This window comes from Sphaeramia orbicularis, chromosome 19 (assembly GCF_902148855.1).
Source record: "Sphaeramia orbicularis chromosome 19, fSphaOr1.1, whole genome shotgun sequence".
Taxonomy (NCBI): Eukaryota; Metazoa; Chordata; class Actinopteri; order Kurtiformes; family Apogonidae; genus Sphaeramia; species Sphaeramia orbicularis.
Window position 1 is genome coordinate 44,405,848 of NC_043975.1, and position 144,179 is coordinate 44,550,026.

The following is a 144,179-nucleotide window of genomic DNA, read 5'->3' on the forward strand; positions in this document are numbered from 1 at the left end:
AGTCAGACCTCCACCCACTTCAGTCCACTTTATGTCTGCACACAGCTGCGGCCCCTCCTTTTATTACATGCATCCTTTTTCATCTTACACTGTAAAAAAAAAACAAAAACAAAAAAAACAGTAAAAAAAAAAAAGGTAATATTCCAGCAGCAGGGGTGCTGAAAAAATACTGTAAAATAACAGTAAATAACCATTTCATTAAAATACAGTAATTTTCCATAATTAAAATATAGTTTTTTGCCCTAACTTTACATGAGATTTTGCCTTTTTTTTTTTTTTTTTTTTTTTTTTTTTTTTACTTTTTAATGTTTAATAAAAATATTTACATGTATTAAAACAATCAAATTACCGATAAATATAAATATAAATATATATACAGTACAGACCAAAAGTTTGGACACACCTACTCATTCTTCGCATTTTCTTTATTTTCATGACTATTTTCATTGTAGATCCTCACTGAAGGCATCAAAACTATGAATGAACACATGTGGAATTATGTACTTAACAAAAAAGTGTGAAATAACTGAAAACATTTCTTATATTCTAGTTTCTTCAAAGTAGCCACCCTTAGCTCTGATGACTGCTTTGCACACTCTTGGCATTCTCTTGATGAGCTTCAAGAGGTAGTCACCTGAAATGGTTTCCTAACAGTCTTGAAGAAGTTCCCACAGATGCTTAGCACTTGTTGGCCCTTTTGCCTTCACTCTGCGGTCCAGCTCAACCAAACCATCTCGATTGGGTTCAGATCTGGTGACTGTGGAGGCCAGGTCATCTGGCGCAGCACTCCATCACTCTCCTTCTTGGTCAAATATCCCTCACACAGCCTGGAGGTGTGTTTGGGGTCATTGTCCTGTTGAAACATAAATGATGGTCCAACTAAACGCAAACCGGATGGAATGGCATGTCACTTCAGGATGCTGTGGTAGCCATGCTGATTCAGGTTGCCTTCAATCTTGAATAAATCCCCAACAGCGTCACCAGCAAAGCACCCCCACACCATCACACCTCCCCCTCCATGCTTCACAGTGGGAACCAGGCATGTAGCATCCATCCGTTCACCTTTTCTGCGTCGCACAAAGACACGGCGGTTGAATCCAAAGATCTGAAATTTGGACTCATCAGACCAAAGCACAGATTTCCACTGGTCTAATGTCCATTCCTTGGGTTTCTTGGCCCAAATAAATCTCTTGTGTTTGTTGCCTCTCCTGAGCAGTGGTTTCCTAGCAGCTATTTGACCATGAAGGCCTGATTCACGCAGTCTCCTCTTAACAGTTGTTGTAGAGATGTGTCTGCTGCTAGAGCTCTGTGTGGTATTCATCTGGTCTCTAATCTGAGCTGCTGTTAATTTGCGATTTCTGAGGCTGGTGACTCAGATGAACTTATCTTCAGCATCAGAGGTGACTCTTGGTCTTCCTTTCCTGGGGCGGTCCTCATGTGAGCCAGTTTCGTTGGAGCGCTTGATGGTTTTTGCGACTGCACTTGGGGACACATTCAAAGTTTTTGAAATTTTCTAGACTGACTGACCTTCATTTCTTAAAAGTAATGATGGCCACTCGTTTGTCTTTACTTAGCTGATTGGTTCTCGCCATAATATGCATTCTAACAGTTGTCCAATAGGGCTGTCAGCTGTGCATCAACCTGACTTCTGCACAACACAACTGATGGTCCCAACCCCATCAATAAGGCAAGAAATTCCACTAAGTAACCCTGACAAGGCACAGCTATGAAGTGAAAACCATTTCAGGTGACTACCTCTTGAAGCTCATCAAGAGAATGCCAAGGGTGTGCAAGGCAGTCATCAGAGCTAAGGGTGGATACTTTGAAGAAACTAGAATATAAGAGATGTTTTCAGTTATTTCACACTTTTTTGTTAAGTACATAATTCCACATGTGTTCATTCATAGTTTTGATGCCTTCAGTGAGGCTCTACAATGAAAATAGTCATGAAAATAAAGAAAATGTGAAGAATGAGAAGGTGTGTCCAAACTTTTGGCCTGTACTGTATATATATACACTTTTCAATGAGACTCAGTTGTACTGATAAAAACTGTATTTGGACAGTTTATCAGTGCTTATACATGTTATACATTCACAAAAATACATTTATTCAACATTTTTGTTGTGAAACCTCCTGTAATTACAGAAGATATTTGTCAATTAACAAACAAGTCTTGTTAAACTTGCAGAACAAATACTTCTTTTATGGTTAATTGTCAGTAATTTTTGTCTTGTTTTATTTTTTACAGTATTAAACTTTAAATTAACAGATCAATCTCATAAATAGAAAAGAAATATTTGTGAAATTACAATACATTTGCAAATGTATTTTAACTATATTTTTCTGTGAAAAAAGAAAAATAAAATGGAAATTTTTTGGTTATTCACAGTTATAGTTTTTCATATTATTTTCCATTTGACATGTATAATCACAGTCTATTTTTGTCATTTCATTGATATTTTCCTGTATCTTAAAAATACAGGAAAAATCTGTAAAATAAACGGTAAAAATTCTGTTAAATTACAGATTTTTTTTTTTACAGTGTACGTCTGCACACAGCTGCGCCCCCCCTCCTTTTATTACAGTCATCCTTTTTCATCTTAGGGGGCTCTTGAATCAAACCCCCCCCCCAAACCAGGATAGATGTGTCCTCCCTCTGCTCTGTGACACGATTACAGCGTCCATCCAGGCCACAGTGGGAGGGGCTTGTCTCCGTTTACACCAGCTCTGGTCATTTATCCTGCCCCCCCAGTCTCGGACTCCTCAGATCCAATCCAAGGACAGGTGCAGTTATGACCCGGGTTACTCTCCTCTTCCTCCTCCTCCTCCTGTCAGGTAAGACTTTGTACTGTCTGAGGTGTTTCTGTGTCACTTTTCATCCTTCGTTCCATGTAATTAAACAGAGAAACTCCAGCTGAAACACCGACAGTGAGCTCCTCTGTTTCCCACCCAACTTGGATTGTTCTAACTGGAAATGATGGATTATACTGGGATACAGTTTTAGAAATGATCTGCCTCACAGATCATCCATTTGCACTTAAATGCCTTTTTGTACATTCCTGGTTGGAATATTTCAGCTTGTTTTGTACATTACAGTTATTATCCAGGTTCAACCCAGATCTTTTTATCCTTCTAATTTATAGTGTACAGTGTTTGCTCTTGTGTAATTTGTCTTTACTCATGTTTGCTGTGGTTTTATATTGTTATTAAATGTGTGTCATTCTGCTGCTACACTGGAATTTCCCAGTTTGGGATAAATTAAGTACATCTACACTGTAAAAAAAAAAAAAATCTGTGATTTAACAGAATTTTCACTGTTTATTTTACAGATGTTTCCTGTATTTTTAAGATACAGGAAAATATCGTTGAAATGACAAAAACAGACTGTGATTTTACATGTCAAATGGAAAATAACATGAAAAAACTGGAACTGTGAATAACCATAAAATTTCCATTTATTAAAAGAAAATTTTTCTTTTTTTCCCACAGAAAAATACAGTTAAAATAAATTTGCAAAAATATCATAATTTCAGAAACATTTCTTTTCTATTTATGAGATTAAACTGTTAATTTAAAGTTTAATACTGTAAAGAATAATAAGAATAATAAAACGAGATAAAATCACCGACAATTAACCGTTAAAGAAGTATTTGTTCTGTCAGTTTAACCAGACTTGTTTAATTGACAAATATCTTGTGTAATTACGGGAGGTTTCACAACAAAAATGTTGAATAAATGTATTTTTGTGAATGTATAACATGTATAAGCACTGATAAACTGTCCAAATACAGTTTTTATCAGTGGATTGTACAACTTAGTCTCATTGAAAATTATTTATATATATATTTATAGGTAATTTGATTGTTTTAATACATGTAAATATTCTTTATTAAACATTAAAAAGTCAAAAAAATATGCAAAATCTCATGTAAAGTTAGGGCAAAAAACTTTGTTTTAATTATGGAAAATTACCGTATTTTTATGAGATGGTTATTTTCCGTCATTTTACAGTTTTTTTTTTTGCACCCCAGCTGCCAGAATGTTATTGTCTTTTACATTTTTTTTTTTTTTTTTTTTTTTTTTTACAGTGCACAGATGATCCATTTGCAGTTAAATGTCTTTTTGCACATTTCCAGTTGGAATATTTCAGCTTGTTTTGCACATTACAGTTATTATCCAGATTCAACCCAGATCTTTTTATCCTTCTAATTTATAGTGTACAGTGTTTGCTCTTGTGTTATATTTGTCTTTACTCATGTTTGCTGTGGTTTTATATTGTTATTAAATGTGTGTCATTCTGCTGCTACACTGGATTTCCCAGTTTGGGATAAATTAAGTACACCTATCTGTCTATAAATGTGTTAAATGTTATATATTTTAATCAGATTAATTGTTAAACAAATGACCATGGTGCAGGTTTTCTGACGTTTTCCAGCCATATGAAAAAGTGTTCTTCCACATATGGGTGCTTCTGTGAAACTGGGTTTATTTTGACCGTGTTACATGTAGATTTATGTATTAAATATAATGTAAAATAATATAAAACTGTGTTTTATCTGAAAAATAGTTTCTTTTTTATCTCAGTAAATATTTATTTTTCAAATAGACCCACAGTTCTTCCAAACCTGCTTCAGAACATTAGTCTACATCTGTCTGTCCTGTTTTAGGACCAGTTTCACAGAAGAATCCAAATATAAGTTGTTATGTTCATGTGTAGATGACAAACTGAGGTATAATATTAGTAAAACTACACTTATCTTTCTTCATAAATTTCAGGTTGTGCATGTTATTAACATTTTTTAAAGGATCGATTGTAAATATTAACATTTCCATAATGTTATTTAATTTTTTTCACTCTAAAACAAAGAGAAAACTTGGGTTTATTTTAGTATCTGACACTTTTCCATCTGTTTAGACCCAATACTAAAAGGTAAATGTAGACATATTTACCCCCAGGATGGACCTAATGATGACCTCAGATAAATACAAAAAAACATCCTCTTGCTCTGATCCATCCCATAATTAATAAATTTATAATCAAACACTGGGTCCAAAAATAGGACCCAAATATGGACATTAAATCTCCCTAGGTGTCAGTGCATTAGATGTGTAAATGTGTGTAAATGCTCTTCTATAGACTCTAAATAAAGACACTGTGTTCAATGTGTGGATCCTAGTGGTTTTTCTAATCCACACATGTGGGTTTGGCATCAATCTCAGTCTCATTCCAGGTTTGGTGTGGAACCCATCGTGTCCACTGGTGTTACATACAGAACCTGAACATTTAAACACTAATAAATGACCAGTGATTTTACAACAGCGGTCATTTTTGTCAAACACTCTGCCTTGAATATTTACTACGATTCCCAAAATGCACCTGTGAGAGAATAGAGATATTCAATGAAATAGTAGCGTGTAATTTTCGTGTCCTTTTGACCGTGTTACATGTGGATTTATGTCTTAAATATAATATAAAATAATATAAAAATTTGTTTTATCTGTAAAATAGTTTCTCTTTTATCTCAGTAAATACTTCTTTTTCAAATAGACCTACAGTTCTTCCAAACCTGCTTCGGAACATTCGTCTACATCCGGTTTGAATATTTAACTCCTCTGTTCTGTTTTAGGACCAGTTTCATAGAAGCACCCTCATACATGTTGGTTTGTGTCCATTTATCCAACAGGTGTCTAAATGTTCCACTGATAGAACCTGAACAGTCCATGTATTGGCATGTGCAGACAGTGTTTGCAGTAGATCTGGTCGGTCTGACACTAATATTCCTTTGGACTTAAACCCATTCTATCATTAATTCTACAGTTTTACATCTGAAGTCCACACTGTAAAAAAAAAAACAACCATAAAAAAACGGTAATATTCCAGCAGCAGGGGTGCCGAAAAAATACTGTTAAATAACGGAAAATAACCATCTCATAAAAATACGGTAATTTTCCATAATTAAAATACAGTTTTTTGGCCAAACTTTACATGAGATTTTGCTTTTTTTTGTGGGGGGGGGGACTTTTTATTGTTTAATAAAGAATATTTACATGTATTAAAACAATCAAATTACCTATAAATATATATACAGGGTGGGGAAGCAAAATTTACAATATTTTGAGGAAGGGATTGAAAGACAGTGTATGACCAATTAGTTTATTGTCATGAGAATTTATTTGCCACAAGAAAACTGACATAACAGAAAATGTTTTTATTCTATGTGTCCTCCTTCTTTCTCAATAACTGCCTTCACACGCTTCCTGAAACTTGCGCAAGTGTTCCTCAAATATTCGGGTGACAACTTCTCCCATTCTTCTTTAATAGTATCTTCCAGACTTTCTCGTAATAGTTTTGCTCATAGTCATTCTCTTCTTTCCATTATAAACAGTCTTTATGGACACTCCAACTATTTTTGAAATCTCCTTTGGTGTGACGAGTGCATTCAGCAAATCACACACTCTTTGACGTTTGCTTTCCTGATTACTCATATGGGCAAAAGTTTCTGAAAAGGTATGGATAATAGTGTTAGGTATGATTATGACATCAATATATGTTTGGTTTCAAAACAATTGACGTAGTGTCTGCTGAGAAAAAACAACTAAATGTTCATTGTAAATTTTGCTTCCCCACCCTGTATATAAATAATTTTCAGTGAGACTAAGTTGTACAATCCACTGATAAAAACTGTCCACTGATAATTCTTTTATGGTTAATTGTCAGTAATTTTATCTCATTTTATTTATTTATTTATTTTTACAACGTTAACCTATAAATTAACAGTTTAATCTCATAAATAGAAAAGAAATATTTGTGAAATTACGATACATTTGCAAATGTATTTTAACTGTATTTTTCTGTGAAAAAAGAAAAAAATTCTTTTAAAAAAATGGAAATTTTATGGTTATTCACAGTTACAGTTTTTTTTCATGTTATTTTACATTTGACATGTCTATTTCACAGTCTATTTTTTGTCATTTCATTGATATTTTCCTGTATCTTAAAAATACAGGAAAAATCTGTAAAATAAACAGTGAAAATTCTGTTAAATTACAGATTTTTTTTTTTACAGTGCAGACTGTATCTGTGAAACTACGACCAACCAGCATTTAGGACTGGATTAGTCTGGATCAGAGACTCACACCTGGTCCAATGGAACTACTTTTATTCTGGAACCATGGGACCTGTAGACCAGTGGAACCATGTGACCTGTAGACCAGTGGAACCATGGGACCTGTAGACCAGTGGAACCATGTGACCTGTAGACCAGCGGAACCATGTGACCTGTAGACCAGTGGAACCATGTGACCTGTAGACCAGTGGAACCATGTGACCTGTAGACCAGTGTTACTGAGGCATTTCTAAGAATTATTTCCCTGCTTTCTTTGACCCAGAACTGCCTTTTGTGGTGACGTTCCTGATGAATGTCTATTCATTTCTATCACCATTTATCACCGTTGGTTTTCTCAGTGAAAATCGTGTATTTTCCTATATTTAATTTACTGACTGTGCAGGTGTTAATAATTTACTGCCTCAGTTAATTCAGTTATTATATCAAAAGAGAAAACTTTTTCAGCAAAATATATCATTAATTCTACATAAAAAAACACCTTGAATCTCCGTCCGCTGTCACTGGTCAGACTCTGTGTGTTTTCAGGGTGAATCAGTTTGTAGAAGGTGTTTCCATGTTCACCCCAGACTCTATGCATGTGACAGAAACCAGAAACATCTGATGTTACTGAAAAACGGACAAACTCTGTTGTATCTGAATTATTTACATGCATTAACAGGATTAGCGGTTCAGTAGTTATTAAATATTTTAGATCAGTCGATTATTTTTGGGTCTTTAAGGGTTAAAAGTATGTAACTGTAAACTGGGAACAACTTCAATGAACGGGAATGAGAAAAATCCAGCTGAGAAACCAGGAAAAACACATAATATATAACAATCCAGACAGATATTTACTGGGTAAATACTTGTTACCTGCAGGTTTATAAAGTGTCTGGTTTTGTATATTTTTTCAGAGTGTTAAGTATGAATGTTTACTTTGTTCTTCTGTTCCCATCGTACAGTTTATATTAGTACTGGACGTCTGTGAGGAGCTCAGTCACATCATTAGAGCGACTCAGCTGATGAGTAAAGCTCATACCATATATGGTTAAAATACTGAACATGTCATGCCTTTAACTCAGTTCTGTCAAACTCATGTTAGTCCAGGTTCCACATTCAGCCCAGTTCCATCTGAAGTGGACCAGAACCAGGAAAAGAACAGTGGAAAAAAGTCCAATCACATTCAAATGAAAATGTTGACATCTACAAAGTTTATTTAAAAAACACAAACAACATGAAATGTCTGAAGAAAAATAACTGCAATTTGAACAATATTCTGCCTCAGTTTATCATTTCCACGTGTGTTACAACTGACATGATAATTACAAACACACAAAACATTTAATAACAAGCAGAATGTTGATAAAATGATATTTCTCTGAAAACATTTCATGTTCATATTTGTTCAGGTTATTCACTTTTTTTTTGTAAAACAATAGTTTGTAAATGTAAACATTTTCATGTAATTTTACTTTGGACCCTTTGGTGGGCCGGTATGGATCCTTTGGTGGGCCAGATTGGATCCTTTGGTGGGCCGGTATGGATCCGTTGGTGGGCCAGATTGGATCCTTTGGTGGGCCAGACTGGATTCTTTGGTGGGCCAGATTGGACCCTTTGGTGGGCTGGTATGGACCCTTTGGTGGGCTGGTATGGACCCTTTGGTGGAGCGGTATGGACCCTTTTGGTGTGCTGGATTGGACTCTTTGGTGTGCTGGATTAGACCCTTTTGGTGTGCTGGATTTGGACCCTTTGGTGGGCTGGTATAGATCCTTTGGTGGGCCAGATTGGACCCTTTGGTGTGCTGGATTGGACCCTTTGGTGGGCTGGTATGGTTCCTTTGGTGGGCCAGATTGGACCCTTTGGTGGGGCGGTATGGACCCTTTTGGTGTGGTGGATTGGACCCTTTGGTGGGCCATACTGGATTCTTTGGTGTGCTGGATTGGACTCTTAGGTGTGCTGGATTGGACCCTTTTGGTGTGCTAGATTTGGACCCTTTGGTGGGCTGGTATAGATCCTTTGGTGGGCCAGATTGGACCCTTTGGTGTGCTGGATTGGACCCTTTGGTGGGCTGGTATGGATCCTTTGGTGGGCCAGATTGGACCCTTTGGTGGGGCGGTATGGACCCTTTTGGTGTGCTGGATTGGACCCTTTGGTGGGCTGGTATGGATCCTTTGGTGGGCCAGATTGGACCCTTTGGTGGGGCGGTATGGACCCTTTTGGTGTGGTGGATTGGACCCTTTGGTGGGGCAGTATGGACCCTTTTGGTGTGGTGGATTGGACCCTTTGGTGGGGCAGTATGGACCCTTTGGTGGACCAGACTGGATTCTTTGGTGGGTACACACCTCCCAAACATACAGGGTATGGGCGGGGCCTCAGCGTTCACTCACTCTTTTCAGTCCGTGTATGATAAACACACATATGACACATTCTGACGTGTAAGGATCCTTTTCACCATCACATACCTGTTTATAAGATGACCTCTGACTTACACTGACTCCTTCCATTTCGTCTGACCCGGTAGCAGACATGTTTGACTGGGCTTGGACACATTTGAACACACATCTGGGATCAAAGTCAGATGCTGCTTTAAGGACAGATTTCACTGTTTTATATTAATATGTTTGGTGTCATTTTAACGGGGACACTGAACTTTCATTTAAGCTCTTTTATGAAAACTTTTGACACAACAGTGGACACTGGAGCACTTCAAATTTTTAATCACACATATTTTCATACCATTTCCACCTAAATCATCGTTTTTGTTTTAGTCCTGTGGCATCAGGAAGCATCAGAGACACAAAATACAAACACTGCAACACTGGCATGACTCTGAGGATTCAGGAAATGTGTAATTGACCCATATTATCTCATTGTGAGGGGGTGATTTTCAGCCTTTCGTCAGACAGACACTTACTGTAACAGTAAACAGACCAGAGTCAGTACGATCACATTCATTTATGCCTGTGTTTTTCAACCCTGGGGTCGGGACCCCACGTGGGGTCACCCGGAATTCAAATGGGGTCGCCTGAAATTTCTAGCAATTGATGAAAATAAAAATAAACTTACTAATAAAAATATATGGTGAGTTGAGAGAGACAATCACAGACATAAAAGACATGACAAACTGTGAGTCTGAAACTGCAGCACTGTGGTTCTGTTTATCTGTCACATGTTCATTGTGGTCGGTTTCAGATGCTGCAGCTCTTTCATAATTCATAGTTTGAGTTCTTGTTTGTTCAGTATTAATGGTCAGCCTTGTAAATCCAAGCTGGACTGACTATACATATCCTGACCAAGGAAAATAAAAGTCTCCCTTTGTGCAGTAATCTACACCTGGCTTTACGGCCTCCGTCCACAATAATAGACATTATATAGACTAAATGTCCTCTAACATTAACATTAATTTGCAACATAGTATAGCAAATTATTACATGATCAAAAACAAATTAATTTTAGCAAGATAGATGTCTCTGTTTTGAATGTCTGGGGTTGCCAGACATTTGTGATGTTAAAAGGGGGTCACGAGCCAAAAAAGGTTGAGAACCACTGATTTATGCATTTGTTTAAATCAATGGTAATACAGGATCAACATTTATCTGACAGTGAGGTTACAACTATACCACTGAGCATTCAGAACATGTATAACACACATGTTGTGGGTGGCTGTGGCTCTGGAGGTAGAGTGGGTCGTCCAATTACCGAAGGGTTGGCGGTTCGAATCCTGCTCTGTCCTAGTCATGTGCTGTTGTTTCCATGTGCAGCTACTTTCACTGGTGAATGAATGTTTGGTGGCACGAACTGTCAGTCTGCCCCAGGGCAGCTGTGGATACAGATGTTGTTTACCACCAGAGTGTGAATGTGAGAGTGAATGCCCTGAGCATATGTTCATAGAAAAGTGCTATATAAATCTAATCCATTAATATAGTATTGAATTCTGTGGAGGTTTCAGCTGAATATTGACAGTTGATAAATATATATCTAATATGATAAATATCTAGAAGCCTTCTAAAGTTTCAAGTAACTCGTTTACATTTTTCTGGTTGAAGTAATAAAAGTAACTCAGACTTTTCAGATTTAAGTCAGTTAGTTTTCTTACTTAACTTACCTGACAAAGCTGAACCCCAATAAAATGTTGAAAAATTAAATAATTCTTTTGTATATGACTCAACACTATTGATATCGTGGGGGTATTACCTGGCCTAGGCCAGTTTCTGCCCTGGGTGCACTTATTATTCTTACTAGTGGCATTGTACCCGTGGTGCCATTGTACAATAGCATGATAAGTAGAACTTGTCTGCCACCACTATCCACTTGTAAACTACCATTTAATCCTGGATTGTGCAGGTAATAATTTGAGCCAACATGTGAGGCATGAAGGGAAGAGTATGTATTTGTTTGGCCTGTCAAGCATGATTAAATTCATCCAGCGGTAGTGAACTGCAGCCTTCACAGGGTAGCATCGTCTGCTAGCAGTAGAAATTTCATGAACAGCAGCATAACCACCAGTGTTGGACAAATTACTTTAAAAAAGTAATTAGTTATAGTTACTAATTACTTTTCCAAAAAAGTAATGGAATTAGTAACAGAATTACTCCTTCATAAATGTAATTAGTTACCAGGGAAAGTAATTATTGCGTTACTTTTTTGAAAAACCTTCAAATATGTAAAAGGAAACTGATTTTTGAGCGTGTTTCACGGCCCGTTGCATAGAGTAGAACAGCAGACAGGTACTGCAGACCAGGACTGTGGTGAGGCTGGGGTCCACCAGGGCCCGGCTGGGGTCCACCAGGGTCCACCAGGGCCCGGCTTTTCCACCATGTAAGTGAATATCTGCATTTATTGGAAGAAGATCCTCCTCCAGTTAATCCCACATCTCCACTTTTTTCAGTCGCTCTTCCCTGATCCAGCGGTAAATGTCCTCAGTCCAGTCAGTCAGACTCACTGATAACTCCTCCCCTAAATTAGCTGCACACGTAGCTGTGTTCAAGTGAATGTGGTGTGCTGGGACAACTCAAACTCGTAGATGTCATTAGTCGTTCAGGTGAAGGCAGCGTGGACAACTCAGACTCATGGACACACAAGTGAAGCATGAAGGCGGTGTGGGCCATTTGAAGAGAAGAACGGCTCGTAAACAAACAGCTCGCAATGAATCAGTTCTTATCGTTCACTTAAAAGAGCCGTTAAAAAGACTCGACTCGTCCGCAAACGTCACATCTGTCGTGCCTGGCTGAGCGAGCCAGGACAGATAACGTTCATTCATTCATTTTCTGAACCCGCTTTATCCTCACTAGGGTCACGGGGGTCGCTTGGAGCCTATCCCAGCTACATAGGGGCGAAGGCGGGGTACACCCTGGACAAGTCGCCAGTTCATCGCAGGGCTGAACATATACAGACAAACAATCACTCTCACATTCACACCTATGGGCAATTTAGATTAACCAATTAACCTATCAGTGCATGTCTTTGGATGGTGGGAGGACGCCAGAGTACCCGGAGAGAACCCACACAGACACGGGGAGAACATGCAAACTCCACACAGAAAGGTCCCACCCCCTGTTGACTGGTGTTGGAATCGAACCCAGGACCTTCTTGCTATGAGGCACGAGTGCTAACCACTGCACCACTGTGTCACCCCAGGACAGATAACAGCTGTTAGATATCAGTGCATAGTAACGCACCACATTTCACTGCCGGTAACGGTAATGGCATTTTAACGTTTCAAATAGTAATTCATTAGATTACCTGTTACTGGAAAACAATAACGGCGTTAGTAGCTGTTAATCCCAACACTAATAACCACTTCTGAAAATGGAGTATGGCTGCAGGAACTGACCCGGCCTGTGGTGAGCTGGGACCCTGTTAAAATCGCCCAGCATACCTCACAACATTTGAATACGGACATAAAATTGTGCCTAGTAGACAGTCAGGTAATGTTTCTATTCATTTGGTGAGTTTGGCGGCGGTCGGGCCTGTGAAGGCTGAGGAAAACCCGTACAAACGCCCTCCTGTGCTGCAACATTGATCGGACAAAAACACATAGGACACACAAATGCCGGACACAGAACGTCCATTATAGTAGGATTTCTGAATCCTCTTGACTCCTACGGGAGCATAGGGTCTGCCTCCACATGGTCTCTCCAGTGAGCTCTGTTCTTTCTGCCCACTTTAGCTGACGTGTCTGTCTCCTGATGTTCCTCCCTGACAGTCCTTCTCCAACACTTCTTAGGTCACCCTCTCCTCCTTTTCCCTTGTGGGTTCCACTCTAGTGACTGCTGTGGGATGTTTCCTCAGAGTGTGTCCGATCCCTCTCCATTTCCTCTGTCTGATAGTGACTTCGGTTCTCTCCTGTTCTGTGCGATGCCACAGCTTGTCCTTGGTCATATTATAAAGATGAAACAGAACTGTCCAAAAAAGGTTTGGATTTAATGTAACACAGAACAGTACAACTGGGTTTCTGGTCCATTTTCCACACACGTTTTCTTGGTTTGTATTTTTTTTTCTGTTTCTGACCTGGATCGACCTGGTGACGTCCACTCATGTCGTCATAGTTTTACTCGATGCCCGTTGGAGCCAAATTTTTGGTTCCTGAACACTCAGATTTTCGGTGTGAACACGTGGGCCTGTTCCAGATTAGTGGTGGGAACCAGTACCAGTACGGTTCTGTGGGTCTGAAAAGGACTAGAGAGAATCTGTGGGATTTGATGGAGAATAATTAACCCTTTCATGCATAGTGGTCACTCCAGTGGACAGTTATTCTGTGGCTGTTCTCTTGTATATTCATGGGTTTTGTTGTTTTAGTTCCGTATCAGCTGACACAGTGGACACTTATGCACCATCCCATACACTGACATTCAGACCATTACTGTAGGTTTGCCGTTTTTGATAAACCTGATCTGCACTTACATGTTTGATTGTAAATCAATTGCTTATTTTTAATGCATGAACTCTGTGCCAGTATTGTTTCATTCTATTTATTGTCTTTTACGCCTATCCTGTTTCATGGTTATGTACAGCACTTTGGGACAGTAGTGTCTGTTTTTAAGTGTGCCATATAAATAAACCTTGACCTTGTTATTAGACTGTAATTAACAGGGTTTTTTTTTTTTAAACCAAAAAGTTTTTTTTTGGCATATTATCTCCATGAAGTGTGTAATGACTAGTATTAGAGTATGTTAAAATGTGAGAAAACATCAGATTAGCTGCATTAAAAATGTTTTTATCTCATAGATTTCACACAGTATATCAGTAAATGTGTAATGGGACTAGTACAAAGGCTGAACCCAAATGCAAGACCAGAACACAGATGACCAATTGAGAGTGTTTATTAAACACAATCACGGTAGTAAAAACACAGCACAAAATTGTTAACACGTCTGTGAAGGCGTGTGATACTGGACTCTTCGTCCGGGCTGTGAGCGGAGAATATGGATGGTCAGCACGGCCGAGCCGGAGGATTCCCGTCAACACCCCGACTAGGGCAAAACAGAGGATAGTCAAAAAACAAGCCAGGTCATACACAGGAGGGCAATTCAGGAGGCAACGGGACATGAGGGAAAGGCTACTCACGGTCAAGGTCCAGGCGAGGGTCGAAACACAAGGTAACACGTTGGAGGCTGAGGTAGTCAGGGAATAGGCAGAATCAGAAGTCGATGTACGAACCAGGTCAGAACCAGACGAGCAGGCAGACAAGGAACAAGCAGAGATGGTGGTCGAAGGGCAAAACGGGTCACAACAGGAAGGCAAACAGGCAGGATCCAAAAACGCTGGTAAGTTATCACACCAAAAGGAGGAAAACGAACTGGCCAAGGAACAGGGGAAAACACAGGGTTTAAATACACAAGAGGGCGGGAAGACAATTGGACACAGGTGGAGATAATCAGGGAGGAGTCAGGTAATCAGGAGCAGGTGAAACAATCAAGGAGGGGAAGTAAAGACACCAGACATGACACAAGAGGGAAACTTAACAAAATAAAACAGGAAATGACAGAGAAAACAGAAAAGACAGACACAGTCTGGGAGCAGACATGACAGTACCCCCCCCTCTAGGGGACGGCACCGGACGGCCCAGGAACCTCCGGGTGGTGGCGATGAAAGTCCCGGATCAGGTCCGGGTCCAGGATGTAAGAGGCGGGCACCCAGGAACGCTCTTCAGGGCCGTATCCTTCCCAATCCACCAAGTATTGAAATCCTCTTCCCCGGCGACGGGCCGCTAGGAGCCGGCGTACAGTGTAGGCTGGGCCTCCATCAATGATCCGGGGTGGCGGTGGTGGCTGGGTGGGAGGAACTAACCGGCTCTCCTTAGCCGGTTTAACTTGACTCACGTGGAAGGTAGGATGAATCCTCATGGTCCTAGGTAGCTTCAGACGGACAGAGACAGGATTAATAATTTTTGAGATAGGAAATGGGCCCACGAACCTGGGTGCCAATTTGCGGCTCTCCACCCTCAAGGGAAGATGACGGGTTGACAGCCACACACGTTGGTCGCGCTGGTAGACCGGGGCTGGAGTCCTGTGCCGGTCTGCAGCTGCCTTGTAGACCCCCGAGGCCTTTAACAGAGCTTGTCTGGCGCGAATCCAGGTCCTCTTGCATCTCCTTATCAGCGCCAGAGCTGAGGGGACACTGGCGTCCTTCTCCAGGGCCGGGAACAGAGGAGGTTGATAACCACAAACTACATGAAAAGGAGACAGACCAGAAGAAGCACAGGGCAGCGAGTTGTGGGCATATTCAACCCAGATCAGCTGGCGGCTCCAGGAAGCAGGGTTCTGGGAGGCCAAAACTCTAAGACCGGCCTCCAGCACCTGATTGAGCCGCTCAGTCTGACCGTTGGACTGTGGGTGATAGCCCGAGGACAGACTAACAGATGCCCCAATAAGGGAACAAAAAGCACGCCAAAAACGTGCGACAAACTGAGGACCTCTGTCCGAAACAATGTCTCTGGGAAAACCATGTAATCGACAGACATTATATAAGATCGCCTCTGCTGTCCCCTTAGCAGAGGGGAGCTTAGGTAGTGGAACAAAGTGAGCCATCTTCGAAAAACGGTCAACAATGGTCAACACAGTGGTATTTCCATCAGACGGGGGCAGCCCCGTCACAAAGTCTAGTGACACATAAGACCAGGGTCTACTGGGAACAGGTAGAGGGTGTAATTGACCAACCGGAGGTTTATTGGAGGTCTTACACGCAGCACAGACGGGACAGGCAGCGACATACTCCGCCACTTCTTTCTCCAAAGCAGGCCACCAGAAACGCTGTTTAATAACGAAAACAGTCCGCTGAACTCCCGGGTGACATGTCAGCCTGCATGTGTGAGCCCAGTGGATGACCTGCAGGCGGAGGTGATCAGGGACAAACAGACGGTCTGGCGGAACGCCAGCCGGGATATCACAGTCTTGTAAAGCATCAATAACAGATTTCTCAATCTCCCACTGTACCGCCCCCACCACACAGGTCTCAGGGAGGATAGGTCCCGGTTCAGAATCAGAGTTGACGGGCATGAAGAGTCTAGACAGAGCGTCAGGTTTCACATTTTTAGAGCCAGGCCGATATGACAGTGAAAAGTTGAATCGTGTAAAGAACAGAGCCCACCTGGCCTGACGGGAGTTGAGTCTCTTAGCCGACCGCAGATACTCCAGGTTTTTGTGATCCGTCCAGATCATGAATGGTATTTCGGTCCCCTCCAGCCAGTGGCGCCATTCCTCCAGGGCCACCTTGATGGCACTGACCTTGTCTGGGTCCATCTGGACACTCCCCTCCGCGATGATGAAACCCAGAAAGGAAACAGACGGGCGGTGAAACTCACACTTCTCAGCTTTTACAAACAGTTGATTCTGGAGCAGTCTTTGGAGCACCTGGCGGACATGCTGGACATGTGACCTCTCATCCGAAGAAAAAATAAGAATGTCATCCAGATACACAAATACAAAAACATTGAGCATGTCACGTAACACATCATTGACTAATGCTTGAAAAACAGCTGGGGCGTTAGTGAGACCAAACGGCATCACTAAGTACTCATAGTGTCCACTTGGGGTGTTAAAGGCAGTCTTCCACTCGTCCCCTTCTCTGATTCTCACCAAGTGATATGCGTTGCGGAGGTCTAACTTGGTGAATACTTTGGCCCCGTGTAATAGTTCGAAGGCTGAAGACATGAGGGGTAACGGATATCTATTACGGATGGTAATGTCATTAAGGCCACGATAGTCAATACAAGGGCGTAGCGTCTTATCCTTCTTGTCGACGAAGAAAAACCCTGCCCCAGCTGGAGATGAGGATGGTCGAATCAGGCCGGCCGCCAGGGACTCATCAATATATTTTTTCATAGCGGCCGTCTCCGGACCAGACAGAGAATACAGCCTCCTCTTAGGGGGGCAGGTACCAGGACGCAAATCAATGGCACAGTCATACGGTCTGTGAGGGGGCAGCGCAGTAGCGCGTGACTTATTAAATACCTCTTTAAGGTCGTGATAACACTCAGGTACCTTACTAAGAGCAGGAAACACCGTCTCCAGCTCCTCCGGAGAAATGACAGGAGCCACAGTGACCTGGACTGGCTTGGACAGAGGGTCAGGATCCCGGACCCCCTCACGACAGGAACCACACCTCTCTCCCCAAGCTTGGACCTCCCCCGTTTGCCAGTTAATACAGGGGTTATGGAAAGAAAGCCAGGGGTGACCTAATATGAGAGGGTGAGAGTCAGAGTGGTAAATATGAAAACTGATTTCCTCAGAGTGACCATCTTTGAACCGGACAGTAACTGGTTGAGTCCGTTGAGTCACTCTACAGATAATGTGATTGTCTAAAGCCCTCGCCTCCAGGGGCTTCAGAACCGGGAGCAGACTGAGGTGGAGCTGCTTAGCTAATTCTTCGTCCATAAGATTAGCGTCTGACCCGGAGTCTATCAGGACTGGAAGCTGCAGAGACACAGAGTTAGAGCACACACAGACCAAGGGCTGAACACGAGAGGCGCTGGACACACAGAACGTTCTGCTCAAAAGAGAGTCCTCACCTGCCGTCATTCTAGGCTTCACTGGGCAGTTGCTGACTCGGTGCCCCTCCTGACCACAGTATAGGCACAGACCAGCCACCAGACGGCGATGACGCTCCTCTGCTGACAGACGAGTCCGACCCACTTGCATCGGTTCCACCTTCGAACCCCCGCTGGACTCAGGTACTGGGTGAGGGGGTTCTGAGTGGGGCTTACTCACAGAAGGCTGGCGGTTCCATGATGGTTCTGGCTGCCAAAACGCCGACTGGTCAGAGACCCGAATAGCTGCCTCGATGACCTCATCCAGTGAATGGAGTTCCTGCCGGAGCGCCATCTCACGACCGATAGTGCGGTTAAGACCGCTCTGGAATGCAGAGATCAGAGACTTCTCGTTCCATTCAGATTCTGCTGCCAACGAACGAAACTCACTGACATACTGCCTTATGGGGCGATCTCCCTGCCTCAGCCTCATGAGTCTTTGACCGGCCTGTGGTCCACGGATAGGATGGTCATATATCCTTTTTAGCTCAGCCATCAAACTCGAGGCTGACTGAGTGATGGGAGACCTTTGTTCATAGGCTGCGTTGAAAAGGCTTAAAGGAGGGCCTTCCAACAGGCTAGCAATATATGCAACCTTAGCTGACTCATTAGCAAAACGGCGGGGCTGGGAATCAAAAATGAGCTGCAGTTGCGTACAAAAATTACGGCAAGTATCAGGGTTACCTGTGTACTTAGATGGAGGTGGGATGTTGGGTTCCTCCAAGGCTTTAACGGGTGAGACAGAGTTAATATTCTCGACTGGCGGGACCGGAGCAGAAGCCTGGTTACCAGAATACTGGGAAAACTGAACGGACAGCTGATTCATCTTATCCATTAGGGAGTGCAAAATCTGTTCATGTCCCCCTAAGCGTTGCCCCTGGGACTGAACTGCCTCCCGGACCTGGTCTAGGTCTGCTGGGTTCATCTTATTGGCCAGTTTGTACTGTAATGGGACTAGTACAAAGGCTGAACCCAAATGCAAGACCAGAACACAGATGACCAATTGAGAGTGTTTATTAAACACAATCACGGTAGTAAAAACACAGCACAAAATTGTTAACACGTCTGTGAAGGCGTGTGATACTGGACTCTTCGTCCGGGCTGTGAGCGGAGAATATGGATGGTCAGCACGGCCGAGCCGGAGGATTCCCGTCAACACCCCGACTAGGGCAAAACAGAGGATAGTCAAAAAACAAGCCAGGTCATACACAGGAGGGCAATTCAGGAGGCAACGGGACATGAGGGAAAGGCTACTCACGGTCAAGGTCCAGGCGAGGGTCGAAACACAAGGTAACACGTTGGAGGCTGAGGTAGTCAGGGAATAGGCAGAATCAGAAGTCGATGTACGAACCAGGTCAGAACCAGACGAGCAGGCAGACAAGGAACAAGCAGAGATGGTGGTCGAAGGGCAAAACGGGTCACAACAGGAAGGCAAACAGGCAGGATCCAAAAACGCTGGTAAGTTATCACACCAAAAGGAGGAAAACGAACTGGCCAAGGAACAGGGGAAAACACAGGGTTTAAATACACAAGAGGGCGGGAAGACAATTGGACACAGGTGGAGATAATCAGGGAGGAGTCAGGTAATCAGGAGCAGGTGAAACAATCAAGGAGGGGAAGTAAAGACACCAGACATGACACAAGAGGGAAACTTAACAAAATAAAACAGGAAATGACAGAGAAAACAGAAAAGACAGACACAGTCTGGGAGCAGACATGACAAAATGCATGTTTCATGGCTTAAAAAAGGAAACGCATGGTGTCCAGCTGAGTCGACATTTTTGCAACTCCATGAAAAATAGGTTCATAAAAAAAAAAAAATAAAAAATTCAATCAGTTTTTTTTTTTTTTCATGCCTAAAGAGGAATTAAAACAGTTGGGGAAAAAAGTCTTAATTAAGGAGCTCATAATTCATGCATGAAAGGGTTAAGCTGTTTTTCAGATGATTAATGTGATTAATTAACTCTTGTCTTTGTCCTGTTTTGAACTGGTGTGATTATATTGTCCTCTAAAAATCTAATATCTATAGAGTTCTATTGTAAAAGAAAGGTTGAATGAGTCAGTGAAGGTGACAGGGTTATGTGTACGTGTATATTCAGGTCTATGGACATTACTGTGTTTGAACAGTATAGGTGCACATATATGAACAGTACAAATATGAAAAGTACAAAAGACATGTTCATAATGGGAGGGTAAACAGTGCACTAATGACTGGACTCATACTATTAGAGCAGGGGGTCAAACATGTGGCCAAAGGGTCCAGTCTGAACCGTTGGATGAAAGTGTAAAAATGACACTAAAGACATGAACAGTCCAGGTCCAGATCCTTTTAGTTCAGGTTCCACATACACACCAATGGGATCTACAGTCAAATAAGAACAGAAAAACCCATAAATAATGATAAATACAAGTTTTCTTCTTGAAAAATTTTGTGGAAAACTAGAAACGTACTTGGTGAACACAGACTTCTGCCCTAACAGATCAGTCACACCCCCCACCACCACCATCACCACCAAAATGTAATCATTTGTTCCTTGTGTCAGTATCAACATTCCCTGAAAATTTCATGAAAATCCATCTATAACTTTTTTAGTTATTTTGCACACAGACAGACAGACAAACCCCAATGAAAACATTTTTACCTCCACCGTTTCCCTTGGCAGAGGTAAAAATGTAAGTGAAAAAATAACATTACACTATGAAAATATTTACATTTATCAACTATACTTTCACAATAAAATGCAAATAAATACATAAATAAAAAACAAATATGAACCTGAAATATGTAATTGTACCAATATTCTGTCTGTTATTAAATATTTGGTTCATTTGTAGATCCACTGGGATCTGTACGTTGGGTTAATAATAAACTGTGATGTAATATTGTAAAAACAAATTATTCTTATTTTTGTTCCAAACTCCGACATTTTAACAAATGTTTGTGTAACATTGGGTGTAAATAAATGTACATGTATAAATAATATGTTGAGGGAGAATACTGATCAAAATTCACACATTTTCTACACCGTAAAAAAAAATCTGTAATTTAACAGAATTTTCTCTGTTTATTTTACAGATTTTTCCTGTATTTTTAAGATACAGGAAAATATTAAAGAAATGACAAAAATAAACTGTGATTTTACATGTCAAATGTAAAATAACACCAAAAAACTGTTACTATGAATAACCATAAAATTTCCATTGTTTAAAAGAAATTTTTTCTTTTTTCACAGAAAAATACAGTTAAAATACATTTGCAAATGTATCATAATTTCAGAAATATTTCTGTTCTGTTCATAAGATTAAACTGTTAATTTAAAGTTTAATACTGTCACATTAAAATTACTGACAATTAACCGTAAAAGAAGTATTTGTTCTGTCAGTTTAACTAGACTTGTTTGTTAATTGACAAATATCTTGTGTAATTACAGGAGGTTTCAGAACAAAAATGTTGAATAAATGTATTTTTGTGAATGTATAACATGTATAAGCACTGATAAACTGTCCAAATACAGTTTTTATCAGTGGATTGTACAACTGAGTCTCATTGAAAATTATTTATATATATATTTATCGGTAATTTGATTATTTTAATACATGTAAATATTCTTTATTAAACAATAAAAAGTAAAAAAAAATCTCATGTAAAGTTAGGGCAAAAAACTGTATTTTAATTATGGAAAATTACCATATTTTTATGAGATGGTTATTTTCCGTTATTTTACAGTATTTTTTCGGCACCCCTGCTGCTGGAATATTACTGCTTTTTTACAGTTTTTTTTTTTAACAGTGCAGATGTAATGTGATTACACAGTCACAGACCTATTTGCAGTATAAGTAACTGAATTGCAGTCTGATCGTGTATCTGGCTGTTACATAATGAGTGTAATACTATTAAAAAAATCCTCTTTAATTGAATTTGAATGAAACACACTTTGTCTGATGACTGTGTTGATGTAGAGGAGGCGTCGTCTCAGAAGGTGTGCAGTTACCAGGATGTTCTGGACTACCTGAACCTGACGTCAGACAGCAGCAGCGTGTTCAAAACCACTCGGCCCGTCCTGGATCACACTCATCCCACCACAGTGGAGCTGGACATCCTGCTGTACGCCATCCTGGCTGTGGTACGTGTCTGGAACTGACGCTAAAACACACACTGGGTACGGTTACATGATGCTTTTTACATCCGATTTATTTTTCCACAAGAAATTAAATGTTTACATGGAAATGTTAAACCCGAATAAAGGTTTACACGAGGTATTAATGAGGTAGAAAAGTGAGCTAAAGGGTTTGCGCTGCAGTGCTCACGTTGCCTTGTTCTCACAGCCCTTCTGTTAGCTTAGCTTAGCATAGTCACTGTATTTCCATGGTCACACGTAGCCAGTTTTTTAAAGGTGATTTGTCGTCTTTTTTAAGTGATTTTGCGAAATCCGATTCTCCCTAATTATTTCTTTAGATCCGCGACTTACTGCACTCATACAATCTTGGGACGGTTGTGTTGACCGAAATTGGGAAATCTTTTTGTTGGAAGGGATGCATGCGCTAAATTAGCTTTGCTTTAGCGTTTTAGCTTTGCATTAGTTTTTATTTCCCAAGATTTTATTCCTGCAGTAAGTCACATCGCCATGATTTGAGCCTCAATTTGTGATCATATTGACCCCACTGGACTAAAGGAATGATTAGGGAGAACTGAATTTCACAAAATCACTCATAAAATACTACAAATCACCCATGAAAGCCCGGCTACGTCTGACCATAGGAATGAAGCCATTATGCTAAGCTAGGCTAAGCTAAGCTAACGGAAGGGCTGCAAGAACAAGGCAATCGGTGCACTGCAGTGAAAACTGATTTGCCCACTTATCGAACTCATTAGTGCATGACAAATGAATGAATAAAAAACAGGTGATGAACTCTTCCTTCAGGGTTTTCCAGGCTGGTAGATCCCATCAGAATAGCCCACTGGACCGGTTTGGGTTGACTAGAATGCATTGCATATTCTTCCGCCAGCGCAGAATGTGAGTGTCATCGCGACAGGACAAGACAACGAGCATGTGCAGGATGGAAGGAATAAAGTCCAAACGGAATAAAGGGTTTACATGTCCAAGGAATAATTTAGATCGGAATTAAAAGGGGCCTTAACCAGTGACTTTAATCGGGTTTAAATTTAATCTGAGCTTTTCTTTTTCAACTGGAATAAGGTGTTTACATGGGCATCTGAAATAGGATCTAACCTTTAATCAGATTAAACCAGGAATAAAAGTTGTCATGTAAACGCATGGACTGTAAAAAAAAAAAAAAAAAAAAAAAAAAAAAAAAAAAGTAAAAAAAAACGGTATTATTCCAGCAGAAGGGGTTCTGAAAAAATACTGTTAAATAATGGAAAATAACCATCTCATAAAAATAATGGTAATGGTAATAATGGTAATGTAATTTTCCAGAATTAAAATACAGTTTTTTGTTCTAAATTAACTTGAGATTTTGCATATTTTTTTGACTTTTTAATATTTAATAAAGAATATTTACATGTATTAAGCCAATCAAATTACCTATAAATATGGATGAACATTGTTAAAAAAAAAATAGGGCTTAAAATTACAGAAAAGTTGTTATTAGTTGGTGTTCATCACATAATTTTATGTTAAAAACTTGTGTATCAATTACTCTTTGATGTAATAAAATGATATACCACACATGAAAACATTTAATTGATCTTTCAAAACCTGTCAATCAACTGTAAATAAACTAGTTGTCCTGATTTTAATTCCAATAATTTGTTGTTAATTTTAATTGATATAAAGTGTTAACTTTGTATTTATTGGATATTTCTTATTCAGTCAAGCGACTTTCTTGGGTAAGTTCATATAGCACAACTACAATTTTGACAAAGTCTTACAATCCATCAAACAGTAACATGTCAACCACAGTATAACCTATACAGCATTGGATGTGCTTTTGTTTTAACATGTTCAGTGTTTGTGTTTGAATCAGACTTCACTATCATGGATGAACAGGAAGGCATTGTTCTGCCCGTGGCTTTCACTCATGGTGCGCCTGAACAAAACTACAAAAACAAACACAAAAAGGCCAATAAACATTCCCATACACATACTAAACCCACATTTACACTAACAGCACAACCCTGCTGAACACCTGCACAGATAAAGAACATAGAATCAACAACATCCCCAATACCCACAATGCAATGCAGCAAACATGCCACAACATTTTCGTTACTTTTAAAAACTGTCATAACACAGATCACCAACCATTTATATTTACAATATTCTACTGTTAATTTAAGAATATGTGAAGCGTTGTGGTTGAATGACATACTTTTCAGTGTGACTCAGTTGTACAATTCACTGACAAAAACTGTATTTGACAGTTTATCAGTGATTATACATGTTATACATTCACAAAAGTACATTTATTCAACATTTTTGTTGTAAAACCTCCTGTAATTACACAAGATATTTGTCAATTAACAAACAAGTCTTGTTAAACTTACAGAACAAATTCGTCTTTTACGGTTAATTGTCGGTAATTTTATCTCATTTTATTATTATTTTTTTTTACAGTATTAAACTTTAAATTAACAGTTTAATCTCATAAATAGAAAATAGGTATTTGTGAAATGCATTTGCAAATGTATTTTGACTGTATTTTTCTGTGAAAAAAAAAAATTCTTTAAAAAAATGGAAATTTTATGGTTATTCACAGTATCAGTTTTTTCATGTTATTTTACATTTGACATGTAAAATCAAAGCCTGTTTTTGTAATTTCATTGATATTTTCCTGTATCTTAAAAATACAGGAAAAACCTGTAAAATAAACAGTGAAAATTCTGTTAAATTATAGATTTTTTTACAGTGCAGGTGAGAACATTGCTGTGGTTGTAACACTGCTGTGGTTGTAACACTGCTGTGGTTGTAACACTGCTGTAGCTCTAACACTACTGTGGCTCTAAAACTGCTGTGGTTCTAACACTGCTGTGGTTCTAACACTGCTGTAGCTCTAACACTGCTGTGGTTCTAACACTGCTGTGGTTCTAACACTGCTGTAGCTCTAACACTGCTGTGGTTCTAACACTGTGGTTCTAACACTGCTGTGGTTCTAACACTGCTGCGGCTCTAACACTGATGTGTTTCTAACACTATGGTTCTAACACTACTGTGGTTCTAACACTACTGTGGTTCTAACACTGCTGTGGCTCTAACAGTGCTGTGGCTCTAACACTGATGTGTTTCTAACACTGTGGTTCTAACACTGCTGTGGTTCTAACACTGTGGTTCTAACACTACTGTGGTTCTAACACTGCTGTGGCTCTAACACTGATGTGTTTCTAACACTGTGGTTCTAACACTGCTGTGGTTCTAACACTGCTGTGGCTCTAACACTGCTGTGGTTCTAACACTGCTGTGGTTCTAACACTGCTGTGGCTCTAACACTGATGTGGTTCTAACACTGTGGTTCTAACACTGCTGTAGCTCTAACACTGCTGTGGTTCTAACACTGCTGTGGCTCTAACACTGATGTGTTTCTAACACTGTGGTTCTAACACTGCTGTGGTTCTAACACTGTGGTTCTAACACTACTGTGGTTCTAACACTGCTGTGGCTCTAACACTGATGTGTTTCTAACACTGTGGTTCTAACACTGCTGTGGTTCTAACACTGCTGTGGCTCTAACACTGCTGTGGTTCTAACACTGCTGTGGTTCTAACACTGCTGTGGCTCTAACACTGATGTGGTTCTAACACTGTGGTTCTAACACTACTGTGGTTCTAACACTGCTGTGGTTCTAACACTGCTGTGGTTCTAACACCGGTGTGTCTGTTGACAGATAGAGAAAACGCAGACCTTCATTCCCTTCATCTGGGTAACCATGGTGAGTGCAGCTGCTTTCACACCGTCTGTGCTGACGCTGTTCTGACATGATCAAGTCCACATGTGGAGAACGCTGAGGTAACACCACACACATGTTCTTTTACAGACGTGGAACAATGAACGGATCTGGTGGGACCCAAATCAGTTCTGTGGAATCACACATGTTTCGCTTCCCAGGGACATGCTGTGGAGACCAGACCTGTTCATATATGAAATGTAAGCCTTAAAGAACACACTCCAAAAACGATCACACCATCTGAGTTCAAGGGTCAAACAGATGAGATGAGATGAGATTAGAATAAATTAGATTAGATTAGACTGGATTAGATGAGATTAAATTATATTAAATTAGATTAGATGAGATTGGATTAAATTACATGAGATTAGATGAGATGAGATAGGCAAATCAAGAAAAAATAACAGGATAGAGGAAGATGAGATGAGAAATAAGACCATATGAAATAAGGTTAAATATGACAAGAAAAGAAAAGCACACATACACAAAAATCAGTTCTTCAACATTAAATTTACAGGAAAAAAAAATCAGTTTTATATCAGTCATAGATTGGAAACTGCAGCCCTTCAAATACATGCTGTAGCAATAATTGGATACCAATTTATTGATTAATTGAGTGTTGATTTATTGATTAATTTAATTATAGATTTATAACCAAACTTAAACTTAAATCAACTCAAAACAATAATTTGGAAATCTTGCATAGGTTGATAGAACTTTGTGACGGGACAGTGAACCCATGTGTGAATAATAGTACACAAAGCACAACTGAGGCAATGGATTTATATACATATAAATACTTTATTAACTAAACTAAGACACACAAATAACATAAAGACAAGAGACAAATACAACCAAAGGAGCAGGAGATTATGGACAGGAGAATATGTAAATTAAGTTGGCAGATAGCTATATTCAAGAGATTATAATGTTAGTGAGGTTACGTTGAGGTAAACCTACTTAACTTGGAATAACACCAACTCAGATTAATCAGGAGCAAGTTTTCTTACAAGTTGTTGCGGTGCGGATGCAGCAACTGGCACGGCCTTGACGGCAGATGGATGAAGTCTTCTGACGTAGTTCGAAGCAGGAACAGGCTGTGAAGCGACGTGCTTGCGCTGGAGGCCTGAAGGTCTGGAGTTCTGAAGTTCTGAAGTTCTGCTGGCTGGAGGAGGTTCACAGCTGGCTCTGGCGGCTGGTTCTGGAAAGCTCGCCAGGAGAAGATGGAACAGCTCTGAGAGCCAAGGAGATGGTCAAGACTCCTTGGAGAAAGCTCTTTGTTCTTAGGTGAGAGCAGCCAGGGTGGAAAAAGCTCTTTGGAGAGCTTAGAGGATAGAACAGCTCTCGAGATGGAAAAGACTCCCGAGATGGAAAAGACTTCCCGGAGAAGTTGGTTTCATTCATTTTTATAGTTCTGTCCAAAAACCAGCTTGCCACGCCTTCCTCGTGCATATAGATGAGTTATCGATGCCTTGGGGCGTTGCCTTCTTTGTCTGTTTTCGGCGTGAAAACGCCTCCTCGTGAATATTCAAAAATATCACGTTTCTCTTCCCTCTTGGGAAGACAGAGGGGGAGAGGACTGTGGCTTAGCCTTGTAAGAAAACTTTGCATCCTCAAATAAGATCCTCTTAAACTTTATACATCACCTGTAACCTCACTTAAGCATCAGTAAAATAATAGCATGATTATTCAGACATGCTATAAGCAGTGATACTCTTACTTTCACATAATTTACCGTGAACATGATCAGGACACACATATGTGAAACCACAGGTCAGGCAAATGGCTTAAGTATTACATGCATACAAGAGTTAACGTGCTGAGTTAATCAACATTAACACATAATGTAATACATTATTAACATGGCACATAGAGTGATTTTATCATTCAGTCCTTTGTTCGTTTCTGGGTTCATCTTCACCTCTGGATAAGCAAGAATAATGGGACACAGATGTTGAGAGGCAAAAGGTCAGCTTAGTGTCAAAACCGAGTCCATTAGGCTCATTCTTTAAGATCATCTGTCTGCGTAAATGTCATTTGCAAAGGATGTCCCAGTACTGACCTGGTGACGGACCAATCAGCATGGTTGTTCAGGAATTTGGTTTGACACGGAGAGGAAGATAATATAATTTATACTTCTGTTTTTGAGTCTTGTTCACTCACTCCACCGTCATCCGGCTACAATGCATTAATACATTTATGCATTTTTACAATCAAGGCTTGTGGTTCAACATACGACAATAATTGTTCCTTCAATAGTCATAAAATATACATGTATGGTTTTACGAAAGTGTCAAAAAGTGCTGAATGTCCAAATGTTCATAATGCAGATCTGGTGGATTTGGAGTTTCAGACAGAAAACAGAAAAAGAAAGAACTGAGAACTGAGGTGTGGAACATGTGTCAGATTAAGTCTATCATGCACTGTTCGTTCTGTTAACTCTGAAAATGGAACATATATTTTTGAATTTAACCAAATGACAACACCTTTGAGAGCTTTTCACACCAACATCAGCTTCACAAAACACTCAGAGGCTTAGACGGTGATGATAGATACTGTCTGCAACATGGATATGGGTTTACAAAAATGAAAAACAAAAAACAAAACAAAAAAGCCTTATGTCCCAACGCTGAAGAAGGTAGATCTGGTATATTTACTGTTATAGAAAAAAATAAAAACAAAATTATAAAATACAGTTCAGTGCAACAAAGTCCAAAAACTGTATCAAATGTATAATTGTTGTGTCTTTTTTTGGCCACTTGGTAGCAGCAAAAGCAAAGATGTATGTATGTATGTATGTATGTATGTATGTATGTATTTATTTATTTTTATTATTTTAAATTATACATTTACACAAACATGTACAGACACATTACAAAAAAAATAAAAAAAAATTATACAACAAACCTACAGACCTATTAAACACAAAAAAGAAAAAAACAAAAACAACAAAAAACAACAAAACAAAAGCAAAAGCAAACTTTCTCAACAAATTACACACATGCAAAATAAAGCAGTACGGATCATTCATAGGCAGGTTCCACAGATCACACACAGTATTTATTATTTTTATTGTCAAAGGCACTAAAACTGACAGACATGACAGATACGAACAACACAAACCATATTTAAAACCAAAAATAATCTACTACCAGGAAACAGTCACAGATTATTCAGTGAACGGGAAAGGAGTTAAGATTTAAGATGTAGATTTAATTTCCGAAGTCTGAGGGTGTGAACTATTAGAAGAAGGTTTAGTCTATGTGTGTGTGTGTGTGTGTGTGTGTGTGTGTGTGTGTGTGTGGTGTTAAATTATGGGATGGATGGAGGGTGGAGCACAAGGAATGTTCAGACATAAACCAGTTCAAAAACACTTAACAAATGCAGGGATGAGGGTTTGTAAATGTCACCATATGTTCACTGTTGTTCATGTATTACACTGTAAAAAAATAAGGGTTTTTTTTTTTTTTTACAGTGCATTTCTTTCTTTTAGTTAATTATTATTTATTTATATTTTGCAGCACAATTTAAGAAATGCAAAGTTGCACTTCCTCCCACTCCTTTTTGGGCATGTAAATGAAACTATTGTGTTGGGTTTTTCTTTCTAAGACTATCTTGATTGTTGATTTTTTTTAAATTTCTTTATTATTATTACCCCTCACCCCCACCCCAACAAGGGGAGGAGAGGGCTATTGTTTTTAGTGCAGTTTGTTTGTTTGTTAACACTTCAGCAGTAAAACCATTGGTTGAATTCAGACCAAATTGGGTTTATAGATTGGCAGTGACTCAAAATAGATATGATTACATTTTGGGAAAATCTTTTTTTTTTTTTTTTTTTCCATTTCCTTATGATGGGTGAAATTTCAAATGTCTATAAAAGCATCCATTTTGTTTTAATTTACTTCAGACTTGGCACAAATATAGAGATGATTGTCCTACACTGTACAAAAACCACCCCTAAAAAAACTGTATTATTCTGGCAGCAGGGGTGCCGAAAAAATATTGTAAAATAACAGAAAATAATTTAATTAATAATTAATAATAATTTAATTTAATTTGAAAAGTTAGTGAATTTTAACAATATACTGCCTCAACTTATTATTTATACATGTACATTTACACACAATGTTACACAAACATTTAATAACACACAATGTTACAGAAAAGAAAAGAAAAGAAAAGAAAAGAAAAAAGAAATCTATAAACAACCTATAAACCCAATTTGGTATGAATTCAACCAATAGTTTTGCTGCTAAAATGTAAACAAACAAACAAACTGAACCAAGAACAACAGCCCTTGCCTCCCCTTCGGGGGGCGGGGTCATAAATAATTAAACTTACTGTAGGTTAAAATGTTGAGCTCTGGGGGTGAAGGTGAGAGTCTGTGACCTGGAAATAATATCAAGTAAATAAAAACAGACAAAAGTCATGAAAACATACTGTGCATTTATTTATTCAACTTCATGAACATTATCACAACCTAAGGGGGTAGAATAAACTACAACACATGTGAGGGGCGGGGCTTGTTGGGCCTGGCACCACCTGTTATTTCTGTTTTACTTGTTCACATATATGTTCAATTTCATTACATGTTCAGAATAAATCATTCAAATCCAATGCAGTGTTTGTTTTAAAGGCCCTGTATGTTCAGTTTAACCCTTTCATGCACAGTGGTTACAACAGTGGACAGTTATTCTACAGCTGTTCTCTGTATATTCATGGATTTTATTGTTTTATTTGCGTATCAGCTGACACAGTGGACACTCATGCATCATCTCATACACTGACATTCATACCATTACTGTAAGTTTCCTGTTCTTGATAAACATGAGCTGCACTAACATACTTATTCATTTATTTATTTATTTTGGGAAGCAGGTGCAAATCAATGTATGTCGTCACTGTAGACAGAAATTTAAACATGTACATATACATGTGCCAAGACATTAATTAGGATATAATTCACAAAAATAAATAATAATAGATATACGTCTAACCACATGCACACACGTATACACATACATAAGTGCATCATTACAACTGACAGTCATACCTAAAACAATAAAACATAGAAGAAAAATAAAATAAAACACCTGCATATTTTATAGCCCCTTAACCTAAACCAACTCCATCCCACTGATCTTTTTCTAAATTTCATGACATGATAACTGTTATTAGACTGTAATTAGCAGGGATTTTTTAAAACAAAAAGTAGTTGGGTTTCTATCTAAGTAATAACTAATATTAGAGTATGTTAAAATGTGAGAAAACATCAGATTAGTGGCATTAAAAATGTTTTTATTTCATAGTTTTCACACAGCATGTCAGTAAATGCATGTTTCTCACTTGAAAAAATCTAAATCTGACCAAGCGTATTTTTCTTATTTCTAGTCCAAATATCTCATCCCATTTAAAATCAGACAGAATCACCTACAGAGGAACTTTCCAGTGAGATATAAGAACTGATTTATAGACAATAGATCTGGAAAATCTGATTTCAAGAAATCTGACCAAGATCATTTTCAGCTGTTTGATTGGCAGATTTTTTGCTTGAATTTAGCAAAAAAAATATCTTGAAATAAGGGTCTCATAATTCATGCATGAAAGGGTTAATTAAAGTCAACACAGCTGTGATAGAACACAAACACATGGTCTGAGTTCAACTGATTCATCATGTGATTACTGTCATCAGGATACAAAAGGACGACTCGCCTCAGAATCCGTACATGTACGTTTCCAATAACGGCATCATCACATCTGAGGAGGACGTGAAGGTGGTCAGCACCTGCCAGATGGACATCTACAAGTTCCCCTTCGACACACAGAGGTGCAACATTTCCATTGGATCTGCCATACACTGTGGTGAGTGTGGACAGAGGAGGACAGGGATGGTACAGTCCGTTTAGTCCAGATGGTACAGTCCGTTTAGTTCAGATGGTACAGTCCGTTTAGTCCAGATGGTACAGTCCGTTTAGTTCAGATGGTACAGTCCGTTTAGTCCAGATGGTACAGTCTGTTTAGTTCAGATGGTACAGTCCGTTTAGTCCAGATGGTACAGTCCGTTTAGTTCAGATGGTACAGTCCGTTTAGTTCAGATGGTACAGTCCGTTTAGTCCAGATGGTACAGTCTGTTTAGTTCAGATGGTACAGTCCGTTTAGTCCAGATGGTACAGTCTGTTTAGTTCAGATGGTACAGTCCATTTAGTTCAGATGGTACAGTCCGTTTAGTCCAGATGGTACAGTCCGTTTAGTTCAGATGGTACAGTCCGTTTAGTCCAGATGGTACAGTCCGTTTAGTTCAGATGGTACAGTCCGTTTAGTCCAGATGGTACAGTCTGTTTAGTTCAGATGGTACAGTCCGTTTAGTCCAGATGGTACAGTCTGTTTAGTCCAGATGGTACAGTCCGTTTCGTTCAGATGGTACAGTCCGTTTAGTTCAGATGGTACAGTCCGTTTAGTCCAGATGGTACAGTCTGTTTAGTTCAGATGGTACAGTCTGTTTAGTCCAGATGGTACAGTCTGTTTAGTTCAGATGGTACAGTCTGTTTAGTTCAGATGGTACAGTCCGTTTAGTTCAGATGGTACAGTCCGTTTAGTCCAGATGGTACAGTCCGTTTCGTTCAGATGGTACAGTTTAAATAGAAAAAATTGTGAATTTTTACAATATTTTGTCTCAACATATTATTTATACATGTATATTTACACACAATGTTACATAAATATTAAATAACAGGCAGAATATTGTTAAAATTACACATTTCAGGTTGTTCATTTTTATTTATGTATTTATTTGCATTTTATTGTGAAAGGATAGTTTGAAAATGTGAATATTTTCCTAGTCTAATGTTATTTTTTTCATTCATAATTTTTTCACATATAACAGGGATGGTACAGTCTGTTTAGTTCAGGTTCCACATTTAACCCAATCCAGTAGGCGGGGCCAGTAAAATAATGACATAATAACCAATAAATAATGGCAACTCCAAGTTTTACTCTTTGTACAACCCCCCCACCCCCCATTAAATTATGAAAATATTTACATTTTACAAAATAGATGTGAATATCCTGAAAAAAATTAAATTTCATTAGAAAAATGTGTGAATTTTAACAATATTCTGCCTCATCTTATTATTTATACATGTGCATTTACACACAATGTTACACAAATATTTAATAACATACAATGTTACACAATCAATCAATCAATCAATCAAATTTTATGTATAAAACGTCAAATCATAACAAAAGTTTCATGACACTTTATATATCGAGTTGGTCAAAACCAGACTCTAAGCCTACACAAACATTTAATAACAGGCAGAATATTGTTAAAAAGACACATTTCAGGTTGTTCATATTTGTTGTATTTATTTGCATGTTATTGTGAAAGGATAGTTTGTAAATGCAAATATTTTCCTTGTGTAATGTTATTTTTTTCACTTACATTTTTTTCCACATAATTTTTCAAGCAAATAGTTCCAATCCTTCCATTGGATGATTACTGCAGTGATGAATGTGTTTATATTCCAACCTGTTCTTTAACCCTTTAACTCAGTTCTGTCAAACTCATGTTAGTTCAACACATTTGGACTGGATTATAGAGATTTACCTGGAAATACATATATATGGAGTCAGTACATATGTAAATACTTATATATAGTACACACACACACTACTGGTCAAAAGTTTTAGAATACCCCATTTTTTCTAGTTTCGTATTGAAATTCAAGCAGTTCAAGTCCAGTGAACAGCTAGAAATGGTACAAAGGTAAGCAGTGAACTGCCAGAGGTAAAAAAACAAAAAAAAGGTAAGGTTAAACAAAACTGAAAAATAATGTACATTTCAGAATTATACAAAAAGGCAAACAAGAAATGGGTTAACAGCTTAAAGCAGTTCTGCAGCAGTGGAGGTTGATCAAGCCTCAAAAGTTGGTGCTATCAGTTCCTCCAGGTGTCCCAACGTTTGTGAATTCCTTCCAACCCCCTGTGTCTGCAGAAAAGTAGTGTTGGAATACACTTTGGTACCATACCATTGTGAGCATTATTTGAACAGTATTGTAGTGCACACAGTCGTGTGTTACTATAAAAATGGAAAAGAGGAAAAGGCAATTAACCATAGAAGAGAGACAGACCATCAGAACACTGAAAAATGTAGGTCTGTCCTACAGAGAAATGTCCAAGAAAGTCCAGGTGTCAGTAAGTCCAGTTTCCTTCACCATCCAAAGACACTCAAACTGGGGGAAACGCTGACAGGAAGAGGTCTGGCAGAGCCAAAGACACAACAGAATCAGAAGACAAGTTTCTGACAGTCAACAGCTGGAGTGAGAGGAGACTGACAGGACAACAGCTGAAAGCACAGTGAAGATAGTGGAGGAGTAAGCAAGTCTATGTTTACACTGAACAGAAGACTTCCAGTTGCAGGTTTGATCAGTCCATAACACCTTCTTCCAGTCTTCAGTAGTCCACTGGCGCTGTTTCATGGCCCAGGCAAACCTCTTTTTCTTATTCTGAAGTCTCACCAATTACTTGTTGCAACTCGACCCATCAAACCTGCAACTGGAAGTCTTCTCTTCTCTTTGACCGGTAGAGTGTGTGTGTGTGTCTATCTATCTATCTATCTATCTATCTATCTATCTATCTATCTATCTATCTATCTATCTATCTATCTATCTATCTATCTATCTATCTATCTATCTATCTATCTATCTATCTATACACACACACACACATATAAATATATATATATACTCCTTAAAATCAGAATTTTAGGATTCTATAATCCTCAGATGATATTTTTTTATTTTAATAAAACTTGATAAGTATCATTTTCTTACTGCACTGGTAATGTTACTTGAAATAAGACATTTTAATCCAATAATGTTTATTTTCTTATTTTTGTACAGGTCTTTTTTTGCAGTGCACCCTCTACTTTCTTAATCATCCTCTGCTTTCACACAAATGTTTGTATTCTTAAAGTACAGAATACTTCCATACATACATTCACTGACTTTATCATTATTATATCACTGATCAGGGTTAATGTACTTTGCACCAAAGGCCTTAATTTCTTGTATTCATGGAGTTTTTTTCTGTCACTTTAGTGGAAGAAGTTCGACTCCTGCCTTCGTCCAATTCATCTCGGGCCACACAGTTTTCCAGAGAAGTGATGAAGACGCAGGGCGAGTGGGAGTTTCTTCATCTGTCTGTCGGCAACTACAACTTCAGCTTTGATGGAAAACAGTGGGAGCAGCTCATATACACTGTACGCAGAAGACAGAGGGACAAACATGAGGACAGGAGGAACAAACATGAGGACAGAACATGAGGACAGGAGGAACAAACATGAGGACAGAACATGAGGACAGGAGGAACAAACATGAGGACAGAACACGAGGACAGGAGGGACAAACATGAGGACAGGAGGAACAAACATGAGGACAGAACATGAGGACAGGAGGAACAAACATGAGGACAGAACATGAGGACAGGAGGAACAAACATGAGGACAGAACACGAGGACAGGAGGAACAAACATGAGGACAGAACATGAAGACAGGAGGAACAAACATGAGGACAGAACATGAGGACAGGAGGAACAAACATGAGGACAGAACATAAGGACAGGAGGAACAAACATGAGGACAGAACATGAGGACAGGAGGAACAAACATGAGGACAGAACATGAGGACAGGAGGAACAAACATGAGGACAGAACACGAGGACAGGAGGGACAAACATGAGGACAGGAGGAACAAACATGAGGACAGAACATGAGGACAGGAGGACAGAACATGAGGACAGAACACGAGGACAGGAGGGACAAACATGAGGACAAACATGAGGACAGAACATGAGGACAGGAGGGACAAACATGAGGACAGAACATGAGGACAGGAGGGACAAACATGAGGACAAACATGAGGACAGGAGGTACAAACATGAGGACAAACATGAGGACAGGAGGGACAAACATGAGGACAGGAGGAACAAACATGAGGACAGAACATGAGGACAGGAGGAACAAACATGAGGACAGAACATGAGGACAGGAGGGACAAACATGAGGACAGAACATGAGGACAGGAGGGACAAACATGAGGACAGAACATGAGGACAGGAGGGACAAACATGAGGACAAACATGAGGACAGGAGGGACAAACATGAGGACAGGAGGAACAAACATGAGGACAGAACATGAGGACAGGAGGGACAAACATGAGGACAGGAGGAACAAACATGAGGACAGAACATGAGGACAGGAGGAACAAACATGAGGACAGAACATGAGGACAGGAGGGACAAACATGAGGACAGGAGGAACAAACATGAGGACAGAACATGAGGACAGGAGGAACAAACATGAGGACAGAACACAAGGACAGGAGGGACAAACATGAGGACAGAACACGAGGACAGGAGGGACAAACATGAGGACAGGAGGAACAAACATGAGGACAGAACATGAGGACAGGAGGGACAAACATGAGGACAGAACACGAGGGACAAACATGAGGACAAACATGAGGACAGAACATGAGGACAGGAGGGACAAACATGAGGACAGGAGGAACAAACATGAGGACAGAACATGAGGACAGGAGGGACAAACATGAGGACAGAACACAAGGACAGGAGGGACAAACATGAGGACAGAACACGAGGACAGGAGGGACAAACATGAGGACAGAACATGAGGACAGGAGGAACAAACATGAGGACAGAACACGAGGACAGGAGGGACAAACATGAGGACAGAACATGAGGACAGGAGGAACAAACATGAGGACAGAACATGAGGACAGGAGGAACAAACATGAGGACAGAACATGAGGACAGGAGGAACAAACATGAGGACAGAACATGAGGACAGGAGGAACAAACATGAGGACAGAACACAAGGACAGGAGGGACAAACATGAGGACAGGAGGAACAAACATGAGGACAGAACATGAGGACAGGAGGAACAAACATGAGGACAGAACATGAGGACAGGAGGAACAAACATGAGGACAGAACACGAGGACAGGAGGGACAAACATGAGGACAGGAGGAACAAACATGAGGACAGAACATGAGGACAGGAGGACAGAACATGAGGACAGAACACGAGGACAGGAGGGACAAACATGAGGACAAACATGAGGACAGAACATGAGGACAGGAGGGACAAACATGAGGACAGGAGGGACAAACGTGAGGACAGAACATGAGGACAGGAGGGACAAACATGAGGACAAACATGAGGACAGGAGGTACAAACATGAGGACAAACATGAGGACAGGAGGGACAAACATGAGGACAGAACATGAGGACAGGAGGAACAAACATGAGGACAGAACATGAGGACAGGAGGGACAAACATGAGGACAAACATGAGGACAGGAGGGACAAACATGAGGACAAACATGAGGACAGGACGGACAAACATGAGGACAGGAGGAACAAACATGAGGACAGAACATGAGGACAGGAGGGACAAACATGAGGACAGGAGGAACAAACATGAGGACAGAACATGAGGACAGGAGGAACAAACATGAGGACAGAACATGAGGACAGGAGGGACAAACATGAGGACAGAACACGAGGACAGGAGGGACAAACATGAGGACAGGAGGAACAAACATGAGGACAGAACATGAGGACAGGAGGAACAAACATGAGGACAGAACATGAGGACAGGAGGAACAAACATGAGGACAGAACATGAGGACAGGAGGAACAAACATGAGGACAGAACACAAGGACAGGAGGGACAAACATGAGGACAGGAGGAACAAACATGAGGACAGAACATGAGGACAGGAGGAACAAACATGAGGACAGAACATGAGGACAGGAGGAACAAACATGAGGACAGAACACGAGGACAGGAGGGACAAACATGAGGACAGGAGGAACAAACATGAGGACAGAACATGAGGACAGGAGGACAGAACATGAGGACAGAACACGAGGACAGGAGGGACAAACATGAGGACAAACATGAGGACAGAACATGAGGACAGGAGGGACAAACATGAGGACAGGAGGGACAAACGTGAGGACAGAACATGAGGACAGGAGGGACAAACATGAGGACAAACATGAGGACAGGAGGTACAAACATGAGGACAAACATGAGGACAGGAGGGACAAACATGAGGACAGAACATGAGGACAGGAGGAACAAACATGAGGACAGAACATGAGGACAGGAGGGACAAACATGAGGACAGAACATGAGGACAGGAGGGACAAACATGAGGACAAACATGAGGACAGGACGGACAAACATGAGGACAGGAGGAACAAACATGAGGACAGAACATGAGGACAGGAGGGACAAACATGAGGACAGGAGGAACAAACATGAGGACAGAACATGAGGACAGGAGGAACAAACATGAGGACAGAACATGAGGACAGGAGGGACAAACATGAGGACAGAACACGAGGACAGGAGGGACAAACATGAGGACAGGAGGAACAAACATGAGGACAGAACATGAGGACAGGAGGAACAAACATGAGGACAGAACATGAGGACAGGAGGGACAAACATGAGGACAGGAGGAACAAACATGAGGACAGAACATGAGGACAGGAGGAACAAACATGAGGACAGAACACAAGGACAGGAGGGACAAACATGAGGACAGAACACGAGGACAGGAGGGACAAACATGAGGACAGGAGGAACAAACATGAGGACAGAACATGAGGACAGGAGGGACAAACATGAGGACAGAACACGAGGACAGGAGGGACAAACATGAGGACAAACATGAGGACAGAACATGAGGACAGGAGGGACAAACATGAGGACAGGAGGAACAAACATGAGGACAGAACATGAGGACAGGAGGGACAAACATGTGGACAGAACACAAGGACAGGAGGGACAAACATGAGGACAGAACACGAGGACAGGCGGGACAAACATGAGGACAGGAGGAACAAACATGAGGACAGAACATGAGGACAGGAGGAAGAAACATGAGGACAGAACACGAGGACAGGAGGGACAAACATGAGGACAAACATGAGGACAGAACATGAGGACAGGGGGGACAAACATGAGGACAGGAGGAACAAACATGAGGACAGAACATGAGGACAGGAGGGACAAACATGAGGACAGAACATGAGGACAGGAGGGACAAACATGAGGACAAACATGAGGACAGGAGGGACAAACATGAGGACAGAACATGAGGACAGGAGGAACAAACATGAGGACAGAACATGAGGACAGGAGGGACAAACATGAGGACAGAACATGAGGACAGGAGGGACAAACATGAGGACAGAACATGAGGACAGGAGGGACAAACATGAGGACAAACATGAGGACAGGAGGAACAAACATGAGGACAGGAGGAACAAACATGAGGACAGAACATGAGGACAGGAGGAACAAACATGAGGACAGAACATGAGGACAGGAGGGACAAACATGAGGACAGAACACGAGGACAGGAGGGACAAACATGAGGACAAACATGAGGACAGGAGGAACAAACATGAGGACAGAACATGAGGACAGGAGGAACAAACATGAGGACAGAACATGAGGACAGGAGGGACAAACATGAGGACAGAACACGAGGACAGGAGGGACAAACATGAGGACAGGAGGAACAAACATGAGGACAGGACATGAGGACAGGAGGGACAAACATGAGGACAGAATATGAGGACAGGAGGGACAAACATGAGGACAGAGCATGAGGACAAACATGAGGACAGAATATGAACAGAATCTGACAGAATCTGGAAGAACTTTGGGTCTAATTGAAAAATAAATATTTACTGAGATAAAAGAGAAACTATTTTTCAGATAAAACACATTTTTGTATAATTTTACATTATATTTAATACATAAATCCACATGTAACATGGTCAAAAGGACATGAAAATTACACACGACTATTTTATTGAATATCTCTTTATTCTCTCACGGTTGCATTTTGGGAATTGAAGTAAATATTCAAGGCAGAGTGTTTGACAAAAATGACCGCTGTTGTAAACTGGTGATTTATTAGTGTTTAAATGTTCCAGTTCTGTATGAAACACCAGTAGACATGTTGGGTTCCACCCCAAACCTGGAATGACACTCAGATTGATTAAAAAACCCTCGTGTGGATTAGAAAAACCACTAGGATCCACACACTGAACACAGTGTCTGTATTTAGAGTCTATACAAGAGCATTTACACACGTTTACACATCTAATGCACCGACACCTAGGGAGATTTAATGTCCATATATGGGTCCTATTTTTGGACCCAATATTTGATTATAAATTTATTAAGTATGGGATGGATCAGATTGTTTGTGCATTTCTCTGTGGTCATCATTAGGTCCCTCCTGGAGGTAAATATGTCTACATGTCTACATTACCTTTTATTATTTCTAAAAAGATGAAAAAGTGACAGATACTAAAATAAGCCCAGTTTCATAGAAGGACCCAAACAGTTCCTCCTAATCTGTACACACTGGACCTTTAAAAAGAAGATGAGATTTATTATGAAAAATGAGATAAATGGAATTGAACTTGGCAAATAAATTCTCATGACTTTCAATAAACTAATTGGTCATACACTGTCTTTCAATCCCTGCCTCAAAATATTGTAAATTTTGCTTCCCCACCCTGTATATACTAACCTTAATGTCACTCTGATATCTATCTATCTATCTATCTATCTATCTATCTATCTATCTATCTATCTATCTATCTATCTATCTATCTATCTATCTATCTATCTATCTATCTAAATAAATAAATAAATAAATAAATAAATAAATCATTTCCAATGAGACTAAGTTGTACAATCCACTGATAAAAACTGTATTTGACAGTTTATCAGTGCTTATACATGTTATACATTCACAAAAATACATTTATTCAACATTTTTGTTGTGAAACCTCCCATAATTACACAAGATATTTGTCAATTAACAAACAAGTCTTGTTAAACTTATAGAACAAATACTTCTTTAATGGTTAATTGTCAGTAATTTTATCTGGTTTTCTTTTTTCTTTTTTTTTTTTCTTTTCTTTTTTTTTTTTTTACAGTATTAAACTTTAAATTAACAGTTTAATCTCATAAATAGAAAAGAAATATTTGTAAAATTAGGATACATTTGCAAATGTATTTTTACTGTATTTTTCTGTGATAAAAGAAAAAAAAATTCTTTTAAAAAGTTGAAATTTTTTGGTTATTCACAGTTTTTTTCATGTTATTTTCCATTTGACATGTAAAATCACAGTCTATTTTTGTCATTTCATTGATATTTTCCTGTATCTTAAAAATACAGGAAAAATCTGTAAAACAGTGAAAATTCTGTTAAAATACAGATTTTTTTTTTTTTACAGTGTAGTGAAGTTTCTGAGTCTAAAAGTATTTTTGATTGACTGACGTTTGACAGATCTGCTCTGACTTTACTCCTCCTCCTAAAGTTCACCATGAAGAGGAGGCCCCTCCTCCACGTCATCAACTTCCTGTTGCCCATCCTCTTCTTCCTCACCCTGGACATCGCCTCCTTCTTTATCTCGGACCATCGGGGGGAGAAGCTGGGCTTTAAGGTCACCGTGCTGTTGGCCATCTCTGTGCTGCTTCTCATCCTCAACGACATCTTACCCTCCATGTCCAACAAGACCCCCCTCATAGGTACGAAAAGGGGACAAAATACCCACATGACCACCTAATGAACGACTAGTAACACCAGCAGGAACAGTCGACACTACAGTCTGTGGATTTAACCCACGCAGACCCAGAGCTACTACTGTGTCAGTTCCCAAATGAATGTTTCTCTAGATTTAAGTGATGGACCACCAATATTATCTTCTGCATTTTGTGTTTTTTCAGTGAAAATCACACTGTAAAAAAACCCCATAAAAAAAAGGTAATACTCCGGCAGTAGGGGTGCCGAAAAAATACTGTTAAATAACGGAAATTAACCATCTCACAAAAATATGGTAATTTTACATAATTAAAATACAGTTTTTTGCCCCAACTTTACATGAGATTTTGCTTTTTTTTTTTGACTTTTTAATATTTAATAAAGAATATTTTCATATATTAAAACAATCAAATTACCGATAGATATATATATATATATATATAAATAATTTTCAATGAGACTAAGTTGTACAATCCACTGATAAAAACTGTATTTGGACAGTTTATCAGTGCTTATACATGTTATACATTCACAAAAATACATTTATTCAACATTTTTGTTGTGAAACCTCCCGTAATTACACAAGATATTTGTCAATTAACAAACAAGTCTTGTTAAACTTACAGAACAAATACTTCTTTTACGATTAATTTTCGGTAATTTTCTCTCTCTTCTTTTTTTTTTTACAGTGTTAAACTTTAAATTAACAGTTTAATCTCATAAATAGAAAAGAAATATTTGTGAAATTATGATACGTTTGCAAATCTATTTTAACTATTTTTCTGTGAAAAAGAAAAAAATTATTTTAAAAAATGGAAATTTTACAGTTATTCACAGTTACAGTTTTTTCATGTTATTTTACATTTGACATGTAAAATCAGTCTATTTTTATCATTTCATTGACATTTTCCTGTATCTTAAAAATACTGAAATAATCTGTAAAATAATCGGTGAAAATTCTGTTAAATTACAGATTTTTTTTTACAGTGCATGTATTTTCCTGTATTTAATTCTCTGATCACTGATCACTGACTCATGTAGATGTTCATAAAAGCTAAGATTAAAATTAAGGGTTGTTCTATCAAAAACAGAGAAAACACAAGAAAAAGTGACTTTTTCAGCAAAGATATTAATAACTGCACATAAAAATAAGTGTGTCCATTCACTGTCATTGATCCAACTCCATGAGTTTTACTGGTGAATCATCAGTCACTTTTCCGTTGACCCTCAAACTGCATGAATATAAATTGTGCATAAAAATGTACCTAATGGAAAAACGACAATTTCACCAAAACTCTCTTGAAAGAAGTGGTTTTTTGGGTGTAGCGAAATTGTATATCATGCAAAACTACAATGGAAAGACCTTTCTACACAACTAGAGTCACATAAATTTAAAAAAAAGATGCTGACAGATGTTACAACAAGAGAAGAAGAGTTTAAAACAAACATGTGGGTATGTGTGGACACACCAGGAAACCACATCATTTTAGAATTTAGTAGGAGAAAGAGGGGTAATATATAATAATAATGAAAATATCTGTAAATCAACATAATATTTACATTCATTAACATGTTTATGGAATGAGAAGATGCTTTTCCCTCCATTTTCTCTGTTTTTGATATAATAACCCTCAACTTTAACTGGAGCTTTTAGGGTTACATCAGTCATTATCTGTAAATTAAATGTAGGAAAAGACCTGATTTTCACTGAAGAATGCAAAATACTGGGTGTAATATTAGAGGAAATGGTGATAAATTGTTTAAGAAAAGTTAAAAATAGAGGGGAAAAAAATCATTTGGGAACTGATACTAAAGCAGCCCTGGGTCTGTATGGGTTAATGTCTGAAGCAGATATTCTCTAACACATTGTAAACCAGTGTTGTTCTTCCTGTAGGAGTGGTTTATTCTTCCTGTGGGTGTGGTTTATTCTTCCTGTAGGAGTGGTTTATTCTTCCTGTAGGAGTGGTTTATTCTTTCTGTGGGTGTGGTTTATTCTTCCTGCAGGAGTGGTTTATTCTTCCTGTAGGAGTGGTTTATTCTGTCTGTGAGTGTGGTTTATTCTTCCTGTGGGTGTGGTTTATTCTTCCTGTAGGAGTGGTTTATTCTTTCTGTGGGAGTGGTTTAGTCTTTCTGTGGGTGTGGTTTATTCGTCCTGTAGGAGTGGTTTATTCTTCCTGTGGGTGTGGTTTATTCTTCCTGTAGGAGTGGTTTATTCTTCCTGTGGGTGTGGTTTATTCTTCCTGTAGGAGTGGTTTATTCTTCCTGTGGGTGTGGTTTATTCTTCCTGTAGGAGTGGTTTATTCTTCCTGTAGGAGTGGTTTATTCTTTCTGTGGGTGTGGTTTATTTTTTCTGTGGGTGTGGTTTATTCTTCCTGTGGGTGTGGTTTATTTTTCCTGTGGGTGTGGTTTATTCTTCCTGTTGGAGTGGTTTATTCTTCCTGTAGGAGTGGTTTATTTTTCATGTGGGTGTGGTTTATTCTTCCTGTGGGTGTGGTTTATTTTTCCTGTGGGTGTGGTTTATTCTTCCTGTTGGAGTGGTTTATTCTTCCTGTGGGTGTGGTTTATTCTTCCTGTAGGAGTGGTTTATTCTTCCTGTAGGAGTGGTTTATTCTTTCTGTGGGTGTGGTTTATTTTTTCTGTGTGTGTGGTTTATTCTTCCTGTGGGTGTGGTTTATTTTTCCTGTGGGTGTGGTTTATTCTTCCTGTTGGAGTGGTTTATTCTTCCTGTAGGAGTGGTTTATTTTTCATGTGGGTGTGGTTTATTCTTCCTGTGGGTGTGGTTTATTTTTCCTGTGGGCGTGGTTTATTCTTCCTGTTGGAGTGGTTTATTCTTCCTGTGGGTGTGGTTTATTCTTCCTGTGGGTGTGGTTTATTCTAAACTCTTGTGTCCTGGTTCCTCAGCCACCTACTGCATTGTGATCTTTGCTCTGATGCTGCTCAGTCTGCTGGAGACCATCCTGGTCACGTATCTGATGGAGAAGAGCCTGGCATCCCAGAAGAAGCAGAGGATGAGGGGGAACACAGAGGAGAAAGACACTACGAGGAACCAGAACACAGGTGAGAACATCACATCCATCAGATCTGTAGAACAGATACTATACTCTATAGTTGTACTCCATTATGCTCTTTTCTTTTGTTTTCTTTTCTTTTTTCTCTTTTCTTTCATTTTGTTTTGTTTCTTTTCTTTTCTGAATGACTTCCTGATGAAAGTGACTGACTGAGTCACTGATCATCTTCCAATCTAATATATTTAATAATTTATGATCCTATAATCCTATTAATTAATGTAAATAATTGGTGTAAAATACAGTTATTGTTCATCAACAGCTCAGATTAAAGTTGATGTTTTTTTTTTTTACCCCACCCCCACCCTCCCAAAGGGGAGGCAAGGGCTATTGTTTCTGGTTCAGTTTGTTTGTTTGTTTGTTTGTTTACATTTTAGTAGTGAAACTATTGCTAGAATTCAGACCAAACTGGGTTTATAGATTGCCAGTGACCCAGAATAGATGTGACTACATTTTGGAAAAGTAGGTCAAAGTTATGGGTTTACTGGTGAATCAGTGTTGTAGAAGATGATGGTGTTTCCACGGTAACTGTGGAGCCTCTGAACGTTCAAATATGGTCATATCTGATGACCATGAAAAGCTGAAGAACTGTATTTTACACCAATTATTGACATGGACTGATAGGATTAGTGGATCAACAGGAATTAAACAGTTTAGATCAGTAGATGGTTTAGGTTAAAGGTGGACGTTTGGGTCTTTAAGGGTTAAAGGTGGACGTTTGGGTCTTTAAGGGTTAAAGGTGGACGTTTGGGTTTTTAAGGGTTAAAAAAGACATTTTAAAGTGAGCTCTTCAAACTAAATGACAGTTTCTGTGCTTTTGAATAAGTCTGTGTGGTCATATTTAATCTGCTGTTTGTTTAAGAGGATAAAAAGAGGAGCATCTGTTCATGCATCTGCAAAGAAGAGGGTGAAAAACAGCATGAACTTCTGCCGGTGGTTCAGGAGGTAAGAGCAGGACAGACACAATATTAAAAATAGGACCAATGGCCCTGTAGCTTACCGGCCAAATTAAAAGCTTTGGGAAATGTATCCAGATGCCATTCATTCTCACCCAGTTCTGTGTATTTATTCTATTACAGAAATAGCCCATGTTTTGGTCATTTTCCAATCAGATCTGTAAAAAATTCAAATTCCAACTTGATATCATTGATACTGATTTATTGGATCAATCCACTTCCTATCTCTTATAATGGGGAAATTTTTCAAAGTGGCACCAAATCCAGAATCAGATCCGGGTCGAAATAAGTTCAATCCCTTGTGTTGACATCATCATACAGAAGCTGTATACCAAGTTTGAAGTCAATCAGAACACGAGTTTGGGTGAAGAAGACGATTGAAATGTTTTCCCCATAAGAGCCCATGTTAAATTTTCCGTAAGTTCCCAGATCCAGAAGAAGATCCTGATCAGCATGTGGACATTATGTTTTGGTCATCTCCCCATCAGGGCTGGACTGTAGAAATTTACCCTGGATATCATTTATATTTACTGAGTTATTGCATCGATCCTCTTCCTATTTCTTATAATGGGGGAATTTTTCAAAGTCGCACCAAATCCAGAATCAGATCCGGATCCAAATAATTTCACTAACTTTTGTTGACATCATCATAAAGAAGCTGCATACCAAGTTTGAAGTCAATCGGAATTGTAGGTTCGGAGAAGAAGACGATTGAAATTTTTGTAACAGACGACGACGACAGACGACGACAGATGATGACGATGCCGGACGCTGCATGACGACAATAGCTCACGGCCGGTAAGCTAATAAAAAGGCAAATACATGGACAAAAAATGAACCTGATGATTGGAAAATTAAGTAGAATAGCAACAAAATGAAGAAAAAAGACAAATAAATGGACAAAAAAATTTAATAACATTCTTAGAAAAGTAAATAGCATGCAACAAAATGAAGAAAAAAATGGACAAAATGATCAACAGCAAAAGTAAACATGAAATAAAAGGGAAAAAAAATCTAAATGAACAAAAAATAAACAACAAAATTACCAAAAATAAATAAATAAATAAATGGAAAAAAAAGAACAAAATTGTTGGAAAATTAAATAGAATAGCAACAAAATGAAGAAAAAATCAACAAAATAATCAACAAAATTCACAAAGAATTCAAAAATTAAGCAACTACGCAGCAAAATACACAAAATGAGCAACAATATGAACAAATAGGATGGTAACGTTTAAGCTAGTAACGTAAGACTTTTAGCTAATTGATGTAACAATTCCACCATAACATTAGTCTGGTTAGATTTGGTTTTACAGAAGCCGGATGGTGTGATGGTTATTAACTGGCACTGAATTTCTGCAACAGTAGTTTTAATTATGCAAGGACTAGATAATACACGTTTTGCTCCTTTCTGTCAAAATATTTGGCACTACTAAATTTTACATATCTTTTTTTTTTTATTTTTTTTTTTACAAATATTCCTAGTTACACCTCTATCTTTTATTTTTCCTCATGTAAATTCGTGTGCCTTCTACTGTCTTTTATTGTCTTGGAATTTCTAAGAATCACTAAGTTGGAGAGCTGCACCTCAGTTTCATTAAACAATGACAAAGAGATTCTGACACAAATATACACACACTCACACACACCTACACACACACACACACACACACACACACACACACACACGTAAAGTTCAGTGGTTTTTCTGAATTGAACTGATTCTTGTTTGTCTTTGCTCTTTTCCTCTCCTCCAGTTGTTTTCTCCTCTTTATTCCACTGTTCTTATCTAAAACATGAAATCTACTGTTCAGTCATATTTCAGCCCAGTTGATCTGGTTTGTTTTCAGTTCATTTCCTTCTTCTCTGCACCACCAGCTCCTCTTTTCATGCCTTCGTCTGAACATTATCTGATTATAATCCTGAAAAACCACCTTTAAACACACCCTGGTCAGGGTTCATTTTTGATCCGTACCTTCATTTCCATTGAACTGGCTCATAAATGTAGTTCAAATCCATCTGAACAGGCCAGAGTCAACTGGAATCATGTCAAATGTTCTTTTGAATGTGGGCTTGGTGAAAATACTGAGGGGACAGTATCTTCAAACCAGGATCCACAGCAGCTGATGAGGAAAACAGTCCAAACCCTGACTGGATTTAGGACCCAACTGGTCTGTGGGACTGACAAAAACTGGTTTGTCTTCTGTGTCTTAACAAACACAGCAGCTCCACTCTGTCCTCACATGATCTCGACTCCTCACCTGTAGATCTGACAGTTTACAGGTGGGCGGAGCCAACAGGAGGCGGATCCAGACATCAGACAGGAAACACTGCACAGGTTAAATAGATCAGAGCTCAAACTGCTTTCACTCAGTGAAACTGAACCAGTCGTTGAGACACGAAGCAGAAATGGAGCAGAAAGGAGTTCAGCTGGATCAGGAAACAATTTCCTGTTCCATCTGTTTGGATCTACTGAAGGATCCGGTGACTATTCCCTGTGGACACAGCTACTGTATGAGCTGTATTCAAACCCACTGGGATGGAGAGGATGGCAAGAACATCCACAGCTGCCCTCAGTGCAGACAGACCTTCACACCCAGGCCTGTCCTGGTCAAAAACACCATGTTTGCAGATTTAGTGGAACAGCTGAAGAAGACTGGACTTGAACCAGCTGCTGCTGATCACTGCTATGCTGGAGCTGAAGATGTGGCCTGTGATGTGTGCACTGGGAGGAAATTGAAAGCTGTCAAGTCCTGTCTGGTGTGTTTGGTCTCCTACTGCCACAAACACCTTCAGCCTCATCATGAATCTGCTGCCTTTAAGAAACACAAGCTGGTGGATCCGTCAGAGAAGCTCCAGGAGAACATCTGCTCTCGTCACGGTGAGGTGATGAAGATGTTCTGCCGCACTGATCATCAGTGTATCTGTTATCTGTGCCCTGTGGATGAACATAAAGGCCACGACACAGTCTCATCTGCAGCAGAAAGGACTGAGAGGCAGACAGAGCTGGAGGTGAGTCGACAGAAAATCCAGCAGAGAATCAAAGACAAACAGAAAGATGTGAAGGTGCTTCAACAGGAGGCGGAGACCATCAGTCGCTGCGCTGACGAAGCAGTGAAGAAGAACCACAAGATCCTGACTGAGCTGATCCGACTGATGGAGGAAAGAAGGCGTGATGTGGAGCGGCAGATCAGATCCAAGGAGGAAACTGAAGTGAGTCGAGTCAAAGAGCTGGAGTCGAAGCTGGAGCAGGAGATCACTGAGCTGAGGAGGAAAGACGCTGAGATGGACAAACTGTCACACACACATGACCACAACCAGTTTTTACTCCAGTACCCATCAGTGTTCCAACTCAGAGAAGATCCAGACTCACCCCACATCCACGTCCATCCTCGGAGTTACTTTGAGGATGTGATGACAGCTGTGTCAGAGCTCAGAGATAAACTCCAGCTCAGTCTGAGAAAGGAACGGACCAACATCTCACTGAGCATCACTCAAACACAGGTTCTACTAGAACCAGAACCACAGACCAGAGCAGGATTCTTACAATATTCACGTCAAATCACACTGGATCCAAACACAGTGAATGAACGTCTGTCACTGTCTGAGGAGAATAGAAAAGTAACAGGTATTAGTCCAAGACAGAACTATCCTCCTCATCCAGACAGATTCATTTACTATCGTCAGGTCCTGAGCAGAGAGAGTCTGACTGGTCGATGTTACTGGGAGGTGGAGTGGAGGGGGGGGGACGTTAAGGTCGCAGTTGCATATAAGGATATTAAGAGAAAAGGAGACGCTGAATGTGTATTTGGATTAAATGAGAACTCTTGGGCTTTATATTCTATAGATAACTCTTCTGGATTTCTTCATAACCGTGTCAGGTCTTGTTTCCCAGGTCCAGTTTCCTCCAGAATCGGAGTGTACCTGGATCACACAGCAGGTATTCTGTCCTTCTACAGCGTCTCTGAAACCATGACTCGGATCCACAGAGTCCGGACCACATTCACTAAACCTCTGTACGCTGGACTTTGGCTTTGTGGTAGTGGATCCACTGTCCACTTTCCTAAACTCCATTAAACTCATCGTTGACTTTGATCCAGTTGATCAGATCAATCTTTTCGTATCTGTCTCTAAACCACACGAAACAAAAACAGATCAACTTTTTTTTTTTTCTCTGAGCTCACAATCCAGATTTGGTCCCATTCAGACTTTTTTCGTGAGAATTCTAATAGTCAAGTGTGTGTGACTGTCAACCAGCCAATAGTGTGTTTGTAGAACCATCTGTGATGTTCACAGAGCTGTCATTAACGGAGGAGCACACAACCAGACTGATGGTGTCTGTGCTTTGGACCGAGTCAAACAAAGTGGAGCCGTTTTTCCACTTTGGACGAGTTGAGTTCAAATTGACTGTTCCGTCCTGTTTCCGACAGAAGAAGCATGGACATGGATTTGGAGAGGACGTAGAAGTGGAGATCATGAACTGACTCAGACGGAGGCGGAGCTCATGCACGGAAACCTGTTCATCTGATTGAGTTCATTCTGTTCCATCTGAGCATGTGCAAGAAAACAGAACTGAGAGAAAACACACGTGATTTAGTCAAACATGAGCTGAAGACCAGAACAGGAAGTTGGATTCTATCGTCACTACGTATGTACAAACCCCCAAAGAAATCCAATAATGGACGGAAACACGGTTTTTCCATGATTTCTGAAGTGCATTTAAACGCATCATATCTGATTATTCCATTTATCTGATTATTAACAGTTATTGTTTTTTTTTTTATGGTCGTGTAAACGGGCTAAAAATGTTGGATGATCCAGTTCGATAGATAGATGTCCACCATCTTAGAAAATGGACACATTTGTCCTTAAAGCCTGAGGCGTGACTTTGTTCAATGACGTAGAAAATACTGATGTTGTAAATATGAGAACACTGTAAGAAATGATTCATGGAGCTAGTAAGTTAAGCTTCAAATCAAGAGCTTTTTCTGCTTAAAAAATTAATTTTGTTACATGTACACATTGCAATCAGTTGATTACAGTTCGTTTATTAAGTTGGTCTAAATGAAAAATAAGGAAACAGTCTTAACTTCGTAACATCGATTTTGAACAGACATTTCTGCCTTAACTTAGCATAGAAGTAGATTAAGTTAGTACAGCTCAAAAATCTTGTAAGCCTCCTTTAAAAGCTGAGTACAAAGTTGATGTGCCAGACCACGCCTACCACAAGAAATGGAGGGAAGCACCAAAAGAAAAGGGAGAAACACGATTTTACACAGAACTTTACTAAACTTTACCGCTTGATAAGTAGAATTTAGCTTAGCTTTATTCACAACAGCTAATAACTATCAAATCAAACGACAAGAAATGGTTTTTACACCACACTAAAGTCTTTTCCTCAGCTAAAGGTGGTAACGTTTAAGCTAGCAACGTAAGACTTTTAGCTAATTGATGTAGCAATTTAAAAATAATCAGCAAAATGAGCAAAAATAAAATTAATCACAAAATGTATAAAATAATCAACAAAATTAAAGAAAAATAATTAACATGAGTATAAATGACCAATTCGGAATTTCCAGAGGTCTCTGTCCAATGGATCAATAAAGTTCTATTGAATCTACAACAAATTGAACAAAAATGAACAAAATAATCAACAATATTAACAAAGAATTCAAAAATTAAGCAATTACGCAGCAAAATACACAAAATGAGCAACAACATAAACAAATAGGATGGTAATGTTTAAGCTAGTAATGTAAGACTTTTAGCTAACTGCTGTAACAATTCCACCATAACATTAGTCTGGTTAGATTTGGTTTTACAGAAGCCGAATGGTGTTATGGTTATTAACTGGCACTGAATTTCTGCAACAGTAGTTTTAATTATGCAAGGACCGGATAATACATGTTTTGCTCCTTTCTAATTTAAAATTGTAGTTTATATTGTGGCGTGTTTGCTGCATTGCATTGTGGGTATTGGGTATATTGTTGAAAATGTGTTATTTTTCTGTGCAAGGGTTCAGCAGGGTTATGGTGTTGGTGTTAATTTGGAGTTAAGGTGTGCATGGTGATGTTTTTGGCCTTTGTGTGTTTATTTTTGTTTTTTGTTTTTTAACTGCACCGTGAGTCAGAGCCAGAGGCCAAACAATGCCTTTCCTGTTGATCCATATTTGAATTGAACTGGTTCAGTATAGTCCTTCATTGCCAAACATATGTAGTCTAGTGGTATTGAAGTCATGGAGACTTCAGTATTGTGTGCCACTGAGAAGTCAACTTGTAGATAGCTCTGGAAAATGGGTTGCATGATGATAGAATAAACAGCTTGATCATGAAACTGGAAGATCAATGTGTAATTATTTCTGATTTACAGAAATGAGTTAGGCCTACTCACAAAACTAAGGGAACTATTTGCATGGACGTTGTTGAATAGAATAAAAGTAAAAAAGTAAGTCAGCATAACTAAATGGAGTTGTTTTTACACAATAAAAATTAAGTTGATTCGGTTTAATTAAGCTCATAGAGTAAATGATGTTGTTTATACTTAGGTAATAGAGTTTGCCGGACTAGAGAAGTCTTGTGGCATTTACACAATTATGGTCAAGTTGAAATAACTTCACATCACATAATCATCACATAATGGGGAAGTTTATGGAAAAAAGAGGATTTTTGCATAAAAATATGAATAAAAAGGTAAAGAAACAGTTTTGTCTCTGAGTTCTAAGTCTTAAAATAAACCATTATTTTCTGACAGACGTTAAGGGTCCATCAGATCCACATTTGGACACCATGTGGATAACTCCAGTCCAGTGGAAAAGTCCAGGTCCAACATTCTGTTTGTTGGTTTAATAAAGTTCTAATGTCCACACATGCATTTGTCTGTATTTAGAGCCAGTCTGATAGATGTGAAGGATGAACAGCAGGAAAAACCACAGGTTAATGGAAAAAAACAAACAAAAAAAAAACAAAAAAACACAGGGGTCATATTTTGTGTGACCTTTGACCTTGACATGTCTATAAGCCTTTAGTTCAGACAATAGCAGATTTATGGCATTAATGTACTGAGGTTAGACAGAAAAATGAGCACAATGAGCCACTAATTAAATAGTAATTTCAACATGAAACTAAAATTAACAGGAAAAAAACAAGACAAAAATAATCAGCAAAATGAACAAAACTAAAATTAATCACAAAATGAATAAAATAATCAACAAAATGAAAAAAAAACAACAAAACAATAATCAACAATATGAGTAAAAATGACTAATTCTAAATTTCCAGAGGTCTCTGTCCAGTGGATCAATAAAGTTCTATCGAATCTAATCAACAAATGGAATAAAAATGAACAAAATAATCAACAAATGGAAAAAATAATTCAAAAATTAAGCAATTACGCAGCAAAATACACAAAATGAGCAACAATATGAACAAATAGGATCCAAAACATTAAAAAGTGAACAAAAATGAACAACATAAACAAGAAAAATGAACAAAATAATGAGACAAATACAGGGAAAAATGTCAAATAAAAAGGATAATATTAAAAAACACTTTTTCTTCAGTTTTCTGTTCTTGATCTAATAACCTTTAAAATGACTCTGAGCTTTAATGAACATCTACATGATCAGTGAATTAAATATAGAAAATACAGGATTTACAGTGAAAACTGTCCAATCCAGAGGATCAAATGGTGCTAAGTGCTGATAAATGACTGATTCCAGGTCAGTTGTAGAGCCTTGGACGTCATGTGTCCAATAGTTGTAGGTGTGTAAGGGTTAAAGCCACTCCACTCCACCTGACAGAACAGTGACCATGTGACCTACCTGAAGTCCAACGCACATGGGTTCCACACCTGTCACTGTGGACATGTCTGCTTCTGTTGGACTGATGAGTGGGTTTCATGTGGAAAACGTGGATGAACCGGTGAGTCCATATTAATGTCCAACATTCCTGAGGTCAGATGATGTCGGACGCGTGTCACCTGGTTCAAACAAACCCACAGACACAGAAGAAAGAGAAACAGCAGCTTCATTTAACAGCAGACACACCATCAAGCCTGAAAAAGCACTGAAAAGAAAAGACAATTCAACAAGAATTAAAGAGGAACTCCAATGGTGTGAGGCTGATCACATGAAAATACACAGGAAATCCAAAAAAGGAATGAAATGAACAACAAAATGAAGAAAAAAGGCAAATAAATGGACAAAAAAATGAACCAGGTTATTGGAAAATTAAGTTGAATAGCAACAAAATGAAGAAAATAGGACCAATGGCCCTGTAGCTTACCGGCCAAATTAAAAGCTTTGGGAAATGTATCCAGATGTCATTATTATCACCCAGTTCTGTGTATTTATTATATTACAGTAATAGTCCATGTTTTGGTCATATTCCAGTTAGATCTGTAAAAAATTCAAATTCCAGCTTGATATCATTGATACTGATTTATTGGATCAATTCACTTCCTATCTCTTATAATGGGAAAATTTTTCAAAGTCGCCCCAAATCCAGAATCAGATCTGCATCGAAATAATTTCAATTCCTTATTTTGACATCATCATAAAGAAGCTGTATACCAAGTCTGAGGTCAATCAGAACTGGAGTTTCGGAGAAGAAGACGATTGAAAGTTTTGAAACAGACGACGGACAATGACGACAGATGACCGACAACGACAGACGACAGATGACGATAGACAACGACAGACAACGACAGACGATGACAGATGACAACAACAGACAACAGATGACAGATGACGACGACAGACGACAATGACAACGACAGACGACAGATGACGACAGACAACAACAGACAACAACAGACGATGACAGACGATGAAAGATGACAACAGCGACAGACGACAATGACAGATGACAACGACAGACAACGACAGACAACAGATGGCAACTCACAACGACAGACAACGACAGATGACGCCACCGGACACCGCATGACGACAACAGCTTATGGCCTGTCAGCCGGTAAGCTAAAAACAGGACCATCAACCATGTGTAAGTCCTGTGTGTGTGTGTGTGTGTGTGTGTGTGTGTGTGTGTGTGTGTGTGTGTGTGTGTGTGTGTGCAGGTCAACAGGGCCTTTAAATGTGAAGACTCTCATGTGTTACTGCTGATCCTGGAGGAGCTGAAGGAGCTGCAGAAAACCCTCAGTGTGCACTTCAGGGACAGGGACGACGCAGGACACACCAGCGCCTGGGCCTCCAGGATCAACACAGGCTTCTTCTTCTTCTACATTGTGGTTGTGTCGCTGTTTCTGCCCCTTATTTACAACGAGTGGAAGAGTTAGGAATGCACCTGTGGAGTCTGACTGAGTCCAAATGTATGTGCACTGTAAACCCAGACTTTGTATTTACTAAAAAAAATGCTTTAATTTCAATGTTAATGATTTCAGTTTTATTCCATTACTATAAAATGTTCAGTATATTCTACCAATTTGTAAACGTAGTCGAAAGTACGAAAACAGTTTCAGTTGAATGGATTTAAATCACTCAGTTTTAGTCATGACCACACCTTTTTATCTGTGCATTGCATTGTGGGTAAAGTTCATTTTGTTTTAAATGTGTTCTTTTTCTGTGCAGGGGTTCAGCGGGGTTGTGGTGTTAGTGTTCATTTATACTGAATGTGTGTATGTCAGTGTTTATTGGCCTTTTTGTTTGTTTTTGTATTTTTGTAGAGCTGCACCATGAGTCAGAGCCAAAGGAAGAACTATGGATTTACTGTTCAGCTGTAAATGTTCTTGTCCTATGTAAATCTTAATGCCATGCCAAAATAAAAGCACTTCCTGTACTGGCAAATTACATTGAGTTAACTTCCTGCCCAACTTTTGTGCATGCTACAATATATAAAGTTAAAAAATTATACAAAGCCATTTATATTGCAAAAGATTTAAATTTAACTGAAACTAGTCCTAAAACAGGACAGAGGGTTAAACATTCAAACCAGATGTAGACGAATGTTCTGAAGCAGGTTTGGAAGAACTGTGGGTCTATTTGACAAAGAAATATTTATTGAGATAAAAGAAAAACTATTTTTCAGATAAAACACATTTTTATTTGGCGCACACATATATGCGTGTTACACATGTAACACGGTAGAAAGTAGGGATGCACCGATACCACTTATTTCCAGAACAAGTACAAGTATTTACATTTGAGTACTCACTGATACCAAGTACAGATATGAGTACCCCACCACCACCAAAATTTAATCATTTGTTCCTTGTGTCAGTATCAACATTTCCTGAAAAGTTCATCAAAGTCCGTCCATAACTTTTTGAGTTATCTTGCTAACAGACAAACAAACAAGAAAACAAACAGAAAAACAAACAAACAAGCAGAAAAACAAACAAAAGAAACAAACAAACAAAATGACAAACAAACAGACAAACAAACAAGCAAAAAGACAAACAGACAAACAAACAGACAGACAAAGAGACAAACCCCGATGAAAACATAACCTCCACCGTTCCTTGCCAGAGGTAATAATCCCATTCCAGTTCTTCGTTCCTTTTGTAAATGTGCTTTATTGTCGTTGTCATTAGTCTGACTGGAACAAAGTGCTGCTACTGACATTTAATGTGTTGGAATGACCGTTTGTCAATTAATCCACCAGGGGGCGCCACTCCGAATTAACCATACTGGACAAATACCACGAAGAAGAGGAAAGTTTAATGAAGAAGAAGAAAGTCAGTAATAACAAACCTGTAGCTGACAGAGGTAACACTACTGTGATACTAATGTTGATATTTCTGAGTGGCTCTTTGAACAGATCCTCTACCTCCATGGTTCTGCTGGTATTCTCCGTCTGGGTACTCATCTGCCCGCACCTGGAAAACAGATGGAATGTACGCAGAGGACGGACAGAACGCTGCGTCTGTATCCGTCTGTGTCTGTAACGAAACTTTTGTCATCATTGTTTATTTGGTTAAATCTCCACTGCTGACATTACTCCTCCTCCTCGTACCTGCTGCATTGAACTGGGAATGTCACGCTGACGTAACTGGTGTCGGTGCAGTTGGATCGAAGTACTTTTATGAGTACAAGTATGTACGCTGAGTATCGGACCAAATACCCGATACTGGTATCGGTATTGGTGCATCCAAAAAAGACACCAAAGATATCGAATATCTCTTCATTCTTTCACAGGTGCATTTTGGGAATCAAAGTAAATATTCAAGGCAGAGTGTTTGACAAATTGACCGCTGTTGTAAAATCACTGGTGATTTATATGTGTTTAAATGTTGAGGTTCTGCATGTAACACCAGTGGACACGATGGGTTCCACACCAAACCTGGAATGAGACTGAGACTGATGCCAAACCCACATGTGTGGATTAGAAAAACCACTAGGATCCACAGATTGAACAAAGTGTCTGTATTTAGAGTCTATAGAAGAGCATTTACACACATTTACACATCTAATGCACTGACACCTAGGGAGATTTAATGTCCATATTTGGGTCCTATTTTTGGACCCAGTATTTGATTATAAATTCATTAATTATGGGATGGTTCAGAGCAAGAGGATAATTGTTTTTGCATTTCTCAGAGGTCATCATTAGGTCTATCCTGGGGGTAAATATGTCTACATTTACCTTTTATTATTGGGTCTAAAAAGATGGAAAAGTGTCAGATACTAAAATAAACCCAGTTTCATGGACAGACTCAGTTGTAAATATGTGCATTAACAGCATCACTGCCTGCTTGGTCATTCTGGTATTTATGAATATATTATAATCAGTGATCATATACAGTCTGTGGATCTACTTTATGTGGCTTAAGCGTATGAATACTGCAAATGTCCCTTTTTCATGTTAGCGATTCAGCTGTAAATGAAAACACAAGATTCATGACAGGAAAAAAACGTGGAAAAACATGTATGTTTGAATTAATGTATAATGACTCAATCAGCTGTAAAAATGTTCTCATGACTGATAAATTATTATAGGTGATGTTTACGATTTTGGCAGCGTTTTACTAGAAAATTGTGGTGTGAAGTCCTTTGCACCCAAAATATTTTTCATTTGAATCGGTCGTATATATATATTTTTTTATATACAGATCACTTCAGAGTCGACATTGTGGTCTACGTCACCACAGCTGCATAGGCTGCATAGGCTGTTTCTCTTTTTGTGTTTTTTTAATTTCTTCTTTTTTTTTTTTTGTTTCACCTTTTTTGTTCTATGAGTACTTTTCTATTTTTTTTTTTATTACCATCAACAAGTATGTCATGAGATCGGGGGTAGGAGTATATACATTTTTAGCTCTTCCTACTCCTTTTCGAGCATGTTTAACCCTTTCATGCATTAATTATGAGAACCTTAATCAAGATTTTTTTTTTCCTTAGTGTTTTTATTCCTCTTTAGGCAGAAAAAAAACAATGTGATTTTTTTTTTTTTTTTTTAATGAACCTATTTTTCATGCAGTTACAAAAATGTCCACTCAGCTGGACACCATGCGTTTTAATTTTTGAAGCTCAGAAACATGCATTTACTGACATACTGTGTGAAAACTATGAAATAAAAGCATTTTTAACCTCCTGAGACCCAACAATGCATTTTTGTCCTCTGTAGGGGACAAAAGTTTGACAGTTTTACAATGCTGTCCATTGTAAAGGACATTCCATTAAAAAAATAAATAAATAAATAAAAACAATTTTAAAAAATGTCTTGGGGGAAAAAAAAAAAAAAGTTGTATTATGTAGTTTCCACTCAAGACAACTGTTTAATGGAAAAAAGCTAAAATATTTCACTTTCCTGGGTCTCAAGAGGTTACTGCTGGTAATCTGATGTTTTCTCACATTTTAACATACTATAATACTACTTATTACTCACTCAGATAATATGCAAAATAAATAAATAAATAATTAAAAAAAAAAACTCTGTTAATTACAGTCTAATAATAATTAACAATTGATTTAGATAAAAGAACAGTAAAGTGACAGTAATGGTATGAATGTCAGTGTATGGGACGATGCATAAGTGTCCACTGTGTTGGCTGATATGAAACTAAAACAACAAAACACATGAATATACAAGAGGACAGCTGGAGAAGAACTGTCCACTGGAGTGACCACTGTGCATGAAAGGGTTAAATATTGTATTTAAACATTCTAATGTGGGTGCACACATATTAGTAGTGATGGGCAAATGATACTGAGGCTTTGGAGCTTGTGTCACTCTTCCTGAAGCCGAGTGATTAGAAACACTGTGTTGGAGCTTGTATCAAAACACCAGTGGCACATGACCAATGACGTTTGAAGCTTCGAATGTCATTGCTGCATCACTTCACGCTTCGTTGCTTCAAAATGTTTCGAAGCTTTTCATTGGCTCATAGTCTTTCAGTGAGTTTCATTGGCTCAGTGTTTCAATGCATTCTGAGCCAAACCAACATGTAACCCATCATATCATTTAGATTTATTCTTTGGGTTAGTCTGGAATGTGTTGTAGAGTATGGGTGAGAGTAGGGATGGGAATCCAGAACTGGTTCTTTTTGAGAACCGGATCCTAGTAGCTCGATTCCTTGGTATCGTTTGCCTGCCTGCTTAACGATTCTGCTTATTGATCCCATCTTCATTACGCATGCGTGATGACGTCACGTGTACGCTGCATTGTTTTGGTCAGAAGGTAACCAACATGGTGTTGAGGCAGAAACGGTCCAAACAGACGACACCAGGTCCACTGAACACTGTCAAAGCTTCCATTTCTTCTAAAGGGTGGAATCCCTCCAATCTACTCAAACATTTGTCCACAGCATGTGATTCATTCACAGGAATGTCACGTATTTGATACGATACTTAGCAACACTTGTGAATGTAGCGGCAGAGTGAACGCCCAGTTCCAGTGTGGGCAACAAATGTAGTACCTGAATACTAGTGTCTGAAGGTAGGGGGAAGGAAATGAGGTGCACAACAGGAGACGAGTCAAATCGAACTGGTTCAACATAGCGGAAATGCAGCAACAGAGGAATTAGTAAAAAGTCTTAGGTTTCACTTTCACTGCCCCCCCTACCACAAACCGGGCCCAGCATCATCTGTTCTTATTATTTGTGCATACTGTATATGTTCTATGTTCTGTGCAGATGGAAATACAAAACACAGTTAATGCAAACACACCTGTTTGTACTCTTTTATTCCCTCACCCAATGAGAATTGATAAGAGAATCGATAAGGATTTGGATCGATAAGCAATACTGATAATGGAATCGTAATCATTAAATTCTTAACGATTCCCATCCCTAGGTGAGAGCGTCTGCATATTATTATTTTTTTCCTTTTAATAAAGATATTAGTTGTACTTCTGTGTAATGATGATGTAATCATTATTTGGTTTGAATGAACAAAAACTTGAATGACCACGCAGTCTCTTCTGAACTTCTATTGCAGACATGGGGTTGAAACAGTGTCAGTGCTTCAGTCGTGCACTTGAGGTTGCTATGGCTTCAGTTGTCCACCAGATGTCACCGTCACTGAAACATTGAAGCTTTGACTCTTGTTTTTTTGGCACAGTTGTCAGGAAAGCCTCAGTGCTTCATGAGGCTTCACCTGCCCACCACTACATATTAGTTCTGTTTGAATTATTTACTCACGTTGTTCTTGAGTTTCCAGATAGAAGACCAGTCTAATGGGTGTGGCCATCGTTTAAGACAGGGGTCTCAAACATGCGTCCCGGGGGCCAAATGCGTCCCGCCAAAGGTTCCAATCCTGCTCCTGGGATGAATTTACAAAGTGCAAAAATTCCACAGTCAAGGCTGTGGAACTCATTTTAGTTCAGGTTCCACATACAGACCAGTATGATCTACAGTCAAATAATAACAGCAGAAGAACCGACAAAAAAGAATGACTCCAGATTTTCTTCTCAGTTTGATGTGAAAATAATCTTACATTATGCCAATAAATAATGACAACTTCAAATTTTTGTCTTTGTTTTAGTGCAAAAAACAACATTCAATTATGAAAATATTTACATTTACAAACTATCCTGTAATAATAAAATGTAAATAACCTGAACAAATATGAACAACCTGAAATGTCTACAGAAAATTCAGCACAATTTGAACTCTTTTCTGCCTGTTCCTCAGTGTTTAGTGTCTTTGTAGATCTGATCCATAATGCACATGTAGAAATGATAAGTTGAGGCAGAATATTGTTAAAATTGCACTGGTTTTTCTGAAGAAATTTCAATTTTTCCAGGTTATTCACGTTGTTTGGATAGTTTCAAAGTAAGTATTTTCATAATTTAATGTTTGGGGGTTTTTTTGCACTAAAACAGACATAAATTCGCAGTTGTCATTATTTATAGGTTATTCTGTTATTATTTTACTGGCCTGACCCACTGTAGATCAAATCAGGCTGAACGTGAAACCTGAAAGAACATGAGTTTGAGAGTCCTGCTATAAGGAGCTGGAAGGAACTATTACTACAAAACTGAGGGGGGGGGGGGGGGGGGGGCACTGTTTGTTTCTTTGTGTTAATTTAGTTGTTTAAATTCTTGGTTTAAATCACATTGGTTTCACATGGTTAGTATTTTGTGCCTAGTTCTGATTATTTGTTTTTTTTTTTTATGTTATTTTGACAAAGTTAATGGTTTGGTTTAATTTCATAGTGTAATGCCTCCCCCTTGTGTTTGGTTTGGGTTAGTCTCTTTCTATTTCAGCCCACCTTGGTTCTTTGTCTGGTTGGGTCAGTTTTTGTTCTGTTGCAGTTTGGTTCAGTTGACCTCAGTTGGGCCCATCTTTGTTCATTTTGTTAACTGACATTTTTAGGAGCTTGTGTTCACATTTTTCTACCTTTATTAGATGGTCATTTTTCCTAATTTTTCCACCTTTGTCCTGGTCCTTATGTTTGGTCCTCTACATTGTAACTGTGTGTTGGATTTCATGCTGCCTCTTGGTCAGGACTCCCTTGGAAAAGAGGTTCTTCATTTCAATGGGATCTTTTTTCCTGGTTAAATAAAGGTTAAATAAATAAAATAAAAATGTGATTTATTATGTTAAAAAAAGCATCATATGCATCTGTATTTCAGACTCACTGGCTGGAATTGAAAAATGTCTCTCTCTCTCTCTCTCTCTCTCTACATATATATATATATATATATATATATATATATATATATATATATATATATATATATATATATATATATATACATTTACACACACACACACACACACATATATATATATATACATACATATATACATATATATATATATATATATATATATATATATATATATATATATATATATATATATATATATATATGTACAGGGGTTGGACAAAATAATGGAAACACCTTCACCTCAAGATGATAATGCCCCAATTCATACAGCTAGAATTGTTAAAGAATGGCATGAGGAACATTCTAATGAAGTTGAGCATCTCGTATGGCCGGCACAGTCCCCAGACCTCAACATTATTGAGCATTTATGGTCAGTTTTAGAGATTCAAGTAAGACGTCGATTTCCACCGCCATCGTCTCTAAAAGAGTCGGAGGGTATTCTAACTGAAGAATGACTTAAAATTCCTTTGGAAACAATTCACAAGTTGTATGAATCAATACCTCGGAGAATTGAGGCTGTAATTGCCGCAAAAGGTGGACCTACACCATATTAAATTATATTTTGTTGATTTCTTAAGGTGTTTCCATTATTTTGTCCAACCCCTGTATATATATATATATATATATATATGTGTGTGTGTGTGTGTGTGTGTGTGTGTGTGTGTATATATATATATATATATATATATATATATATATATGTGTGTGTATATATATATATATATATATATATATATATATATAAATCAGGGTTATAATAGTTCTAGATTTTTCATTATAGTTTAGTTTTATTTAGTTTAGCCTTTTTTTTCTCTAATTCAGTTAGTTTTAATTAGTTTTTAGAGCAGGTTTGCTAGTTTTTATTAGTTTTTATTTTTTTTGTAAATGCTTTGTTTTAGTTTAGTTTTAGTATTAATTTCAGTTTTGTTGTATCTTTTCTCTTCTTCTCCGTCATATTCAAATAAATCCCAGACAGGACTCTGCTACTTTCTCCCAACTTTAGTCTCCATGTTTCCAGGTAGAGTGGGGACCAGAAGACGACTGGAAACCACAAGTGACGGACCGTCAAGTGTCATATGGTGCCAGCAGATAAAATTGCTGGAGTGAAATAAATCAATTTCATATCAGTCTGACATTGACAAAGACAAAAACGAAGGGAATTTTATCCTTAATTTTTATCTGTTTTAGTTAGTTTTGTAAACACACATTACAGTTTCAGTTAGTTATTGTTTTTTTCTTTTAATTATAGTTTTTATTTATTTCAGTTAACGAAAATGTTTTTACAATTATAGTTTTCGTCATTTCGTTAGTTTTTGTTAATGATAATAACCTTGATATATGTATATATACTACACACACACACACACACACACACACACAAACACACACACACACACACACATAGGGTGTCCCAAAAAAAAAAAAAGGACATCATTTGAGACGTCCATATTGGAGTGACTACATGTTCAGGAGAAATTATACTTAATAGGATTTATTTTGGACATAAAATGTTTTATTCTACAAATTTCCAAAAATAAAATTCTGGGGGATGGTCATTTTATAATGTTCCAAAGTTATTACAGATGTTCAGTGTGTGACACGGCACACATCCAGTCGGTAGCGGAGTTCTTCCTCTGGAAACGTCTTATTCCACGTCCAAATCTTCTTTCCCGTTGGAGCTTGTTTATGACATTTTCTTCACATTTGTCAGAGTTTGTTTGTACTTCAGCACACAGAAGGCCTTTTCTGTTGCAGTCAACGACATGTGTATTCCTGAAAGCACAACAATAAAAATTATTACACATTTTTGAGCAAAAAGAGCAACCAAATATAAAACAACCGATTAGGTGATGAAATGATGTCCAATCTTTTGGGACGCCCTGTATATTTAGTTATTTTTTATTAGACTTTTTTCTCTCTCTCTTTCTACTTAACATCATGTATTGTGTAACTGAAGCTGTAAAGTAGGTGACATTAATAAACCATGCCTCTACCTTTTTCAGTCACATTGTCTGAATATAATGTCAATAAAACTTACAAAATAAAAGCGGCTCCTCAGACACAAAAGCCTGCATTCACTTTTACAGTTTGCAGGGATTTAGAGGATTTCCTCGTGCATGTTTGTGGACATGTGGGTCAAAGGTCAAGCCCATGATGAACTGTGAACAGTACTGAGACTGTCAGAGTCCAGTCCAGTTTATTTTTCTTTTCTTTTCTTTTCTTTTCTTTTTTCTTTTCTTTTCTTTCCTTTTCTTTTTTTCCTTTCCTTTCCTTTCCTTTCCTTTCCTTTCCTTTCCTTTCCTTTCCTTTCCTTTCCTTTCCTTTCCTTTCCTTTCCTTTCCTTTCCTTTCCTTTCCTTTCCTTTCCTTTCCTTTCCTTTCCTTTCCTTTCCTTTCCTTTCCTTTCCTTTCCTTTCCTTTCCAGGCTGGATGGGCAGCAGCAGTAACCTGCAGATGGGAGGTTATGCAGTGGTGGGGTATCTACTCTACAGGTTCTCACAGTCAGTGACATTAACAGAAAACACGATTTCTATCTGACTGTTGGTCCTGATTCTGACTGTAGATGGTCTGGTCTGGACCGGACCACAGCTGGAGGGGTTCAGTATCTGACTACTATCTGTTAATACAGGGGGAGGAGGGGTCATTCATTCATTTTTTAATTTATACATATATATATATATATATATATGTTTTTTTATTAGACTTTTTCCTCTCTTTCTACTGAACATCATGTATTGTGTAACTTGAGCTGTAAAGTAGGTGACATTAATGAACTTTGCTTCTACCTTTTTCAGTCACATTGTGTTATGTCTCTTTTTTTCTGTTGTCCATATATGTGTTAAAATAAACTGACTTTGATGAGAGGTGCTGCTGAACATCCATCTGCAGTTCCAGTTCTTCTGGTTTGGTCTAAAGGTGTGTCTGTAAAGTAAAGCCACTGCATTATCTGCATATTTGTACCTTCTTACTTCATTGTTTTATCTGTGGTACAGTTGGAACAGTTCATGCTCGTCCTGATGAGGGCAGGCCTGAGCAGGTCGAAGCCACTGCACAACAACAGGAAGAAGGAATCCAACAGGACTGTAGGACCTGAGGGACAGAGGTTAGACCGCTGGAGGAGACAGACTGGACCAAACAAACTACAGGTGAGGAAGGGTTACAGCACTGTGGGTTCTGTTATATACGTCAGGTTTATGTATGTGTTTGGACACGTTAGTCATACCTGTGGATTCTTTAACATGTCTGAAGGATCCTGGGTAATAGCTTATGTTTGACTGTCCTCAGATTCCACCCTTGTCAAGAAATGAACAGAGTTTATTTTTGTTTTTTCATATGTGCACTATTACTATTATGAAAAGAACAGAGTTTATTTTAATGTGAAATGCTGCTGTAAAATGCACAGTCTATCCTTGATATGTTCAGCAATTTTGTTTTTTATGTTTAGTCAGAATTTAGTCTGATATGTGTAGGATTTTTTGAGTTACTAATGGAATCTGACAGAGAAATTAAGGGTAGATGAAGGATGGGGTGGTGGTGGTTGTAAGTTAAACTTCATCCCACTCCTTGTCGTATGGTTCACTTTCTTTTTTCTTTTTTTAAAAATATAATTCGTTTGTTGTTGATTTTATTGCAAATATAATAACAAACAAACAGCAAATGTGTTCCAATCACTTTGTTCTAACCTGATTTCATGGTTTGTCTGTTCTTTCAGGGCTTTTATTCTGAAAGTTCCCATGTGTTGCTCTACACTGTAACAACCTTTCCATGGGACAAAGGTCTGTGACTGCAGAACTATGGACTGTAAATGTGAGGCTGAAGCTGACGGTGCCGGTGCAGGTACATCACAACATTAAACTAACACTGATGAGCAGAGCTGAAACAGAAGACTAATAGAAAAACAGTGATGAATCCTGTTTCCATCCTGTCTGTTGGTTTAACCCTTTCATGCATGAATCATGAGAACCTAGTCAAGATTTTTTTTCTGGAGTGTTTTTATACCTCCTTAGGCATTAAAAAAAAAGTTGCGATCGAGTTTTCTTTTTTTTCATGGAGTTACAAAAACATCCATGCATTTATTTTTTTAAGGAAAGCAACATGTATTTAAAACCCAATATCAGAAAGTAAAATGAAAACAATGAAATAAAAACAAGGCTGCTAATTTGATGTTTTCTCACATTTTAACATACTCTAATGCTAGTTATTACCTCATATAATATGCAAAAAACAACTCTTTTTGTCTAACAAATAACAACTGATTTACACTTAAACATGTTAGTGCAGATCAGGTTTATCAAGAACAGCAAAGTTAGAGTAAGTGGTATGAATTGCAGTGTATTATGGGATGCTGCATAAGTGTCCACTGTGTTGGCTCATATGGAACTAAAACAACAAAACCCATGAACATACAAGAGAACGGCTGGAGAAGAACTGTCCACTGTAGTGACCACAATGCATGAAAGGTTTGAGGCTGAATGTCTGAATATAATGTCAGTAAAACTTTCAAAATAAAAGCAGCTCCTCAGACACAAAAGCCTGCATTCACTTTTACAGTTTGCAGGGATTTTGAGGATTTCCTTGTGCATGTTTGTGGACATGTGGGTTAAAGGTCAAACCCATGATGAACTGTGGACAGTACTGAGACTGTCAGAGTAAAGTCCTGTTTGTTTTTCTTTTCTTTTCTTTTCTTTTCTTTTCTTTTTTCTTTTCTTTTCTTTTCTTTTCTTTTCTTTTCTTTTCTTTTCTTTTCTTTTCTTTTCTTTTCTTTTCTTTCCAGGCTGGATGGGCAGCAGCAGTAACCTGCAGATGGGAGGTTATGCAGTGGTGGGGTATCTGCTCTACAGGTTCTCACAGAGTCAGTGACACATTAACAGAAAACACGATTTCTATCTGACTGTTGGTTCTGATTCTGACTGTAGATGGTCTGGTCTGGACCGGACCACAGCTAGAGGGGTTCAGTATCTGACTACTATCTGTTAATACAGGCGGGGGAGGGGGACATTCATTCATTCATTTATGTATTTATTCATTTATGTATTTATTTATTCATTTGTTCATTTTTTATTCATTCATTCATTCATTTTTCATTCATTCATTCATTCGTTCGTTCGTTCATTCGTTCAATCATTCGTTCAATCATTCATCTATTCATTCATTTATTCATTTCTTTGTTCATTCATTCATTCATTCATTCATTCGTTCATTCATTCGTTCATTATTTATTTATACATTCATTCATTCATTCACTCTTCATTCATTCACTCACTCCACTAAATATGGGTCATCCAGTCATAGGTACAAACTCTACTTCAGTGGTTCCACACACTTTCAGACCAAACATTTATTTTATCTCTTTAGGACATAAATTAAATCCCAGAATATTAAACTACGCACAAAAATGTGTCTAGTCCTGTTTTTATACATATTCATATTCATACTTTCACATCATTTTTATTTCAGATTTCTTTCTGCCTATAATGTACATTTAAACCCCTTCTGTTTATATATTTAGATTTGGGGGTTTGTTTTTGTTTTTTTTTAACTCTACAGAAGAAAGAAAATAATTGATGGATTAATCGATTATAAAGTAATCAATAGCTGCAGCTCTAAATTAGGTGAAATTAATTATATTTATATCACATGGGAAAAGAAAGGACCCTTTAGTTCAAAATAAAATCAAATAAAATCAAATAAAAACACAAGTAAGTTGTATAATATTTAAATATAAATCAGTCTTTAGTTTGAAGTATACATTATTTATTTATTTGTTTGTTTATTTGTTTTGTTTTGCTTGTGTGTTTTGTGTATGTTCTGTTCTGTATAAAAATGATTCCAGTTGTTTAGACATTTTTCTGCCCTATTGCTGTAAAAAAAATTCAACACAAACTAACTGTGGGGGAAAGTTGGAAGTATAAACTGACTCAGGTGGTCTGGACTTGAACTTCTTAAATCTGCTTCAGAGCCGTCTCCAGTGTCTCTCCAATGTCTCATTATGGTCTGTTCTGGTTGCAGCCCTCCCTGCTCTGATCCGATGGCCCATCCGTATCTTCTGCTCTATAACCGGTCAGTCTAAGAACATGCTCCACATACACTGTAAAAAAAAAAAAATCTTGTTTTTACAGAAAAAAAAACTGTCAGCTGTGGTTACCAGAACAATACTGTAAAAAACACATCCAACTGTAAACATATTTACAGAGTAACATGTAGATTTAACATTTTAAACATGTAGATTTAACATTGGATTTCAATGGTAAATGGACTGCACTTATTTAGCACATTTTCGACACCTTCATGGTGTCCAAAGCACTTTCCAAAACCACCAGGTCCAACTGGAACAATTTAGGCTTCAGTGTCTTCCATGGACACTTGGACATATGGACAGTCGGAGCCAGGATTTGAACCACCAACCCTTTGGTTATTGGACGAGCTGCTCTACCAACCCATTAATTTACAAGTTTAAAATGTTACATTGTAAATGTTTACTTTTTTATAACTAAAAAAAAAAAAAAGCAAATAAGCCGTTATTTCAACATTATGGCCTTGCAGTTTAAACAGCACCACATTGTTTTTCAATTTACAGTTTTATTTTCTAAAAACAATAGAAATACATCATTTCTACATACAAATCTGGTTTTGTTCACATACTCTACAGCTATATTTGATTTAATCGTTAACACAAAAATCTTTTCAAATGAACAACCTTGCATTGTATCATCACTCCCAGTTTTTTAATGTTGCAATTTTACAACTTTTGGTGTTAATTCTACAGTCATTTTTTACAGTGTAGAACACTAAAGAAAGCCACCATCTAATGGAACCTGTATGTCGTTCTCCAGGTCTGTCGGCTCTGTGGGGCTGGGTGGGCCGACTGGTCAGAACCATCACTGGTACAAAACACACGAGTCACCACGATGAAGAGAACGTTCCAACATGGAGTAAAAGTCCAAGGACATAAAGAACTGCTTTTGTTTTTTACGCTCTCAGGTATTGGACGTGTGATTAAATGGCTGACTGGAATGTGGCGGTGGATCCAAGGTGAGAAAACCACTGGATTTGGAGAAGCTTTGCTGTGGATTGGGTTTGTCTTCTGAATGGAAACACATTTAGGACAAATTCAAATATGTGGATTTAGAGCAGAGCTTTTCAGTTCCACATTCAGCCCAGTAGGATCTGAAGTAGACCAGACCAGTAAAATAATAACAGTAGTCGCTTTTCCATCGACCCTCAAATTGCGCAAATATAACTTGTGCATAAAAATTTGCCTAATGGAAAAACAACAATTTCGTCAAAAGTCTCATTTTTCAATTAAAATTTTTTGCGCTGGCAAGAGGTGGTTTTTCAGGCGTAGCACAAATGGTATATCACCCAAAAATGCAATGGAAAGACCTTTTTTTTTGCAACTAATGGATTAGATTTCTATAGTGCTTTTTTGGTCACTGAAAGCGCTTAAATTATTGACCCATTATTCATTGGCTCTCACATTCTCCCACTGGTGGTGGTAAACTACATCTGTATCCACAGCTGCCCTGGGGCAGACTGACAGAAGCGTGACGGCCAATTCACGCCTACGGCCCCTCTGACCACCACCAAACATTCACACACATTCATACACCAGTGTGAGTGGCACTGGAGGCAAGGAGGGTGAAGTGTCTTACCCAAGGACACAACAGACTGACTAGAAGTGTAATTGTACCAATATTCTGCCTGTTCTTAAATGTTTTGTGTATTTGTAGATCCGCTGTGATCTGTAAGTTGTAATTTACATGTTTAAATGATAAAATGAGACATAATATTGTTTAAATTGCACTTAGTTTTCTTAAGAAATTTCAGTTTGTTCATGTTATTCACATTGTTTTAAAGGATAGTTGGTAGATGTAAACATTTTCATCACATAAATTTACTTTTTTTGCTCTAAAACATAGAAAAAAGTTTGGAGTTCACCTTATTTATATATTATTATGTTATTATTTTACTGGTTCGGCCCACTTCAGATCACATTTGGCTGAATGTGGGACTGAACTAAAATGAGTTTGCCAGTCCTGTTCTAACTGGTAGAACTGTCTGTGTGTGTTCATCCAACAGTGTTCACCTCAAAGTTCAGATGGTTCTTTGACTTCATCACAGGTTGGCTTCTTTTTTTTTTTCCCCCAGTACATATCTAATTACATAGACCCTCCCAGTTCATGTCATTCAAAAAAGTCATGCAAAATGTCCATAAAGTTAAGGGGACCTTCCAAAATCCTGAAATTATCATCTTTATGTGCAAGACCCAGTATCTTCTACATTTCATGTACTTACAATAATAATAACAACAACAACAACAATAATAATAATAATAATAATAATAATAATAATAATAATAATAATAATAATAATAATATGAGAGATTATTGAACGTTCAGAACTGTTTTCAACCAAGTTTATTCGTAACAAACTTAAAATATTATTATTGTTACTAGAGCACTGACCCATGTGGATCCACAGGTTCTACATGTGTTTGTTTTTATGCTGTTGCGTATTCGTGCATGTTGTACTGCATTTGTCCAGCAGTCACCGCCAAAGCGTTCTGGACATACACTGCAAAAAATCTGAACCTTACCAAGTTTATTTTTCTCATTTCTAGTCAAAATATCTCATCACACTTAAAATAAGACATGAATTAAGCAAAAAAAAAAAAAAAAAAAAATCATGAATTACGCAAAAAAAATCTTGAATTAAGAAAAAAAAATCTTGAATTAAGCCAAAAAAATCTTTAATCAAGCAAAAAAAAAAAAAAAAAAAATCTTCCAATGGAACAAGTGAAAATTATCTTGTTCAGATTTGTTGAAATCAAATTTTCCAGATGTATTGTTTATAAATCAGTTCTTATATCTCACTGAAAAGTTCCTCTTTAGGTGATTCTGTCTGATTTTAAGTGTGATGAGATATTTGGACTAGAAATGAGAAAATACACTTGGTCAGATTTAGATTTTTACAGTGTAGTAATGTAATTGTAAGACTATTGTATTCAAAATGATTAATATCTGCCAAAATATTGGTCTGATCAACTAAGGGTTAAAGGTGGATGTTTGGGTCTTTAAGGGTTAAAGGTGGACGTTTAGGCCTTTAGGGTTAAAGGTGGACGTTTGGGTCTTTAAGGGTTAAAGGTGGACGTTTGGGTCTTTAAGGGTTAAAGGTGGATTTTTGGGTCTTTAAGGGTTAAAGGTGGACATTTGGGTCTTTAAGGGTTAAAGGTGGATTTTTGGGTCTTTAAGGGTTAAAGGTGGACGTATAGGCCTTTCAGGGTTAAAGGAGGACGTTTGGGTCTTTAAGGGTTAAAGGTGGACGTTTGGGTCTTTAAGGGTTAAAGGTGGACGTTTGGGTCTTTAAGGGTTAAAGGCGGATGTTTGGGTCTTTAAGGGTTAAAGGTGGACGTGTAGGCCTTTCAGGGTTAAAGGTGGACGTTTAGGCCTTTAAGGGTTAAAGCTTCTCTCTTCTTGGTGTTGTTGTGCTCATATCTTCATGTGCAGGTTCCTCCAGACACAGAGACAAAGTCCTCCACAGCAGCCTACTGAGCGTGCTCAGTGGCAGAAGTGTCTCCACAGACCTCAGACTAATCGTTCTGGGGTCTGCAGACGGGGGACAGACCTCTGTGTTGGACACCAATGGGACGTCCACCAGACCACCCACTGGATCTCTGAAGGAGAGCACCAAGAGAAGGATCATAGTGGACGACAACGGACACGTGACAGTGATTGACACTCCAGACCTTCTAGGACTGTGGACGTCCAACGAAGAGCGAGCCAGAGAAGCTCTGCGGAGCCTCCAGCTGGCCAGCCCTGGTCCGCACGCATTCCTGCTGGTGATCCAGGTCCCAGGTGTGAACAGGACGGTCCACCTGGAAGCCCGTCGGGCCCTTCAGACCACCCTGGACCTGTTTGGAGAAGCAGCATCAGAGTACATCATCCCAGTTCTGACCCACACGGACCATGTGGACCAGACTGTAGAGCAGCTGCTGGACCAGAACAACGGTGCTTTGAGGACGGTTCTGTCTGTGTGCAGCCAGAGAGCGGAGCTGGTGGACGTCCAACCACACTGCCCCCCCCTGGAGGAGCAGAGGGCCATGGGCAGGAAGCTGATGGAGCATGTGATGGAGCTGAAGGAGCAGAAGGGGCATTTCATCCACGAGCTGCAGAGGAGGGAGAACCAGGTCAGGGAGGAGCTGCTGGAGGACATGAGCTGTGCACTGGCCAAAAAACTGGGACCAAACTGACTGAGGAGGACATTTGGTGAATTTGTGTGAATAAATGTGAATAATCTCTCCATTTTGTGACTCCTTCACAAAATGTGTCACAAAATGGAGAGATTAACATTTATTTATTTATTTTTTTGCTTTTTTTTATTGAACTTGTGAAAATAAACTCTCAACAGGGATAATAATACAGTAACACTAATGAACATAAATAAAATAAAGTACAAAAATCATGGGGATATGAAGGGCAAGAGCAACAAGTGTTCAGAGAACACAAACCTCCACCAAGCACCCCAAACGGTGTGCATGTGTGGATCGACTATTTCTTTTTAAATTAAACAGTTTCAAGGTTGTTCCATACAGCAGAAAAAGTTGAAGCTTGGTACCAGTCATGTGTATGTCAAATTATATTAAATTCCAATCAATATTTGTTGAGTTACAATGACAAATGTGTGGTAAATGGGATTTTAAGTGTTAAATGTAAATGTCCACAGAGTCCACATTCCACAGTGGATGTGGACAATTTTGTGCCAGATACAAGATATTGTTCTAAGCTATGGGTGGATCAAATTGGAGGCTAATTGGAGTCGTTTTGAATTTTTTATGAAGTTTCGAAAATTGCTCAATGATGACAGATAGGAAAATTTGAGTTTTTGTGACCTTGCTGTGACCTTGAACTTTGGCCTACTTGGCCCAAAATTTAATGTGTTGGTCCCAGGGCCTAGGCCTATCTGTGGGTACAATTTGGTAAAGATGGTTGGAATAGTTTTCCCGTAAAGTTGCTAAAAATCAAACAAAAAAACTAAGCAAAGTGATCACAATACCTCCTGGTGGAGGTAAAAAAGGAGTGATGTCATAGAAAAGAGAATATAAATATAATAGAAAGTCGATGCTGGTTCAACCACTTTATTCGTCCTTTGGTTGCTCAGTGCTCACTCTCAGTGGATCATCTCTGCTCATGGTAGAACTTTGTTTCTATTGGGCAGCAATAAAGGACATGGGACCCAGAGCCAAAGAGAGAGAGAGTATCGACTCTCTGCGGTGGTCCATGTAAGCCTCGATAGTTCCAAACAAACGGTGCACTGTCATGTTCTTCCAGTGCAGACTTGGGCGTTGTACGGCCTGTGGGCTACATATGGTCCAACAGCTGACCCTGACCCACAGGAGGTCACTGGTAAATTAAGAGTTAATGCATATCTATCTATCTATCTATCTATCTATCTATCTATCTATCTATCTATCTATCTATCTATCTATCTATATATATATATATATATATATATATTTACCATCATAACAGATGCAACCATTACAAAGACACTGCTTTTGTTTGAAGGATCTGCTAAATTAATGTTTTTTTTTCGTGCACACTTTCTGTACTTAGCATAAGGCTAATGCACTGATTGGTTTGTGTGAGAATCTTCTGGAAAATAAGGCAGATTCTCACAGATAGGAGTCGCATCAGCCCATCCAAGATGAAACTCTTCTCAAAGCCAACCTGCACTGAGGACATTCACACAGTTTGATACTGAGTTTGGTTCTGGTTCTGTTTTTGTTCTGGTTCTGTTCTGTGGAGTTGTTTGCAGTGTTTTGTTCATTTGTTTTCATACAAATTAAAAGATTGACTAAAATATTAAACAAAAGTATGAGTATTTCTGTGTCAGACCAAATGCTCCAAATGCTTCTGCACCTGAATTACTTCACACATGGAAATGACTTCACACAGTCATTGTTACGGATACTCTGGCATTCAAACAGAAAAAGGGTAAAAAATAAATATAGCAGAGTAGTCTGAGAAGGAGGTCTATGACTCACTACATTCCTTAATAAGCACTCGCGGAGATATTCAAAATTATCTGAATTCATTTTCACCAACAAAAATATTCTCTGTGGTTGACTTCAACTTCACAATAATTCAACAAAAAAACCTAAAACTTCTTTAGCAGATATGGTGTATTTGGTGTATATTTAGTGGTAGATAAACCGTCTCACTCCTCACTCCTTCTACATGCCAGTCAGACCCAGGGCACAACCAGCTGTCCTCTCTCCCTAATCACAGGAGGAGGACGGTCCGACCAGGAGGAGGGCGTGAACAGCTGAAAACAATATGAAATCAATCATAATTCATTAATTAATATGACCATTGGCCTTATTTTGATTTACTATTATCCAAAAAATTAATAAATAATATTAATGGCTCCAACAGTCATCTTCAAAATAGTTCAACGTCAGGGAAGTGATTCAGGTGCATTAGTACAGAAAGACTAATGAATTAGTCCAGTGGTTTCCAACCTGTTTTTACTCCTGACCCCATTTTAACATCACAAATTTCTGTCGACCCCAGACATTCAAAACAGAGACTTTCTTTTTTCTCAAATTAATTTGTTTTTGATCACCGAGGGGTTAAAGTGTGTTTAATATACTCACCTGGGGCCTCATGTATAAAGCGTGTGTATGCACAAATACCTGGTGTACACCCTTTTCCACGCTCACATTCAGATGTATAAAGAGTGAAATGACCGTGGAAATGTGCAGTCCTCCACTCCAACTCCATAGCTGGTGCATGTTTTAAGTGCTTTTGAACCATTGGTGACACTAAGAGGTGACACTGAGAAACTGTTAATAATGTGAAAAACGTTATTGATGTGCACATCACAGATACACATATGAACAATGAACACACCGGCATGTCATCCCACTGCCAGAGCAGTACATCCCCCCCAGCAGAACCAGAACCAACCAGACCCTGGACCCATCAATGCCAATCCTGCCCAGGAGGACATTCAGCAACAACCATATAAAGAGACAAGGACACAAAATTCATTGGTTGATAAATGCATTTAATGTTCATGTCTGTGAGAACATTTATTAGTCGGTCCAGTCGGTCATTGACTCCGTCAATTGTCCTCACGATGTCCTGTTGTGACTCAGGTCAGCACGGACCCATGCCGGTCGGACAGACATCAACAGCAGGCTATCGGTGGACCAGAGGATCGGCTAACGCCAGGGAGTCAACAGGAAGCCTCCGTGACAGGAGGATGATACTGTGTCTCACCGTCTTCTGTCTCATTGTTGGAAAATAATAATTTGAGTGATTAAACAGGAGTCAAAGTCTTTGATTTCCTCTTTGATATCCTGACATGACTACGCATGAACCTTTATCTTGTTTGGCTGTGATCAGACTGTTGGATGACCCGTAGAATGAACTCATGTGTGACTTACACAAATACTAAATCTATATTTACCTTGGGGGTGATCTGCATCAGTCCTGTCAGACCAGTGTCACCCACAATAGCAGTGACTTTCTGCTCAAACAGGCTGAGTTCGTCTCTTTTCTCCTTCCACCTGTTTCGTCCTCCACTTCGCGTCCACCTTGACGTCATGTGGTCATGCAGAGAGGGGAATCCCAGAGGGAATCCCACCTGCAGACCCTGTTTAAACCCCTCAGGCTCCGTTCAAATTGTGGGTTGTGATTGAGAGTTACGGTCAGTGCAGAGTAGGGCTGCTCGATTATAGGAAAAAAAAAAAAATCACGATTATTTTAGCAATAATTGAAATCACGATTATTAAAAACGATTATTTTTTAACCTTAAAGCTGTTTATTTTTTTCTTGCAAAGCAATGTAAAATATACTCTTTAAACATAAATAAAGCTTTTAAACACTAAAACAAAGTATGTTCACTTTTGTACGAAACAAAAAAATCTTTGAATGCAAATAAGTGTACTGTAAATTCAAGTATGTTTCCTTTTGTAAATAAATAGTGCACTGTAATTAAACTGCTATAGACTTGCCATAGAAATGTAGCAATAAAAAAAACAAAAAAACAAAAACAAAAACTCAGGTAAAGTGCAAATTATAAATTCAAGTATGTTCAATGCAGTATGAAACATAGTAAATTCAGTGGCGTGCCGTGAGGTTTCAGTTCAGGCCTTCTGTATACACCAGCCATCTAGAATATGCACGTTAGGGTTATACGGGTTAGGGTTAGGTTAATACGGGAGTTGCAGCATAAAGAGATTCGGAGACTGAAGATTGCATTGCGGACGAAGTTGTTTTTATGTGTTTTAGTTTTTCATAAGATTATGATAAAGGTGGCGGTGGTTAAACTTTAGATGGTTACAAAGGTTTGTTGTGTTAGCGGTCGGTGCGGACACAACTACGAAACACTTTTTGCACGTGATGTGTTTTTGCTCTTCGTCTTCTTCATCAAACCCAAAGTGATTCCATACAATTGAATTGGACTTGCCTTTTTTGTTTACCAAGCACTTCTGCTGTGATTCTCCTGCCGTTTTTCCAGACCGCTAGGTACAACTTTCCTCTTGGGGTGGACCTGCCGGCTAGCAGGCAGCAGTAGTTTAGAGGGGGGCGGGGCAGAGCAGCTCATGGTAGCTTGTGTGCGCGTGAATTAAAACAACTCAAAATTAATAGTTTTTTCTCGATTACATAATTTTTGTAACCGCTGCGTGTAATAATCGAAATCGTAATTGAATTTCGATTAATTGCACAGCCCTAGTGCAGTGTTTGAACAGAGTTTGGATAGTTTGGATACTAGAGTTTGGATAGCATTTATATAGTTTGGAGATAGTTTGAAGAGTTTAAAGAGAGAGGTCGTTTGAAGATTTAGGAGAGTGAGAAGAGAAGGATGAGTAAGAGGATGGAGCCAGCTAAGAAGAAGAGGATTTCCCCTGTGTGTGAACATTTGGATTTGATAACTCCTAATAAGGTCAACTAAATCTAACATTATTTCAGACACATAAGGTTAGCTTAGCTGGAGTACTGGAAGAGACAAAAAATTACTGTACCCCAATTAATATAATGTTGCTCTTGTGTTTTTGTGCATGCCAGCATCTTCTGTACCACGTGAAAGGGTGTTTTCAAATGCCAGAGAGGTTGTGTCAAAAAAAAAAAAAAAAAAAAAAAAAAAAAAAAATGAAATCACTTCAAACCAAAAACTGATGAGAAACTGTTATTTCTGAATAAAAATGAATAAAATCTCCTCTGTCCTGTACATCATTGTCCAAGTTACACTAGCATGTTCAGTGCCCTCTTCCTTCTTCCACAAGTACTTTCATTGTCTTCTGCCTGCCTAAGTCCATGACATTTTCCTAAAGTGACAAAAAAAAAAAAAAAAAAAATTACACAACTTCCCACATATGATACTACCATGTGGGGAACATTTACACACAGAGATTATATTCAAAAATATTTTATTATACACATATGTGATTTATGTAACAGAAATTATTTGGTCTTACATTTTTTGTTATTCATAGTCATTCCCAAGAGCCATAACAGCCAGAAAAATTCAATGCACACTCTGTGGGTCAGATCCAGCTGCCTGTGATTATACACATGGCCAGTAGGTGGTTTCATGTGCGCATGAAGCTTCAAGAAATGAATCCTTTCTCGAACCAATTGGCTCAAGTGGTTTGATGCCTCATCAGGCTTCATCTCAACATCACTAGCATGTGGGGGGTATTTAAAAACTGCCGCCAGTTGTGAGCGAATCGGGTGATTGAATGACGTGGTGACAATTTCCGGGGTGTATGCAGAAGACACCAGGCATGCTACGGGGGTGTGTGTGTATGTGTGTGTGTTTGGTGCGACTTAACTAAGTTGTCACAAAGCGGCCAACCAGGTTTTTCTCATGTTTGTCTGTTTTTTGCTTCAAGTTGTTCTGTAAGAGTTTTTTGTTTATCAAAGAGATTTGTTAGTAGTTTTACATATTCTCCTTGAGAGCGCTTTTTGTTAATGACTTTTTCATTATTAAATACTTTTGTTAATCTTCAGTTTTCGGAGTCGTACATTTGACTCCACGATTTCGTATGTCAAGGAATTCTAACAATCTAGTTCATTCAGGCATTGGAACAGGTTGATGCTTCTCTTTGGAGACACTTCATCCTCAATCTTTTTCTTGATGTACTTTATTGTTTTCTGACTGGTCTCCAAACAACTGCTTTTCTGTATCAGCAGACCTTGCAGGAAACTGTGATTGGTTGGCACTGATAAACCCAGGAGGAATCGGAGGAACAGGTCCAGGTGTCCACATGGACTCTGTAAGGCCTGGTCCACAGCGGTCTGGTGGAGATCCTGCAGCTTTTGTTTTCCTCTAAATAGTGCAGACCCCCATGTTTGTTCTGACAGCAGATTGACTCCAGTGTTGACGAAGGTCTGATGGACATGAAGAGCAGCCAGAAACTCCTGGACACTCAGATGGATGAAGCAGAACATCTTGTCCTGGTACAGTCCTCTCTCCTCTTTGAAGATTGGGAACACTCCTGAGTACACTGAGGCTGAGCTGATATCAATGCCACACGCTATCAGGTCTGATTCATAGAAGATCAGGTTTCCTTTCTTCAGCTGCTCAAAGGCCAGTTTTCCCAGAGACTCAATCATCTTCCTGGTCTCTGGACTCCAGTGTGGATCTGTTTCAGATCTTCCATCATACTTGATCTTCTTCATTCTGGTCTGAGCCACCAGGAAGTGGATGTACATCTGAGTCAGGGTCTTGGGCAGTGGTCTTCTGTCTGTGGTCTTCAACACGTCCTCCAGAGCTGTAGCGGTGATCCAGCAGAAGATTGGGATGTAACACATGATGTGGACGCTTGGTGACTTGTTGATGTGGGAGATGATTGCGTTGGTCTGTTCTTCATCTAAGAACCTCTTCCTGAAGTACTCCTCCTTCTGTGGATCAGTGAACCCTCTGACCTCTGTCACCATGTCCACCCACTGAGCAGGGATCTGATTGGCTGCTGCAGGTCGTGTGGTTATCCAGAGGCGAGCAGAGGGAAGCAGGTTCCCCCTGATGAGGTTCATCAGCAGCACATCCACTGAGCTGGACTCTGTAACATCAGTCAGGATCTGAGTGTTGTTGAAGTCCAGAGGAGGTTGACACTCATCCAGACCATCTAAGATGAACACCACCTGGAGGTCTGCAAAGATCCACATTCCTGCTTCTTTGGTTTCAGTGAAGAAGTGATGAACCAGTTCCACCAAACTGAACTTCTTCTGTTTCAACACATTCAGCTTTCTGAAGGTGAATGGAAATATGAAGTCTATGTCCTGGTTGGCTTTGCCTTCAGCCCAGTCCAGACTGAACTTCTGTGTTAAGACTGTTTTCCCGATGCCGGCCACGCCCTTTATCAGCACTGTTCTGATAGGTTCACCTTTGTCATTTGTGCTTTTAAAGATGTCTTCACATGTGATGGTTGTTGGTGGTCTGTGTGGTTTCCTGGATGCTATTTCAATCTGTCTGACCTCATAGTCCTGGTAGACCACTGTGATATAGAGCTCTGTGTAGATCTGGTTCAGGAGGGTTTTGGGGTTCCGTGCTCTAGCGATGCCCTCAAACACACACGCAAACTTCTGCTGCAGTTTAAGTTTCAGTTTCCGCTGACACTTTGTAGCACGGTTTCCTGAAAAAAGAAAATAATCTAATAAAAACATTTGAATTCATTTCCTGAAAGAATGTTTAAGTTTGTTTTTCATTTAAAGTCACAGACCAGAATCCAAATGTGGAGGTGAAACATCTCTCATGTTGTTTAATAGACCGCTGGGTTCACCAGGGTCTGGACTCTGCTGATGGATCCTCTGGTCTTCAAATTCAGTCCATTCAACAAACTGAACCCCGTCCACAGAGACATGAGTAGACACAGCGGGGGCTGGTCTTTGATGATGGATCCTGATGGAAACAACAAAAACAGGAGGGTTAAACTTCATTCAGTTATACTTCACAGCGACACAGCTGGATTTATTTTGGATTCAGAACAGATCGATTGTTTTCTAGGGTTAGGGAGCACAAATATTACAAATAGTGAGAATAGAATACAGAACAGTCAAACAGATTCAGTCAACTTACTTCCACAAGACTAAGTCTACCTCACTGGTAAACACAGGAAACACACAAATGTGTTTGAGAGTTTGAAGTACAGTCTAAACCATTGAAGTAGAGTCTAAACCATTGAAGTAGAGTCTAAACTGTTGAAGTAGAGTCTAAACTGCTGAAGTAGAGTCTAAACTGCTGAAGTAGAGTCTAAACTATTGAAGTACAGTCTAAACTGTTGAAGTACAGTCTAAACTGCTGAAGTAGAGTCTAAACTGCTGAAGTAGAGTCTAAACTATTGAAGTACAGTCTAAACTGTTGAAGTACAGTCTAAACTGCTGAAGTAGAGTCTAAACTATTGAAGTAGAGTCTAAACTGCTGAAGTAGAGTCTAAACTGTTGAAGTAGAGTCTAAACTGCTGAAGTAGAGTTGAAACTGTTGAAGTACAGTCTAAACTGCTGAAGTAAAGTCGAAACTCTTGAAGTACAGTCTAAACTGCTGAAGTAGAGTCTAAACTGTTGAAGTACAGTCTAAACTGCTGAAGTAGAGTCTAAACTGTTGAAGTACAGTCTAAACTGCTGAAGTAGAGTCTAAACTGTTGAAGTACAGTCTAAACTGCTGAAGTAGAGTCTAAACTGTTGAAGTACAGTCTAAACTGTTGAAGTAGAGTCTAAACTGCTGAAGTACAGTCTAAACTGCTGAAGTACAGTCTAAACTGCTGAAGTACAGTCTAAACTGTTGAAGTAGAATCTAAACTGCTGAAGTAGAGTCAAAACTGTTGAAGTACAGTCTAAACTGCTGAAGTAGTGTATAAACTGTTGAAGTAGAGTCTAAACTGTTGAAGTAGAGTCTAAACTGCTGAAGTAGAGTCTAAACTATTGAAGTAGAGTCTAAACTGCTGAAGTAGAGTCTAAACTGTTGAAGTACAGTCTAAACTGCTGAAGTAGAGTCTAAACTATTGAAGTAGAGTCTAAACTGCTGAAGTACAGTCTAAACTGTTGAAGTACAGTCTAAACTGCTGAAGTAGAGTCTAAACTATTGAAGTAGAGTCTAAACTTCTGAAGTACAGTCTAAACTGTTGAAGTAGAATCTAAACTGCTGAAGTAGAGTCGAAACTGTTGAAGTACAGTCTAAACTGCTGAAGTAGAGTCGAAACTGTTGAAGTACAGTCTAAACTGCTGAAGTAGAGTCTAAACTGTTGAAGTACAGTCTAAACTGCTGAAGTAGACTCTAAACTATTGAAGTAGAGTCTAAACTGCTGAAGTAGAGTCGAAACTGTTGACGTACAGTCTAAACTGCTGAAGTAGAGTCTAAACTGTTGAAGTAGAGTCTAAACTGCTGAAGTAGAGTCGAAACTGTTGAAGTACAGTCTAAACTGCTGAAGTAGAGTCTAAACTGTTGAAATGCAGTCTAAACTGCTGAAGTAGAGTCTAAACTGCTGAAGTAGAGTCTAAACTGCTGAAGTACAGTCTAAACTGTTGAAGTAGAATCTAAACTGCTGAAGTAGAGTCGCAACTGTTGAAGTACAGTCTAAACTGCTGAAGTAGAGTCTAAACTATTGAAGTACAGTCTAAACTGTTGAAGTACAGTCTAAACTGTTGAAGTAGAGTCTAAACTGTTGAAGTAGAATCTAAACTGTTGAAGTACAGTCTAAACTGCTGAAGTAGAGTCTAAACTATTGAAGTAGAGTCTAAACTGCTGAAGTGGAGTCTAAACTGTTGAAGTACAGTCTAAACTGCTGAAGTAGAGTCTAAACTATTGAAGTAGAGTCTAAACTGCTGAAGTGGAGTCTAAACTGTTGAAGTACAGTCTAAACTGCTGAAGTAGAGTCTAAACTATTGAAGTAGAGTCTAAACTGCTGAAGTAGAGTCGAAACTGTTGAAGTACAGTCTAAACTGCTGAAGTAGAGTCTAAACTTCTGAAGTACAGTCTAAACTGTTGAATTAGAATCTAAACTGCTGAAGTAGAGTCGAAACTGTTGAAGTACAGTCTAAACTGCTGAAGTAGAGTCTAAACTTCTGAAGTACAGTCTAAACTGTTGAAGTAGAATCTAAACTGCTGAAGTACAGTCTAAACTGCTGAAGTAGAATCTAAACAGTAAACATTTAAATTCAGTTCGTAAATCCTCAGGTTGGCATTGGTTCTTAAACTTACTGCTGTTCAACAGACTGATGATGGTGTTTGGACCTTGGACCATGAGGCTTCTTGGACACAAAGCTGGGTCCAGGTCCAGGTCTCATCTCTCCATCCTGTCTGCCCTTATATTGACTCAGCACATTGGGTCCACCTGCACACAAATGAAACAGAAACTAGTTCAACATCCCTCAAATGGTTCTTCAGTGCAAAAAGTTTCCAAATCTGCATGGGCTTCAGCCCTACCAGGGTTTAGACGGACCCTTCACCTGGTTTGGAGGTGACCTGCGTTAACTTTAAGACCGTTTGGTTTTTACTAAAGGAAAGGTGCAATGAAGCCAGTCTGTACATGAAATGATACTCAGTTATTCCTACACTTACCACTTACCTTCAGATACACAGAACTGTTCTTTTAACTTGTCCACAAGGTCATTCCTGGGAATCTCCTCCAAAATCTTCATGACGACCTCCAGAGTTTGACGACTATAGCAGTGCATCATGAGATCCACTGTCTTCATCCTGTTTGCATTCTCCAGTTTATACAGTGGAATTAAGGGGAGGCCCTTCAGGAAGACCTGGTGTTTCAGGTACCATTGGAACTTTTCAAAGTCCTCATTGGACAGCCTTTCCAGAATTTGCAGCAGGGTCTTTGGCTCCATCCTGTCCTCCCTTATTCAAAGAGCCATCAGAAGATCTCCATCTTAAACAACCACGTCTTCACTGCATCACATGACAACGTCCACCCAGTTCAAGATGGAGAACCATGTGAAGACTCATCCTCAGCCGACGACGATGTGTGGAAATCTGAAAACAGAGTGAATGATTAAAACACAGCGGTGTGAATCTTTTCCAAAACTGGAACAGTGGAATTAGGTGATATGATTCCACTTTTAAAAAAATGTTAGGTTTTTTCTTTTTCATTTTTCTTCGTCATGTTTGGCATAAGCTGCAATAGTTGCTTCGAAACTTTACATCTTTACTGACTAAGAAACAGCTCTTAGCTCAGTGTTCAAATGCAGAGGTTGCTATCACAGCTAGAGATCGGTGAGGGACAGCGTTGTACCTCATCCACGGTACAAAGATGTTTTGTCAAGGGAGAGCCAGGATGACAGGTCAGCTTTTGGGGGGAGGGGGGGGGCATCCTCACCCCCAAATATGGAGATTGGGACCAATCAGCTAATGTATGTCCCAGTAACTGTCATCCTAGAGATGTTTGGCAACAAGATGAACAGCATGAGGAGCCAGAAGGACCAAATTATCCCATGGAGGAGAAGGTTAGAGGCAAAGATAGTGTTGGAAGTCATCCTTCTGACAGAACTCCACAGAGGTGTGAATCTAAGGAAAGAGCTGCCCAGGAAATAGAGCAAACTGTCCACAGCTGAGGACCTGGAGACTGTTAAGGCCCACAGCCCTAGGTACCCCCTAGAGAGGTCTACAAGAGCAGAAGAGGCAAGGAGAAGAAACAAGGTGCTCTCCACCAGCCCAGCTAAGGTCTACTCTCAATGGAAGGGCAACAAGGTGAACACCAGTAACACCAGAGGAGCCCAGTACCAGCTACTGGTTGGAGGGTAAACGCCTCAGACTGGAAGACCAGCACCACCAACCTGTGGACAAGAAGACTATGACTCAATGCCCCAAACATGGATACTGGGGCGCTTAAAGCTGTAGAACATCAACAGGACACTAAGAGCCTTCAACCAGAACTTGATGAGGCAATGGAAGATGACTCTGGAGGCCAAGTTGAAGCCAGTTGTGCAGGTGAGTATCAGGTGCCATCATCACTAATGCCGCATTTCCACTACGTGGTACTGGTTCGACTCGGCTCGGCTCAGCTCAGTTCAACTCTGGTACCAGGTCCTATTCCAGACCGTTTCCATTACAGGACACTACCCACTTTACAGTACCTGGTCATCATAGCGATGTGGCGCGTTATTTCCGTGTCGTCTGCTCAGACTTGTTGAAAAACTCGCTTGTTGCCTGTTGTCTCGTCAAACTCATGCTGAATTTTCACGTCGTCCACCACAGACTGAATCTCCTGGGCCGACCATGGTGTAGTTTTACAGGCTGTCATCATGTGGATTAACCTACCGCTATATTTACTGTCAACTTCTGCATCTGTTTTTTGTAAAAGGGCGGGTCATAGAGACGACTCTGATCAATCAGTGGTCTGCAGTGTTTACACGTCACCTTTTAGTATCTGTTCCCCAGTCTGGGAACCTCGGCGGTGGAGATACCAAAAAACTAGTACCAGGTACCAGATTCCAGGTCCTTTTTCGTAATGGAAACGCAAAAAGGCCAAGTCGAATCTCGTCCGTTCCATGTTGTGGAAACGTGGCATAAGAGTAGCTTCGGGTACCAGTTTGGAAGTGGACCAACCTTTGGCCACCTCCTCTACATGAATGACAAGACGCCGTACGCCAAGAATGAGCGTGACATTGACTCCCTGATCCACTAATTCATAATCAGATTAAAGACTTGAGTGTTTCTGAAATGTCGCAGTAAAATGGAAAATGTATCTGACTGCAGATGACGCTGGTTTTGATTAGTGCTGGGGGGCAATACTGCAAGATATTGGCCAGTATCACCAATACTGATACCGATCCTTTTTAATAATTAAGTTGAATGCATTGTCATGTTACAAAATCTAGTGAATTTTTATGACCTTTAAGTGTTTTTGTCATTTTTCATTTGGATTATTAACTAATTACAGACTTTAAAATATCCAAACACCTTATGTAGTTGGACTACACCCACTTTTCAAACCACCGTAGAACACTAAAATAACTGTTACACTTAGATAACTGTTACACTTAAATAACTGTTACACTTAACTGTTTCACTTTATATCACTGCCCTGAAATGTGTAAGTACAATCAGAAGTCTTTATTTACAGTACTGTACAGGAAGCTCTTTTAGAGGTAGTTCTTTAGTTCTTTAGCAAGTGTCTTTTAGAGTATATATACTGACCTTAATGTCAACCTGATATCTATCTATCTATCTATCTATCTATCTATCTATCTATCTATCTATCTATCTATCTATCTATCTATCTATCTATCTATCTATCTATCTATCTATCTATCTAAAACCCAAGACAGAATTTGGGTAAAGTTTGATATAAAATAGAAAAAAACATTATTGTCTATATATAGACAGATATTGTCTATATTATTCTGAAGACTTGCCAAAATGTATACTTTTTAAAGTTTTTTTTCCCAAATTAATGTAAATTTTTTTAAAATTCAGTACAAATGTAGGATTTTACAGTACAAATATTCATATGGAAGTCAAACAACAGGAACCCTCCCCATTCCCCATCACTTGACAAAACAGTCAGACAAATACATCCCAGACACCAACATGATGAGACATTTACAGTAAAAGAATACAAAAAACAAAACAAAACAAAACAACACAAATAATAAAAGCTCTAAAGAATGAATGAACAAAAAACAACAGAACAGCCGTGAGTGGGTTAAAGGAACACATGACCTGTTGGAACTGATGAGGAATGGGACTCGAATAGGACTTTTAATGTGGGCTTGTGGGCGGAGCTGACTGACTACAGTCACAAAATAGGGGAGGAGCCCAGTGCATCTGCCTGCCACACACACGCACGCACGCACGCACGCACACACACACACACACACACACACACAAACTAAAGTACCCGCCTCCTGACACTAGTATCGATACTGGTATCAGTAGCATGGACATTTGGATGGCTCCGCCCACAGACTCAGTCATATTGAAAATGAAAGGAATTTAAAAGTTTGATCCAAATGTCCCTGAATTCATTCAAGAAGAAGCTGAACTTTTACCCCCAGTACTAGAAGTGATACCCCAGACAGTTCACAGCAACCCCACCCCCCACTCCCCCGGACCCCTGTTAGCTTAGCTCTGTTGGCTTAGCTCTATTTTTAAACTAAAACAGCCACAGTAAAACCACTAATCCCCTCTGTTAGCTTAGCTCTGTTAGCTTAGCCCTGTTAACGTGGCTCTGTTTTTAGACTAAAACAGCCACAGTAAAACCACTAATCCCCCCTGTTAGCTTAGCTCTGTTAGCTTAGCTCTGTTTTTAGACTAAAACAGCCACAGTAAAACCACTAATCCCCTCTGTTAGCTTAGCTCTGTTAGCTTAACTATGTTTTTAGACTAAAACAGCCACAGTAAAACCACTAATCCCCTCTGTTAGCTTAGCTCTGTTAGCTTAACTATGTTTTTAGACTAAAACAGCCACAGCAAAACCACTAATCCCCTCTGTTAGCTTAGCTCTGTTAGCTTAGACCTGTTAACTTAGCTCTGTTTTTAGTCTAAAACAGCCACAGTAAAACCACTAATCCCCTCTGTTAGCTTAGCCATGTTAGCTTAGCTCTGTTAGCTTAGCCCTGTTAATGTAGCTCTGTTTTTAGACTAAAATAGCCACAGTAAAACCACTAATTAGCTCTGTTAGCTTAGCTGTTTTTAGACTAAAACAGCCACAGTAAAACACTAATCCCCTCTGTTAGCTTAGCTCTGTTAGCTTAACCCTGTTTTTAGACTGAAACAGCCACAGTAAAACCACTAATCCCCTCTGTTAGCTTAGCTCTGTTAGCTTAGCCCTGTCAACTTAGCTCTGTTTTTAGTCTAAAACAGCCACAGTAAAACCACTAATCCCCTCTGTTAGCTTAGCTCTGTTAGCTTAGCCCTGTTAACGTAGCTCTGTTTTTAGACTAAAATAGCCACAGTAAAACCACTAATCCCCTCTGTTAGCTTAGCTGTTTTTAGACTAAAACAGCCACAGTAAAACACTAATCCCCTCTGTTAGCTTAGCTCTGTTTTTAGACTAAAACAGCCACAGTAAAACCACTAATCCCCTCTGTTAGCTTAGCTCTGTTAGCTTAGCCCTGTCAACTTAGCTCTGTTTTTAGTCTAAAACAGCCACAGTAAAACCACTAATCCCCTCTGTTAGCTTAGCCCTGTTAGCTTAGCTCTGTTAGCTTAGCCCTGTTAATGTAACTCTGTTTTTAGACTAAAATAGCCACAGTAAAACCACTAATCCCCTCTGTTAGCTTAGCTGTTTTTAGACTAAAACAGCCACAGTAAAACACTAATCCCCTCTGTTAGCTTAGCTCTGTTTTTAGACTAAAACAGCCACAGTAAAACACTAATCCCCTCTGTTAGCTTAGCTCTGTTTTTAGACTAAAACAGCCACAGTAAAACACTAATCCCCTCTATTAGCTTAGCTCTGTTTTTAGACTAAAACAGCCACAGTAAAACCACTAATCCCCTCTGTTAGCTTAGCTCTGTTATCTTAGTCCTGTTAGCTTAGCTCTGTTTTTAGTCTAAAACAGCCACAGTAAAACCACTAATCCCCTCTGTTAGCTTAGCTTTGTTTTTAGACTTAAACAGACACTGTAAAACCACTCATCCCCTCCGTACTGTACTCTATTGTATTTGTCTAGTATTTGTAGTTCTTTGGGTGTTCTTAAGGTGGAATTGCTGTCCACTGACCTGAAAACCTCCTTTACTTCCTGGACTCTCAACATGGCGCCGTGCACTGGTGAAGACTCGACTCTGTGACGCATGTCCTTAAATTTAAGAAAAACACAAAATCAGATGTATTTTCTCTTTGACAAACGTCCGAGTGTCTCAGTCAGATGTTTGGAGTTGAAGTTTACCCTTTACATGTTGAATATTTTCTAAATATTTCCTGTGTGGTGCCAGTTTTACTTAGTTTAATTTCAGTGCTAATCTTGGTGGCATTCCTCAGAACTCCTGACCAAAGGCTTCAACACGACCTGAGTCTGAAGAGGAAGTGAGTGTGTCTTCAGCCAAACAGGAGCAAGTGTTTGGCTGTGTTTAACTACTGGAAGTTAAACATATGAGGGCGGAGACCTGATCTTTGACCGAATACGTCTGAGTCTAAAGTCTGGAATGAGGAAGAAATATATGACTGGAGTTAAAGGTGGACGTTTGGGTCTGTAAGGGTTAAAGGTGGATGTTTGGGTCTGTAACGGTTAAAGGTGGGTGTTTGGGTCTTTAAGGGTTAAAGGTGGACGTTTGGATCTTTAAGGATTAAAGGAGGACGTTTGGGTCTTTGAGGGTTAAAGGAGGACGTTTGGGTCTTTAAGGGTTAAAGGTGGGTGTTTGGGTCTTTAAGGGTTAAAGGAGGACTTTTGGGTCTTTAAGGGTTAAAGGTGGGTGTTTGGGTCTTTAAGGGTTAAAGGAGGACTTTTGGGTCTTTAAGGGTTAAAGGAGGACGTTTGGGTCTTTAAGGGTTAAAGGTGAACATTTGGGTCTGTAAGGGTTAAAGGAGGACGTTTGGGTCTTTAAGGGTTAAAGGTGAACATTTGGGTCTTTAAGGGTTAAAGGAGGATGTTTGGGTCTTTAAGGGTTAAAGGTGGACGCTTGGGTCTGTAACGGTTAAAGGTGGGTGTTTGGGTCTTTAAGGGTTAAAGGAGGACGTTTGGGTCTTTAAGGGTTAAAGGTGAACATTTGGGTCTGTAAGGGTTAAAGGAGGACGTTTGGGTCTTTAAGGGTTAAAGGTGGACGCTTGGGTCTGTAACGGTTAAAGGTGGGTGTTTGGGTCTTTAAGGGTTAAAGGAGGACTTTTGGGTCTTTAAGGGTTAAAGGAGGACGTTTGGGTCTTTAAGGGTTAAAGGTGAACATTTGGGTCTGTAAGGGTTAAAGGAGGACGTTTGGGTCTTTAAGGGTTAAAGGTGAACATTTGGGTCTTTAAGGGTTAAAGGAGGATGTTTGGGTCTTTAAGGGTTAAAGGTGGACGCTTGGGTCTGTAACGGTTAAAGGTGGGTGTTTGGGTCTTTAAGGGTTAAAGGAGGACTTTTGGGTCTTTAAGGGTTAAAGGAGGACGTTTGGGTCTTTAAGGGTTAAAGGTGAACATTTGGGTCTGTAAGGGTTAAAGGAGGACGTTTGGGTCTTTAAGGGTTAAAGGTGGACGCTTGGGTCTGTAACGGTTAAAGGTGGGTGTTTGGGTCTTTAAGGGTTAAAGGTGAACATTTGGGTCTTTAAGGATTAAAGGTGGACGCTTGGGTCTTTAAGGGTTAAAGGAGGACGTTTGGGTCTTTAAGGGTTAAAGGTGGACGTTTGGGTCTTACTGAAGAGAACAAGGAGGACGATCTACCGTCCATGTGTGTGAAAGGACAGCTGGGGTAATAAAAAGGAGAGGAAAAAAGGAGTGATGTCATAGAAAAGAAGAAGTCATTGCTGGTTCAACCACTTCATTCGTCCTTTGGCTGCACAGTGCTCACTCACCCTACATTTAATTCAGTGGTAAGCAAGGCACTTCACCCCTGCTGCTCCTAGTGTGCAGTGTGTGGTGTAGGGCTGCACGATTTTGGCAAAAACTAAAATCCCGATTTTTTCCTCTAAAAACTTGATTTTCGATTTTAATTTTTAGGTAAAACTACAAAACACAACAGAAGTCAGTATGTCGTTTTTGTGAGCAGCCCACAATGCAAACCACGGCTCCCTACCTCAAATCTGTGATAATATCACATGATGAACCCACAGAAGTTTTATTTTTTATTTTTTTCATTAAATCTTTATTGAATGAAGTAGAGTACACAAACAATGTATACAACAACAAAATAACATAACAAGTTTGCCAGGGGGAATACACTACAATACAATGTCCAAATCAGAGCAAATACTGATGGTTTTTAGAGCCTTTTTGTCTCCAGATTTATCTAACAGCTTTAAATAAAGTTCAACATTTTTCAAAAAATAAATAATATTTGGCTTTGTGTTACAGAACTTACATTTGTAAATGAAAAATGTAGCAAGTAAGAGAAATAAATTAATTATAATATTTATTTATTTATTTTCCTTTTCCTTTTTGGGGTGTCTGGTCTCACAGAAGTGATATCACTGTAAGACAGGCATCAGTGGTGTGTGTGTGGACCACATAATATGAGTGATCCCCATACGGTTCTATTTAAACTGGGGGATCCGTGCGTGGAAGAGACCGACCCAGGACACGCTGGAGGGATTCTATCCCATGTGTTGTCCCGAATTCTACTCCCTGCCGAAAACTGCTCCCCCTTCCTAAATCAGCCATGAAGAGGACAATGTGCACCGAATTCACCCTGTCACAACTTTGTCTCCTTTCTGACTGTAGGGTATGACATTAACTGTGAATTATTCAACCTCTTAACACCATCATAGCTGTGTAGCAATGAAGTAATGAATAATATTGTAAGCAGTGGTGGCTGCTCGTCTTTCAGACGGGGGAAGCTCATTGTCGGCTTACATACATAAAAAAAAAAAAAAAAAAAAAAAATTAAGAAAATGCTCAGTGACCTTATCGTACCAGTAGGCGTCTTTCCCAGGGACTGGACCAGTGTCCTCTAAATGTCCAGCAGAGCTGGGCTGCTTAGATTGCCTTGGCCCATTGTGTTGTGGGTGTAAGACTTCAGCCTTTTTAAACTACAGATGCTCCTTTCACTCCGACCTAGCCGACAGTTTGATTGATTTAACTGTCTACAAAACGATATTAAACTCGAACAAGAAATGATTAAATTACGAAACTGAAACACGAAAACGCTGAAATTATGATAAATTGAAACAAGGAAGTCCAATGAGTGTGTTTTATTTACAGTGCAAGAAATGAACGAGTAATTTCGTGGTAGTTTCACAGCAGAATGTGTGACAGCAGTGGTTCTTAACCTGGGTTCGATCGAACCGTCGGGGTTCGGTGAGTCAGTCTCAGGGGTTCGGCGGAGGTCAAGACACACACTCTACTCATTAGTCGGGTGTGTGTGTGTTGGGCTAGGTCCGTGTATGTAAACAAACGGCTTCGGAGACTCTTTCTCTGATTGACATCCAATATACGCGGTGTATTGTTGTTGCTTATAGCACTACAACACATCCGGAAGTGTTTATAATCTCTTCCACTCGTCTGACGATGAATTATTTGAGTATTTTCCACATCGTTGTTATGACTGCTACTTCCTGTTAACCACGGAGGCAGCCATGTGTAGCGTTTGTTTACATTTTTCGGTCACCACACTGGTCAGTTACAATCATGTGACGACCGACGCACCGTCGCGGATGGAGAAATCGTATTACGCTAAAGCCGAGCGAGTGCTGTAATAAAACAACGATCACAAAAATACTGAAGGAGTAACGAGAACTTTTTTTTTTGATACACTACATGCAATTATCTTTTTTTATGTAAAAATTGCGTGGTTCGGAAAGTTCGGAGCGAGATGAAACGAAAACCGGGTTGACCTGACGGCCTACACATACACATACACAACAGCAGAAGTCACACTGATTTGCAGTAAATATTCATTATTATTGTAGCCTGATGGAAATTAGGTGATGGGTGTGTGTTAAAATGTTAAAAATGATAAATAGCATAAATACAATAAGTTCATTATTGGAATACATAAGGTTAAAAATTAAAACCATTTCAGTGTGGTAGTATTAAAAAAGGTCATGTCTTTGTGAAAAGGTATGGAATTTGTTGTGAGTTCATGCACTGTATTGGTTTTGTTCTTTGAGCACAGTGATGTTAATGCACGGTTCATTTTGTGCACCAGTAAAACATATACCTGTGTCTTGAATTTGAAAAAAATCATATCGTATTTTTTAATAAAGAAGGGTTCGGTGAATGCGCATATGAAACTGGTGGGGTTCAGTACCTCCAACAAGGTTAAGAACCACTGTGTGACGGTATTAAACTGAACCGTGTCAGTGAAGGAGGAGATCTGAAAACAGCTGTCGATCAAACGGGATTCAGCCTTTCGACCGATCCTCCAATCAGCACGTGGGATTCTGGCGTCCGGCCTGGCCGAGCTCCGCCCACAGCTCCATTCACCCCCAGAGACACCCAGCGTCCGGGGGCGGGACAACATCGTAGCATTTATCCAATTACCGTCCAGTTTTGAGGCAGTGAAAAAAACTGTTCCACTCAGTCCCATTGAAGCCCAGAGACGGACAGTCTACGGACAAATGCACTGAGCAGAGATGGAGGACAAAACAGAGACACGGGAATGGAGGAGAAGTGAACAACATCGAGTCTGCTGATTTGTGATAAAGCTGATTCTGAACGAACTCATCTGTGAGATGAACGTGTTCTAACACATTTGTAGTCAATAAAATGTCAACACAACCGAACATATTTAACCATTTGAGTAATTTTAGGGGAAGCCGGGCTTCCCTTGCAGTCTATGAGAAATCGCCACTGATTGTAAGATATTGCAGTTATGTTTTATTTATCTGTTTAACCCTTTCATGTATTAATTATGAAAAAACGTACCTAGATTTTTTTTTTTTTTATAGATTTTATTTCTCAAAATTTGGCTAAAGTTGAAATACATTTTGAATTGGGAAAAAAAAAAGTTTTCTTAAGACAATATTTAACCTCCTGAGACCCAGAAAACACAAGTTATGGCTTTAAAAAATAAATAAATAAACTGCCTTTGTTTGAAACATCACCATGCAAAAGTTTTTTCAGATGCATTTTTTAACATTTTTAGGAAGGTCCTTTGTGATGGACAGTTTTTTCTTGTTTTGTTTTAAAGCTGTGAAAACCCATAGCTGGGACTTAGGAGGTTAATGTTATGAGATGACAGAGCAGTTTAAATTCTACAATGGACTCTATGCACAGCCCCACTACTTCCTGAACTTCAGGTGGGTCCTTTATTTCCTGTCTTTCCGTATTGGACACAATGATTAATCCAGGTGTGTCTGCTACTTGTTGTGACTGCTGATCAATTAGACACACCTGGATTAATCAGTGTGTCAGTGCATAGAGCCCTTTAGGATGATCCTTTTTTTCCACTGTATTACTTCAGGTCTACAGACACTGCCCCCATGTGGTTTGGAGAATATTGCCTTTAAAACCCTTTGGAAAGTGAGCCGAAACTATGTGTCCATAAATGTGGACATCATGCATGAAAGGGTTAATATTAAAGAATGTGCAAACTGTAAGGTATATAAAACTTTCTGAAGTTATATCTTAGATACACAACACACAAAATATGCAACAATAAAAGCGGATATTGCCGAAAACTGCACCCCCCATTACAATAAGCGTGCGAAGCTGCAGGAGTGAAATAACGTTAGCAGCTCACATTTGGAGTTATTCTGGTGTGACAGGGTGAATTTAATGCACTTTGTCCTCTTCACGGCTAACTTAGGAAGGGGGAGCTGTTTTCGGCAGCTGTTGTGCGATGCAGTTTTCAGCAGGGAGTAGAATTCGGCACAACAGCCTGGAGCTGGTGGATGTGTCTGGGCAGAGGGCTGTCTGGGCTCCTCTGCTGAGGCTGCTGACCCTGTGACCTGGATCAGAAGAAGACGGTACGGTATGGATCTGGGACAATGGAAGACGGGTTAAAAGCAGAAGTTGAATGTGGTAAAATGTCCAATATACTGAAAATAAAGGATCTTAATCTGATGAAACCTTCCAGAGCAAATGCTTAAGTGAGGTGAAAAGAAAACAAGCTGCAAATGCTGTTAACGTTTTATTTATTTATTTATTTATGCAAACGTATTTAAAAGTGGTATTTTCAGTGCGAGTACCTTTCAAAGCATGAATTTAGTGAAATACCTTCCAATTATATTCATTCAAATTGCCTTCAACCAGACAACAACAGGATGTTTTGAGTTGTGAACAAACATGACACTAAACGGACCCAAACGTCTCCACCTTGAACCGAACGTCCACTGGAATCAGACCTGGGCGTTTGTGGGTGTGGCCTCCTCATGACGACAGCTGAGCGATCAGAGCGTCGATCAGCTCCTGCTTCTTGGTTCCAGTGGTGCGAACTCCAAACTTCTTACAGGCGTCCTTCAGCACGGGCACGGTCAGCTTTCCCAGGGTGCTGTTCTGCACGTGCGCTCGAAGCTCGTCCTCTGGTAACTCCACCTTAGGCTTCTTCTCAGCTCCGCCTCCATTATCAGCTGTGAGTTAAAGCGGAGAAACAACATGAAATCAGAGGCAGTGTTGGAGCAGAGTGTGTGTGTGTGTTACAAGGTTCTAGTAGTTTTGGATATTTCATTACAGTTTAGTTTTATTTAGTTTTGGATTTTTTTTCTCTAATTCAGTTAGTTTTGATTCGTTTTTAGAGCAGGTTTCCTAGTTTTTATTAGTTTTCGTTTTTTCTAAGTGCTTAGTTTTACTTTTGTTTTAGTATTAATTTTAGTTTTGTCGTATCATTTCTCTTCTTCTCCGTCGTATTCAAATAAAACTAGAATTGAAAAACATTTTCGTTAACTGAAATTAATAAAAACTATAATTAAAAGAAAAAACGATGACTAACTGAAACTGTATTGTGTGTTTACAAAACTAACTAAAACATATAAATATTATGGATAAAATTCCCTTTGTTTTCGTCTTTGTCAATGTCGGATTGATACGAAATCGATTTATTTCGCTCGAGCAATTTTATCTAGTGGCACCATATGATATTAAACGGTCCGTCACTTCTGGTCACTTGCGGTTTCCAGTCGTCTTCTGGTCCCCACTCTACCTGGAAACATGGAGACTAAAGTTGGGAGAAAGCAGCAGAGTCCTGTCTGGGATTTATTTGAATACGATGGAGAAGAAGAGAAAAGACACGACAAAACTAACACTAATACTAAAACTAAACTAAAACTAAGCATTTAGAAAAAAATGAAAACTAATAAAAACTAGCAAACCTGCTTTAAAAATGAATTAGAACTAACTGAATTAGAGAAAAAAAAGTCAAAACTAAATAAAACTAAACTATAATGAAAAATCCAAACTATTAGAACCATGGTACCCAGTATCGGCAAGTACTCAAATGGAAATACTTGTACTCGGTCTGGAAAACAGTGGTATCGGTGCATCCCTACTACAGAGTGACTGAAAACACTGTGTCATTTTGGTTCCGACCTGTTTTGCGTTTGGCGGCCGGCTTGGTCTCTGGGTTGTAGTTGGCCGGGTAGACCAGATCTTTAAACTCCTGGACTAGAGGACCCAGACGAGTGTCGATCTGGTCCACTTTGGGCACTGAGACACAGGACAAAGACAGGAGGTTTTAAGCAGCAGAGAATGGTGCAGAGTTTCAGGAGTATCAGCCATTAGAGGAAAGGTGATCCTGAATGGATGTGTGTGCATCTTACTGATAAGGTCTTCTATGTCCTCTGGCGCCACCATGTCCAGAGCCAAAGCCTCCAGGTTCCTGAAATGCTGCTGGATGGCTGGATTCTCAAAGGCGTCACTCCTGCATTAACATAAAAAAAAAAAAAATACCTGAAACCCCTTAGACAAGACACAAAACAACAACTCCTGTTTCTTTGACTAAGTGCTGATTTCTACACATATCAGGTCCATGAGGATTTGGACGGTGTGACAAACTCTAACTCAGGGCTCTCAAACTCATGTTCTTTCAGGTTCCACATTCAGCCCGATTTGATCTCCAGTGGGTCGAACCAGTAAAATAATAACAGAATAACATAAATAATGACAACTGCAAATTTTTTTGTCTTTGTTTTAGTGCGAAAAACCCCATTAAATTATGAAAATACTTACTTTTATAAACTATGCAAACAAAAGAGATGTGAATAACCTGAAAAAACGGAAATTTCTTCAGAAAAATCAGTGCAATTTTAACAATATTCTGCCTCAACTTATCATTTCTACATGTGGATTATGGATCAGATCTACAAAGACACTAAACACTGAGGAACAGGCAGAAAATAGTTCAAATTGTGCTGAATTTTCTTTAGACATTTCAGGTTGTTCATATTTGTTCAGGTTATTCACATTCTATTGTTACAGGATAGTTTGTAAATTTAAATATTTTCATAATTTAATGGGGTTTTTTTTTGCACTAAAAACAATGACAAAAATTTGAAGTTGTCATTATTTATCGGCATAATGTAATATTAGTTTATTCACGTCAAACCGAGAAGAAAATCTGGAGTCATTCTTTTTTGTCGGTTATTCTGCTGTTATTATTTGACTGTAGATCATATTGGTCTGTATGTGGACCCTGAACTAAAATGAGTTCCACAGTTCCACATGAGTTCCACGACTGTGGAATTTTTGCATTTTGCTATTTCCTCCCACGGGTCGGATTGGAACCTTTTGCATTTGGTCCCCGGGACGCATGTTTGACACCCCTGCCTTAGACAAAGACACAAAACAACAACAACTCCTAACTGTTTCTTTGACTAAGTGCTGATTTCTACTCATATCAGGTCCACGAGGATTTGGACGGTGTCACTAATGGTAACTGTTCCTCTGTACTTGTGTCTGAAACAGTCTATATGCTATGGAAGTGCCGACATTCAGCTGTAATTCAAGAGGTTTGATAAAAAAAAAAAATATTGCACTCATTCTTTAGGAATTACAGCCATTTGAAGTTCAATCTCTCAATTTTCAGAGGCTCACAAGAAACCAAAGAAGCTGCATCTGAAGGTGGCTGAAGTAAAGGCCTGGTCAGGACAGAGTATTATGCCATGTTTCCACTACGTGGAACCAGCTCAACTTAGCTTGGCTCGACTCGGTATTCCTGGAGACCGTTTCCATTACAAGATACTACCGACTTTCCAGTACCTGGACGTCATAGCGATGTGGCGTGTTACTTCTGTCGTCTGTTCAGAGAGTTGCTGATAAACTCGCTCGTTGCGTGTTGTCTTGTCTGAATTTTTACACTGGCCACCAAAGACTGAATCTGCTCGACCGACCACGGTGTAGGTTTGTGCTGTTATGTGGATTAATGTACCGCTACATTTACTGTCCACTTCTGCATCTGCTTTTTGTAAAACGGCGGGTCACAGAGACGACTCTCTGACCAGTCTGTGGTCTGCAGTGTTTACATGTCACGTTTTAGTATCTGGTCCGCAGTCCTGGAACCTTGGCGGAGGTGGTACCAAAAAACTAGTACCGGGTACCAGATTCCAGGTCCTTTTTTGTAATGGAAACGCAAAAAGGCCGAGTCAAGTCGAGTCGAGCCGATACCACGCAGTGGAAACGGGGCATTAGGCACAAAAGGAGGAACAGGGTGTGTAGAAAAAACAAAAAACAAAACAAAACCCAGGATGTGTAAATATTCCAGCGGGCGTAAAAGAGACATGTATAGCACAACGGCATCATGCACTGGAAAAAATCTAACTCTGATCTCATTTCTAGTCCAAATATCTCATCCCACTTAAAATCAGACAGAATCACCTACAGAGGAACTTTTCAGTGAGATATAAGAACTGATTTATAGACAACAGAGCTGGAAAATCTGATTTCAACAAATCTAACCAAGATTTTCACTTGTTCCATTGGCAGATTTTTTTTTGCTTAATTCAAGATTTTTTTTTGCTTAATTCAAGATTTTTTTTTTGTTTAATTCATGATTTTTTTTTCTTAATTCATGTCTTATTTTAAGTATGATGAGATATTTTGACTGGAAATGAGGAAAAATACACTTGGTAAGACGTAGATTTTTTGCAGTGTATGTCCAAAACACTTTGGCAGTGGCTGCTGGATAAATGCAGTACAACATGCACGAATACACAACAGCATAAAAACGACCACATGTAGAACATGTGGATCCAAATGGGTCAAAGCAGTCGTAACAATAATACCAAGTGTATTTTTCTCATTTCTAGTCCAAATATCTCATCACACTTAAAATCAGACAGAATCACCTAAAGAGGAACTTTTCAGGGAGATATAAGAACTGATTTACAGACAATAGATCTGGAAAATCTGATTTCAACAAATCTGAACAGGATAATTTTCACTTGTTCCATTTGTAGATTTTTTGGCTTGAATTAAGCAAAAAACCTTGAATTACGCAAAAAATTCTTGAATTAAGAAAAAAAATCTTGAATTAAGAAAAAAAAACTTGAATTTAACAAAAAATGTTGAATTAAGCAAAAAAAATCTTGAATTCAGTGAAAATCTTGAATTAAGTAAAAAAATCTTGAATTAAGCAAAAAAAAAAATCTTGAATTAAGCAAAAAAATCTTGAATTAAGCAAAAACAATCTTGAATTAAGCAAAAAAATTTTGAATTTAGCAAGAAAAATCTTGAATTAAGCAAAAAAAATCTTGAAGCAAAAAAATCTTGAATTAAGCAAAAATTCTTGAATTTAGCAAAAAATCTTGAATTAAGCCAAAAAATCTTAAATTAAGCAAAAAAAATTCTTGAATTAAGCAAAAAAAAATCTTGAGTTAAAGCAAAAAAAAAAAAAAAATTGAATTCAGCAAAAAAAAATATCTTGAATTAAGCAAAAAAAAAAAAAAAAAAATCTTGAATTCAGCAAAAAAAAAAATCTTCACCTCTACATTAGTTTATCATTGACCATCTTCGTGTCACAGTACCTGTATTTGAAGCGTAGTTTTGTCACAATCTGCTTCATCTTGTCCACTTGTTCTTGTGAGGCACATGGCAGCTGAGGGGCATCCAGAGTCCTTATGTCATCAGCAAACGGCAGATAGATGACGTTGAAACCTGATGTGGTGAAAAATAATGGATTCACATCAAACTACAGCACTGTGCCGTAAACCAAATGATGACAAGGAAACACTCTAGTACCAGTGATGTGGTTTGTTTGTGGAAGAAGTTAGACTTAAGCGGGGTACACACTTAAAGATAATCGGGCTGTTTTTGACCCGATTTCCCCCCTTCTCCATAGGGCTGCACCATATTGGAAAAAAAATGACATTGTGATTTTTTTTAACCCTGCCATTAGGGATGTAACGATATGAAAATTTCATATCACGGTTACTGTGACTAAAATTATCACGGTTATCATTATTATCGCAGTATTGTTGAAATTGTGCTCAAAATGTTCAAAAAGTACTGATACACACACTGAAATAATTTAACCAAGTTGTATTTTGAAAAAAATAAAAACAAACAAAAAAAAACAAATAATAGGCACAATGTACCTTCTGTTGCAGAAACATTCTAATATTAACCCTTAGTGGTCTGAGCCTATTTTGTCCATTTTTCAGTCCTTTTGATTTTGCCTTTATATACTATATAAACAAATGTTTACGATACCCATGTTTGGTATCTTTTTTTCAGCAAAACTTCATCTATATCATCTGTCTATTACTTTTTCACTTTAACCTACTATATAAACACAAAAGGACAGAAAACACAAAAAATATATAAAATCCGATTTGAAAAATGTATATACTTTATTGCATAAATAACGCACAGATGCTTAATGAACCTTTTCAAAGACTTTAAAAGTGAATATTGGTTCAAAATATTAGGTATATACAATTAAAATTGTAATACATTAAAACTATACTCAAATATTTGACATAAAAGCATAGCTTTACATAGGGTTTTTCACCTAAAAGTGCTGGAATCAAACACGATTATCATGATAATTAGAATTTAAATGGTAATACTAACCGTCTGCAATTTTACTGTGGTTTATCGTTATACCGGTAATCGTTACATCCCAACCTGTGATACATATTGCGATATGAAAAAATACTCAGGAGGACATAATATCTGTGTGGTGCCGGCGTAAATGATCAGACTAATTAGTTGTGTTTCCTCTGGTTGTGTCGACACAGAAACACGTTTCAGTTTCATCCTTCTGTAGCTGAAATAATTCCAGATAACTGACGTTGCTTTTCTTTTCAGCATCAAGTCTTCATTTTCGGTGATTTTCTCTTGTTCGTTGCTCATTTTTCAATATTGTTAGCAGTGACTCACTCCAAACTGATTAAGTACGATTGTGATTGGTGGATGGCTGTGTGCAGTGTGTGTCAGGTACCCTTGAAATTAGATGAGAACACGTTGAGTTTATTTACCTCCTATATTGCAGGACCTGCAATGGGACTATTGCGCACAAGTACATCACAATTTCGATGCTCAAACAATACATTGTGCAGCTCTACTTCCCGACTAAGAACGGTAAATGCCACATTATCTTGTGTCTTATCAGATTATCCTATGACATGATCCTGTGGTCTGAGGTGAGTTAAGAGTGAATTTGTCCCGATAAATGGCTCTGAAACGGGGGCCGACCATCGTCCGACCAGATATCTTCATGTGTGATGACTCCCGAGGCACGACTCTGTGAATTGTGACCAGAATGGAATGTAGCCAATCAAGAAGCGAGCTGACTGAGGAACAAGGAAGCAGGGGTAAATTAAAAAAAACATGGCTGACCTGAAACAGAAAGTTCGGTGAACCTCAGAAATTCAGGATTTTTCTGTCAAAAACAGTCTCAAGAACACCATCATTCCCTCCTCTCACATGTCCTCTTCCATGTTGTGTGTTGTGTTTTCTGGTTGTTGCCATGTTTCTTCTTCTTTGTTTCGTTGATCATGTGAGATTTCTGTCTTGGAGGACTAGAATCTAGATCGGTGGTGGGATGGAATCGTTATGTGTGTGTTGTGTTGAGTTGAGGTGATCGGAGCACAACACACAGTACCATCCAAACTGTTCAATAGGGCTGTGTATCGGCAAGAATCTGGCAATACGATACAAATCCCAATACTAGGAGCACGATACGTTATATCACGATACATCATGATACTGTTAAAAAAGCAATTTTTTGTTTGTTTCTTTTTATTTTAAGATTATTTCCTGGAAGAAGTGAATTACACCAGAAATGTGCACAAATACTAAATATATTTTTATTCGATCCCAACAGGATCTAATGTTATATCACAAAATGTTTCTGTGTTCAAACTGAAATTCTGTTTAACAGACATTACAGTTTCAGACCCTGTTCAAATGTTCATATTCTATTAATTCAGAACTAACATCAGGACATTATTTTAGTTCAATCCCAACAAAGGAACTAATATGTGCCTCTCAGACAGTAAAAAGTGCTTTTAGGATGCTTCAAATAACCATTATTTAATAAAACAGTGTTAAATAATAATAAATAAAATATAAACAAAAAAGAAAAACAAAACAAAAAAAATTAACCTCCACAATATCTGCATTGGAATAAATACTTAAAAATATCGATACAGTCTGTTTTAATATCGATACAGTATTGTAAAATGAAATATCGCGATATATTACAGAACCGATATTTTCTTACACCCCTACTGTTCAATGCCTGATTTTTTATCTTCATGTGTGGGGTCTGGAACAGGTAAAAAAATCCTTATGTGTGTACCCGCTTTAACCTGTTTTGTCTTCATTCAGCTGAGCCCAGTGGTGTGTCTTACCTGCAGGTGTGATCTGTCCTTTCCCCTCGTCGCTCTCCTCCTCCTGGGGCACCAGGGCGACAAATCGAGGCGAGTAGTTACGACGGGCGGTGAAACGACACAAGGCGAACATGTTTCGCTCGCTGCACCTCTTCAACAAGGCTGAGAACAAACAGGAGCTACCTGATGTAAAAACGGAGACAGTAAAGTTCACAGGTTCAGTTCGTCTTTGGTCCAGAGCTGGAAAACACTCAACACCAAACTGTCCAGTAAAATGATGGCATTTAGGGCCAGAAAAGAAGAAATAAAGAAGCATTTTACTTCAGCACTAGCTGGGTTTCCATTACCCTCAGAAATGCACAATAGAAAACTGGTAATAGAAACACCAAAATGTTGCAAAAACGGTCAAAGATTGCAAAAAAGTTTTTCCGCTCTCTTGAGGGGGTTTTGTAGTTGTTTGGATCTAGATGAATAGTGTAAAAGTGAACTGTAAACCCATGGAGTTGATTTGTCCTGTCCACGTGGTCCTGGTGGTTTTGTCCTGTTCATGTGGTCCCGGTGGTTTTGTCCTGTTCATGTGGTCCTGGTGGTTCTGCTCAGTCCAATGGTCTCCCCTATGACCCTGTACTCAGAACAGGTGGTTCTAGTTGGTTCTGTCCAGTAGACACGCTTTAGTGGAGGAACTGCTTCCCCAGGGCAGGACCAGTCTGGGGACACCAGAGGGTCCAGAACATCACACAGTTCAGTAAACGGTACCCGGGTCACTGGGAAATTCCCATAAATCCATGGTGCGTGTCCATAAATGCAGACTTTTTCTTGGTCCGGTTCTGTGTTCCCTTCTTCTGCAGTTGAAGACAGTCAATGCAACAGCAGGAGATGAACCCACACTACAGTGGAAACACCCAGGAGGTTCTGATCCAACTGAGGCAAACATCTGCCTTCAACCAGAACCAGAACACAACTAGACAGGACTGGACCCCAAGGAACACATGTGGACTGGACTAGAACCACACAGCAGAACCAAACACTGTTCAATGGAAACACCTACAAGTAGGAACTGGACTGGGTCCAAACTGGACCAACTGGACTGAGTCCAAACTGGACCAACTGGACTGGGTCCAAACTGGACAGCCTCACTAATGTTTTGTCTCTCTCCAGTTGCCAGTGTCCGTGGAGTGCATGACCATGGGCCGTCTGTTCTTTGGCCACACCTTTTATGGGTGTGGCTTACAATTATAAAAGGGTCACCCCAGCAGGTGTGCTCCCTCTGTCACAGACTGCTGAGCTCATGGCCTACATGTTGGTATTGTTCTGTTTTGTTTGGCTCACACACACACACACACACACACACACACACACACACACACACACACAAATGCACCTCACTTACCCAGACATGCAGTACATTACTGATATCTGCATCTACATCAGTGTTTCTCAGTGGTGGGGGTGGGGGGGTTGAAACAAGAAAGCTGAGAGGGGGGCACTGACACTGAAATCGGGAGTGCTAGTCTGTCTAAGTATCAGTATCAAGGAGGACAATGATGAGGCTATAAGCCCACCCCCCTACCCACCCGTTGCAAAAAACTATTTTGGGGCTTTCGAGGCCCATGATGGGGTGTCCACTGAAAACAGGTTGAGAACCACTGATCTACATGATGCATTTTGAGTTGGGTTTAGTTCAATAAAGCACCTTTCTTTGTTAAAGGAAACAGTTACATGGTTTTATGATACATTCTTTGAGCCAGGTTCGTACCAACCACCGACAGTAAGGACACACGATACAGCTGTACTGGATTCACTGTGAAAATGTGATTAAAGAAGTCTGAGGTGAAAATAAGGGGCTGTGATGATCGGTCTGGTAGACATGTGCAGACATGGAGCTACCTTTGACGTCGTCCTCCTCAGGATAGAGAAACACAGCCGGCCGGACGTGGTGGTGCAGTTTCAGCTTCTCCATGGGTTTGAATCCTATCAGAAACATTCCTGGATCCTCAAACTTCTTGATGGAATCCACTTCATCTGTTTCCATTACTATCTGCTTCTTCCCATACACCTAAAGTGGACACAGAGGCAGAAGACTTCAGCTTAGCCCTTCAACTGCCTGTCTGTAATTCTGAGTGGGAAAAGATAGTCATGTAAATACCTCTAAATGTGGCAGTGATTCTAGATACAGATAGACAAACTACCAAAAGATTTTAGGAGAGTGTTTACCTGGGCTTTCTTCAGCTCGCTGGGCAGCAGCAGGCTGCCGGTCTGAGTGTGGAAGACACGGGTTTTGCTGCGGACCGGTTCGTTGGTTTCCCTGTACAGTTTAATGGGTGGAGGTTTCCGTGCTGGAACAGCGGTTGAATAAACTCCAACTGCTACATTTATGCCTTCACCAAGACAAAGGTTCAACCTGGAGAAGACAGAGAGCACAGTGTGGAAGGGACCAGAGACCGAACAAGGAGTAAAGAAGGAAGAGGTGGGATAAACGACAGCACTGGAAAACTGAAGTTAGAGCTGGGAAATAAAATGAAATGACTTACTTGGATTATTGGGACATACTGTTATTCACTACCAATCAAGGTTATAATAGTTTTGGATTTTTCATTATAGTTTAGTTTTATTTAGATTTGTTTTTTTCTCTAATTCAGTTAGTTTTAATTAGTTTTTCGAGCAGGTTTGCTAGTTTTTATTAGTTTTCTTTTTTTTTTTAAATGCTTAGTTTTAGTTTAGTTTTTTTCATATCTTTTATCTTTTTCACCGTCATATTCAAATGAATCCCAGACAGGACTCTGCTGCTTTCTCCCAACTTTAGTCTCCATGTTTCCAGGTAGAGTGGGGACGAGAAACCAACTTTAAACAACAAGTGACGAGAAGTGACAGATCATTAAGGGTCGTATGGTGCCACCAGCTAAAATTGCTTGAGGGAAATAAATCAATTTCAAATCAATCCAACACTGACAAAGATGAAAATGAAGGGAATTTTATCCATAATTTTTTATCTGTCTTAGTTAGTTTTGTAAGCACAAAATACAGTTTTAGTTGGTTATCATTTTTTCTTTCAATTATAGTTTTTATTTCAGTTAATGAAAATGTTTTTACAATTCTCGTTTTCATCATTTTGTTGGTTTTCGTTAGCGATAATAACCTTGCTACCAATACAGCAAATGTTTGATCCATCTATGATAAGACTTCAGTGTTGTCTGGTGCTCTGCTCTCCTTTAAGTTGGCTTTTCTCTTTCCTTTTACATGAACATAAAAATCCGATAACTGGGAGTAATCCCATAATTACCATAATCAGATGCGATACATTTACAGTCACTCCAGAAATGCGATAATGGAAAAAGCCTGATTTACATGTTTCAGTCCATTATTTGATTTGTTTCGGAGTACGTACATGCGTTATGACGTAAGATGTACACTTCCTGTCATTTTCAAACCACCCGGTCTTGTCTGGGACATTCTAAAGAATGACTTTTGGAAAGTGTCCTGTATTTCCTCTGGTCATGCAGATGGAGGATGTTCAGAGTTTTCATTTGTTGTAGTATGACATTTGTTTCCTTTTCACCCCAGAAGTCAGTCTTTGCCGACTTTTCGTGGCTTCATGCCATGTTTATTTAGCTTTTTCCTTAGGCTCACGTTGTCGCTGCGTAACTTCTGTTTATATAGATTTTTTTTTTTTTTTTTTTACACGTGCCGATGTAAAAAAAAATTAAATAAATCAGATGAACCTGTATACACATGTGAAGACATCGGAGTATTGGTGAGAAATCCAGGTGTATTAATCCAATTTCTCCTAATCAGATCACCGCTGTTATCGGATAAAGACGATCAGATTATCCTGTTTACATGATCAATAATAATCTGATAACTCCAGAAATAAGGTAATGATGGGAGTATTGGTGTGAATGTAAACAGGCTCAGTAACACACTGTTTTGATTACTGTTCAAATTAAAGTCCGGTTTAAGGAAATCAATTGCTTTGCTCTTGTCAATGTGCAATTACAACAGCAAACATCTGACTGTTAAAGTTGAAGACCAGATGTTTATCCAACAAACAAACTAATCTAAGGAAACTCTCTGGAATGAGCTTCTGAGAATGACATTGGGGTTGAAACTCTCAGAAAATACATTGACCCAATACCAGAAAGATGCACTGCTGTGATTGTTGCCAAGGGGGGCACACTAAATATTAGAGCAGGCATGTCCAAAGTCCGGCCCGGGGGCCAATCACGACCCGCGGTCAGATTTTATATGGCCCACAGCTTGGGTTTTAGAATGTATTATTTATGGCCCGCTTGGACTGTTGAACTGAGTACATGAATCATAAAAGGTTCAAAATGCAGTTTCTCCTTTTGCCTCATGGTGGCAGCACCACTCTAACTCTATCGGGCTCTGTGACTTTGCCGTGAACCCTTCTCACTAATTTCTAACCATGGCGCCTGTAAATAAAAAAATAGAAGTTGACAGTGAGGGCCGCCGCTTCCAGGAGAGATGGGAATTACAATTTTTTTTTTCACTTAAAATCGAGGTGATTGTGTTTGCCTAATTTGTCAAGAGACTGTTGCCTTGTTTAAGGAATTCAATGTAAAGAGACACTAGCAGACAAAACAAGCTAACACATACAACAAGCTAGCAGGGAGTGAGCGCTCCGAAAAAGTGAAGCAAATTCAAGCTGCTTTAAACTCACAACAGTGACTCTTCATGTGAACCTGGGAGTTCAATGAATTCACCACCAGGGCAGGATACCAAGTTGCCAGGTTAGTTGCATATAACTGCTGGTGTTATGTACTTGTAGATGTGACACAAAATATTACTTTCTGAATGATTTTGTGAAAGACAAGAGTAAGAGTCATATGTTTTCATCTGAAATGTTAACAGACTGTGCATTACTGAGTAATATATGAGTAATGATTACTCATATAAGTCATGTTTAAAATGAATGTGGGGTTAAGATTTTTATCAACTTGGAAGTTTAAGATACTCCATACAGTTTGTTCTATGTTATCTGACTCCAGATGTGAAAGGAAGGCAGAAATTTTTTTTTTTTTTTAATTTGTTCACACCTGAGTGGCTTAGATTTGGTTACATTGCCATTTAAAAAAATGATATTGTGACAATGAAAATAAAATTGTTGTTGAACAGCACATTTATATGTAATTTTTACGGTTTAAATAATGTCCAAAGGGACCACTGGCCCCTGGCAATGTCCACATTATCAGATCTGGCCCTATTGAAAAAAAGTTTGGACACCCCTGTATTAGAGTAAAATGTAAAGAAAAAAAAAAAAAAAGGACTAGACTGATAAATTTGTCAGTGAAATATTCTCAGTACCTTTGCCTTTACCTTTCGTAATGGCACAAAAGTAAAATTCAGGCTCTGGGGAAAAAAAATGAAGCACCAGTTTCTTCAGATTTGACAAGTGTTCTAATATTTTTGCACACTACTGTATATTGAGAGGGTTGAACATTTGGGTCCTGGGTCCAACAGTATGTGTATGGAACAGTTTAAAACCACTATGAATCCACCTGGTGTCTGAATAAGAAGCTAAGAAGTTTGGTCATACTGTTCAGCTGTGATTGAAGTGACGGTCTGTGAGCTTTCTGTACCTGTTTAGGACTCTCTTCTTCTTCTCCTTGGCCCGGACCCTGTTCTGAAGGTCCTCTAGTTTGGCACAAGGCTCCAGCTGGAGCCCCAAATCACTCTCATCCTCTGGTGGAGTTATGATGTCACGAAAGTAGAGCGAGACGTCAAAGCCTCCTGGTTTCATCAGGTGCATTAAATTAATGATAACACCTGCAAGAGCAAGGAGATGTACCAAAGGATACAGAGAATATAGATCAGGGGTCTCAAACATGTGTCCCAGGGGCAAAATGTGTCCCGCCAAAGGTTCCAATCCGGCCCCTGGGATGAATTTACAAAGTGTAAAAATTCCACTGTCAAGGCTGTGGAACTCATTTTAGTTCAGGTTCCACATACAGACTAATATGATCTACGGTCAAATAATAACAGCAGAACAACCGACAAAAAAGAATGACTCCAGATTTTCTTCACGGTTTGATGTGAAAAAAATATTACATTATGCCTATAAATAATGACAACTTCAAATATTTGCGTTGTTTTAGTGCAAAAAATAACATTAAATTACAAAAACATTAACATTTACAAACTATCCTGTAACAATAAAATGTGAATAACCTGAACAAATATGAACAACCTGAAATTTCTAAAGAAAATTCAGCACAATTTGAACTATTTTCTGCCTGTTCCTCAGTGTTTAGTGTCTTTGTAGATCTGATCCATAATGCACATGTAGAAATGAGAAGTGGAGGCAGAATATTGTTAAAACTGCACTTATTTTCTTAAGAAACTTCAGTTTTTTCAGGTTATTCACATCTTTTTTGTTTGGATAGTTCATAAAAGTATGTATTTTCATAACTTAATTTAGGGGGGGGTTGCACTAAAACAAAGACAAAAATTTGGAGTTGTCATTATTTATAGGTTATTATGTTATTATTTTACTGGTCTGGCCCACTGGAGATCAAATTGGGCTGAATGTGGAACCTGAAAGAGAATGAGTTTGAGAGCCCTGATATAGATATTATATATCTATATAATTATTATTATCATTATTATTATAGATATAGTTATCAGAAGCAGCAGCTTTCTTTCATTAACAGAATTCCCAGTTTTGACGTTGTCTTCCTACCGGTGTCTCTAAGGTCACTGGCTTTGGTCCGCCCCTGTCGGTCTTTCACACTATCTCCTTCATGTGGATCGTCTCTACAAGTGAAGATCATGAGCCTCTTGTGTGACAGACGTAGTTTGATGTCACTGTACAGGTTGGCGCAGCACCACAGAGCATCACCCAGCGACGTCTCCCCACTGCCCATCGTCTTTGCTGCCAGCTGGGCACCTTTACTGCCTCGCAATTCGTCCACCTCCTGCACCCGCTTTGCACCTGAGAACGTAGGCGAAGACCAGCGTAAACAGCACAGCTAAAGTTTGGAAATGGTCATTTTTCAATATTATTTAGCTTTATTTAGTTTTGGGTTTTTTTTCTAACACAGAACAGAGTAGTTTTCTGTTAGTTTGGGTTTTTCAGATGTTCCAATGAAAGCCTTAACTTAAACAGACAGGAAGATCAAATGCACAACATCAAATATGATTTACAATCCCTCTTTTATAAAACCTTTTGCTCTTATGAACTAACAAGGAAACTGAAGAAATGTTAGTGATCTCATTTTAAAACCCCATCTGTAGAGATCAACATACCCCAACTGAAAAACATACAAACAAAATAAGTTAAGTCGGCCACTTATGTAACAATTGACCTTACGTGTTATTGGCCGAGTGTTTTTTACGGGTGTAAGAAAATATCAGTTCTGCAATATATTGTGATATTTTATTTCACAATACTCTATCGATATCAAAAAGTACTGTATTGATATTTTTAGGTATTTATTCAAATGCAGATATTGCGGAGGTTCATTTTTGTTTTTCTTTTTTGTTTATATTTTATTTATTATTATTTAACACTCTTTTATTAAATAATGTTAGTTCCTTCGTTGGGATTGCACAAAAATGATTTTTGTTCTGATGTTAGTTCTGAACTAATAGAATATGAACATTTGAACAGGATCTGAAACTGTAATGTCTATAAAACAAAATTTCAGTTTGAACACAGGAACATTTTGTGATACAGCATTAGATCCTGTTGGGATCAAATAAAAATGTGTTTAGTATTTGTGCAGACTTCTGGTGTAATTCAATTCTTCAAGGAAACAATCATTTTAAAAAAGCAAAACAAACAAAAAATTGCTTTTTTAACAGTATTATGATATATCGTGATATAGCGTATCGTATCACCAGATTCTTGCCGATACACAGCCCTAGTGCTTTTGTCAAATGCTTAAACACTATCGCAGTAAACAGACTCTAGAAGTGCAGTCTGTTGTCTCAATATTTTTGCATTATGTAAAAATATTCTTTCTTTCAACCTGATTCAGTGATTTCTGTGTTTTCATTCAAATTGTGTCCAGAAATCATCCATGACAACACAAAGAGCAAATAACATTAATGAAATAGAAAAACAAATCTGATTTGACCTATATTCTTATGTTTTATGTATGATAGTTTTGAATTTAGGTTTCCTGTTGAAAACTGGTGTTTTTATTTTGATTTCATTCAGTGAAATTCTTTCACTGGTACTTTTATGTAACTATTAAATCCTCTGGTACAAAGACATGTTAAGTTTGGACTTTGTGTGGCTGCTACCTTGGCCAGGTCTCCTGTGCAAAACAGATTTCTAATTTCAAAGAGACTTCCTGGTTAAATAAAGGTAAAATAAAAAAAGAAAAGATAAAACCCATCTTTTCTCCTTGGCGTTTGAAAACCACGTGAGATGTTTGAATGTATTATTTTTATTAAATTGTTTTATTTGGTATTGGTTTATTGTTTTTATTTGTTTTTAATTTTACAACTTTTTATGTTTTAATCTATTCTTGTATTTTATTCTTTTATTTAGGTTTTATCTATTCTTCTGTATTTTTGTTTATTTATTTATTTTTTATTTTATTTTTACAGTTCTATGTCTTTTAATCTATTCTTGTATTTTATACTGTCATTTTTGGTTTTTATTTATTTTTCTGTACAGCGTTTTGGTCCACTGTGGTTGTTTAAAGTGCTCCACAAATAAAGTTGGATTGGATTGGACTGGAAAAGAAAAAAGAAAAACACATGGCTTCAAATACAATGCATATAAAACTGAATTCAGATACATCTATCAGATTTTATGTGTGCTCATACCTCAGATGGACTCATCTTACCAGGTTCATCCAGATCATGGTAGACGTAGACGTGTTTGAATGAGTTCCTGGGGTTCTTGCTTTGCTCTGTGCCGTAGAAGACCAGAGCCACCAAGTCCCTGTAGCTGCTGGTGATCTTACTGGTGTACACACTGCGCACAACCTACAGCAGAGGATTGATTATTAACAAATTGGTAATTAATGATCAGACAATTATTTTCCTCCAGTGAATCTCTAGGTAGACTACTCTTCACACTGACTACACACATATTATATGTCACATTCAGTGGATTATAACGTATACTTATGCCACATTTCCACTATGTGGAACTGGCTCAGCTCGACTCAACTCTGGTACCAGGTCCTATTCCTGGAGACCGTTTCCATTACAGGATACTACCGACTTTACAGTACCTGGACGTCATAGCGATGCGGCGCGTTACTACCATGTTGTCTGCTCATAGTTGCTGATAAACTTGCTCGTTGCATGTTGTCTTGTCAAGCTCATGATGAATTTTTACGTCTGAACCTCCTTGACAAACCATGGTGTAGTTTTACAGGCTGTCCTCAAATGGATTAACGTACTGCTATATTTACTGTAAACTTCTGCATCTGTTTTTTGTAAAATGGCGGGTCACAGAGACGACTGTGGTCTGCAGTGTTTACACGTCACCTTTTAGTATCTGGTCCCCAGTCCTGGAACCTTGGCGGAGGTGACACCAAAAAACTAGTCCCAGGTATCAGATTCCAGGTCCTTTTTTGTAATGGAAATGCAAAAAGGCCAAGTTGAGTCGAGTCAAGTCGGTACTACGCAGTGGAAAAGCGGCATTAGAATACCCTAACACTTGATGACCTTAAGTTTCAATAAACTGAATATTTCTCAGACCTCTGTAGGAATCATACTTGCTTTAGGATGAAGGTAATTGACAAAAAAAACAGAACACAAGACAAAAACCAATAGGAAGGAGACAAGATCCCTGGTATACGCACCTGCATGGTCATGTCGAAGTTTGAGGGTTTTCCATCTTCTTCTTTGATGAACATTTCTTTAGAGGCGTCAACCAGAAACACCAAACTGTCTCTGCCTGTGACCTTGTACTCTCCTGACAAAAGAAAAGGCATGGTACATATGATGATAATAATAATAATAATAATAATAATAATAATAATAATAATAATAATAATAATAAAGTAGAACAAAAAATACAAACACGTCCCAACACAGTACCCTCTGTGCTGTGTCACTGAATCCAAAATATCACATAAATCACAGACTGTTGCAATGGTGTAATTTCACAGGCTGATATTATGATTGAGTCACTCTGATTTAAAGTACCTTAGAATAAAATAGGTTTTAAATCATCAGAAGGAAACAGGGACTGACGATGAATGACAAATATCTGTACATCAGTAGTAGTAATAGTAGGGCTTTTACCATACCTCCAGACTGCTCTCCTTCTTCTTGCTCCTCTTCATCATCCTCATTTCTGTAGTAAGCGTTCCACTCTGCCATTGGGACTGACTCAGCCTACCAAAGGACTGAACAAATCTGTTCTTTAGATGGTGTTCATGTGGAAATGATCAGTAATGGAAGGTAACTAAGCACCTTGACTCAATACTGCCCTTCAATACAAATTTGAAATACATTTTCTGAAGCTTTATAGTCCTCTGGTCCAGGGGTGTCAAACTCATTTCAGTTCAGGGGCCAAATTCAGCCCAATTTGATCTCCAGTGGGCCAGACCAGTGAAATAATAACAGTGAAAAAAGTAAAATTATAGTATGATCAGGTTTACATCTACAAAGTTTCCTTAAAAAAACTGAATAACATGAACAACTTTAATTGTCTTAAGAAAAACAAGTGCAATTTTAACATTTTAACAATATTCTGCCTCGGTTTATCAGTTTATCAGATACACATGTGCGTTACAATTGCACAAAACATTTAGTAACAGGCAGAATATTGGTCAAATTGCATTAACTTCTCTTAAGACATTTCTGTTTGTTCATATCTGTTCAGGTTATTCACATTTTTTGTAAAAGTATAGTTTGGTAATGTAAACACTTTGATGTCATTTTACTTTTTTACACCAAAAAAACGCAAAGACAGAATTTGGGGTTGTCATTATTTATAGGTTATTATTATAATATTTTACTGGTTCTGACCCACTTGAAATCTAATCAGACTGTATGTGTCTGTATGTGGAACCTGAATTAAAATGACACTGACACCATTAATTGTTAATATCTTCAGTGTCATTTTTGCATTTCACAAATTCATCCTACTTGTGATAGGTCCTTGGACCCTTTGGCGGGCCGGATTTGGCCCCCGGGCCCCATGTTTGACACCTGTGCTCTAGTCCATCTTAGAGGAAAATAATTTTACTGCACTACATTTGGAGGTTTAGTTACTTTTCACGTAAATGTATGTAATAAACAGTATGAGTCTGCATTCTGTTATGGGTTGTGTTTGTTTTGGATTAGGCTGAAAACAGGCCTGCTTTTGCTGAACTCATATAAAAGTTGCTTTTTCTTTTAACCTAGCAGAATATTATGCAAACTTGTATCTTACCCTACTGCCCTGTAGAATATAAATATTACAAATGAGTTTAACGTACAGCAGTGTCATGCATCACACAAATGAAGTAATATTACTCCATCCAAACATGTAAACACTGACTCCTTTGATTTTAAGCACTTTTTCCTGAGAACACACACTTTCACTTGAGTAATATTTTACATATTGAGCCTTTACAGCGCAGGTGTCAAACATGCGGCCTGGGGGCCAAAACCAGCCTGCCAAAGGGTCCAATTTGGCCCCCAGGATGAATTTGTGAAATGCAGAAATTACACTTAAGGTATTAACAATCAAGGATGTTAAAATAATTTTAGGTCAATTCAACCTAAAGTGGGTCAGACCAATAAAATACTATCAAAATAACCTATGAATAATTAAAACTGCAAAAAAAAAGGAAAATTACATAAAAATGTTTACATTTAAGGACTAGCTTTTTACAAGCAAAATATGAATAACCTGAAAAAATATGAATAACCTCAAATGTCTTAAGAGAAGTATGTGGAATTGTACCAATATTCTGCCTTTTACTAAATGTTTCGTGTATTTGTAGATCCACTGTGATCTTTAAGTTTTAATGCATATGTATAAATGATAAACTGAGGCACAATATTGTTAAAATTGCACTTATTTTTCTTAAGAACTTCCAGATTCATATTTGTTCATGTTATGTTCGAGTACAGTTCGTAGATGTACACATTTTCATTATGGAATTTTACTTTATTCAGTCAAAAACATAGAGAAAACTTTGGAGTTGACATTATTTATAAGTTCTTATTCTATTATTTATTGGTCTGGCCCACTTTAAATCATATGAGACTGTATGTGGCCCCTGAACTAAAATGAGTTTGACACCCTGCTTTACAGTGTGGTGTTAGTACTGTAAGGAAATGATGCAACTAAATACCACTTCTACCACTCACTGCAGGTTCATTCTGACTCTGGTCTGTCCCTCTGAGGATCAGAATATAAGGAGCAGCCATATTACAAATGTATTCATCAAAACATTACGATTACATTGTATATCATATTGCAATGCATGGCACACCTGCACAAGAAGTCATGTGAACACATGTTTTATTAATGTTCAGTCAACTTTTACTGCTATTGCAAGACAATGTTCAAGTTGTTGCTAGCTAGCTTAGCTTAGCTATAGTTCGCATTAGTAGCATTGCAGAAACCTTGTTAGAAACTAAGCTTCTCTTGTGATTCACACTACCTGTTTGGATTAAACCCGTTCAACAATGACCACAGTAAACCCCAAATTGTTATAGTAGCTTCACTTACCGTTTGGCTTCTTCCTAGACACACGTCTGGACTAGTTTCAATGACTGGCGCGTTTCAGTAGCGTGAACGCGCACGCTGAAAGTTAGAAAAGGACGTCCAATCTACTATTGGACACGTGCCCGCCAATCAAAGCTATTGTCCAATCACAGCGACGTAGGTGGGCTTGACTTGGAGGAGGCTCGAATCAGAAAAGTAAACTTCAGTGGTCCACGCGGATGCACAATGTGTCAGAACTGTTGTTGTTTACAGTCACAGTGACACAGCAGCGACTGACAGCGGCAACACCACATTTACATTAGATCACTTATTTATTTGGACTTCCCAAAAAACACAACACACATATACGAATATATATGTGTGTATGTGTAGTGAGGGGATTTGACTTGAATTTCCATAGTTGAGTCAGTTTTGTGTGTTAGCTAAGTTAGCTAGCCGCCGGTGGTTGTGAGTGAAGCTAATTTTGAGTTTAGCTCTTGTCCCATTTCGGATTAAAGTTCTCTGAGCCATGGACCAAACAGGCTGTTACCCGGTAAAAGTGTATATTTATGACCTGTCCAGAGGAATGGCCCGTCAGCTCAGCCCTGTTTTGCTTGGTGAGTTTTTGACACACTACCGGTGTTTTGTGTGTGTGTGTGTGTGTGTGTGTGTGTTTATGGAACTTTAGAACACACAATACAATATATACAAACTCTTATAGAAAACATTTCAATAACAGCAGACACATTCAGAATATACAAGGAGCATGTAGAGCAGGGCTCTCAAACTCATTTTCTTTCAGGTTCCTCATTCAGCCCAGTTTGATCTCCAGTGGGCCAGACCAGTCAAATAATAGTATAATAACCTATAAATAATGACAACTCCAAATTTATGTCTTTGTTTTAGTGCAAAAAACCTAATTAGACTATGAAAATACTTACTTTTGTAAACTATCCAAACAAAAAACATGTGAATAACCTGAAAAAAATGACATTTCTTAAGAAAAATAAGTGCAATTTTAACAATTTTCTGCTTCAACTTCTCATTTCTACATGTGCATTATGGGTCAGATCTACAAAGACACTAAACACTGAGGAACAGGCAGAAAATAGTTCAAATTGGGCTGAATTTTCTTTAGACATTTCAGGTTGTTCATATTTGTTCAGGTTATTCATATTTTATTATTAAAGGATATCAGAATTTCATGTTCTTTGCAGTAAATTAAAGACAAAAATTTGGTGTTGCCATTATTTATAGGCATGATGTCATATTATTTTTTTCACATTAAACCAGGGCTCTCAAACTCATTTTCTTTCAGGTTCCACATTCAGCCCAGTTTGATCTCCAGTGGGTCAGACCAGTAAAATAATAGTATAATAACCTATAAATAATAATAACTCCAAATTTATGTCTTTGTTTTAGTGCAAAAAAACCCAATTAGATTATGAAAATACTTACTTTTATAAACTATCCAAACAAAAAACGTGAATAACCTGAAAAAACTGAAATTTCTGAAGAAAAATAAGAAGAAATAAGAAGAAAATGTGATCAATATTATGCCTCAACTTATGATTTCTACATGTGCATAACAGATCAGATCTACCAAGACACAAAACAGGCAGAATATTGTTAAAATTACACTTATTTTTCTTTAGACATTTCAGGTTGTTCATATTTGTTCAGGTTATTGATGTTTTATTATTAAAAGATATCAAAATATAATGTTATTTGCAATAAATCAAAGAGAAAAAAATTGGTGTTGCCATTATTTAGAGGCATGATGTCATATTATTTTTTTCACATTAAACCAAGAGGAACATTTGGAGTCATTATTTTTAGGTTATTATGCTGTTATTTTTGAGTTTGATGCCCTTGACTGTTAATATCTTCTGCACTTTACAAATTCATCCCACTGGCCAGATTGGAACCTTTGGTGGGCTGCTTTTGGCCCCTGGGCTGCATTTTTGACAATTGTCATGTAGAGTAACAAAAAATGTATGACAGTTCAATAAATGAAAGAAATCAAACAGAACAAATGGATCTGTAAAACAATATAATTTAAAAACCAGAGGAGTAAGACTAGAAAGGTCAAAATAACAGTAGTCTAATTTAATCATGTAAATTTTTTTGGCTTATTTATGAGACTTAGTTTTTTGAAGTGATGAAAAAAAAAAAAAAAACTGTGTGTGTTTATTTCTCTATATTTAACTTTTCTTAAGTGATCACCTTTTATTGTAATATTATCTTCTTTATTTAGCATTTTTTCAGCGGAAATCAGGTATTTTCCTATGTTTAATTCACTTATAATGTAGATGTTCATATTAACTCAGATTAAAGTTGAGGGTTATGATATCAAAAACAGAGAAAACTGAATAAACAGTGTCTTTTTCAGTCCAATCTGTCATTAACGGAACATAAACCGAATGTGTCCATCCACTGTCATTGATCCAATTCCATGTGTTTTACTGGTGAATCAATGTCGGAGAAGATGACGGTGTTTCCACGGTAACTATGGAGCCTCTGAATGTCCAAATATGGTCATGGTCTGATGACCATGAAAAGATGAAGAACTGTATTTGACACCAATTATTGACATGGATTGATAGGATTAGTGGATCAACAGGAATTAAACAGTAGATGATTTAGGTTAAAGGAGGACGTTTGGGTCTTAAGGGTTAAAGGTGGACGTTTGGGTCTGTAAGGGTTAAAGGTGGACGTTTGGGTATTTAAGGGTTAAAGGTGGACGTTTGGGTCTGCAAGGGTTAAAGGTGGACGTTTGGATCTTTATGGGTTAAAGGTGGACGTTTGGGTCTTTAAGGTTAAAGGTGGACGTTTGGGTCTGTAAGGGTTAAAGGTGGACGTTTGGATCTTTAAGGTTAAAGGTGGACGTTTGGGTCTGTAAGGGTTAAAGGTGGATGTTTGGGTCTGTAAGGGTTAGACGTGGACGTTTGAGTCTGTAAGGGTCAAAGGTTGACGTTTGGGTCTTTAAGAGTTAAAGGTGGACGTTTGGGTTTTTAAAGGTTAAAGGAGGACATTTGGGTCTTTAAGGGTTACCTTTTTTCCTTAGTCTGACTTGACTTATTTGAAGTATTTGTTCCCCACAGGTAAACAGCTCGATGGTATATGGTGAGTACGTTTCTTCTAGATTGTTCAGTCGAAGCTTCTGTTTAAATTTTATGTTGAATTACTTTTAATGGCTTTATTTTATGTGAACCTTTTCTATGTCTTCCAGGCACACTGCCATTGTGGTCCATGGAAAGGAGGTGTTCTTTGTTGGAGAGGGCATCAACCATTGTCCACCTGTAAGCATCAGCCTGGTTGTTACATAATCAGCTGTAAATGTGACAGTGGAACAGTGCAGGACAGTTCAAATAAACAGATGTGTGTGGTTTGTGTTGAAGGGCAGTACTCCTTTAGGACAGCCGGACTCCATTGTGGACTTGGGATCCACTGAAGTGTCTGAAGAACTCTTTATGGAGTATCTGATGTCACTGGCAGAGTCCACGTACCGGTAAGGAGTTTTCATCAAATGTCTTATCCTCCTGACACTGAGTAAGTGAACATTTTTGCCATTTTACATTAAATAATTGCTTTAATTGGAAACAGCATGATGCAACAGTTTTTTCAGATAATTTATTATTATTATTTTTTTAAATATGTCCTTTTCACTGGACATTAGGGATGTAGCGATATGAAAATTTCATATCACGGTTATTGTGACCAAAATTATCACGGTTATCATTATTATCGTGGTATTGTTGAAACTGTGCTCAAAATGTTCAAAAGTACTAATACACACACTGAAATAATTTAACCAAGTTGTATTTTGAAAAAAAAACAACAACAAAAAAAACCATATAAAATAATAGGCACAATGTACCTTCTGTTGCAGAAACATTCAAATATTAACCCTTAGTGGTCTGAGCCTATTTTGTCTGTTTTTCAGTCCTTTTGAGTTTGACTTTATATACTATATAAACAAATGTTTACTATACCCATGTTTGGTATCTTTGTTTTCAGCACAACTTCATCTATATCATCTGTCTGTTATTTTTTCACTTTAACCTAATATAAAAACATAAAAGGACAAAAAACACAAAAACTTTTTATAAAATCCGATTTCAAAAATGTATATAATTTATTGCATAAATAACACAAAGATGATTAATGAACCTTTTCAAAGACTTTAAAAGTGAACATTGGTTCCAAATATTAGGTATAGAAAATTAAAATTGTAATAAATTAAAACTATACTCAAATATTTGATATAAAAGCAGATCTTTACATGGGCATTTTTTCCCCTAAAAGTGTGTTCATCAAACACAGTTATCATGATAATTACAATTTAAACGGTAATACTTACCATCAGCAATTTTACCGCGGTTTATCATTATACCGATAAGCGTTACATCCCTAGTGGACATTATGTAATTTTTTATTTTAAAGTAACGCTGTGAAAGTCTTGTCCACTACAGAGGACAAAAATGCATTGCTGGGTCTCAGGAGGTTATAGTTTTTCAGACAAAAGCATCCAAATATCACCTTTTGTAACCGTGCCTTAAAAATACACCACAAGTACAAACATGACTTAGCATTTTATTTGTGAAAAGAATAAAAGACTTGGATTACACTAAGATATTAACAATCCTTTTAGTTCAGGTTCCACATTCAGACCAGTTCGATCTCAAGTGGGCAGAACCAGTCAAATACTATCATAAGAACATAGAAATAATGACAACTCCAAATTTTTCTCTTTGTAAATGTAAATATTTTCATGTATTTACACTAAATCAAAGATTAATTTCACAAAAAATGTGAATAACCTGAACAAATATGAACAACCTGAAATGTCTTAAGAGAAGTTAAGTACAATTTTAGTAATATTCTGTCTGTTATTAAATGTTTTGTGTTTGTAGATCCACTGTGATCTGTAAGTTATAATGTACATGTGTAAACTGAGGCAGAATATTGTTAAAATTACACTTATTTTTTTAGTTTGTTCATGTTATTCAGATGTTTTGAAAGGACAGTTTGTAGATGTAAACCTTTTCATAATGTAAATTAACTTTTTTCGCTCTAAAACATAGAGAAAATTTTGGAGTTGACATATAATAACATAATAATATATACATTTTACTGGTCTGGCCCACTTCAGATCAAATTTAGTTGAATGTGGCCCCTGAACTAAAATGAGTTTGACACCCCTGATCTAAAGTGTCCCCTGTGTGTCTCCTTTGAGTCGTCTGTGTTCAGATGTCCATATCTGGTCTCTTCAGGCGTCTCTCCTCCCTGCGTGGCCTCTCACACCTCGTGTCTTTATCTCTGTTCTTCTTTTTCTGTCTTGTTGTGCGCACAGAGGTGACACGTACAACTTGTTTGAACACAACTGCAACACTTTCACCAATGAGGTGGCTCAGTTCCTCACAGCCAATCAGATTCCATCATACATCACAGACCTTCCAGCTGAAGTTCTGTCCACGTAAGTTGGCTTTAGTTTGTTTTATTGTTTGGTGTTTTTAGCTTTCATGTCTTTAAAGTGTGTCTCAGGTGTTGTGCTTTTAACACACTAGACGTTCTGCTGTGCTTTCTTCTCAGACCCTTTGGCCAGGCTCTCCGTCCGTTACTGGATTCCATTGTCATAAATCCAGGAGGCAGCAACATCACAGGACAGCGGTAGATGTAGTGACAGGTCATTGTACCTAGCTAACAGTCACTTTTTCAGCTGTAACCAGTTCATTCCAGAGGTTTTTTCCTTTTTACACTCCAAGTTTAATTTTTAAACATCAAGCACTTCCAAGTTATTAGGATTAGGGATGGGAATTGATACGAATTTAACAATTCAGATTCCATTATTGATTTTCCTTATCGATCCAAGTCCTTTTCAATTATGGGGGGGAGGGGGGTGCATTGTCACAACATACAACCATGCAAAGTCAAAGTGAAACTTAAGACGCTTTACTAATTCCTCTATGTCTTCCGCTGTTGTGCATCTCATTTTCCTTTTCTCTACCTTTTGAGACTTTTATTTGAGGGGGTAGGAAGTTTGTTGCCCCCCTTCCCACTCCAGAACCGGGCCTGGATGACACCCTGGTGTTCGCTCTACCGCTACATTCAAAAGCGTCGCTAAGTAGTGTATCAAACACATGACATTCCTGCAAATGAATTTCACGCTGTGGACAAATGTTTTCACATATTGGAGGGATTTCCTCCCTTTCCCAGTGTTCCCAGTGTTCCCAGTGTTCCTAGTGGACCTAGTGGACCTTGTGTCATCTTTACATTTGAAATATAGACATACTGAGGAGCATTTCTGCCTTAGATTCAGATTTATTCATTGTCATTCAATAAAAACATCCCAGATGCTGTTACAGAACGAAATTGCAAAAGACACAGCACAAAATAAAACTCTGTTTTTTTTTTTTTTTAAAACAACCCATATATATGATAAAATATTTTTAAAAAACTGCACTAAAATAAATGAATAAGTTAGTAAAGGTAAAAAAAAAAAAGCCACGTTGGCTGTGTTCTAAACCAAAACAATGCAACGTACGTGTGACGTCATCACGCATGTGCAACGAAGGCAGAGTCGATAAGAAGAATTGTTGAACAGGCAAATGATTCCAAGGAATTTAGCTACTGGGAACTGGTTCTCAAAAAGAACCGGTTCTTAATTTCCATCTCTGATTAGGATGTGGGGTCAGTGAACAAAAAAAAAAAAAAAAAATAGGAATGGGTTTATACTTTGGGTGTGATAAATCAGCAGAATAAAACCAAATCTTTGTTTATCCTCCAAAAGGTTTCGTTCAACATGTATCAGACTAAATGTCATAGAACAGGGCTCTCAAACTAATTTTCTTTCAGGTTCCACTTTCAGCCTGATTTGATCTCCAGTGGGCCGGACCAGTAAAATAATAACAGAATAACCTATAAATAATGACAACTCCAAATTTTTTGTCTTCATTTTACTGCAAAAAACCCCCATTAAATTATGAAAATACTTACTTTTATAAACTATCCAAACAAAAAAGATGTGAATAACCTGAAAAAACGGAAGTTTCTTCAGAAAAATCGGTGCGATTTTAACAATATTCTGCCTCAACTTATCATTGCTACATGTGCATTATGGATCAGATCTACAAAGACACTAAACACTGAGGAACAGGCAGAAAATAGTTCAAATTGTGCTGAATTTTCTTTAGACATTTCAGGTTGTTCATATTTGTTCAGGTTATTCACATTCTATTGTTACAGGATAGTTTGTAAATTTAAATATTTTCATAATTTAATGTTTTGTTTTTTTTTGCACTAAAACAAAGACAAAAATCTGAAGTTGTTAGTATTTATAGGCATAGTGTAATATTATTTTCACATCACAGCAAGAAGAAAATCTGGAGTCATTCTTTTTTGTCGGTTATTCTGCTGTTATTATTTGACTGTAGATCATATTGGTCTGTTTGTGGAACCTGAACTAAAATGAGTTCCACAGCCTTGACTGTGGAATTTTTGCACTTTGTAAATTCATCCCAGGGGCCGGATTGGAACCTTTGGGGGGACACATTTGGCCCCAGGGCCGCATGTTTGACACCCCTGTCGTAGACTAAGTTCACCTTTTCCCACTGAGGGACTCTAGAGGGTCACTTTGTAAACCTTCGCCTATGGTGCTGCACTATAACAAACAGACAAACTCACTTTTGTACAGAGCCCCTTTGGTGACCTCTGAGAAAAAAAAATGCGTGGCAACGAGATTAGTAACTCAACCTAACACTGTGAAGTCAATCATGTTGAAAGGACAAGTAAAACCAAACTTATAAGACTCAATAAAAACATCATTTTTGGGCGATAGTGTCTTTACGTTTGGTGTGCGTTCGGTTCAGGTAGCGACGGTAAAAACGGGCTTCAAAGGGAATTTACTGCAATCAGGAAGTGCTTACATGCAAGAAAACATATCACGGTGTTTCTGTTGGTGATAAAGTGCATCACATGGACCAATCAGACACTGTGCCATCTAGTCATCCAGTTGCTGCGTGACCACAAAACCTGTGGAAGTAACAGCGATGGAATAAAGAGAGTAATAAGATTAGCAAACTTCAAAATTTCAGAGATTTGTGGGTATTTAGCGTTAAGCATATAGCGTTACTTATCTCGTGGCCACACAGTAATATTTTTTTCCTCACATGTCACCAAAGGGGCTCTGTACTTTGGAGACGACGGTAAATCAGAGTCTTTTTTTAGCCGCTACAACATTAATCTATTAAACTGACTGCCTTATTAACTTCAGTGGTGCATGCATGCTAACAGCTCTTACCTAATAACCAGCCTAACCAGAACCCATGAGCCTTAACATGCTTTTATTAACACATCCTCCTGGTTTTGAACCTTTTAATGACATATCAGTGATGCCTCCTACAGTTAGTATTATGTCAACATCTGTTTATTAACAGTAACGAACAGTGGGGAAGGTTTGGTTCATTTATATCTTTAATACTTTAAGTCTCTTTAGGTCATTTTTGTCAAACACTTGGCCTTGAATATTTACTTCCATTCCCAAAATGCACCTGTGAAAGAATAAAAAGATACTTGAAAAAACAGGATTGGGTAGTTTTCGTGTCCTTTTTTACCATGTTACATGCAGATTTTTGTATCAGAATAATATAAAAATGTGTTTTATCTGAAAAACAATTTCTCTTTTATTTCAGTGAATATTTATGTTTTAAAATAGACCAAAGTTCTTCCAAACCTGCTTCAGAACATTCGTCTACATCTGGTTTGAATGTTCAGCCCCTCTGTCCTGTTTTTAGGACCAGTTTCAGAAAAACACCCATATTTCAGATTGTTATGTATCGAATAATGTTGTCTGATGATATGGAACCCTGCACTCCTCTTCCAGTTTATACACAGTGGTAAGAACAGGTCTGTGAACCATGAATCCTCTATTTTTCTGCATGAACTGGTCATAAAATGAGATGTGATCTGCATCGTAGTCAGAGGTACAGACAAATAGTATTCTTAACTTAATACCACACAAACAGTTTGAATCCGTCATGTGTTTATTAGACAAACATCCACAGTTCTGCAGGACAGACTGAGGGAACCTTTGGCTTTAAGAACTGGTTGGTTCTCCTTTGGCAGCAGAACCTAAACCAGGGCTGGAAACCTTAAGTGGCTCCATGAGGCTTTGTCCAAAAACATACGGAAAGGAAGGGTTTTTTTTTTTGGTTTTTTTTACACATTATCCTCATAACCATAAAGTCATTCTGATGTTATGCAGTTATAATAAAGTATACTATACTCCAAATAAATTTAGTAGTAGATAAAACAGGATACTTTTTATTTTATGAGCTGTTCAGCGATTGCCCTTAAACCCATATTGACCAGTAAAATAATAACATAATAACCTATAAATAATGACAACTCCAAATTTTTGTCTTTGTTTTAGTGCAAAAAACCCCATGAAATTATGAAAATACTTACTTTTATAAACTATCCAAACAAAAAAGATGTGAATAACCTGAAAAAACTGAAGTTTCTTAAGAAAATCAGTGCAATTTTAACAATATTCTGCCTCAACTTATCATTTCTCCATGTGCATTATGGATCAGATCTACAAAGACACTAAACACTGAGGAACAGGCAGAAAATAGTTCAAATTGTGCTGAATTTTCTTTAGACATTTCAGGTTGTTCATATTTGTTCAGGTTATTCACATTCTATTGTTACAGGATAGTTTGTAAATTTAAATATTTTCATAATTTAATGTTTTGTTTTTTTTGCACTAAAACAATGACAAAAATTTGAAGTTGTCATTATTTATCGGCATAATGTAATATTAGTTTATTCACGTCAAACCGAGAAGAAAATCTGGAGTCATTCTTTTTTGTCGGTTATTCTGCTGTTATTATTTGACTGTAGATCATATTGGTCTGTATGTGGAACCTGAACTAAAATGAGTTCCACAGCCTTGACTGTGGAATTTTTACGCTTTACAAATTCATCCCAGGGGCTGGAGTGGAACCTTTGGCAGGATCCATTTGGCCCCTGGGACGCATGTTTGAGACCCCTGCTATAAAGTATCTGTGGTGCATTTAACAGTATGAAACATATTCAGTTCATTGTATACTTGAGCAGATGACTGTGAACGTCACTGCTGCTTTAGTTACAGTTGAAATATTAATTATAATGAATGAAAAAGCCTGGGTTGACCTAAGGGAGTGTCATCTACAAATGCAACCCTGACACTGAGCTGCAGAGTGAAATCACTAAAACTGTTTGGGTTTAATTGAACTAAATGTGTTTTGAAACTTCTTACATTTGCTCTAATATTCTGGACTTTGTCAAACATGTGACACCTGGTATTTGAATAAAAGTGTGACATTAAACCTATCCTTTACTCCTTCACATTCATGTGCTCTGACCTTGGTGCTGATCAACTGGTCATGACTGTTCTCACTTTTGGGAAATAAACTCATGTAATTCAAGTAACAGCCACCAGGTGTCAGTGTAAACCAACAAAAGCTTAAGTGTGTAGTTCATCCTTTATGTCCAGGGTCTGCAACTTCTACTATGAAAAGAGCCATTTTACCCCCCCCCCCCCCGACACACACACACACACACACACACACACCACCACCACCACCACCAAAAAGAAATAACCCGGAGCCACAAAACATAACACAACCTATCAAGGTTATAATAGTGTTGGATTTTTCATTATAGTTTAGTTTTATTTAGTTTTGACTTTTTTTTTTCTCTAATTCAGTTAGTTTTAATTCGTTTTAAGAGCAGGTTTGCTAGTTTTTATTAGTTTTCAGTTTTTTTCTAAATGCTTAGCTTTAATTTAGTTTTAGTATTAATTTTAGTTTTGTCGTATCTTTTCTCTTCTTCTCTGTCGTATTCAAATAAATCCCAGACAGGACTCTGCTGCTTTCTCCCAACTTTAGTCTCCATGTTTCCAGGTAGAGTGGGGACCAGAAGACGACTGGAAACCACAAGTGACGGACCGTTAAATATCAAATGGTGCCAGCAGCTAAAATTGCTAGAGCGAAATAAATCGCTTTTGTTTCAATCCGACATTGACAAAAATGGAAATGAAGGGAATTTTATCCATAATTTTTATCCGTTTTAGTTTTGTAAACACACAATACAGTTTCAGTTAGTTATCGTTTTTTTCTTTTAATTATAGTTTTTATTTGTTTCAGGTTTTTTTTTTTAATAATATCATCCCTTGTATTTTGACATTTTTGGTGTAAATCTTGTATTTCCCTATATTTAATTCACAGATCATGTGCTCATGAAAACTCAGAGTAAATTCAAAGTTAATTCTATCAAAACAGAGAAAACTGAAGAAAAAGTTACTTTTCCAGCAAAGATATCGCTAACTGAATGTAAGAACAAGTGTTTCCATCCACTGTCATCGATCCAACTCCATGGGTTTTACTGGTGAATCAGTGTTGGAGAAGATGACGGTGTTTCCACGGTAACTATGGAGCCTCTGAATGTCCAAATATGGTCATATCTGATGACCATGAAAAGATGAAGAACTGTATTTTACACCAATTATTGACATAGATTGATAGGACTAGTGGATCAACAGGAATTAAACAGTTAAGATCAGTAGATGGTTTAGGTTAAAGGAGGACGTTTGGGTCTGTAAGGGTTAAAGAAGACACTGCAGGTAAATGCGAGGGCTGATGACATAACATGATGCATATTTTAGTTCACAAATTATCAAAACTTGTTTATTTCATTATTAAAGTCCATTAATTCATTATTGAACTCCATTAAAATGGTGTAACAAAATGGATTAAGCTAAAATAAATAATAATAAGAAGAAGAAGAAGAAGAAGAAGAAAAATAATACATTAAGAAAAGACCGTCATTCCTTTTTATGTTTTTATTTTTATTTTTTTGTTAAATCCAGAGGGAACCACAGTACACAGAGGCTACAGAACCACTTTCAGCTCCAGAGTCGACTCCAGACTCCATCTTTATGTTGATCTGTTTAGATTTGAATTTGAATATTTGCAAATTGCGCTGCATTTGCATAGTGTCCACTGCCGAATAAATCACTTACCTCAGAGAAAACAGTCTCTTGGTCACAAATGTGAATTGAAGCTCAACAATCAGAACTGCTTTGACCTCCAAAGACAAGTGGGATGTAGTAACGGGCGAGTAAATGGAGACACTCACTCACCCAATCAGGCAGCAGGCCCAGATGGATTAAACAGGTTTTTTAGTTGTTTTTTTTTTTTTTTTCCTCCAGAGGTCATGATGGAGGTAGAGGAGGAGTGAGCTACTGTGTCTGGGCTTCAGTCTCATCCCTGTGAAAACTGAAACATTAAACAGTTCACTTCAGTTTTTGCTGTCATGGAAGCGTATTGCATTCACACAAAAAATAAAAATTCGGCTCTGTTAATGATAATTATCTCGTTAATTAGGAAAAAGTCAAATTTTATTTTTTGTGTGAATGCAATACGCTTCCGTATGCTGTTATGTTAACGCTAATAAATGAAATAGTTTGGTCTAAGTAAAGATAGTCTCTGAGTAGATTTATTTATTTATTTTTATTTTTTTATTTTTTATTTTTGACCCACGTTGTTAACAACAGAGGTGAGAACTAACAAAGTATTTACACATCAGTAGAAGTTTTATATCTGGACTATACTCATTTATTTTTCCAACAAATTTTTCCTTTTATTCCCTACATTTGAAAAGAAATATCTACTTTATCTACTTTGTACTTATATTTTCAAAAAATGTAAATTTTAGTTTTATTATGTGTGATTGAGCATCTTCCCAACATTGATCATTATTCATTAGTTTACTGTAAAGGACTTTGTGAATTCTGTCTGTGTAAAGTGATCTGTAAATAAACTTTACATACACTGATGCCAATTCACACACTAAATAGATGGAACAATAACAAGTAGAAAAAAAGATGAGCCCTGATGGATCCACTGGTGAATTTCACACAAGAAATGTAATGAAATGAAAATGTAAAGGATGAAACAAATACCTCTTTTCCACCAAACAGGTTCCAGGGCTGGTTCAGAGCCAGTGCCGTCTGAGCACCTGCCAAACTGACCCCCATCATCGGTCATCAGTGGGCGGGGCTTACAGACCAAAACAGGAACAGTGAAAGCTATGAACTGCCATTTTTAAAACTACAACCAGTGGGATTTTAGTCTGAAAAGAGAAAGAACGAGAGAAGCACTTGGAGAGCGCAGACCTCCGCCAAGGCAGATCAACCCCCCCTCCCCACCCCCCATCATCACAACCAAAATTTAATCATTTGTTCCTTGTGCCAGAATCAACATTTCCTGAAAGTTTCATGAAAGTCCGTCCATAACTTTTTGAGTTATCTTGCTAACAGACAGACAAACCCCGATGAAAACATTACCTACACCGTTACACTTGGTGGAGGTAATAATTATGGATGCCAAAAACCAGCAGCAGTGGACTGAGGAGGAGACCCAGAGCTTTGTGGAACTGTGGTCTTCATCTGAGGTCCAAGACCAGTTGGAGGGAGCCTGTCGCACAAAGCTGCTGTTCGAAAAAATACAAAGAGAAATGGATACGACCAGACCCAGGACCAGCCTCTGAACAGTCATGTGATCAGGTTTTACGCTGACGTAATGACGTGGCTCTGACTTGACTCTTGGCCTGTGGTAAAACAAACGGGATCTTTGGAGGCGCCAGTTTGGAACCAGTTAAGCACTGAACTAGCACCAGCACCGAACCAGCACCAGCACCGGCTCTAGCACCAGCACCAGCACTGAACTAGCACCAGCACCGGCTCTAGCACCAGCACTGAACTAGCACCAGCACCGGCTCTAGCACCAGCACTGAACTAGCACCGGCTCTAGCACCAGTACGGAACTAGCACCAGCACCAAACCAGCACCAGCACCGGCTCTAGCACCAGCACCTGTTCTAGCACCAGCACTGAACTAGCACCTGTTCTAGCACCAGGTTCTTTTTGGTGGAAAAGGAGTAAAAATGGCATAAAATACGTAACAAGACGATGACGCGGGGACACACCCAGGCAAACCACACCCACATTTTTGGGTCCTGTACAAAAATTACAACTTTTTGGAAAGATGTCAGTACAAAAATAGAACAGACTTTGGGTTTTGGACTGCAGCAACCCACTGTTACTTCTGTTGGGAGATTTTCCTGCCGATTCAATGGTGACTGACAGGTACCTGCTGAAGATTTTTGGTGCTGCAGCAAAGAAAGCAACCACCTGAAGATGGCTTCAGCCTGAGCCACTGGTGTTGGAGGACTGGACAAATATAGTGGATGAAATCCACAAAGTGGAGATATTTACACTCATGTTGAGGCTGCAAGCACAACTCTACACGAAAAGGTGGAAAAAATGGACCAGTTTTTTCAAAGACGATTAATGCGGGTCCTGTCACACACGCTGCTCAGATTTGTGTTTGTTTTACACTGCTTAATGGACGTTACATGTGACAACCATTATTTTTACTTAGGAATATTAACTGATACTTAATGCCAATTGTTGTTTGTTTTGTTTTGTCTATGTTTTGAAAAAAAAAAAAAGATAAAATGACTAATAAAAATTAAGTGTTAAAAAAAAACAAGACAATGACGATGAAAACAACCACATATGTGACGGTGGAGGATCACCTGCAGTGGTCTGAAGGTCCAACGTGGAACTCCAACTTCAGTCCAAAGACACTTCGATTGGACTCAAACTGCATCCTGTCAGCAGAGCTAAAGCAACCCCCCCACCCCCACCCCCCACCCCCCCCACCCCACCCCCACCCCCGCTGTAAACACCCGATTTTCACAAAGCAAACACACAAATGTTTGACTGCACATCTGATTTATTCTCAGCACCGCTGGCTCTATACACAGCGCCTATACATCAGAACTGTGTAACCACACAACTGAAACAATGTTAATGCTTTAGACAAACTGTCGACTTTATGGTGGCTTTGTTGGAAACAAACGGCAGATTTGTGCCTCTGTACTTTGCTACAAATGTAAAACCAACTGTAAGAATAGAAGACTGTACTTTAACGTCCTGCAGCGGACATTAGAAAACTGCGTAGCTGAGCTCTACAGATCTGTCTAGAATGTACGGCATATTTCAGGTTCCTAAAAGTTTCAACATGATAACATATCAAAATCTGACATCAATTATAATAAATACTCTTAGAATTCAAATGACTTCATTCATAAAGCCCTTATTTCAACAAAATATATAGGAAATTCCAGTAGATTACTATATTTACACAATATTCATGAATAAGAACAGAACACTTGCACTACATAAACCTAAAAAAAAAAACCTGTTCAAAAAGATTAAAACATATTAGACACAAGATGTCAACATTTATCTTTCCCACATAAGGATACAGTTGTTTCAGATGGAAAAAAAAAAAATCATGATTTTATACAAGAATAACTTTGGAAGCACTTATTTAGTTTCTCAACATATACAAAGAAAGAAAAAACAGTGAAACGATAAAAAGCCAAACTTCTATTGCATATAAAAACTGACTGTAACTCCCAGTAACATCAGCGTTACTGTGGAAGAGGATGTGAGGTTAGTGAAAAAACCAGCAAATTCAAGACACAGCGAACTGTTGAACAGACCCACGACAGGACTGAAAAAAAGAGACGTGCATTCAGTGAAGGAGAGGACCACGTTTGACTTCCCTCCTGTAGGGTTTGGATCAGTGTCCAGTTTGGACCAGTGTCCGGTTTGGATCAATGTCCAGTTCGGATCAGTCTCCGGTTTTGGATCAGAGTCCGGTTTTGGAACAGTGTCCGGTTTGGATCAGTGTCCGGTTTGGATCAGAATCCGGTTTTGGATCAGAGTCCGGTTTTGGATCAGAGTCCGGTTTTGGAACAGTGTCCGGTTTGGATCAGTGTCCGGTTTTGGATCAGTGTCCGGTTTTGGATCAGTGTCCGGTTTGGATCAGTGTCCGGTTTTGGATCAGTCCGGTTTTGGATCAGTGTCCGGTTTTGGATCAGTGTCCGGTTCGGATCAGTGTCCGGTTCGGATCAGTGTCCGGTTTGGATCAGTGTCTGGTTTGGACCAGTGTCCGGTTTTGGATCAGAGTATGGTTTTGGAACAGTGTCTGGTTTGGATCAGTGTCCGGTTTTGGATCAGTGTCCGGTTTGGATCAGTGTCCGGTTTGGATCAGTGTCTGGTTTGGACCAGTGTCCGGTTTTGGATCAGAGTCCGGTTTTGGAACAGTGTCCGGTTTGGATCAGTGTCCGGTTTTGGATCAGTCCGGTTTTGGATCAGTGTCCGGTTTTGGATCAGTGTCCGGTTCGGATCAGTGTCCGGTTCGGATCAGTGTCCGGTTTGGATCAGTGTCTGGTTTGGACCAGTGTCCGGTTTTGGATCAGTGTCCGGTTTGGACCAGTGTCTAGTTTGGATCAGTGTCCAGTTTGGATCAGTGTCCAGTTTGGACCAGTGTCTAGTTTGGATCAGTGTCCAGTTTGGATCAGTGTCCTGGTCCTTGTTGTGAGTGCGGCGTATACCTCACTAGCCATGAACCTTGGAGTTCTTCTGTACGCGACATGTATCAGTAAACAAAGGGTCTGGAATCCAACTTTTCTGTTTGTGGTCTTGACATAAAACTTAGATTAATACAAACAAAAGATGAATTTCTAAATTAAATGACATGACGGTCAAAAGACTGTGATGCTCCTGGGCTCCAGGCTTTCGGTTCCACTTCTCTTTCTTAACATTTTATAATCTTAGCAGCCAATAGGATTGCATCACACAATGATGTCAAGACTTATGCTGTTATTACTTAACATTCATATAATATACATAAATTATTCATAATAAATCAAATCTATATATAAAAATGAATTTTAACTGAAGCACAAAAAGTGGCTCTAACACAAGTGTTGTGAGTTTCAGCTGATGTCAGTCTTTTTGGCAGTGGTAGAGCAAACAGACAAAGACTTACATCCTTATGCAGCTGAAAGTACCGACGGTTCAGTTTGGGATATTTACTGACATCTAGTGGTGAAGGTCCAGACTGTAACCAACTAACCCCCCCCCCACACACACACACACACACCAGAGCTATGGTAGCTACACCATAGAGCTGAAACGTTTACTCGATTAGGTGCTTGAAGCGAATGCAAAAATTCCCGATTCAATTAATCGAAGGGAAATATGCTATTGCAGTTTTCCTGAATTGAAGCTTCTTTGTGCGTCACAATAAGCGTCCGTGTGAAACAACAGTGGAACCAATGTACAGCAGAGAAATGAAAGAAACTAAGCTTTGATTCAGGAGAATTGTGGTTGAATGATTTTTTTGGGATCACTTTGAGTCGATTAATTGTTTCAGCTCTACCCAACAAACTCTTCCCCATTTGTGGGTTTAGTTCAGACTACATCTACTCTGACCCACACTCAGACATGTTTGTCGACAGTTGCGGACCTAAAGGCTCTTTTACAGCAGAGATCATTGGGTGACCATTGAGCGATCAAAAATTAGCCCGATCTCTCAACGATCTCCTAAGCCTAAAAACAGCCGTTTCTGTGTAAATGTTTGGGAGGTCCTTGTGCGCTCGTTGTGCCTTTGGCCCCTACTTTAAACTGTCTGGTCAGTCGAATCAGGCAGGGGGCGGAGTCACCCAGATAGTCATACCCATTCCCTCATCTGTCTCAACCATCTCTACCTTCGGGGTGGAAAAAATTGGCGTTCATTGATAGATTGCTGAGAGATCACTGGGAGATCGATGAGATCACTGAGGACTCCTTGAGCATTTGTTGAGAGATGGCTTCCCTTGGCGATCGCTGAGAGACTGTTTTAGACCAAGGTTCTAATAGTTTTGGATTTTTCATTATAGTTTAGTTTTACTTAGTTTTGACTTTTTTTTCCTCTAATTCAGTTCGTTTTAATTAGTTTTTACAGCAGGTTTGCTAGTTTTTTATTAGTTTTCGTTTTTTTTCTAAATGCTTAGTTTTAGTTTAGTTTTAGTTTTGTCGTACCTTTTCTCTTCTTCTCCGTCATATTCACGTAAATCCCAGACAGGACTCTGCTGCTTTCTCCCAACTTTAGTCTCCATGTTTCCAAGTAGAGTGGGGACCAGAAGACGACTGGAAACCACAAGTGACCACAAGTGACGGACTGTTAAATATTGTATGGTGCCGCCAGCTAAAATTGCTTGAGGGAAATAAGTCGCTTTCGTTTCAATCCGACATTGACAAAGGCGAAAACTAAGGGAATTTTATCCATAATTTTTATCCGTTTTAGTTAGTTTTGTAGGCACACAATACAGTTTCAGCAAGTTATCGTTTTTTTCTTTTAATTATAGTTTTTATTTGTTTCAGTTAACGAAAATGTTTTTACAATTCTAGTTTTCGTCATTTTGTTAGTTTTCGTTAATGATAATAACCTTGTTTTGGACCGAGTCAAAACTTTAAGGAGCTCGTGGAGACCACTGGAAGATCACTTAGAGATCTTGGTGATCACTGGGTGCTCATTGAAAGATCATTCAGAGGTCCGGCCATTTTTTCATCGCTCAACGGTCTCGAAGGGGGTTTAAAGAATAATTGTCATCTGACGTAAAATAGATTAAAAATAAAGCATGGCAGTGCAACATGGAGACTCCATGGAAGTATTATAAACAGATTATGCTAAAGTAACAAAAACAGGAGTCTCATTTTCTAGTAATTGTCAGTAATTATACACTAGTGAAGACATAATTCTGAGTATTATATTCCATTTCTGTAATTCGACCCACCTAACTCCCCCTAAACCTTTACATATTTTTAAAACATGGACAGTCTATGGACATACACAGGCAGATGAGGAGGAGACTATTTCTGTTTTATGAAAATGTGCAAATTATTTTTAATCCGGATCCAAATGCATCTATGACCTAATAATAATATAATTATACTGTATTTGTGCTCTTGTTGAGATCATGAAAAACTTTACTTGGTTGAAATATTTATCATTTTGTCTATGTATACAAAATATAAAGTATGGAAATGGGATTTTATTTATTTAGGAAAAGTCAGGATATCGTCGAAATCAATATAGGTTTTCAGTAAAAAATGGCTCTATAAAAAAATCTGGAAAAAAATAAAAAAAATACTGACACTGGTTTTAATACAGACTAAACTAACACTACAGACAACATTTCTCCCAAATTCACAATTTTCTGACAATTTCAACTGATCAATAATAACAGAATGTGCTGTATTTTCCTCAAACAGTCCAAAAAAAAAAAGAGTTTGTATTAGTTCATAAACACAATCCTGATGTTTTTGGTTCTGGTAGTGAGTATTTGGTGCGTTAACCCTCCTCTAAATCCCATTATAAAGGTCTCCAGTATGCTTCAGGTCTGGAAAAGTAGAGTGATCGCTTAACTTTTTTTTCAGAATTGTACATGTGTGATGTCATTTTTTCCCCACCCCCTGAAGGAAAGGCAAGGGGTATTGTTTTGGTTCAGATTATTTGTTTGTTAATTAACACTTTAGCAGCAAAACTATTGGTCGAATTCATACCTAATTGGGTTTATAGATTACCAGTGACCAAGAATAGACATGGTTACATTTTGGGAAAAGTAGGTCAAAGTTCAAATTTTTATGTTTTTTTTTTTTAATCTTCCCATTCTAAAGTGGTGTGTTGTGACCAAAACTTGGATTTATGTACACACACACACACACACACACACACACACACACACACACACACACACACATATATATATATATATATATATATATATATATATATATATATATATATACAAAAAAAAAAAAAAAAAAAAAAAAAAAAAAAAAATATATATATATATATATATATATATATATATATATATATATATATATATATATATATATATATATATATATATATGTCGAGGCCCAAAACGGAATCTGGCCCGATTCAGAATCGGGCCGGCCCAGAATGGAATTCTATTCTAGGCCGGCCTAGAATGGAATCCTGCTGCTGTAATGTTATTTTTATACCATGTTTAATGCAAATGATCTAAATTATTACAAAAACCAATACATGGAATTTGCAAATATGTGAAAAAAATGAAACAAACAACATTTTAATTGTAAACTATAATACACTTTATTTACAAATAGAACCTAGTGGTACTCCCCACCAAAATATGGTACAGTGAAATCGACTGAAATTGACAATAGTTACTCAAGGTATGTAAGACTGAAAATGTAAAATTATGACAAATTATGGAATTATGAATCATTTGCATTAAACATGGTATAAAAATAACATTATAGCAGCAGGATTCCATTCTAGGCCGGCCTAGAATAGAATTCCATTCTGGGCCGGCCCGATTCTGAATCGGGCCAGATTCCGTTTTGGGCCTCGACATATATATATATATATATATATATATATATATATGTATATATATATATATATATATATATATATATATATATATATATATATATATATATATATAAGTGGTACATTTGATTGAAAGGTGACAGGCTAAGTGTGTTGTCAGTCACTGGCCAAATTAAAATATGGTCACAACCAAGGTTATTATCGTTAACGAAAACTAACGAAATGATGAGAACTAGAATTTAAAAAACATTTTCATTAACTGAAATAAATAAAAACTATAATTAAAAGAAAAAAAAACATAACTAACTGAAACTGTATTGTGTGTTTACAAAACTAACTAAAACGTATAAAAATTATGGATAAAATTCCCTTCATTTTCGTCTTTTGTCAATGCCGGATTGACACAAAATCAATTTATTTCGCTCTAGCAATTTTAGCTAGCGGCACCATACAACACTTCACAGTCCGACACTTGTGGTCACTTGTGGTTTCCAGTCGTCTTCTGGTCCCCACTCTACCTGGAACCATGGAAACTACAGTTGGGAGAAAGCAGCAGAGTCCTGTCTGGGATTTATTTGAATATGACGGAGAAGAAGAGAAAAGATACGACAAAACTAAAATTAATACTAAAACTAAACTAAAACAAAGCATTTAGAAGAAAATGAAAACTAATAAAAACTTGCAAACCTGCTCTACAAATGAATTAAAACTAAGTGAATTTGAGAAAAAAAAAGTTAAAACAAAATAAAACTAAACTATAATGAAAAATTTTAAACTATTAGAACCTTGGTCCCAACTCTGTTAAACACTGATTCTAAAAGAAGCTGAAGTCCAGACTGGAGCATAAAGCCAACAAAAAGGAAACATCATTTAGAAACAAAAACATTGTCCACACATGGAAACAGCTCATTTTGGGGCTGTACTTCCTATTATGAGCAGGCACATCTTTGTAGTCATGATTCATGTTGTTCAGAGTAAGCAGCAGTCAGTCATTTTATTAGATTATTATTATTACTCAGTTTATCACTAGAGGAATGTGCTCTAAATTCAGAGATGAAAGTACGTGTACGTTCTGAAGAATGTGCAGACTATAGTCTATTTTTGTGAGATAAATGTGCTCGGTTTGAATTGTATAAAAGTGGGTCAGGACTTCATGACCGTGGAAAAAAAGTGGGTCCCGAGGTGAAACCAGTGTAAACCAGTACGTGTGTGTGTGGGGGTCTGGGGCAGAGGGTTGGACCAGTTCAGTAGAATGACCCTTCACATGTGTTCAGTTCGTCCACTGTTCCTGTTGTTTTGTTGTTTGACCTTTGCTTCCTTAACGTTGTAAAACCCCTCCAAGTTGTTCATCACAAACTTGGTTCCAGAATCTTATGGAAGTGTTTGTGGACATGTTTATCGTTCACTTCGCTGAGCACTTCCTGAGGCGGCTGCAGCCACAAACTTTCACCAACACATGTGTGGGAAGTGTTGTTGTTTTAACTCAGGGCTGTCAAACTCATTTTAGTTCAGTTCCACATTCAGCCCAAATTGATCTGCAGTAGTGGGCAGCACCAGTCAAATAATACCAGTGAAAACAGTCAAATTATATTATCAGTGCGTTTTAGAGTTGATTTTAAAATTCTTCTATTTGCTTTTAAATGTCTGAATGGCCTTGCCCCCTCCAACCTGTCTGACCTGATTTTTTTTTAAATCTATTTTTTATGCTGTTTTTATCAGATTTTAATTTGTCTTTGTTTTTATGATGGCTGTATTTTGTTGTTCTTAGCCCGCTTTACACCCTGTTTTAACACTGTTTTTACTTACTTATTTACTTATTTAATCCCTTGTTTTATGTTTCGTGTACGGCAATTTGGTCAGCTGTAAAGTTCTTGAAGTGCATTATAAATAAAGTTGGTATGGTATGGTATATTATGATCAGGTTTACATCTACAAAGTTTCCTTAAAAATCCGAATAACATGAACAACTTGAATTGTCGTAAGAAAAACAAGTGCAATTTTAACAATATTCTGCCTCGGTTTATCAGTTTATCATTTACACATGTGCATTACAATCGCACAAAACATTTAGTAACAGGCAGAATATTAGTCAAATTGCAATTACTTCTCTTAAGACATTTCTGTTAAAATAGAAATAAATGAAAACTCCAAATTTTTGTCTTTGTTTTAGTGCAAAAAAACCCCATTAAATTATGAAAATACTTACTTTTATAAACTATCCAAATAAAAAAAGTGTGAATGACCTGAAAAAAATGAAATTTCCTACAAAAATAAGTGCAATTTTAACAATATTCTGCCTCAACTACAACTACATAGACAGTAAACACTTAGCAAAAGGGAGCAAATAGTTAAAATTGTGCTTAATTTTCTTTAGACATTTCCGTTCGTTCATATTTGTTCAGGTTATTCACATTTTTGTAAAAGTATAGTTTGGTAATGTAAACATTTTCATGGAATTTTACGTTTTCACACCAAAAAAAACAAAGAGAAAATTTGGGGTTGTCGTTATTCATAGGTTATTATGATAATATTTTACTTGTTCTGACCCACTTGAAATCTAATTGGACTGTATGTGTCTGTATGTGGAACCTGAATTAAAATGACATTGACACCATTGATTGCTAATATCTTCAGTGTAGAGCTGAAACGATTAAACGATTAGGTGCTTGAAGCGAATGCAAAAATTCATGATTCGATTAATTGACCTGAATTGATTGAAGGGAAATATTCTATTGCAGTTTTCCTGAATTGAAGTGTCTTTGTGCATCACAATAAGCGTCCGAGTGAAACACAACAGTGGAACCAATGTTTAACAGCAGAGAAATGACGGAAACTAAGCTTTGATTCAGGAGAATTGTGGTTGAATAATTATTTTTGGATCACTTTGAGTCAATTAATCATTTCAGCTCTACTTCAGTGTAATTTTTGCATTTCACAAATTCATCCCACGGGCCAGATTGGACCCTTCGGTGGGCCGGATTTGGCCCCCGGGCCGCATGTTTGACACCCGTGTTTTAACTGTGGCGTGTTGGCATCGGTGGCGGCGGCGGCGGTGGCAGCTCTGCACCACGTCCTTTACTGTCCAGGCTTCAGAGATGAAATGAGGAGTGTGTGGCGCTCCAGGCCTGGAAATGCCTGTGTGAATTTCCCCTGTGTTGGTGCCAGGGGGTGGAAATTACACACTGGCATCCGTCCACTTCCATCCACACACTGTGAGTTCTGACCCAGACAGTCGAGTAGTGAGAGACCCAGAGCCACAGTGACTCCTTCCCTTTCCTTCCCCTCCAGGAAGGAAAAACAAGCGGCTCCTGCACGTTTTGTTTTTCTATTTTTCTCCTCTCTCTCCTCCCTTTCTCTTCGTTTTCTAAAGAGTCCCAGCCTCTGGCTCTTAGCCCGTCCCCTTTCCTCCCCCTCTCTCTCTCTCGCGGTCGGGGATGGAGGCTGATGGGAGCTGACATGATGGTGGCATTGTCCTCACAGCCCAGTTAATGTGACCCGGGGGAGGCTGTCCCTTGTATGCCTGATGGGGCCTGATGGCACACAAATGCAAAGCAAAGAGGGTGGGAGAGGCCGTAAGCGGGAGAGAGGAGCGAGGAGGAAACAGCTGAGCGTGGAGGTAGACTGAGAGACGCGAAAACAGTCAAAACAGTACCCATGTTTGTACAAGAAGAAGAGGGGAGTTACTATAGAAGAGCAAAGAAAGGCATCTACAGGACCTGAAATGACCTGAATATGTTCCATTAGTCACACCGCACCCAAACAACAACTACAGCAGGGGTCTCACACTCATTTTCTTTCAGGTTTCACATTCAGTCCGATTTAATCTCCAGTGGGCCAGACCAGTAAAATTATAACATAATAACCTGTAAATAATGACAACTCCAAATTTCTTTTTGTTTTAGTGCAAAAAACCCCATTAAATGATAAAAATACTTTTATAAACTATCCAAACAAAAAAGATGTGAATAACCTGAAAAAACTGAAATTTCTTAAGAAAAATCCGTGCAATTTTAACAATATTCGGCCTCAACTTATCATTTCTACATGTGCATAATGGATCAGATCTACAAAGACACTAAACACTGATGAACAGGCAGAAAATAGTTCAATTTGTGCTTATTTTTCTTTAGACATTTCAGGTTGTTCATATTTGTTCAGATTGGTCACATTTTATCGTAACTCCAAATTTTTGTCTTTGTTTTAGTGCTAAAAAACCCCATTAAATTATGAAAATACTTACTTTTATAAACTATCCAAACAAAAAAGATGTGAATAACCTGAAAAAAAATGAAATTTCTTAAGAAAAATAAGTGCAAATTTAACAATATTATACCTTAGTTTATCATTTATACATATGCATCACAACTTACAGATCACAGTGGATCTACAAATACACAAAACATTTAGTAACAGGCAGAATATTGGTACAATTCCACATACTTCTCTTATGAAATTTCAGGTTATTCACATTTTTTGTAAAAGGTTAGTCTGTAAATGTAAACATTTTTGTGTAATTTTACTTTTTTTTCACATTGCAACAAAGAGAAAAAATCTGAGTTTTCATTATTTATAGTTTATTATGATAGTATTTTACTGGTTCTGACCCACTTGAGATTGAATTGACCTAAAATGATTCTAACATCCTTCATTGTTAATATCATCAGTCTAATTTCTGCATTTGACAAATTCATCCCAGGGGCTGACCTGTGCTATAAATAATGACAACTCCAAAATTTTGTCTTTGTCTTAGTGCAAAAAAACCCCATTAAATTGAAGCTGCCCTTAAATTTAAAGGTATGGTCACTTTTTGGCTAAACTTGAATATGAATCAGTCAGTTTTGTAGACATACATTAGCACATCATCTACGTACGCCTCATAAATGTAAACCAAACTAAGTAAGATAACACAAACTTTAATCACAGACAATATCAATTTTCATTAGATTGTACACCTCCAATCAACTGGTAATTTCCATTTTTTTTGTGTGTGTTCAGTGGTCCCCCTAAAGCTTCAGTAGGCAGTATGTTATGGTGTCATTAGACGCCAAATTTCATAGAATCCATTTAACATATTGCAGTTCAACGCATCGAAGAGGTATGTAAACATTGGCGACTCCTTCTAGCTCTGTCTTCAGGCTTTATAAATTTATGTGGCAGATACTGTTGAATCAAAAACTGACATCTAAAACCCCACTGACATTAAAAAGGGGATATATGTAGGATTGATATTCCAGACAATTAGGAGGAAGAGGAGGAGGTCATGAACAACAAAGCCCTCACAGCCACCAAAACTACAGACAAACCACAATTATCAACTTTTATCCATCAAACATAAACTCACACAAGTCGCTTTTCCATTGACCCTCAAATTGCGTAAATATAATTTGTGCATAAAAATTTGCATAATGGAAAAACGACAATTTCGCCAAAAGTCTCATTTTTTCGATTAAAAAGTTTTTGCACTGGCAAGAGGTGTTTTTTTTGGGCGTAGCGCAAATGGTCTATCGTGCAAAACTGCAATGGAAAGACCTTTTTTTGCAACTAGAGTCAGGTGAATTAAAAAATTGGATGATGATGTACGTTACAACAGGGGAAGAAGAAGAAACATGTGGGTATGTGTGGACACACCAGGAAACCACATCATTTTAGAATTTAGTAGGAGATAGAGGGGTAATGTATAATAATAATGAATATATCTGTAAATCAACACCATATTTACGTTCATCTCCATGCTTATGGAATGACTCCTTGTGTCATCTCACCATAATAAATATATCATCACATTTGTGATTTAATGGAAAAACCGACATTACACACTTCTGTATTTTTGACATTTAGTAAATATCAGTAAAGTTTTGCACAGAAGTCCGATAGAAAAAGAGACTACTGTCAAATTTACACTGTCTTCAAATCTTCACATGCTGCATCAGCTGATAGTTTGCATTATAGCTCTGTTAGCTTAGCTCTGTTTTTAGACAGTAATACCATAAATCTGTCCTCTGTCCTAAGCTACACTATTGATCTGTTTGGAATTGGAACCATGGATCAACAAATGCCAGCCAGTTTTAGTAACACTTTCATAAATTTCATAATCAAGCTCATCCACGGAGAAGAAACACTATTATTTCAGCATCAACTCTGACCTTAGCATTAGCTTTAAATGCCAGGGGAGACTCACTACTCCCTCTTGCTCTATATATTCAGTGTTCATCAGTGTAACTTATTAGACTGACATCATGGACATGGGTCTGTCCCTGAAACTGGGTTTATTTTAGTATCTGACACTTTTCCATCTTTTTAGACCCAATAATAAAAGGTAAATGTAGACATATTTACCCCCAGGATGGACCTAATGATGACCTCAGAGAAATGCAAAAAAAATTATCCTCTTGCTCTGATCCATCCCATACTTAATGAATTTATAATCAAATATTGGGTCCAAAAATAGGACCCAAAATGGACATTAAATCTCCCTAGGTGTCAGTGCATTAGATGTGTAAACGTGTGTAAATGGTCTTCTATAGACTCTAAATAAAAATACTGTGTTCAATGTGTGGATCCTAGTGGTTTTTCTAATCCACACATGTGGGTTTGGCATCAGTCTCAGCCTCATTCCAGGTTTGGTGTGGAACCCATTGTGTCCACTTGTGTTACATACAGAACCTGCCTAGTTAAACACTAATAAATCACAAATAGAGAGATTTTTGTCAAACACTCTGCCATGAATATTTACTTCAATTCCCAAAATGCACCTGTGACAGAATAAAAGATATTCAATAAAATAGTAGTGCGTAATTTTCGTGTTCTTTCTACCACGTTGCATGTGGATTTTTGTATGAGCGTCGAATAAAAATGTGTTTTCTCTGAAAAATAGTTTCTCTTTTATCTCAGTGAATATTTATTTTTAAAATAGACCCAAAGTTCTTTCAAACCTGCTTCAGAACATTAGTCTACATCTGGTTTTTTTTTTTTTTAGCTCCTCTGTCCTGTTTTTAGGACCAGTTTCAGAGAAACACCCACATAATGTCAAAACTCTTTGAAAAAAACCCTCTAACAATATTTTCAGGTAATTTTAAAAAATCTTTTGTGGTAGAAATACTCTATATAGCTTCTGTCAGAACCCATCAGCCACAGCTGTACTGTACAGATAGTGGTGTATCCTAAAAATAACATAGCTGTTCCCAAACTGTGATATTTTGTCTTTGCTTTGTCCATCATTATATCATCTGGTCTTAGTTTGGGGAGGAGAACGCTGCAGGAGGAGGTTCTGTCCTCTGTCTAGATTCCAACACCTCCTGTCTCATTTTTGCCTACTGGAGCTTTAAGGCCCACTTTTATGAATTGCGTTCCAGCCCCTTATGCCACATTTCCACTACATGGTACCGGCTCGACTCAACTCAACTCAACTTGGCCTTTTTGCGTTTCCATTACGAAAAAGGTCCTGGAATCTGGTACCCGGTACTAGTTTTTGGTATCACCTCCGGCAAGGTTCCAGGACTGGGGACCAGATACTAAAAGGTGACGTGTAAACATTGCAGACCACTGATTGGTCAGAGAGTCGTCTCTGTGACCTGCCGTTTTATAAGAAACAGATGCGGAAGTTGACAGTAAATATAGCGGTAGGTTAATCCACATGATGACAGCCCCAAAAACTACAACATGGGTCTTTAAGGGTTAAAGGTGGATGTTTGGGTCTTTTGGGTAAAAATTCAGCATGAGCTTGACGAGATCACACGCAATGAGTGAGTTTAACACCAACTCTGTGCAGATGACACGGAAGTAAGGTGCCGCATCTCTATACTGTCCAGGTACTGTAAAGTCGGTAGTATCCTGTAATAGAAATGGTCTACAGGAATAGGACCTGGTACCAGAGTCGAGTGGAGTTGTCGAGTCGAGTCGAGTCGGTTCCATGTAGTGGAAACGGGGCATTAGTTGAGTTTGTGGTCTGAAACACAAGAGTCTGTGAAAGTGGTTTGGTGTGGAGGAGCTAAGACCGCTCTGAAGCATCCTGGTTAGATTTCCTTTCAGTTAGTCGACATACATTATAGGTTCAATGTAGAGGACTCTTAAAATGCTACTAGAGTGCAATTACCTTTTCTAGTTTAAAGTGATGCTTCCCACTGCTCTTTTAACCTTGGGATTCTGCATATTTTCATCGACCTCCCTGTATAATATTCGTCACCTGCTGGGCTGACCGTCCCAAACTCTGGCATTCAGCTAACACCAAAGTTAGCATTGGCAGTGGAGCGCTCTGTGAGGCCTCAGACTGTCACCTCCGTGGTGCTGTGGGTGGAGTAGCTCTTGGCCCTGGTGTGGTGGTAGTAGGGGGGTTGAGGTTGATGCGGGTGTTGCCCCTGGACGTGGTGCCCGTGTCCCGCCCCTCCATACATGCCTCCGTAGGACTGATTGAAGAGGTCTGGCATGTTCTCTATGCTTTGCTGCCTCCGGGTTGAATAGCCGTGCCTCCTGGTGGAGTTATGCATGGAGGAGGAGGCGGAGGAGGTGGTGGCGGTGTGACCCGGGGCGGAGGTCTGCCTCTGGACATGGCGTGCGGTCGGCTCCCACGCTTTAAAGGCCGAGCTGGAGAGCAGCGGGTGCGTGGTGGTTTTGGGGATGCGAGCGTGCTCCAGGTGGCTGCTGGGGATGGAGATGGACAGGGGGGCGTGGTGGTCGTGGTGCGATGGGAGGGGCTGGTGGAGGTAAGACTTATCCTTAGGCTGCACCGGGACAGGCTGGAAACCGGGAGTGGCCATGGGTTGGTACTGGGAGAAGTCCATGAGCGGGAAGCTCTTGTAGTAACTACGAGATGCACTGTCCGCTACAGAAAGGGAACAGAGGAGATTAGAACAAAGCCCAACAGACAAATGTGCTAAATAAAACATCCATTATTTTGTCTTGTTCATACTTTAAAGTCCTTTTGTGTTTGTCACAGTCTGATGCAGTTCTTAGTCACGTGCAGAAGCGGCCTAAAATGACCTGTCAACGAGTGAACGCAGAGTCTGACGTTGTAGCTTTGAAGACTGAACAAGTTTAGAACAGTTTTAGATTTTTCATTATAGTTTAGATTTATTTTGTTTTATAATTGATAAGTGTTTTTCAACCTTGGGATCGGGACCCCATGTGGGGTCACCTGGAATTCAAACTGGGTCGCCTGAAATTTCTAGTAATTGATAATAAGGCTGTGCAATTAATCGAAATTCAATTACGATTTCGATTATTACATTCAACGATTACAAAAATTCTGTAATCGAGAAAAAACAATTATTAATTTTGAGTTTTAATTATGCGCACGCAAGCTACCATGAGCTGCTGGGCCCCACCCCCTCTAAGCTACAGCTGCCAGCTAGCCGGCAGGTCTACCTCACGAGGAAAGTTGTACCTAGTGGTCTTGAAAAATGGCAGGAGAATCACAGCAGAAGCACTTGGTAAACAAAAAAGGTACGCCAAATTCAATTGTATGGAATCACTTTGGGTTTGATGAAGAAGATGAAGAGCAAAAACACATCACGTGCAAAAAGTGTTTCGTAGTTGTGTCCGCACCGACCGCTAACACAACAAACCTTTTTAACCATCTGAAGTTTAACCACCGCAACCTTTATGATAATCTTATGAAAAACCAAAACACAAAAAACCCAACTCCGTCTACAACTTCGTCCGCAATGCAATCTTCAATCTCTGAATCTCTTCACGCTGCAACTCCCTACTCATCAACATCGGAGAGACACCAAAAGAAAAACAGACTTCATTGTCCATTACCTGGTTAAAGGTATCTGCTCCATTAACACCACTGACAACTGGTGCTTCAGACAAATGGTGACTACACTGGACAAACGCTAGGTTTTGTCTTCAAGACATCATTTTACACGAGCTGCTACTACATTGAACATACTTGAATTTATAATTTGCACTTTACATGAGTTTTTTTTATTGCTCCAGTTCTATGGCAAGTCTATAGCAGTTTAATTCCAGTGCACTATTTGTTTACAAAAGGGAACATACTTGAATTTACAGTACACTTATTTGCATTCAAAGATTTTTTTGTTTCGTACAAAAGTGAACATACTTTGTTTTAGTGTTTAAAAGCTTTCTTTATGTTTAAAGAGTATATTTTATATTGTTTTGCAACAAAAA

General features: G+C 38.5%; 6 protein-coding genes and 1 long non-coding RNA gene across 9 annotated transcripts in view; 4 read left to right on the top strand and 3 right to left on the bottom strand.

Moving 5' to 3' along the window:
• Nucleotides 1-2,768: 2,768 nt before the first annotated feature.
• LOC115410351 (5-hydroxytryptamine receptor 3A-like) lies at nucleotides 2,769-55,052 on the top strand. Its single transcript, XM_030121965.1, has 10 exons — nucleotides 2,769-2,836; nucleotides 22,094-22,257; nucleotides 25,976-26,020; nucleotides 26,126-26,235; nucleotides 31,728-31,897; nucleotides 35,137-35,297; nucleotides 41,484-41,694; nucleotides 44,609-44,764; nucleotides 45,635-45,717; nucleotides 54,804-55,052. Exons 1-10 carry the CDS (start codon nucleotides 2,794-2,796, stop codon nucleotides 55,020-55,022), a joined length of 1,362 nt encoding a protein of 453 aa, XP_029977825.1. The 5' UTR covers nucleotides 2,769-2,793; the 3' UTR covers nucleotides 55,023-55,052.
• Nucleotides 48,105-52,337, top strand: LOC115410344 (tripartite motif-containing protein 16-like). Its single transcript, XM_030121954.1, has one exon. It carries the CDS (start codon nucleotides 48,138-48,140, stop codon nucleotides 49,803-49,805), a length of 1,668 nt encoding a protein of 555 aa, XP_029977814.1. The 5' UTR covers nucleotides 48,105-48,137; the 3' UTR covers nucleotides 49,806-52,337.
• A 9,802-nt stretch (nucleotides 55,053-64,854) lies between the features above and the next one.
• Nucleotides 64,855-72,401, top strand: LOC115410355 (GTPase IMAP family member 4-like). Its single transcript, XM_030121972.1, has 8 exons — nucleotides 64,855-64,940; nucleotides 65,507-65,631; nucleotides 66,569-66,646; nucleotides 67,804-67,854; nucleotides 68,628-68,678; nucleotides 68,776-68,826; nucleotides 69,874-69,915; nucleotides 71,301-72,401. Exons 2-8 carry the CDS (start codon nucleotides 65,589-65,591, stop codon nucleotides 72,041-72,043), a joined length of 1,059 nt encoding a protein of 352 aa, XP_029977832.1. The 5' UTR covers nucleotides 64,855-64,940; nucleotides 65,507-65,588; the 3' UTR covers nucleotides 72,044-72,401.
• Nucleotides 72,402-82,038: 9,637 nt separating this feature from the next.
• On the bottom strand, nucleotides 82,039-87,650 carry LOC115410366 (uncharacterized). Its single transcript, XR_003934085.1, has 3 exons — nucleotides 87,472-87,650; nucleotides 82,363-82,782; nucleotides 82,039-82,098 (listed from the first exon to the last, which is right to left on the bottom strand). It is a non-coding gene; the product is annotated as an uncharacterized LOC115410366 (long non-coding RNA).
• A 5,807-nt stretch (nucleotides 87,651-93,457) lies between these two features.
• On the bottom strand, nucleotides 93,458-113,808 carry xrcc6 (X-ray repair complementing defective repair in Chinese hamster cells 6). 3 transcript variants are annotated; one of them, XM_030121950.1, is made up of 13 exons: nucleotides 113,741-113,808; nucleotides 111,321-111,429; nucleotides 110,871-110,983; nucleotides 109,902-110,043; nucleotides 107,783-108,034; nucleotides 106,683-106,869; nucleotides 103,300-103,486; nucleotides 102,973-103,141; nucleotides 101,107-101,268; nucleotides 98,275-98,404; nucleotides 95,074-95,174; nucleotides 94,844-94,960; nucleotides 93,458-93,888 (listed from the first exon to the last, which is right to left on the bottom strand). In XM_030121950.1, the coding sequence occupies exons 2-13, from the start codon at nucleotides 111,391-111,393 to the stop codon at nucleotides 93,689-93,691; spliced, it is 1,833 nt and encodes a 610-aa protein (XP_029977810.1). In that variant the 5' UTR covers nucleotides 111,394-111,429; nucleotides 113,741-113,808; the 3' UTR covers nucleotides 93,458-93,688. The 3 variants fall into 3 exon arrangements, with proteins under 3 accessions (XP_029977810.1, XP_029977811.1, XP_029977809.1); XM_030121951.1 differs by having other exon boundaries at nucleotides 110,871-110,980; nucleotides 111,321-111,419; nucleotides 113,741-113,803; XM_030121949.1 differs by having other exon boundaries at nucleotides 111,321-111,419; nucleotides 113,741-113,803.
• A 154-nt stretch (nucleotides 113,809-113,962) lies between these two features.
• LOC115410362 (desumoylating isopeptidase 1-like) lies at nucleotides 113,963-120,123 on the top strand. The gene is made up of 6 exons (XM_030121983.1): nucleotides 113,963-114,333; nucleotides 116,821-116,842; nucleotides 116,949-117,018; nucleotides 117,118-117,227; nucleotides 119,073-119,195; nucleotides 119,312-120,123. Exons 1-6 carry the CDS (start codon nucleotides 114,246-114,248, stop codon nucleotides 119,391-119,393), a joined length of 495 nt encoding a protein of 164 aa, XP_029977843.1. The 5' UTR covers nucleotides 113,963-114,245; the 3' UTR covers nucleotides 119,394-120,123.
• A 21,860-nt stretch (nucleotides 120,124-141,983) lies between these two features.
• The window catches only part of shisa8b (shisa family member 8b), a 108,180-nt gene continuing 105,984 nt past the window's right edge, over nucleotides 141,984-144,179 (bottom strand). Inside the window, exon 5 of the mRNA XM_030121964.1 lies at nucleotides 141,984-142,866. Coding sequence (XP_029977824.1) covers nucleotides 142,310-142,866 — 557 coding nt within the window. The 3' untranslated portion in view covers nucleotides 141,984-142,309. The remainder of the gene's footprint in view (nucleotides 142,867-144,179) is intronic.

What these genes read in the sequence shown, in the direction of transcription:
- LOC115410355 (XM_030121972.1), top strand. Translation starts at nt 65,589, where the DNA reads ATGGACTGTAAATGTGAGGCTGAAGCTGACGGTGCCGGTGCAG. An exon ending in GCTCTACAGGTTCTCACAGA is followed by an intron (nt 66,647 to 67,803) that starts GTCAGTGACACA and finishes TTCTGGTTGCAG; the next exon opens with CCCTCCCTGCTCTGATCCGA. An exon ending in ACTGGTCAGAACCATCACTG is followed by an intron (nt 68,679 to 68,775) that starts GTACAAAACACA and finishes TTACGCTCTCAG; the next exon opens with GTATTGGACGTGTGATTAAA.
- LOC115410362 (XM_030121983.1), top strand. Translation starts at nt 114,246, where the DNA reads ATGGACCAAACAGGCTGTTACCCGGTAAAAGTGTATATTTATGACCTG. An exon ending in GCATCAACCATTGTCCACCT is followed by an intron (nt 117,019 to 117,117) that starts GTAAGCATCAGC and finishes TTTGTGTTGAAG; the next exon opens with GGCAGTACTCCTTTAGGACA. An exon ending in CTGGCAGAGTCCACGTACCG is followed by an intron (nt 117,228 to 119,072) that starts GTAAGGAGTTTT and finishes TTGTGCGCACAG; the next exon opens with AGGTGACACGTACAACTTGT.
- xrcc6 (XM_030121950.1), bottom strand. Translation starts at nt 111,393, where the DNA reads ATGGCAGAGTGGAACGCTTACTACAGAAATGAGGATGATGAAGAGGAG. An exon ending in ACTTCGACATGACCATGCAG is followed by an intron (nt 110,044 to 110,870) that starts GTGCGTATACCA and finishes CCTCTGCTGTAG; the next exon opens with GTTGTGCGCAGTGTGTACAC. An exon ending in CCATGATCTGGATGAACCTG is followed by an intron (nt 108,035 to 109,901) that starts GTAAGATGAGTC and finishes CTACGTTCTCAG; the next exon opens with GTGCAAAGCGGGTGCAGGAG.
- LOC115410351 (XM_030121965.1), top strand. Translation starts at nt 2,794, where the DNA reads ATGACCCGGGTTACTCTCCTCTTCCTCCTCCTCCTCCTGTCAG. An exon ending in GGGAGCAGCTCATATACACT is followed by an intron (nt 35,298 to 41,483) that starts GTACGCAGAAGA and finishes CTCCTCCTAAAG; the next exon opens with TTCACCATGAAGAGGAGGCC. An exon ending in CAACAAGACCCCCCTCATAG is followed by an intron (nt 41,695 to 44,608) that starts GTACGAAAAGGG and finishes CTGGTTCCTCAG; the next exon opens with CCACCTACTGCATTGTGATC.
- LOC115410344 (XM_030121954.1), top strand. Translation starts at nt 48,138, where the DNA reads ATGGAGCAGAAAGGAGTTCAGCTGGATCAGGAAACAATTTCCTGTTCC.